Source organism: Pseudorasbora parva, chromosome 4 (genome assembly GCF_024679245.1).
Source record: "Pseudorasbora parva isolate DD20220531a chromosome 4, ASM2467924v1, whole genome shotgun sequence".
NCBI classification, from domain to species: Eukaryota; Metazoa; Chordata; class Actinopteri; order Cypriniformes; family Gobionidae; genus Pseudorasbora; species Pseudorasbora parva.
In genome coordinates this window covers 32,900,875-33,045,053 of record NC_090175.1, presented here as the reverse complement: position 1 = coordinate 33,045,053, position 144,179 = coordinate 32,900,875, and the positions used below count along the sequence as shown (strand labels likewise).

At 39.5% G+C, this 144,179-nt stretch overlaps 2 protein-coding genes and 1 pseudogene across 2 annotated transcripts; all 3 read right to left on the bottom strand.

The window, feature by feature from the left end:
- Nucleotides 1-23,756: 23,756 nt before the first annotated feature.
- ednrba (endothelin receptor Ba) lies at nt 23,757-28,365 on the bottom strand. Its single transcript, XM_067442727.1, is given in 8 exon segments — nt 23,757-23,807; nt 23,809-23,901; nt 24,586-24,694; nt 24,898-25,031; nt 25,256-25,405; nt 25,510-25,714; nt 25,804-25,916; nt 27,521-28,365. Coding segments are annotated over 8 exon segments (1,266 nt in total). The 5' UTR covers nt 27,932-28,365.
- Nucleotides 28,366-33,600: 5,235 nt separating this feature from the next.
- LOC137073267 (paraspeckle component 1) lies at nt 33,601-98,188 on the bottom strand. Its single transcript, XM_067441580.1, has 9 exons — nt 97,648-98,188; nt 77,525-77,826; nt 77,335-77,430; nt 77,021-77,217; nt 68,358-68,442; nt 53,464-53,569; nt 44,545-44,602; nt 39,719-39,858; nt 33,601-34,217 (listed from the first exon to the last, which is right to left on the bottom strand). Exons 1-9 carry the CDS (start codon nt 97,999-98,001, stop codon nt 33,993-33,995), a joined length of 1,563 nt encoding a protein of 520 aa, XP_067297681.1. The 5' UTR covers nt 98,002-98,188; the 3' UTR covers nt 33,601-33,992.
- Nucleotides 98,189-109,735: 11,547 nt separating this feature from the next.
- LOC137073792 (mucin-5AC-like) lies at nt 109,736-114,894 on the bottom strand (annotated as a pseudogene).
- Between the last annotated feature and the right edge of the window lie 29,285 nt (nt 114,895-144,179).

Below are 144,179 nucleotides of genomic sequence, written 5' to 3'. Positions count from 1 at the left end.
GATCGTTTGTAAACAAATCTCCAGTCAATGCTGGATTTGGATCTAACAGGAATGGTGCAACACACATGTGAGTAAAACGTGTTTTTCTATGTAATAGTACTGCATTGTTATAGATCGTTTTGCTTATGTGTATGTGTCTAACAGACATACCTTTAGCACGCTGGACTCACATATGGCCAGGGCTTGCAAAGCCTTACAGGCCGATGAATCTCATTATATTCCATTCTTGTTCTGCTATTCTCTCTCTCTCAAGTTGACATCTGAAGGGCTCGCGCCGAACATGTATGTGGGTGCGCGCGGTTTGTGCTTATATTGTCCAATCTTACGGGCTATATAAAAATTACAGTCCAATCAATCGTGGGTCGATGAGAAATAAAACATTGTATTTGTTTGATAAAGACATTTACGAGCCCTGTGATCGATTTTTCAACAAGAAGAATCTTGTTGGAAGTACAGTCAATGCTGTTCATATGAGCACACCTTTAGACATGTGCCGATTTTCGATAATGCGATATATCACGATAATAAATATGCACAATATTGTTATCGTGGCCACTACAAAATATCGTAAATAATAATTTATTAACAATTAATATTTTTTTTATAATGCACTCAAGAATACTTTGCCCAACAACCGTATAAATGCTCAACACTGCTGTATTCTGCAATAAAGAGACACACCTGCTCAGATGTAAATGAGAATCACATAATCTCAATGTTGTTCATCACACCACCAAATACTTAATACTTAAAGACTTAATAGGCTATTTATTTTCAAACTTAAACATTTTAATGTTTTAATCTGGACTACAACATCCCCTAATAATTAGAACTGTTCTGATTATTTGTTATTGTTCAGTAAAACTTTGAGACATATTTCATTAGTTAACATAATTCATTATTACCAAACTGACAATGAAAAATACTTATAAAGAATTAATTATTCCAAGTAATGTTAATTTCTTAGTTACTGTTTAATAACATTAAAATCAAAATAACTTTTTTAATGGACCTAAGAAAAAACTAATGATCAGTATTTATTAACTAACATTACCAAAAACATAATACTTTCTGTAAGAAATGTAGCTATATTGCTCAATCTTAGCGAATCCATTAAAGGTCCCGTTCTTCGCGATTCCATCTTTCAAACTTTAGTTAGTTTGTAATGTTGCTAGAGCATAAATAATACCAACCCATTCTCACTCCCAAGGCGTCAAAAACCGAAGCATGCTCAAGTGCCTTCTGCTTCACAATAAAGACGCTAAAGGTACCCCAAGGCGTCATGTTTCGATGCGCTGGGTGCTCCATTCATTTCAGTGAGAAACCTTTGGCGTCATACACAGACGCACTGGGTATTAGTAATGTTATCGTCATGGTGAAATTGTATTAGTTTATAAATTTGCCATTATGACATGTTGGAGTGTGTTTTTCAATTTAATCAGCAAGCATAATTTTATTTACATTTATTTACGCTATTTAGACATGCTTAACTTTTTCAATTTAATCAGCAAGCATAATTTTATTTACATTTATTTACACTATTTAGACATGCTTAACATGTAACCCAACCCCATCCCATCCCTAAACCTACCCATTTGTCTGAACATGATATAAAACACAGGATACTACTGCATCCACGAGTTATTCAAAAAAGTTAAATAATCCAAGTTTTCCGAGGCCAAACGATTGATTTGCATGAAGAAAATCCCCAAAAGCGATCAGCATCTCCATCCGCAGAAAATCATCAACAAACACAATCAAATTTCAAATATTGGCGCCCGTTACGTGAGATTTCATAGTGAAATTGCATTGGCTCTCGTATGTCTTGTGACCAATTGCGTCATTACGTCAGCATTGATTGTAAAATGTCATTGGCTCTCGTGTGTCTTGTGACCGATTGCGTCATGCTCAGGAGTCTTTTGAATTATTTGAATGAGAAATGAATGAGTTCGTTCACGGGGCAGCGGGATCATCATTTCAGTGATTCAAACATCAAGATCGACTCTGTTCTTCACATGAAGATATCGTATGACTTCAGAAGACTTGGAATGCAACATGAGTTAATACTTTTATACTGCTTTGGTCAGTTTTTGCAATAAATACTTGTGACTGTACATTTATTTGCCTGTTATGTGTTTTATATTGTTTAGATATGGGTAGGTTTAGGGTAGGAGTGGAGTTAGTTGCTCCAAAATATAAAAGTAGCCTTTAAATATTAATAAAATCATGTCTGCTTTTATAAATGCAAATAATTAAATGCGTCTGTTTATGACGCCAAAGGTTTCTCATTGAAATGAATGGAGCACCCAGCGCGTCGCAAAATGACGCCCAGGGGCACCTTTAGCGTCTTAATTGTGACGCGGAAGGCACTTGAGCATGCTTCGGATTTTGACGCCTTGGGGGTGAGAACGGGTTGATAATACCTGTAAAATTATAAAGCTCAAAGTTCAATGCCAAATGAGATATTTTATTTAACAGAAGTTCCCTTTAAGCCTACAGCGAATGGCCGGTTTGGACTACAGCAGGAAGTGCAGGGATATAATGACATCACTAGAGTCCCTTTCACACTGCGATTCCGGCAAATGCACGGATAATGCGACCCGGCATTTGTTCCCAGGCCGCTAGATTTGGTCCATTCACACTGCCAGCGAAATAACGTAATATGTGCGCTTTCACACACACACAACCCGTAACGGTCCCGGATCGAGTTGACACGTGACATCCGGATGTGACGTATAATGGCAAGCGATCTCAGCTTCAGCGCGGATAGTAAGGAGCTCCGTGGTCTCGACTTGTGTCCAGTTTGCGCACGTTTATGCTTGTTTAATTTTTGTTTCTTTTGTATACAAACACTCTCTGCGTTTAAAACACCGACTAGCTATTCTGGCACTGAAGGGTTGTATTATTGAACAAACAAGCTCTAGGAGTCGCATGATAACTACGTACATGTTGCAGCATTATTTTTGGCTTTTTTTCACACAGTGCACGTCCCGGATCGAACCCCGCAGCGTTACATCACCCTGACCCGGGTTCAATTAGGCAATCAATTCTGGGACGTGGTTGCTTTCACACAGAAGGCGACCCGGCAATGTTCCGGGAATATTGCAGGTCCGACGTGCAGTGTGAAAGGGGCTTAGAACAGTTTGTTGACTAACCCTCTGCCCAAAAGAACATGCAAAATAGGGGGCGTGGTTTTGTTGCTCTCCAATGTGGAGAAGAGCGCGCATTCAGCGCTTGCATCTCCCCGTTATGGTAAGAGCAAGCAGCAACCTCCCGCGATCTCTTGAAGCCAATACGGAAGTAATGTAAGCTGCAATTCCTTAACTGGCCACTAGAGGCAGGCTCCAGAAGGGAGCAGAATCTCATCGAGCCCCATGTTAAAATTCTCAACTTTACAGCAGGATAAAACATGTTTACAGCCTGGTACAAATTGTGGTTTTTGCCTATACGGCTAATTTTGATCTTCATGACAAGTCTGAGGGGGGTGAATTTTTTTTATAATTTATTCATTTACGTTATATAAAGCCTTAAAGTTCTGCATAATTAAGGGCGTGGTTACAAGTGGATAGCCATTTATCTGCCGTCTATAGTCATTGCGTCACCTCAGCTCCGCACACATCCCGCCTTTTTTCCCATTTTCTGTTATCCAGGAGTGACACACGATGACTCGCTCACAAGATGGCAACGCCCAGCTCAACCCTACTTTAAGCTTCAGAACGGCTTATCGGAATCCTATAGGTTACGTCACGGACACTACATCCATATTTTTTTACAGTCTATGGGTAAGAGGCGGGACCTTTCCAGGCAAAGTGCGCTAAGCTGCTGTCCAATCACAAAAACCACGGGAAGCGCTGGCCTAATCAGAACTTGTTACGTGTTTGTGAAGAAGGGACTTCATAGAACAAGGAAATCAACAGGCCGTTTTTAGGACAGAGAAAACAGCGGTGTACAGATAAGTAAATTGTGTGGAAAAATACTGTTTTTTTATAGGCGAAAAATAGTCAGGGGGCCAAAACTGATGTCGGACACTAAAACTTTGTCGGACACTTTTTGGTACAAGCATACAACCTATCCAGTATTAATATTTAACCTCCCAACATGTGTTTTAGCCAGGTTGTCAGCTTAGAAAATGTTTTTTTTTTTTTTTTTTTTTTTTTTTTCATTTTAACACTATAATCTTAAAAGTGGTAAAAGCGGATTCCCCCCCCCCCCCACCCCCCAACGTGCTTCCATTTGCTAAGTTACCTATTGTAACTTTGGGCAAATGTGCAATAAAATCCAATTTTATGTGCAAGCATGATAATTAAAAAATAGTACTCAATACCACAAGAGTAAAAATAAATACCACAAGAGTAACACACCACAAAGGGGACTGTGGTGTCAGTGCTGCTTCATTTGGCATGAGGAAGCAGATCCCTAATGGATCTGCTGGAAGGCTAATGAAAACAAACCAACATTTACCTTCTGGCGACAACATGTATCTTTTCTCTATTCTTTTGGCATTCACTCGGGCAGTGAGATGTGGTGACTGGAAGCTTTACATGTCAACCTTCAAGAGCATGATGCCCTGGTTTGCTGCATATAATCACACAAAATGGGGTGCTGTATTCATAGCAGACATGGTACATCTGGCACAGACGGCACCACAGGTCTACCAGGGATTCCTAGATGGTGATTTTGTAGCCAGAGAGGCCAAACACAGCTTCAAATAGGTGCCATTTGATCTTTGCCCTGAGCACATCAACAAAAGGTTGCTGGAGGATTGGTAGGCATCACTCAAAATGAGACAGCTAGAAACCCTTGGTCCATCACCTACAATGAACGTGCATCTTTATCACAGGACACTAGATCCCTGTTTGGACTGACACATGATGACACACATTTTAAGTTTCAGAAGAGATCTAAACAGTATCACACGCTGTGCTGAGACTTTTCCTTCTCAGCTAGATACTCTGGAACTCTCAATTTTGTCACCTCTAAAGTTTCATAAAAGATCTCAATAACATCACACATTGTGCTCAGAATATTGTCCTTAGTTAAAGACTCTGGCACTCTCACATTTGTCAAACAAATGATGCGCCCTATAAACTGTGCAGCTTACTTAATGTATCAACAATTAACCTTATTTACTGACGTCTCTTCTAAAACTTTAGAGTAGACAAATGTGAGAGCTTCAGAGTCTTACTCAGGAGAAAAACATCTGAGCACAGTATGTGATGTTGAGATCTCTAATGAATCTTCAGAGAAGACAGGTGTGAGATCTCCAGTGTTTCTCGCTAAGGAGAAAAGTCTGAGCACAGTGTGTGATGTTAAGATCTCTTCTAAATCTTTAAAGGAGTTTTTGTCTCAGGAGACAAGTGTGAGAAACAGGAGACTTAAGCAAAAGTCTCCATTTAATGTTAATGTATCCTCATTTATGTCTTGCAGAAACATTTGAATTGTTAAAGTCCCCCCCACCCCCACCCCCTGGGTAGCTGATATGTGATTCATCCATGCCATTTCAATCAAGTACAATACATGCAAAGAACAAAACAACCTATGTTTACATGCATGCAAAATGGGTTTTACAAGATAAACTTTCTAATGTTAAACGAAGAACAAAAAGGTTAAGCAGCAACCATGAAGCACTTGTACACTATAGAATTACATTTGTTATAAATAAATAATTTATCTAGACTAAACACCATCATTGTTTAGAATAAGCACTGCATATTAATTTCTGGGCACTGAAGATCAATTTTAATGAATAACACTTGATATTCTGAAACACATAATGCATTTTGAATGATAGTTTCAGTATTAACAATATTAGTACAAATTTAAAATGTAAGTTTATCCTAAAATAAAATTTAAGACATCTGGGGTTGGTTGAAAAACTTCTTAGACTAGTCTTAAAAGGTATTCAAGAATATTTTTCTCCCAAGCCTGGTAATAACATAAGTCAGTTACACAAAAAGGTAATTTAATTTTAATTGGAAAAGTAAGATTGATTTCCCTTTGGTTAACTACTACCTAGCATAATAGCATATTAACTTAGAAACTTCTTTGACAAAGTTTATACAGCTGTCACCAGAAGGCAACGCTGATACCTAAATGAGACTTATAAAAGATTCTCTTAGTATCCTGGGCTTATGGAAAGCATTGTCAGAGCCATAGCCTTGTGGACAGCACATCAACATTGAGGCAGAGCAGCACCTCAGACAGCACGAGTTCAAGTCCCAACTAAAGGTATACTTTCCTGCTCCTGTTCCCTTCTCGCCTCTCCCATTGTTTCCGGTCGCTTATCGTACGGTCCTGTCCATTAAAGTTGAAAAACCCCAATGTCATAAAAAAAGAAAGAAAAAAACCCCACAGCAAGACAATAAAGAGAACGCCCATGTTTCTTGTTTCTCATTCTGCACTCCTTTTTCTAAGATATTTCTCATGTGTCAGTTGTCTACACTTATTTCTCCTAATGGAGTTTAGGAGAAACATCTGAGACACTGCTGATACTACTACAAAAGCTAAATAAGAATCTCAATTCATTCTCAGCTATGTCTCATGTCTCAGTTGTGTCTATTCTTATTTCTTCTAATTGATTTCAGGAGAAACATGGGAAGACAAAGCTGACACCTCATTTAGACAATAAAGAGATTTTCCAAGCTTCTCTCACCACAATCTCAGTTTTGACTCTCTTAGACATCTCTCATTTGTGTCTATATTTGTTTCTCCCAAGGAATTTTAGGAGAAACATCTGATAAACAGCTGACACTTAATCAAGAAACATAGAAGAATCATCCTGAGCTTAGAAAAAGCAACCAATGAGCAAATCGTTTTTCCTCTGGGCATTTACTGCTATAAACTAATAACGGTCAGATAAGTATGATTTAACCCATGCCAATGCAGTTCCACTAATCTCTGTGATCTCTGTGAACCCATAAATCATGTGGATTCACTGAGATTGCCAACCATCAAAAACATTCTATGGTTTTTACCTGATCTCTGGTCAGTTTTATACATTTTATACAAGCCCTGAAAACTGATAAAATAAATTTTTTTATGGTATTAGGTTCCTAGTTAATTGCATTTGACAGACCTTTCAATAAGAAATAATATAATATACATATAGTTTTTGTTGCATTTACAGTTTTGGCCAGCAGGTGTCACCAGTGTGTGGTGTTTTAAACGCTTACCAATTTGTTTAGTTGGTTCAAACCTCTTAAAGGTTTGGTTTATGTAACGCCTTTCTGGGTACTCAAAGTGCTTTTGGAATCTCCTCAGGAAAACATTGGCCAAAGCATCACTGCCTCCTCCGGTTTGCCTTCTTGACTTAGTGCATCTTGGTGCCATGTGTTCCCCAGGTAAGCAACACTTATGCATCCGGCCATCCACGTGATGTAAAAGAGAACATGATTCATCAGGCCAGTGCACATTCTTCCATTGCTCGGTGGTCCAGTTCTGATACTCACGTGCCTACTGTTGACACTTTCAGTGGTGGACAGGGGTCATCAAGGGCACCCTGACTGGACTGCGGCTATGCAGCCTAATACACAACAAACACCTTTCTATTAGAAACAGTATTAACTTGAGCAATTTGAGCTACAGTAACTCGTCTGATCAGACCACACAGGCCAGCCTTTGCTCTCCATGTGCATCATTAAGCGTTGGCTGCCATGACCCTGTCGCCAGTTCACAACTGTTCCTTCCTTGGACAACTTTTAATAGATGCTGACTACTGCAGACCGGTAACACCCCATAAGAGATGTGACCCATTCAGTTTACGCCATATTGGGAGGCAGGGAATATGAAATTAATGACGCCAGCATGCGTTTCAATTCAACAGAGTTCAAAGACCTGCACATAGCAAAACTTAATAGATTAAACATAACAGATATAATGCCCCCGGGGTGCTTTTCACATGTATCGATAAAGGAACAGATAGCTTTCCTGACCTGCAGTATCCTGATATCTACAATTACCTCATCAACCTTCCTTCGTCCTACTCCAGAGACATTTTAAAAGCCTACAAAAGCCTGGAGGCGTGCAAATGGACACAATCTTATTTTGCAATGAATATTCAACTTTGGAGTCTGTTTGCTAAAACCTACTCTGTCGTCACTAGAAGGATAAGTTAACTGTGTTGTTAGCTAATGTAATCAATCCTAGCTGTCCTTGTTTGTATGTAGCCAGCATAGCTATATCAATGTGAGTATAATAGACCTCATAAATGTCATGAAACCTTAATCTTACAGGTTAAACATTCCCAAAAACTAAATGACCCTCCATTGAAGCCATATGGGTGGTGGTCATCCATGTTGTTGTGTTAGGAGCTCACTGAATTTAGCTGAATCCAGCACAATTGCACAGCTGGATAAGTCGAGTGCTGCTCTCATGTGTCATCGGTCTTCATCTGGATTTGGCAGCATTATGACATAGAGGAAGAGATAACAGTGACATCAACAAGTGCAAGTGGTCCACAGTCTCCACACCAAGTGAGGAATATTTGCAAATATTGAAATATCAGCAAGGCAAGGACATAACACACAATGAGACAAAAGAGCTCTTCCAAAGGCCACTCTGATATTCCACCACATTTTCCATCTCTGACCCATCTTGAGCAAGCCAACAGCAAACTTCTCTGTTGTCAGCAAATATGCAGCATCATATTGTTCCAAAGTTGCCTATCTGATAACATGGTGCGAGGTGAGTGTTTTGTCAAAAAATGCTTGTAAAATTAACTCATTTTTAGTAGGGATGGGTCATCAGCCGGTTATAATTAGGTGCCAACATGCTGAGATTAAAAATAGCTTCAAATATTTAAGATTATCCTAGATTGTAGACTTAGTTTTATTGAGCATACAGATTACTTCTATAAAAAGGCACTCCAAATATTTATTTTAAGGAAATTAAATGTGATCAAGAAAATCCTGGGGATGGCCTATACCAGTTTGCTGGAAAATATTATTTCACTTGCTGGTAGAGGAAATGGGGGGCTAGAAGTAAGCAAACTCGCTAAGATTATTAATACAGCCATCGATTATCTTGGATCCCCAGAGGCATCTGGAGGAACTGTATATAAATAAGACCAGGAGTAAAGCTTTACAAATAATACAGGACTCTACTCGGCCTCTCCAATGTGAATTTGATTTTGAGAAACTTCCTTCAGGCAGATCATATGGGTACCCACAGCAACAAAACATATTTTTAAGAAATCTTTTATACCATCTGCTATTAGTTTATTAAATAAATTATCTATGTACTAAGTCTATGTATTAAGTCCATGTACATTATGTAACTAAGGGTGTTTATTTCTTTAGTAATATTACTTAGTTATTTTATTTATGGTTTTAGTGTAATTAGTTTATACATTTATTTTATGTTGTGTTTGTAATGCATGGGGCAGGTAATTCATTCTTAGGCATGTTTGTGTGTTTACTGTATTGTAAAGCAGACAAACTGGCTAAACCAACCGTCTGCTAGCTGTCTCACGTCACCAAAGTCAGCTAAATCCCAGCACATAGAGACTCTTTCACCTAGATATTATCACATAGAGACTGTGTCTGTTCCCCGAATTAGTAAATACAAAAAACCATCAAAACCATTCAACAGTAAAAATTTAATTGATGTCCAACAAATAAACAACAGATATAATACGGATGAACAATTGATAAAGCTTGGGTTGCTGAATATTCGATCCCTTTCGCCAAAAACGCTTGTTGTCAATGATATGATTATAGATCATAACTTAGATGTGCTGTGTTTGACAGAAACCTGGCTAAAACCTGATGATTACATTACTTTAAATGAGTGCACCCCCCGAGATTATTGTTACAAACATGAGCCACGTCTGAAAGGTAAAGGGGGAGGTGTGGCTGTAATTTATAATAATATTTTCAGTATTACTCAGAAGTCTAGTTTCAAATATAATTCCTTTGAAGTTTTGGTGCTTTATGTAACACTGTGTAGTGTAAATGATAAATCCCTTCTGACATTTGTGTTGGCTACTGTATACAGGCCACCAGGGCACAATACAGACTTTATCAAAGAATTTGCTGGTTTTGTATCGGAGTTAGTATTAGCTGTAGATAAAGTACTAATTGTTGGGGATTTTAATATCCACGTAGACAATGAAAAAGACGCATTGGGATTGGCATTTAGAGACATTCTAAACTCTATTGGAGTTAGACAACACGTATCAGGACCCACTCATCGCCTTAATCATACTTTAGATCTAATAATGTCACATGGAATAAATGTTGATACTGTTAAAATTCTGCAGCAGAGCGATGACATCTCAGATCATTACCTAATATCATGTATACTTAATTTACCTAAGGCTGCAAAGCCATCCCCTCGCTTCAAATATGGCAGGACGATAACCGCTGCGACTAAAGATTGCTTTGTACGTAATCTTCCTCATCAGTTCCATCTCCTCAGCATTACAGATAGCCAAGATGAACTTGATGCTGCAACCGAAACTATGGACTCTATCCTTACTAGCACTTTAGACATAGTTGCTCCCCGGCGCTTAAAGAAGATTAAAGCAAATAATCCAACGCCGTGGTACAACGAGCACACTCGGGCCCTTAAAACAGCAGCCAGAAAAATGGAGCGCAGCTGGAAGAAAACAAAACTAGAGGTTTTTCGCAATTTGTGGAAAGAGAGCATGATTGCATACAGAAAGGCCATAAAAACTGCTAGATCTGCTTATTTCTCATCTCTTTTAGAAGAAAACAAACACAACCCTAAGTATTTATTCGATACAGTGGCTAAATTATCAAAAAATAAAGCTTCAGCTTCGGATGTTTGTAAACAACACAGCAGTAATGACTTTATGAACTTCTTTACTAGTAAGATTGATAATATTAGGAATAAAATTATAACCATGCAGCCGTCTATTACAGTATCACTTCAGACAGAGCATTGTAGGGTCACTGAGGAAAAATTACACTCATTCACTGCTATAGGAGGAGAAGAATTGGCTAAACTTGTAAAATCATCAAAATCAACAACATGTATGCTTGACCCTATACCGACTAGGCTATTAAAAGAGATACTTCCAGAGGTCATAGATCCTCTGCTTAATATCATTAATTCATCTTTGACATTAGGATATGTACCGAAAACTTTTAAGTTGGCTATAATTAAACCACTTATTAAAAAAACTCAACTTGATCCTAAAGAATTAGTCAATTACAGGCCAATCTCGAATCTACCGTTTCTATCAAAAATACTAGAAAAGGCCGTGTCTTCACAATTATGTTCTTTTTTAGAAAGAAATGGTATATGTGAGGATTTCCAGTCAGGATTTAGACCGTATCATAGCACTGAGACTGCTCTAATTAGAGTTACAAATGATTTACTCTTATCATCTGATCGTGGTTGTATCTCTCTATTAGTGTTACTCGATCTTAGCGCTGCATTTGATACTATCGATCACAATATTCTTCTGAATAGACTCGAAAATTATGTTGGCGTTAGTGGAACTGCTTTGGCATGGTTTAAATCGTACTTATCTGACCGTTATCAGTTTGTAGCAGTAAATGAAGAGATGTCACACCGATCACAAGTTCAGTATGGGGTACCGCAAGGCTCAGTGTTAGGACCGTTGCTTTTCACCCTGTATATGCTACCACTGGGAGATATCATTAGGAAACATGGCGTTAGTTTTCATCGTTATGCTGACGATACTCAGCTCTATATTTCCTCACGCCCGGATGAAACCTACCAATTCACAAGATTAACAGAATGCATAGCTGATATAAAAAATTGGATGAATAGTAATTTTCTGCAACTTAATTCAGATAAAACTGAATTTTTAATTATTGGACAGAAAAGCTCCACAAGTAGTAACCGAGAATACTGTCTAACACTTGATGAGTGCTCTGTCAAGCCCTCGTCGTCAGTGAGGAACCTGGGTGTGCTCTTTGATACCAATCTTTCATTTGAAAGCCACGTTTCTAGCATCTGTAAAACCGCATTCTATCATCTTAAAAATATATCTAAATTACGGCACATGCTTTCAATGCAAAATGCTGAACAGTTAGTACATGCGTTCATGAGCTCAAGGCTAGATTATTGTAATGCTCTACTGGGTGGTTGCCCTGCTCGCTTAATAAACAAACTCCAGCTAGTCCAAAATGCAGCAGCTAGAGTTCTTACTAGAACCAGGAAGTTTGATCATATTAGTCCAGTTCTGTCAACACTGCACTGGCTCCCTATTAAACATTGCATACATTTTAAAATCTTGCTTATTACTTACAAAGCACTAAATAGTTTAGCTCCCCGGTACTTAAGCGAGCTCTTAACGCATTATACCCCATCACGTCGATTGCGGTCTCAAAACTCTGGCCAGTTGATAATACCTAGAATATCTAAATCAACTGCAGGCGGTCGATCCTTTTCCTATTTAGCTCCTAAATTGTGGAATAGTCTTCCTAGCATTGTTCGGGAAGCAGACACACTCTGTCAGTTTAAATCTAGACTAAAAACACATCTCTTTACTATGGCATACACATAGAACATTTTTAACTTTCATTATTCAATTCAATTGACTGATTGTTAGGCTGCATTAACTAGGTCAGCCGGAACCGGGAACACTTCCCATAACACCTGATGTACTCGTTACATCATAAAAAGAGTGACATCTACGCTAATGTTAGTCTCTCTGTTTATCCCGAGGTTTATCCCGGATCTGGGCCCTGTCCGGATCGGATGGTGGACCTGCCTGGACATGACCAACGCATCCTGGAGTGTCTGCTGAGCCGTGTCAAATGGTGTCTCCTCCGAATTTGCCTCACTGGCACGACATGCTCAAAACCCGTCTTCGGCGCAATAATTCCGATCTTTCATGTATTCATACTCTTGTGTAATCGACGCCGCATCCTAAATAAATCTGTCTCTTCCGTGATACCCTGAAAATTTTGAATAATCCGATCTAATATGATTTCCGACCTGTAAGGTTGCCAGAATAATAATCTTACACGGTGTGTTAATAGGCCAGAGGAGAACTGGCACCCCGACTGAGTCTGGTTTCTCCCAAGGTTTATTTTTCTCCATCATGCCCCGATGGAGTTTTGGTTCCTTGACACTGTCGCCTTTGGCTTGGCTTGCTCAGTTGGGGACACTAAAAATATGATTAAAGTTATTCAACTTATTATACAAATAAAATATATGAATTAGGTCTTATTTAATTCTATAAACTATAATACTGATCTGCCAACATTGTCGCTATATGATAAATTAAAATAAGCTGATAACATCACTGTTTTCTCCAGTACGGCTGTACAGCCAAATCTAATTTTGTTGCAATATTACCCTGTTTGACACTGTGAAGCTGCTTTGACACAATCGTGATTGTAAAAGCGCTATATAAATAAAGTTGATTGATTGATATTGTGAAGTAAAATGTATATATTTTTGTGAGGCTGAAGATGAATTTCCACATGTGTGGACAATAACGATTTATAATATAAAGACTGTTATGCTAGGTTTACCTGAACCCCTCACAACTCTTTATGACAAGCAGGCAATAGATGTTAGCCTAAAAGAGTTACAAGACAGGGCAGAAGCACTATTATTTGAAGATATAAGGGTGACCACAGACCAGGTAAATCATTATTAAAGTGATGTTCCTAAAAATGTAATTATCTAACAGTTTCAATCATCATATTTTCAGAGAGATATTGTAAAGCAGGAGACTCATGACTCACAGTCTAAGTCTAGGATCTGGTTTGATCAAAGGAGTGGTAGGAAAAAAAGATGTCAGAAAGCCCTAAGTGTCCCTGATAAGATAAATATGCTACCCAAAGTCTCATAGCTTCATCACAGAGGCTACCAGGTATTATCCAGGTGTACAAAATAAGTTAAGATATGGCAACAAGTTAGTCTAGCAGTTGAGGAACGTGCATAGAAGGCATTTTAGCAGTTGGGCTTGTATGATAATCTCAAATTCAAACAGTGATTTCTACTTTTGTATAACAAACAATAATCTCACAAGCCACAGGCTTTTGTGGTTAAACATTATGCTAATATATTGCTTTTAGAGATTAATACTATCTAAAAGTTATTTAGTTAGAGGACATGTTGGTCTGTGCATTAGGTCTTAGTTAAAAAGTTTCACAAAACTTCACATTAAAAGATTTCCTAAATGGTGGGTATGTCCCAGCTGGCGAAAAAATATCAATTCACAAAAAAGAAGTGACAAATTAGTGGTGAGAGGATTTGAAAAGGAGTAAATGGCAGCTGTTTTGTATCCCTCTATATTCTTTCCTTTCCTGAGGTAATGGGTTGTCTCTCTAGTCAGCAGCATATAAAACATCAGTATCTCTTCATATAAATAAAACACCAATAAATAAATACAACCCCAAAAAACATCAGTATCTCTTCAAAATGTCTGTCTGCCAAACCTCTGTCTGGGTTTAAAAAGTACTTTGCTCTGTGATGAACTTGTGATCACTTGTGTGAACTCCCAATCCATTGGAAATGGAGCCTTGTGGACAAATGGCAATTAAATATTTCATTTCACCATATTTCATATGGTGTGACTTGTATGCTGAATAACTGGCAAATAAGTTTCTAGGTTTTTCTATAAATATTTCAAAACAATCAATAATGTATACTGTCTTTTCAAAAGCACTGTTCCTACATGCATATGGAAGAGATTTCCTTAACAATTCACTGTCAGGCCATACAACTAAACTATACTACTATATAATACAATACAACGTTTGAAAATCCTTGAAACAGTGGTCGGATCAACACCAACGTAATAAAAACTCAAAAGAGAAATTCATTTTAAGCTTCATTAAAGTTAAAGCACTACTGAAATAGGCTTAGGCTTGAGATAGGGTTCTACAACATAAAACAATGTCATCAATAAAGAATATGTTTATAAATGTGAGGATATTGACCTTTTTATCATTGTTCTGTAAGGTTCTCTCATTCAGTGCAGTTCAATTTGTTGTCTCTTTTAGCAACATATATTCAGTCCTCAGAGCTTCACATTCCAATTCCAGAGATTGAGTAGCCTGACATCATCATACTCAATTCTAGTCAGAATATGAGTCTGATACTGCTCCATTGGGCTGTAATTATGAGGCATGTTTCAACCAAACCAGGAAAGACCTCAATTGGATAGACCTACAGCCAATCAGAGCAACGGAGCGACACTGTAGTTGTCAAATGTCAACAGAACTTAACTGCACTCTTTTGCCAAGTCTGCAGGTTTCCCAAGGGTTGTTTTCCATGTATGTGGGTTGAAGCGACTTCAATTATGTGATATATAGACCCAGGAATAATAATTTTAGCAGGCAACCTTGTCAAAATAACACATTTTACTCCCCCAAACGCCTTTTTTTTCCTCTGGACAACCCAACCCAACCCCACCCCCCACCCCCCACTCCCCACCTCACACAACCCTGTCTGCACACATGCTGGGATAAACCATCTTTGCCGGTTTTGTAAAAAAAATATATATATATTTTAAGGATACACTAGAGTACTTACCAACATGAATGCAGGTGAATGCATATATGAGCATGTTCTCCATTTAGGATTAGAACAAATTCAAGCCAAGCGCCTTTGATGACGTGGATAATTACATTACTGTTTATTATCTGTCCATTGACAATTTGATTGGTCTGAACAGTTTCTGTTCGGGCATAATTACTCTTCTATGGTTGTTGTGAGCGGGGCTGAGTTCGGCTGGCATCCAGGCTATAGATTGAGTGTATTCAAGTTTTAGGGTGTCATAATTTTTACAATTTCACAGTTACATATAATTTATGGAGAGAGGAGAGTAAATTTAAATGTGTATTTGGCGTGCTGTCCGGGGGGAGGGCTTCATGCTCGGAATTAGGTCTGAACCCAGACTACCCCCGTGTATGTAAGTGCAAGGGATAGAACTAAAAGTGTGGAGAAGGGGTGGTGGAGGGATTCTGATAAACTATTAATAAACTATCAATAAAGTAGTAAATATACATTAATGAGCACATATATTTTTGAAAGAACTAAGTGTTTTTAGCTAAGAATAAACTAAAAGTTACACAGTGTAGCTTTAAAGGAAGTGTATGTAAGATTGTGGCCAAAACTTGTACTGCAATCACCATCCCCACTTCCCCTCCCCACTGACTCAAGGTTGCCAGACAGGCTGCATGATCCAGCAGGAACGTCTGTAGCTGCAGCTGTGGTAACTAGAGCAGAGCTGGCAACCCGGATGCCGAACACTACTACTATTGTGATTGGTAGATAGGTGGAGGGCGGAGCTTCAGGCCAAAACATAACATGTCATCAGTTGAGGGCTGCAACAACAACTTTTAAATGACAATATCCTGGCCGGACTACTGTTGTCAGTGATAGAAGTATTTGAAATGAACCAGATTTCTTAATGTCTAGTGACATATCAGGGCTATTTTATGATTAATTGAAATACATTTCTTACATACAGTTCCTTTATTTATACGACATCCTGTCAACTGTCAATTCACAGTTGGACAAACATCAGTTTGCTTATAATGCCAGGCGAGGGACGTAGGATGCTGTCATATGTCTCCTTCATTTCCTCCTTCAACATCTGGAAGTATCTGGTAACTTTGCTGTTGTTCTTTTTGTAGACCTTAGCTCAGCTTTTAATACAATCCAATGTCATCAGATGATTAAAAAACACCAACTCAATGTTTCACCTCAATACATCCATCTGATTCACAGTTTCTTGTGCAACAGACCACAGGCTGTGAGATAGGGTCTGTCACATCGGACACCATAAAAACTGTGGACACTGGAGCTCCTCAAGGTTGTGTTCTCTCTCCCTTTCTCTATACACTCTACACTAATGACTGTATTAGTCCTTCACCCAGTAAAACATACTATAAATATTCTGATGACACTGCAATTTTTTCTATCCTCCACGATCACACTACCCTTGCTGCTTATCATGACACAATATCACATTTCACACAATGGTGCACAGTTTTCCACCCTAATGTTGAGAAAACAAAAGAACTGGTCTTTAATGCACTCAGTCAAATCACCATTCATGGTAACATGACAAAACAGGTTGAGAAATTCAAATATCTGGGACTTACCTTTGACAACAAGCTCACTTTTGACCCTCAGATAACAGATATCCATAAACGCTCACAACAACGTCTGCATGTTCTACCAAAACTTAGTTCTCTATACATTGCCCCTCAACTTTTGTTTATACTGTACTCAAGCATTATCCAGCCCATTTTGTTATATTGCTCCACTAGCTTTTACACCATGCTGTCAGTCACAAACAAACATAAACTGAATAAAATAACACACACAGTTTAAAAAATAATACATTCCCCTACACCCAACATCTCAGAACTCAATGATAGAGCCTTGCCCAAAGCATAATAACAGACCCAGAGCACCCCATTGACTCTCACTTCACCCTCCTTCCTTCCTTCCGGCCACAGGTACAGGACCCTGACATAGAGAAGAGCTTGCTTCAAAAAGAGCTTTGTACCATCAGCCATTTCAAATCTTAACAGGCAACAAAGCTGAACTTTCACCTTTTTTTGTTTTTTTGTCTGTACATATGTTTTTGCCAGTCGTGTGTACTGAATGACAGTCTGTGAAAACAAATTTCCAGTTAAGAGACAATAAATGTATATCAATCTATCTATAGTGCTTTTACAATGATGATTGTTTCAAAGCAGCTTCAGTGTTAAACAGGACAATATTGCAACAAAATTTGATTTGGCTGTACAGTCGTTCTGGAGAAAACGGTGATGTTATCAGCTTATTTTAATTTATCATAGAGCGACAATGTTGGCAGATCAGTATTATAGTTTATAGAATTAAATAAGACCTAATTAATTAATTGTATTTGTATATTTAGTTGAATCAATTTGGATCATAATTTTAGTGTCCTCAACTGAGCAAGCCAAGCCAAAGGCTGTCAAAAAGCCAAAGTGGCAAGTATCAGGCCATGATGGAGAAAAATAAACCTTGGGAGAAACCAGGTTTAGTCAGGGTGCCTGTTCTCCTCTGGCCTATTGACAAACAGTGTATGATTATTATTCTGGCAACCTTACAGGTCAGAAATCCTGTTAGATTGGAATATTCGAAAGTTTGGGGTATCACACAAGAGACAGGTTTATTGAGGAATCAATAAACAGCTTTGTAATGTTAGCAAGGTAGGCATATGTTAATTAGACCATTAGCATAGGTTGAACTGAAAGAAACAATGGAATTGGAATAATTAAAAAAATATTGACAATAAAATATAAATTGTAATATCACACAATATTTTCCAAAAGACAGTTTAATCTGTCATTCTATCTCTTCCATCAGTAATTTTCTTTCAATTACCCACACTAAAAACAAAAAACATACCAGCAACTGTGATGTAATCGCTGGGATCATTAATATGTACGCCCCCAACATTTGCATATGCTAGCTCATGTTCAATGTCATGCAGAACTGCAGCCGAATCATAGGGAGTTCTGCAGGTAAACAAGTGTCACGGCTTGGCAGACCATGGACCTAAATGTCATGTTCCAGGCTGTGCAGGGGACGCAAGGACTTTTAATAATCTTCCCACAGATAAAAAATGTCAACAGTCATGGTTGATGTTTATTATAATAGGATAGCGCAACAATTTAATTCAAAATCATTCGTTTGCTTGGCCCATTTCACCGCGGACAGTTTTTCTAACCTGGGACAATATCAAGCAAGCTTCGATCAGCGTCTAAAACTGAAGAAAGGGGCAATTCCAACTATATTCCTGCAAGCAGTAAGTAGTGATTTATCCACTTATTTTTTTTATTACTGTTTAAACAATTTCTGATTAAATTGAAAGTTTCTTAGAGAGTTAGCGAGTTGCACTTGCGTGTTACTACTAACGCAGAAGCTGGGGAACGGCATTGACCGCGACTCTGGAAGACTTGGAGTTAAGCTTTACTCTGAGAAAAGAACAAAGAATGGCAATGAAGTCATTCCTTAAAAAGGGAAGATGTGTTCTGAGTTTTGCCGACCGGATACAGCGAATGTTTAATCTATCAACGAGCTCCGCTTCACGTTGCTCTGGTTGGTTGTAGCGCTATCCAATTGTGTGCAGAAGGAGTTTAAAAAGACAACCGTTTATGCCGCCCCTCGGATTGATCCCTGTCAATGGTAAGTTTCCAGACCTTGATGTGGGTCTGGCTTGTTAGGCTACATGTCTCTATTTTAACATGGAATACTGTTTTAAAAAAAAATCAATAGGGAAAAATAGATAATAGAACTTGTATAAATATCGCATATTATCACAAAATACCCCTTAAAATTCTAAATAATAATCAAAAAATATTATTGAACTAAAATACATTTAATTGGTTTTCCTGGGAGGGAAAAAAGTTACATTTTAAGGCTTCGGTCACTTTTGACCGGGAGGAGGACAAGTGTGACTCTAAAATGTGGTGTATGTTCTGTCAGGACTCAGGAGCCACTTTGCTGAACAAATTAATTTGTGTGAGCTGCTGAAATAAACCAATCAGAGCAGAGCTCAACATTAATATTCACGACTTATTTAAGGCAAAAACAGAGCATTACATCAATTTCTAGGGTTGTAAATGGACCTGTAACCTGAACTTTTTTTTTTACTTAAATAAGCCACATACACGCTATGTAGATATCAGAGAACAATTTAACATATTGTTTCAACTCATTCTAGGGCACATTAAATGGCATTTCGATAAGGGTGCTATACGATCTTCAGAACAGCAATAGGCGCTGTTTCAAAAAAAAAAAAAAAACAACGGGTCAAGAATGCAGGACTCTGTGTGCGGGACTGAGGCTGCAGGCTCCGAATCTGCAGCTTCATAAGGTTGCCTCCAGCCGCCAAGACGATCACTCTACCTCGGCTTGTCGACCTACTGGCTTCATCTTGGCTCCTCTTTCCATTAGCTCTACCTTGGTCTCAACATTGTGCTCTTTCCATTGGTTTCATATTTTGTATAGTCAGTCATATTTCTTTTCATTGCTCTGAATAAACAACTGAATACAGTCCATTAATATTTAGCTTATTGTGCCCTCTTGTGGCCTCCGAAAAAAAGTCAAAAGCTTTTTCCTAATAAAACTAGTATTGCTAGTTTTCAAATTATATTTGAATTTTAAAACAGTTTTATTTAGGAGGAAAAAGCTTCTCATTTTTCTCAATTTTCAATTTTTTTTCTCATCTTTATTGTAGCTCTGTGTGACAGTTTGTTTAGAAAATACAAATAAAACAGTATTGTTTTAATGTTACTAAATGCATTTTTTTGGGAGGGGGGGGGGGATTATAGAATGAAATATGCATTGCCAAAACTAATGGATACTCAATGATATAGTGCAACTTAATTACCATCATCACTGTTGTTCATGTACAAGTTTGCCAGTATAATTTTTTAAATAGTCATTATGCATTATTACTGATAAGACACGCGTTGGTTTGGTGGGGTCCAAGACGAAAAGGCAGAAAAATACAATAAAATAAAATGCCCCTGAACAAACCATCCTGGTTTTGCTGCAACATGAATGTCATCCAAAGATGGAACCCTTCATAAAGTGACCATGTTGACCATTTTCTGGGGCCAGGGGGCATCCTTATACAATAAGGACAACTTATATGGAAATAGATTTATTGTGAAGACAAGATGGGAAGCCCCTTATGTGATGATTCTTAGAGGTGCTGTTGTTGTAGATTTCACAGTGACTGAAGGAGGAGGGATCCTGTTGGAAATGAAACAAAGTGACTCTTTCATGCCATAATTTGCCACGCATTATGATCATTTAAAGAAGGGGGAGCTGGTCATGAGAGATCCCTCAAAACATCTCACATGATGTCCTTTAGTCATGCTCTTATGGACCATGTGATCTGGTTTTAGAGGAGGTTATACACAAAGCTACTATTGTTATTTAGGTTTATTCCAACATTTTAGATATTTTCATGTTTGGTTTTAAATTGATAAAGGGTATAGCCGTACAGAAGAAAAAGTTTTGCAAATTACTCACCAAGAAATCTTTAGGTTTAATTGTATCTGAAACATGAAATACTATTTACTTAAATACCACACATGACCAGAATGCAGCTAGTAAATATAATACAGGCAACTAAAAATGGACAAGACAAATATGCTTTATCTACAATATTTTACTCAATATAAAAGCTAATAATACCCACAAACCCCCCACCAACAATAATTGTAATGGGTAATTGACACACAATGTGTACAAATAGTGTCCTTTTATCAGTTTGTTCAGATTTATACAAATGCACATTTCTATGTTATATGTAGAATGAGTTTTTTTCCCCTTACATATTTATTTTCCCCTCACAATTAATTTCAATTTAAAAATATATATATATTTTAAAGTAGTCTCTCTATGTGTTATAATAAAAAATAAATGTTAAATGCAAATATATATATATATAAAAATCATTTTAGATTAAATTTAGCATTTCGAAATTATATTGCGTCACAATTCAAGTTTTGCTCTTTTAAAAAAGATTCACAGCTGATTCCCGTCTAGGAATTGTTCAGGTGTTGATTTTCTTTCATTCACATGAAAGATTCTAGAGCAGAATCACACTATATTTCATTATAATAATCAGTGACCCTTGCCTTCTCACCTTTAGTGTACACAGAAAAAAGTGCAATAGTCTGAATAGTGGTTCAACCGTAATGTTATGAAGTGACAAGAATACTTTTGTGCGTAAAAACAAACAAAAACAACAACTTTATTCAACAATTTCTTCTCTTCCATGCCAGTCTCCTATGTGATTCATATAAACAACACAATGCATTCATGTGATCATGCTCAACCAATAGTGAGCCGTCATTCTGTCTATAGTTTTTGATTAGCCCAACAAAGTTAAGAATGTAAGAGAGTGACAGGGAAGAGAATACATTGTTGAATAAAGATATTTTTGTTTGTTTCTGTGCACAAAAAAAGTATTTTCGTTGCTTCATAACTAAGGTTCAACCACTGTTTTAATTATGTCTTTACTACCTTTCTGAGCCTTGAAATTTGCAATTGCAATTCCGTTACTGTTTATGGAGGGACCAGTGAGCTCTCAAAATTTGTTTTCAGAAGACGAACGAAGGTCTTACGGGTTTGGAATGACATGAGGGTAAATTAATGACATAATTAAAATTATTGGGGTGAATTAGAGTAAGATACTTACAGAAGAACGCCCTGGCTCTGCACCCCATACCTAAACTCATTACTTCAGATTTGTGCCAAGTGAAAAAGAGGCAAAGAGGCACAAAATCACTTTCATGGACCTTTACCTGGACAGTTCCCTGCTGGTGCAGACCTGCGTAACTCAAACCAAGCTGCTGAGTCTTTAGCCATTTTCAAGAAACAGCTGAAGTTGATCTTTTTCAGCACTTTACCCATTAATTACTATTCTATCAATTTAAAACAAACAAACATACGAACTGGGACTAGTCACAGCACTTGCATATTTTTGCCCTTGTTGGTTTGATTAATTCTATTACTCTGCACATTTGTAAGTCGCTTTGGATAAAAGCGTCTGCTAAATGATTAAATGTAAATGTAGAAATCTAGAAAGTACCCCTATATTTTCCTATAGGAAAATATACATGGCAGATAAGGACATGTCCAAATGCATAGGATTTTGATCATTTTGACTGTAAGTCTTATGTCATCTCTCTATGTTGTTAATAATTTCAATGTTCTAATAGTGCAAGCTATCACTAAAAAGTGATCCGCGTGTTACTTTCCAAACTACAAATACCTTCAGGAGCAAGATTGTGCTCCAATAACATGATGAGCTTTTAAAGCCCTGAGTTTATCTGCCCAAGCAAAATAATTAAGGTAACACTTTCATTGGTAAAAATGAGTAAACTACTGTAGCTAATTTTAACAACTCAGACTGTATTGCTTATTTGATACCACAATCAACTGCAAATTGTGAAAACATATAGTTTTCTGTCTTTATTGTCTTAAGCTTTGCATTGCAACACATTTGAGAAAAAATAAAGTCTTGCATAAAAGATGGAAAATAAAACGAGATACATAAACATTAGAAAGAAAAAAGTATGAAAACAGGAAGTGAACAGAGACAGCAGGAATTATAATATGATTAAGTGATTAGTAAAATGTTTGAGGCCTTGGGTCATGTTGAAGATTAATCATATAACCTGCACAAATCTTGCATTTCCATGTCTAGGCAAAAGATAAATCACAGTCTAAATTTGCAAGCATGTACAACATTGAAAAACACTGACAAATACACTATATTTAATGATACATAATGAATTGTGAAACCACTTAATATGGATGAATCACCGTAGCCACCAAAAAAAAATAATAATCTAAAAACAGGCAATCAAAATTTCAAAAATGTCCAAATTTCAGAGCTAATAATAATAGTAATAATAATAATAGCATAAATAATAATCTTCTGCATCAGGGTTAATGGATATTCTGGCATAAAATAAGAATGCAGGGTAATTCCATATATTATGTACCAAAAACAAACCAACCATTGCTCTTACAATCAATTAATTTATGGCATTTGGAAAATATTTAAATGTACAGGAAACTACAGAGAACATGTAAAGCATGAATATATGAAGGTTAGTCAAAAAAAGCAGTATTGTTCAGATAGTGTGACAGACTGTGACAATGCAGAGTTTTTTGAATCAGTGTTAAATCCATCAGTTGAATTTGACTGGTATCCCTCTAGCTGACTTAGAGTTAGGTTTCATAGCTGAATGCTAAATACAATTGGTAGACCACCAATACCTGTATGCAGATCAGTGCCTAAGTAGAAGTGTATTTGTTGGAAGCACGGCTGTTGCTTTGTTCAGATCCTCGCTCTGTCACCTTCAGCTTCATGCAGGACTGCTTGTCATCCATAGCTAACATTTCAGGAGGCAGGCACCAGCAACACAGACATGACTGAAAGGGAACAGAGGAAGAAAATTATTATTTAACATATATGCTACTACAGGATGCCTGTAGCTCAAACTTGCAAGAAAATAACTGAATAATACCTTAAAATATACAGGTCAACAAACAAAATATTGATATATTTGAAAACCAAAAACCACTTTGTTTACACAGAACAAACACATCTTTGCATTTAAAAATAGAATATAATGAATCCACAATCTCAATTTTTTTTTTTTTTTACATGTTATGGCATTTTAAAAATGACATGGCATCATAAAAACCATGTTGAAAAGTAGCAAGACACCCGTCATTAGACATATTATACAATATATAATATGTCTTATATATAATATGCCTATAATATATTTCTTACATACAGCTCCTTTAAGGTTGAACCACTTTGGACTATCACATGGACTATTTTAATTATGTCTTTACTACCTTTCTGAGCCTTGTTTGATGTTGATCTCTGATCCCTCTATATCCCTATCTTTAATTTGTGTTCTGAAGATGAACGAAGGTCTTACAGGTTTGACATTAGACTACACCCTTATCATTATCTTACAGGATTGCACAAATCGTGCAGTGTTTTCCGGGCTTTAATTTGCCAATATCTTTACTATATTTATTTTTTTAAATATTTTTACATTATAGCAGAAAGTACATCATTATCTGTCAGTCAGTTCTTACTCTGAAGCAGCTCTTGAAGCGTTTGCTAACCATGTACAAAGCGATTGGGTTTATGCATGAGTTCACTGATGCCATGTTAATCCCGATATAATCAAGAACCAGGAAGAAACTACAGGTAAACAAACAAACAAACAAAAAGTTTCATTATTATTCAGACTGATTCATCACATATTTAATGTATATTTAATAATCACATTTAATTTTTAGATTACATGGCAGAACTGTTGCCCTCCAAAAGCCAAATTGAACTGTTTAGAAAAACATTGCTGTGTTTTAACAAGAGAAGCCTTTGGTGAGTTAATGTGATCTTACCTCAAAAGCTCACAGCGGTTAGGGTCTCTTTCATCATAAATGGTAAGCTTAAGAATACGGCTGAGGTGCAGTGGAAGCCAGCACAGTGCAAAGACTAGCACCAGACAGAACACGGTTTTAGCCACCTCACGCCTCTGTAGGGCACAATCATGTCTTTTGCCTATTTATTTTGATTTAGTGACAATCACAGACATAATGACAAGTAAACTATCCCCAGAATATCAAACTTTGGGACAATTTATTAAAAGAATAAGCTTTTTACATCATATAGCCAGTCTTTATATAGGGAGTCTATGGTCTCTCTCAAAAGAATATACAGTGCATTTTCAACAGTCAATAAAGGACAGAGTGCTCTGACCTGTTTTAGGTGATCATTAAGTGCAATTTGGACTCCATTCTTCTTCCGAAGCATTTCACAGGTCATAAGAGTGTAGAAGATGGCAGTACATGTCAGCGGCATGCAGAAGTAGAAACTAAAAAGCCACCAATCTTTGGCTGACTTATAAAACTGGAATTTAACACATATATACCAAATTACCACTGACAAGTAATTGTTATCAGTATTCAGGTATGTCCAAAATGTACAACTTTACAGCACATATGCAAACTGACCTGCATGAACTTGTTTTTCTGCATAGGGTGGAGCAAACAAATCCTAAGCAGCTCTCCTTTGTAGTCCATTGTGATCATATCAAAGGCGATGGCCTCTGGCACTGCAAGTACAATGGACAGCATCCATATCAGAATTATTTCAATAGCTGTCCATTTGGGGACGCCAATGCCTTTGATGCGGTTCCACGATGCCACTGCTCGAAACCTTAAGATAATAGTCAGTGGCAGATGCAAGATTAATTGGTGTTACAAGATATTATATAAAAGCAAACAAATACAACAAAATACAGATACCTGTCTATGCTCAGTGCACACAAACTCAGCACCGTGATGCCAACTGATGCCTTTTGTATAAAAGGAACCAGTTTGCAAAGTCCAACGCCAAATGGCCAATCTTCCGCCAGAAGCTGAAAGACAGTTACTTTTTTGTTAATGAGTGGCAACAGAAAATTACACAGTGGAGACAAAAAATCTTGAAAAAATAAATTCTGAAGAGTTACCACTACACAATTTTACCTAGTTTTTAGTGAGCCAATTATAAAAGGCCAGAAAGAGGACGTGAGACTTCATAGCTTGTCAAAAAATAGGTCTGCAGTTTCATGGAATTAGATCATGGACGTTTTGATGAGTTGGACCTGACCCATGTTCTCAGACTGCTTTACACACTTTTTGAAGGGCTTAAAAGCCAGGCTACAATCCATGAAATAAAATATTGTGAACTTATTTTTGGTAACACTATACTTAAAGCCTTTATAACATAATAACTTAAACTTAAAGCCTTTATATACAATAAAAGTGTAGTGAAAGAAATCTAGTAAGAGCTGTGCATGTAAATGGCCTCAAGTGGCACACTATCAACCAACGCAAGAGACTGCGTTCTTAGGGTGCACAACTTCTATGCTATTGAGTAGGACCGGTTAAAAAATAATTTTGATGCATTAATTATTCATTGTAATGATATATTTTATGGTCTAAAATAATTGTAACCACAGTTATAATACAATATAATACTTATCTATTCATTAAACACACTTTTAGAAAGTATAATGCATTAAAACACATGGCAGACAAACAATTTCAGATCTAACAAAGAATGTGCAAATATAATGCATTTTAATTTTGGTTACAATTATTTCTGAAAATATATAATGCATTATAAAATACATAATGGATACCTTTATAATGCATCATGCATAAAGGCTTAGTAAAATGTTAGTTTCTTTTAAATTGTTCAATATAAAAATTTTAAAGAAAGGGGGAACAGTGCATATAAATGAACATTAAAACAAATGCTAATATGCCAGTTTATAGCCTTAGGCTAATTACCATCTGCAGACCCCCTGGCAGGTAGATGTTATACATAAAAAATAAAAAATAAATAAAAAAGGAAAAACTATATATAACACAATAAGATAAAGACAGACACAATAATACAACAATCAGTATCAGAATACACAACAAAACAGCGACATGTTAATTAGAAAAAAAGAAAGAAAATAATTTACAATTCATCTGTATTGCACCAAGTATAGGAAATAAGTTATGAATGAATTATGGATATTGTTGCATCACATTTGTTCATCAACAGTATGTTAGATGTTTGTTTTGAGATGTATGGATCTCATTTCAACTCTCAGATTGTCCTTCTTTAAAAGGCGAATATTGCAAAGCTCATTTCATGTGGGCTAGGCTTTGAACACCTACATAAAGATGGGCAGTTCATTGCTAAATGTAAAACAACATTTAGTTGCAGTGACAATTATTTTTTTAAATGATATAGTCTGTTGTTAGAAACAGCAATTTGAATGGGACAATTAATTCGATCAACTATTAAATTAATTATTTTTAAGTTACGTCAACTTTCTGACGTACATGCTCACATACCTTCTTACCTTGCAACATACCATGCAACAGATCGTTTATTTTTTAAGGTCATAAAAAGGAAAAAAGGTATTATAAGAGAACACGAATGGTATTTTAAATGAAATACTAAATAAATGAAAGTGCTTACCTTATACACGTTGATGGGTATGTCTATCGCGATATGCAACAGATCCCCGAGCGCAAGACTTGCAATGAGGATATTAGGACCGTTACGCATGCATTTATTTTTATAAATGATTCTGAGCAGCGTAGAGTTTCCGATTATCCCAACTACAAACACAAGGCATGAAACCACTGTGTTAATATACTTGAAAGTATCCCTGATTTCCGTGGTACCTGTGCACATAGGCGGTAAGACTTTTGGTCGTCGAGGCATGGACTCATTTACTACATTGTCTTTTCCAAGTTCAGATTTGAGAGTTGGAGACACGGGTCCCGTGTAAAATTGCCTCTGATTAAAACCCTGCCCTTGAGCACTTATCAAGACTAAGTGTCCAGACAAGAGAATGAGCAAACAAACAACGCATCTCGTGTGCATAGTAACCACTATGGTAAAACAGTTTATCAATTTACATTGACAGGCAGTCAAAGGTCTGGTGCTACAATTACTAAGGCTTTAAAAACCTAGCAATTGTCTCTTCACGATAATATTGGTTTCAGATTAAAACGACTGCAAAAACGCGTAGCCTTCGCTAGCTGTTCACAGAAAATCGAGAGAAAGTCCTTGACGTCTAGCCAAAGTTAATCCATTAAAATTCCAGATGCCTTAATTTAGCGCACACTTCCTTCAAAGCGCAACTCTCTTTCACATGACCACAACGTTACTTTTAAGTGTTTTATCCGTGTTGTATCTGTGCAGCCAGCGTTCCTCGGGAGATGACTACTCTCCCCACTGGCCCTCCCAGTATCTTGACAATCAGAAAGGACCACGGAGAGTATAACGAGAGTGATGGCTATCGCGTGCATGCGATTACCCAGAAAACATTGTAGCCTACGTTCTGACTACGTCGCTAGTTATTCGTCCTTTGACATTATAGGCTCGACTGAGATGCGCCTTGCCTAAAATCTAGACTAGAAAATGCGGCTGGAGTAAGGGAGGGGTGAAATAAGTGCAGTCAAGACGGACAGTTTTCTCTTAGTAGCCAGTGAAAATCATATCTCTGTATTTTTGGACTAAATGGCCATGCACGGTATAATCTCAGTAGGCCTATTCAGCCTATTACACACACACACACACACACACACACACACACACACACACACACACACACACACACACACACACACACACACACACACACACACACACACACACACACACTTTAATTTCTTTATTTGAACCCACAAATCAAATTTCTTACAGATAGGATTAAAATATTCTCAGAGGTAGCACAGCTTTGACATTAATGGTAACTTAACATAAAACTTTGTTTACGCCACACAGCAAGGCTACCTATCACAGCTGATATAGAGCAGAATTTGGTCAGCTGTTTAGACTGTCCTTTTGATAGCCCTGCCAGCCTTAGTCCACTAACAGTCAGTTTATGCACATGTCCCAGGCTGCCAGATATCAATACCACAAACTTTCATGCATAGCCTAGGTCACTGATCTTATCAAGGAGGGGTTGGTATTTAGTCATTTTTTCCAAAAAGGCTATGTCCATATACAAATCATAAACACAACCTACTTCAAGGACTAGCACCTCCTTTCTATCTATATCCACCAACACAACATCAGGGCTGTTAGGGATGTTACAGAACACATCATCAGAGCTGTTGAACCAGTCCGGTATTACTCGTGAATGCTTATACATAGGCATATACATGCCTGAACCCCTGAACTCAAAGCCTGAGTTGACAGAGAAAGCTGATAATCAGCATCACAGTATCAACAATGTCTGAATATATTGGTTTGGATTTGTCAACACAAACTAATCCTGTAACCCTGAGTTTGTTAAACTACCATCATGGTACAGGACCCTTCTTAAAAAATGAATGGGCTACAGGTAGCCGCATTCCCCAGGTCAAGCCACTTTTGGGCTACAGAGAAGCAGCACTGGACTGTTGCTCAGTGGTCCAAAGTACTTTTTTCGAATGAAAGCAAATTTTGCATGTCATTCGGAAATCAAGGTGGCAGAGTCTGGAGGAAGACTTGGGAAAAGGAAATGCCAAAATGCCTGAAGTCCAGTGTCAAGTACCCACAGTCAGAGATGGTTTGGGGTGCCATGACAGCTGCTGGTGTTGGTCCACTGTGTTTTATCAAGGGCAGGGTCAATGCAGCTAGCTATCAGGATTTTGGAGCACTTCATGCTTCCATCTGCTGAAAAGCTTTATGGAGATGAAGATTTTGTGTTTCAGCACAACCTGGCACCTGCTAACAGTGCCGAAACCATAATGTATATGGTTTACTGACCATGGTATTACTGTGCTCAATTGACCTGCCAACTCTCCTGACCTGAACCCCATAGAGAATCTGTGGGATATTGTGAAGAGAAAGTTGAGAGATGCAAGACCCAACACTCTGGATGAGCTTAAGGCCGCTATCGAAGCATCCTGGGCCTCCATAACACCTCAGCAGTGCCATAGGCTGATTGCCTCCATGCCAAGCCGCATTGAAGCAGTCATTTCTGCAAAAGGATTCCTGACCAAGTATTGAGTGCATAACTGAAATTTTTTGAAGGTTGACTTTTTTTGTATTAAAAAACACTTTCCTTTTATTAGTCGGATGAAATATGCCATTTTTTTGAGATAGGAATTTTGGGATTTCATGAGCTGTATGCCAAAATCATCAGTATTAAAACAATAAAAGACCTGAGATATTTCAGTTGGTGTGCAATGAATCTAAAATATATGAAAGTTTAATTTTTATCATTACATTATGGAAAATTAACTTTATCACAATATGTTAATTTGTATAGGTTTTAATAGGGAGCCAATGCATTGTTGACAGAACCTAGTCATACTTCCTGGTTCTAGTAAGAACTCAAGCTGCTGCATTTTGGACCAGATGCAGTTTATTAATTAAGCAAGCAGGGGAACCACCCAGTAGAGCATTAATAATAGAGCACAAATAATCTAGCCTTGAGGTCATGAATGCATGTACTAACTGAAGAATGCAGTTTTACAGATGTTAGAAATGTTGCTTTCAAATTAAAGACTGGTATCAAAGAGGACTCCCAGATTTCTAACTGACGACAAGGACTTGACAGAGCAGTCATTAAGTGTTAAATCAAGTGTTATCCAGCGATTTTTGTCCAATAATATATATATTTTTTCCAGAATTAAGTTCTAGGAAATTACTAGTTATCCAATTTTAGTAGACAGAGTTATTGCAGCGGAGACGGGATTATTGAGGATGACGTGCCGGTGAGGCAAATTCAAAAGGAGACACCAATTGACATGGCTCAGCAGACAATCCAGGATGTGTTGGTCATGTCCAGACGCAGGTCCACCATCCGATCCGGACACAGCCCGGATCCGGCCGACTGCAGTAAACCTCGGGATAAACAGAGAGACTAACATTAGTGTGGATGCCACTCTTTTTATGATGTAACGAGTACATCAGGTGTTTTTGGAAGTGTTCCTGGTTCCAGCTGACCTAGTTAATGCAGCCTAACAATCAGTAAATTGATTTGAATAATGAAAGTTAAAAATGTTCTATGTGTATGCCATAGTAAAGAGATGCAATTTTAGTCTAGATTTAAACTGACAGAGTGTGTCTGCTTCCCGAACAATGCTAGGAAGACTGTTCCAGAGTTTAGGTGCTAAATAGTACAAGGATCGACCGCCTGCATTTAGATATTCTAGGTATTATCAACTGGCCAGAGTTTTGAGACCGCAATAGACGTGATGGAGTATAATGTGTTAAGAGCTCGCTTAAGTACTGGGGAGCTAAACCATTTAGTGCTTTGTAAGTAAAAAGCAAGATTTTAAAATGTATGTGATGTTTAATATAGGGAGCCAATATTAGCCAATATAGCCAGTATTCTAGGTTACTACTTGTAGAGCTTTTCTGTCCAATCATTAAAAATTCAGATTATCTTAATTAAGTTGCAGGAAATTTCTATTCATCCAATTTTTTTATATCAGCTATGCATTCTGTTAATCTTGTGAATTGGTAAATTTCGTCAGGGCATGAAAAAATAAATAGAGCTGAGTATCGCCAGCATAACAATGAAAACTAACGCCATGCTTCCTAATGAATTAACACCATGCTTATCTATCCAATAATATCCTTTACCATAGCATAAAAAGTAGTACTTACTCATGTCTGAGTTTGCAGATACTTTTGCTTCAGCACCACCATCCTCCCCACCACCACCAGATGGCCCACTTCCTTACTTCACGGGGGTGGGCTGCGCCCCTGCCTTCGTCTTCAGGCAGGATATGCAGATTCCGTACCCTCGGAATACGGATTACAAATGGGGCCTACGCCAAATAACTTGATTGCTTGCTGAGCTCCTAAATAAATGTTTATTGCTACAGCATTAATTCTCCCGAGTCTTTCTGGTAGAACTAAAGTCCTCGTCTGTACTCCTAACACTTTTGGACATTAAGACCCATTTTAAGGGTTAAGATGCTTTCTGAATTACTTTTTTCTTTACTAGGAATAGTTCTTTAAATTTAAGAGGAAACGACCCCTTTCTAAGAATTTTGTCACTAGGAGCTAATCTTTGTATTAAGATTTTTTTTATGAATATGGGCCCAGATTTAAACCTGACTGAAAATCTTTGATTGGATTTAAGCAGTTGCAGCATAGAAGCCATCTAACATCACTGAGCTAGAGGCTTTGCATGTGAAGAATGGGCAAAGATTCCAATCGAGAGATGTACGAATCTTGTCAGCACTTACCAAAAACACTTGTTAGAAGTTATAAAAACTGAAGGATGATACACAAAGCATCCAGTACTGAAGCTGGGGGTTGAAAAACACTGCACAGGTGTTAAAATAATAACATTTTTCATTTGAACATCTGTTGTCAACATAACTCAAATGTATCAATAAATATATATATATATATTTTTCCTTTATTGTCATTATCGTTCATCGACAACACTATAATGTGTTTTGAGGTGAGGGGGTTGAATATTTCTGATTGCAACTTTAGGAATACATGAATTCACAGGTGAAAGTTCAACATTTCAGAATGTTTGGACTAGTGTTCAGCACAATGAACACTAACTTAATTTAGAAGTTGACTGGAAAGTGAATAATGTATTGATAAAATCATAAAGACACTAAAAAAGCTTAGAATTTTTAGACTCAGACTGCATGAACCATACTGATCCCAATAGCCAATCAAATCATTGAAATTGGAAGGTGCCAATTTGCAAATACCTCCTGCTTAAAAAAAGCAAAAATGATAAAAAGGTTCTCTCTAGAAATCAAGAAGTTCAGAACTCTCTGAAAAAACGGTGGCTCAGAAAATTCACATTCTCTTGTGACAGAGTGTTCCAGACAAGGACCTTCTCGTTGCTCCCAAAGTTCAGCATAATTAAACTCTTCCTGTTCAAGGGGAAACATTTCTTCTAGTGCAACGTGGCTCAGAACAACCAGTGGAAGCTGTCAGCCACCATTGGAATCCCCACTTAACCAATTAAACATCCAATTACCAAACCGCATTCCAGAGTCTTTGGCATTAGTGCGTGATGTCATTATAAGATTTTGCATTAGATGTCATTTAAACAATCACTCAATTGGTGGAACTCAGAATAAAGTGATTGCCCTTATTCATTTCAGAGGAACAATAGTTTCTTTGCATGAGATAACTCTGCCATAGTAACATCTTAATCACCTGCATTCATCAGTCTTATGGACTTCACTTCCTTATCTATTCATGGGACTCATTTAGTAGTTGTTATTTTTGTACATAAAAGTCCTGAAAATTCAATTACCCATAACTGTTATTTTACTGTTAAGGTGAAATTCCTTAGAGGTAAAGATGGTCATCTGACATGTTCAGACTTTAGAACAACAACAACTTGGGGTTAAACAGTGTGAATAGCCATAAACTGTAAAATAATCATCAGATGACATTAAAATATTTAGAAGAAAAAAAAAACGACACAAACACATGTATGTGCCATTTACTCAGAATCTGCAACTTGAATGATGCTACTCAATAGTAACAATAAGGACATGGCTCCAGTGATTTAACCACTAATAATACACAATGCATAGTTCTTTTAAAACATTTATTCAAAGCACTGACATTCTAAACCAGAAAGCAGAAGAATTCTGAATATTCTAAAAAACAACAACAACAAAAAACATTCACAGACACAACAAATGAAAACAAATGCAAGTTCCACATAAACACTTATTGACAATTTTGGATAAAAAGAAAAGAAAAAAGAAATACTTAACTACATTAATAGTAAGCAACCTATTATTGGTTTAGGATGTTTTGACATGTACAAGTTCAATGGTATTTAATAATTCATAACAGTGTTTCACATTAACACAGGGCCTGGCTCATGCTATTTCTGTCCATTTTAGACATAAATAGTCATTTGGTCATATGGTTATTTATCAGAAATCATGAGACAAGGTGCTCCAGTCTGTACATGTGTAAGCATAATTTCAAGAGAAAATAAATATTAGTATCTATGCCGTTTGTTGTTCGGCCCATCAAAGTTGCCCCCAACTGGACTTCCTCTCCCAAAGCCACTTTGGCCAACCACACCAGGAATAGGACCTGCCCCAACCACCATGGGCGAGTGCTGCTGCTGCTGTTGCTGTTGCTGAGGGGAGTCAACACCAGTCCGCCCACCCACGGGAGAACCCATTGGAAGACCTCCTCCTTCAGAAAACCGCTCATTATGCTATATAATTCCAAAAATGAGCAAAAATTTAATTCCCCCCCAGAAAATTCAATGGATGAATAGGATAAGCCGTGGAGCCCAGGAATACCCAAAAAAGAAGAAGAAGAAAAAATAATTAAACAAATAAATAATTCAATTAGCACATTAGCAAAAGTAATGCCTGCAGAATTTCTACAAGAACAAGAATAATATCAAAATAAGCACAGCGAGAGATATATTAATTCTAAGAAAAATAGCTGCATGTTAAAGTGTAGATCAAAAGACATGTTTTATAAATTCATGTTCATAAATTATATCTTGGGAACATCCTATACTGAGAGATTTTTAGTAACACTGCAATTTTCAAGAACAATAGTGTTTATTATTTTAATCAACGGTTCACAGCATTTACAACTAACAAAAACGTTCTTCTTAAAATCTTAAGTTTAACATTATATTGGTTTAAAGGTGCAGCAAGTAATTTCTGAAAATTGGCATTGAAATTTGAAACCAGCACCCAAACAAATAATTTTGTAAATATTTGCTAGATGTCTGTTCTGTGTGTTGAAAACTAAATTCCTGGCTGTGTAAATAGGAGAAAAACTAAGTGGATCAGACCAATCACCATAACACTCTTGTAGCTAATCAGCAATAGGGGGCATATACATTTATATCAACAATGTTGATATCGACAATGTTTATATCAACAATGTTTCTCAGAAATCGCTTACTGCTCTCTAACGTAACCTTATATCTGAAAAGAATATAATGTACACTAGAATGCAGCTTCTGTGCAACCCTTGTGCAGATGGCCTAAGTTTTGTTGCAATATTTTCCTGTAAAACACTGTGTAGCTGCTTTGAAACAATCATCATTGAAAAACGCTATAAATAAAGTTGACTTGACTAAGTGACTTTGCTAAATTTTAATTTGGCGTTACATATCTCACATGGTGTTGAACTTTAGTACTGGACAGTTTTACTAAAACGAATACCAATACACAAGCACAGTAAATAAATGAACCACTATTTATTTAATGTTATTTTTTCTAAATGTTGGCTTAGCACTGATACTAACGTCGGGGGTGTAACAGTACACATACGTACTGAATTTTTTTTTGTTCTTTGGGTTCTGTACACATGTACTGAAAAGAGATGCGCGGATCAGTTCAAACATCTCCTGAATCCACTTTTAAAAATAAATCATCCACCTGCCACCCACCAGAGCCTATGATTTTCTCTGATTTAGATATTGGCCGAGACCATTATCGTCACATTACAATTATTCTAATTCTTAGTGTCAAGTGTAATAACATATTACAATAAAATAGGATGCTTTTAAAATGTATTTAAATTGTTCTTTGGAAAAATACATTTCCATAAACTAAACACAGCATCTTCCTCCGTTGCTGCTTAATATCTTTCCTTTTGTGTTTTATATAAATGTCCACTAGTAGGTGCACGTGTTTTCATTGATTAGTTTTCCCTGGAGAGAGATATGTGGTTGTGGTTGAAAGCAACAGTAGAGTGACACATTTGTTGCATTTTACCATGAAATAAGTGTTCCATGTCTTTATTAAAATCAACATGTTAACCCCTTACCCCAAACCCTCCATTTTTGGCAAGTAGGGCATAAATTACATACCCAAAATAAAAAGGTTGCTGCTCATAAGTCATTCTAAATAGACACATAGTCAAGTCAAGTCAACTTTATTTATATAGCGCTTTTACAATGACAGTTGTTTCAAAGCAGCTTCAGTGTTAAACAGGACAATATTGCAACAAAATTTGATTCGGCTGTACAGTCTTTCTGGTGAAAACAGTGATGTTATCAGCTTATTTTAATGAATCATATAGCAACAATGTAGACAGATCAGTACTATCGTTAATTTAGTAATTCATTTTATTTAGATGTTTAGTTGAAAACGTAGATCTTTGAAATTTTAGTGTCCCCAACAGAGCAAGCTAAGATAAAGGTGACAGTGGCAAGGAACCAAAACTCCATCAGGGCATGATGGAGAAAAAAAAACCTTGGGATAAACCAGACTCAGTCGGGGTGCCAGTTCTCCTCTGGCCTACTTACTAACAGTGTATGATTATTATTCTGGCAACCCTTCAGGTCAGAAATCATATTAGATTGGAATATTTGAAAATTGGAGGTTTCACACAACCACATATATAATAAATATATGACAATATATAATAAAAAAGGCAACACTTGATAGTTTACAGTTCAAGACTCAGAATTACTCAAACTATTATTAATATATAAGCTCTAGAATAAAATAAATAAATAAGAACATATATTTTTAAAATGTATACAAATATGATGTGGCTTCAGCTTCATTTTGTTCAAGTTTTATGGTTAATTTCAAATCTGAGGATGTTATTTAAAACTATGAATTTTATTACATCTTTTATAAGTTCATGTCATGTGACATTTTAGAGTTTTATAGGCTGATGAGATGCTATTAATTTTTTTTTTTTTTTTTTTTTTTTGCCCTGTAAACACCTATTTGCAGTCTATTGTCTGGTGAGGAGAACTGTCCCATTCATGTTTCTATTCTCATTCGATGAACCTTTCACACCTCTCCCATGAATGTCACCTAATCTTAACTATTCTTTTATCTCTATTTGGTTGTTCAAGCGAATTTGGGGATTTGATTTAAATATCTGGATTAGGTTGTCTGAGATTACTGTGTGTTCTTGTGTTCCCTGAAAAGGGCAGATGTATCAGTACTCTAAACCACAATCAGCAATGCAGCCATTGGCTGGTGACAAGACATCAATGTATTTTCATCATATAATAAAAAAAATAAAAAAATAAAAAAATAAAATAAAAATAAAAATTATTATTGACCTGGGTGACGTAAGGAACAGGTCAATAGAACAGGTCTTTTGTAACAATTTTAGGCCAAATTTTAAGTATCAATGATGCTTAAAAAGATTTACTCGCGAGCAGGTTTAAGTTTAGGGACCTGTTGCTATGACAGCAAGTCCAGGATGAGGAGCGAAGAACCAAACAATCCGAGATCATGTCAGATCGTCAACAATAAAATCCAGCTACCAGATTTAGCGGTGTACAAAGAATGGACACCAGATTAGCATTTATAATGTAAACATCCATTATTGATATGAAAGTACACCAAAGTGCATGAAAATCACACACAAACTATACACCATCGTAACTGTGTGCTTATTAGCTTCTAGTTTCATATGTAGAAATGTTTCTTTGGGTTTGTTTGCCATGGAGCTCAGAATGAAAAAGTTTGCAGGACAGTGTCATCAGTGTCATTTGAGGCAGGAATTATGGCAAAAAATGATTGACAGCTCCAGATTAAATGAGTGCTCGAGGAGTTTACACAATGACTCACACAAAACCCAGAACAGGAAAGACAGAGCACACACTGAAAGCTCTTTCAGTTTTTCCGCACATTCTGAATGCTTTCAGCTCTTCAAGTTGCATAATTCCGTGTGAAATGAATAGAAATTGTATTTTGTATGACAAAATATTTTGCAATTGCGAAAGTAAATAAATATTTCTCCAAATATGGACTAAGAGCCCATCTAGTGCATTATGTGAACACAAACAAATGAGCAGATTTTAGCAAATATGAATTAACTGATTTATTCTATTCACAATATTGAAAATTACAGAGCAATTATTTTGCACTCTAAATGAATGTTACTGCAACCTAGTTTTATTAAATATCAAATATTAAGTGGTCTTAAATATTTCAAATGATACTCAGTTTGTCTAAAACAAGTAAGAATGTAATGTTTTAACATGCAGTGAATTGGAATGTCATTTTTTATTACTTAGTCTGCCCAACCTGTGGATTATCTGCAGTGTCCACTGATATAACCATGATCCACAAATCACTAGAACCAAACAAATATAGTTTTGCTTTACTATACTACAAGTGCAAAACTATTCTTTGTGGAATGTCATTTCAAACTCCCAAGTTTCCCTCCTAGGATGAGACAATATTGTTTATATTGATATGGTGGTGATGAATTTGGTCTCCCTCGGTTGAAGGCCCTCTTCAACCACTGTGATGCGCACTCATTTAAAGCACTAGGTAGGGAGCACATTATTCTAACCTTATTCTAAAATAAATGACGAACATCTAAAAATCTGACTATGCTTGTGGAAATTTGGCTGATCCTTGACGTTATCGTGGACAGCAATGCAAAGTATTTTTTTTGCTAATTTGATTCGGTTTTTTTTTTTTTTTTTTTTTTTTTTTAAGATTTATGTAGCAAATAAGAAGAGATAAAATTATTGACTATTTTGAGAATGGTCTTTTGTTCAAGGTAAATTTGAAATCTGAACCCTGGCTAAATGATTCCACCCATGCCATGGGTCGATTATGCAGACAGGTGGAGACCTAAATGGAAGAGAGATTATCTTCAAGTGTCATTTGAGATTTTTAAGAGACTGTTAGGAGATTACTAGAAATTAGTTAAAACTGTGAGTGGTAAATTTTTTCTGATCTTATCGAAAAGAACAGCGGAAACCTGAGGGTTTAATTTAATACACTGAACGCAGTGGCCCTTAAATAGTTTAAGATAAAAGCTTTGCTAAGCTTTAAATTGGGTAAATGTATGTCAATGCCCAATGTTCCACTAAAGTGGAGTCCCTCAAGGGTCTATTCTCACTTCCCTTTTGTTTTCATTGTATATGCTCTCTCTGGGAAATAAATTTAGGTAACATGGTGACCCATTCCATTGCTCTGCAAATAATACAAAGATTATTCTGCCATTCCAAAAGGACAATGGATCTGTCATGAGCCTGCTTTGAACTGCCTTACTGACATTAAGGGCTGGATGGCATTATATAAAAAAAGTAAATTAAAAAACGTATTTTTTCTTCTTCTTTCAATTGGAAATTATACCACTATAAATTCTATTCTTGCCTAAATTCTATCTCGTTTGCCTTAATGCATTAGATCCTGTGGTGTAAAAATGTAATCAAAGAAGAAAATGATTATCCATGAGAATTTATTGTACACATTTATCCACATATCAAAGAATATTGTGCATGTGTTTTTAAGTTCATATACATAAGAGTATTGGCCATGCATAGAGCGAGTTAAAATCAGTAATTGATAAAGTAATCGTATCATTACTAATGTGCCTTTTGCCCTACATTGGTGAACCTTTTACCCTACTGAGGTGCATAAACTGAACCATCATTTTACATCCCCAGTAATAACATTGCTAACAATACACACCTACCAAATAAAGTGTGAAATGGTAGTGATATACTAATAAATGCCTACATTCACTCATATAATTTTGTAATCCTGCACAAATGATGCAAAACTACTAAAATAACAATAATAAAATTTGTACAATTATTTTCTTCAAATATACCATTAGTTTTCTTCAAACCATAAAAATTGCCCTACATATTTTATATAGGTCACAAACTGTGACATCAATAATCACAAACAAAACCAAAAGATACTCAAGTAGCTCAAACTGTAGAGTTATGAATACCAAACAACAATACATTACCATCACTCCATTATCTGGAATCAGGTGTGTCCCCATATTTGATGATCCCTCAGTTCCCATGGATCCAACTCGGCCTACTATGCCCATCATTTGTGAGGGGCCTTGGTTACCGCTAACCACAGCAACAGGGTTAAATGAATCTACGTAAGACAATGTACAGTTGACATTAACAATGTACAGTTGACATTATGAGAGGGATGAAAGTTTTAATGAAATCTACAGTAAATTACAATATGACATTGTATGAATCTGTGACACCTTACACAGGGTTCCCACTCTTTCCTGAACACCAGATTCAAGGACTTTCAAGTACTTTTCAAGTACAATTTATTTTATATCAAGCACCTATCAGATTAATAACCCAGCATATGTAGCATCACAAAATACCTCTTAAAGTAGGCTACTTAAAGGAAGACGGCGACTTTTTGGGACTTTAGATTATTCACATATTCCCCAGAGTTAGATAAGTCCATACATACCATTCTCAACTCTGTGCGTTCCATAACTTTGTCTGACACACCCAGCGCTAGCCTAGTTTACCACAAAGACTGGAGTTAAACGGCTCCAGCTAGCCTACAGCTCAATAAGTGACAAAATAACACCAACATTTTACTATTTACATGTTATGATGTGTATAGTTACATCGAGTACTAAGACTGACGGAAAATGAAAAGTTGCGATTTTCTAGACTATACTCTCATTCGTGCGTAATAATCCAGGAACTTTACTGCCATATATTGGGTTCAGTGGCGTAATAATATTATGCAGCACCTGAAAATAGGCTAACTGAGGGTGAGGAATGAGAGTATAGTTCCTAGCCAGTGTTGGGCAAGTTACTGAAAATTTGAAATTAGTTACAGTTACTAGTTACTTCTTTTAAAAGTAATTGGAATTACTTTACCAATTACTGTATATCAAAAGTAATTAGTTACTAGGGAAATTAACTTTTATATCTGCCTTTTAAATGTAAATATGAACAGAACTGAACAGTCAAACATAATAAACATAATTTTTAGACATACTTATTTTAATCTCCAGGGCATTTCGCAACAGGCCTTCAAATCCAGCAGTAGTACGGTGTTTAGTGTCCACCAGCAGTAGTGAGCATTCCTTCAGCACAGCTGGAAGAGTTATGGATCTTACACCTGGTCATTCATTCATTTTCTTTGACCAGATATCGATCCAATTGTGAAAATAACAGGAGTAAATGCCTTCTGAAAATCTTACGAGAAGGATTTAAATCTGATCACTCAAACAAATCAATTCAGAAGGTGATCAAAAACACAATCATCTTCATTAAAACTCAAATGAGACTATTTTAATGAGATTAAAGGAACACACCACTTTTTTTGAAAATAGGCTAATTTTCCATGTCCCGTAAAGTTAAACAGTTGTATTTTACAGTTTTTCAATCCATTCAGCCGATCTCTGTATCTGGCGGTAGCACTTTTAGCATACATCATTAAATCAAATTAGACCATAAGCATTGCGCTCAAAAAAATTACCAAAGACTTTCAGTACTTTTCCTATTTAAAACTTGACACTTTTTTATTTACATCGTGTACTAAGACCAACAAAAAATGAAAAGTTGTGATTTTTTAGACTGATATACCTAGGAACTATTTTCTCATTTATGCGTAAGAATCACATGACTTTGAGGCCATCATGGGTACAGCGGCACAATGATATTACACAGCGTCTGAAATTAAGCAAACTTTCGTCAACATAACTAACGTGACAGTCTGCTTGCACAGAGCAGAGCTGCCTTGCAACCATGGAGACGGTTGTGAGAGACGATTCAGAAGATATTCACTTTATATATATCAGGTGGCCTTAAATACTATGTACTGACATCAAAAAATAAGTACAATGTACTTACTGTGTTCAAATTGTATTGCAAAACACCTTTACTGATATTGAGGTGGGATAAGGGTAAAGTTAGGGATAGGTGTGGTGGTGTGGGTAAGTTTAAGGGTAGGGTTAAGTGTAAGGGAAGTGCCAACTGTGTAATTACAAATGTAACTACAGAAATTAATTACAGACGTAATTACATGCAGGTATTTTTAAAATGTAAATACAATGTAAAAACATGTATGTACACAAAAAGTGCATTGTATTAATTAAAATGTTAGTAGCTAGCAGTTAAGGCCACCTAATATAAAGTGGGTCCATATTTACTTTGGTGCAGATCCTGAACCTTATCTATTTGAACCGGAATACACTGAAGATGAGCTTTTGAAATGTAAAAGAGAAAGTGTGGCTGAACAGACTGGGGCAGAAGGGACGAGGAGAGGAGAGCAGATTCAAACTGGTGAGTCTTCCAACTTTTTGACTAACGTAATATGTGAATGAAATATGCTAAGACATTAATGCTTATTATGAAGACAGAGAGAGTGAGCGAGCTCCGCTCTTTCTCTATGTCACTCAGTTAACATGTTACATCACTCATAAATCACAATAACTGATCAAATAAGGCTTTGACGGGACAACTTTTTTTTTGGCGGCCGCCAAATAATTTTCAATTCGGGAGACACACTCCGAAGCCTCGACACAGAACGTAACATCACTAACGCAGTATTTTATTAACGTAGTATCCTACAGTAAAACCACTACATAATTTGACGGCTGCAACTCTACAACTACACAAACTGCAACTACACAAACTTAGTGTCGGTCGCATTGGAAGTTACCCATCTGAGGACTACTATCAGGCGCTGCGTAGTATCATCGCTCCACTGAACCCATGGTACGTCCACAAAGTTCCATGATTACTATGCAGGAATTGCTATACAAATCTTTTAATTTTCTGTTGGTCTTACTACACAATGTAACTACAGAATAGTCAAGTTTTTAATAGGAGAAATATCTGAATGGATTCAAAAATATTAAAACTCAACTGTTTAACTCTGAGGGACTTAGAAAAAAAATAATAAGTGGAGTGTTCCTTTAAAGGGCCTAGATTTAAGCTTCTTGTCTCATTCACTTAACATTCATTTTTCACAGAAGAGAGTAACATGAGCAACAAACTCATTTAAATTTCAGTAATTGTAATTGCTTTGCTTTACTTGATCAAAAAAAAAAAAAAAAAAAAAAAAAAGTTACATGCACATTACTGCTAAAAGTAGTGGAATTACAGTAACGTGTTAAAGTTTGTAGAGTGTTACTCCCAACACTGTAAATCACAACTTTTCAGGAAGCATTGGTACCTCTGTACATCAGTTCAATTTTTTTTTTTCACCACCCCTTCACCCCCTGAACATAAGCAATGTTTCGTTCTGTCTTTGATAGTGTATATATCCCTACTGTAGGACAATATTTGGAATAACACCATTCTAAACTAAATTTATTTCAAATTTAATTCAAGCACATAATACCTATTTGTTTTCAAGTACTTTCCAGGCTTTGAATCCATGTGTCTGAAACTCAAGTACTTTCAAGAAGAGTGGGAACCCTGCTTACATTTAAATAAAAAAAGGAATATTTGGGACTGTATATTACTTTGCTGCAATTCGCAAACAAACAAAAAAGATGATGAATACATTTTTAAACGCAAAATATAACAAAAGCTGGTGTGGCAAATGTGGACATCATTCAGGAAGTGTTGATGTTCTTTGTAACCGATCATCAAAAAGTATTACACAATACTTAAAATAAAATAAAATAATAACATAAAACAATAACATCCTGAAGGCCTTTTCACACCAAACATAATGCAAAAAAGTGAAGACTATGAGCAGCAGGCTGTAGGAAACACTAATTTGTTCAATTTTTTGTACAAAGCATGCACAACCTATTTGAAGCTAATATGTGAGAATTTCTCTAAAGTGAGAATTTGCATGCATAAAATAAGATTAAACGCATAAAGTGCATCTGTATTATTTAACATAATTATTACAGGTTGGCAAAAAAAAAAAAACAAACAAAAAAAAAATTCTGCATGTGTCTTAAACTCTGTGGACCCTGACATTGTCATACTTTCAATTTTAAATGTCTGTGGAGGAGCTATGATGTCATGTGGTACCATTTAAAAGCTTAAATTCTCTACTTTATGGAGATATGCATCACTTTGGCATTTGTTTTAGACTAAGTAATGTATTTACACTAAATTACTCTGGTGCCATTTCCGTCTGGATTTGGCCTACCCAAATTGAAAAGCCCTATATACACACACACATACATCGATCACGCATAAAAATCAATCCCCACCCTTTATTTGTTCTGGTCCTAGAAACTTTTTCACTCTGATATATGTCTCAATAGGAAAGAATAGACTTGCCTTTTATGCCGACGTTTACTAAAATAGAATTAGATGTTAATATAAAACATTGAAAAAATTGTTGGCGCAAACTGAGTCATGTAAAGTGCAAATATGCACAGAATAAGGTAAAAAGAATATTGAAGGGGATACATTTTATAGGAATCACATTTTTTTCCATTCTAACTTCTTTGAGTTAAATATTATTGTTTGGTGTGAAAAAGCATTGAGGAAAAACTGAGATTAGAGAATGTAGAGTAAAAAAAAAAAAAATCCTGTTAAAACAGAATAAGATTTTTCCAGGTGAAGAAAGCAGACAAGACACTTATCTTGAAAAGAGGCAAAACAACCCTCCAACATTTAAATATAATATAATATAATATAATATAATATAATATAATATAATATAATATAATATAATATAATATAATATATAATATAATATAATTAATATAATATAATATAATATAATATAATATAATATAATATAATATAATATAATATAATATAATATAATATACACCTCACACAGCAGTTTCCAATTGCATTTCAAGTCTCATTATGATCATACCTCCCATACTAATGGCTCCACGGGTACCCATTTCATTCATTCTCATATCCTGTTCTCTCTGAAAGTGAAGGAGACATTTTTAAATTACAAGCCTCTAGTCCACACATAACTAAGATCATAAATAATGTAGCCAGTTATAGGTAATCTTTCATTTTGATTATACATTTTTTTGGTTTATGTCTTCATGAAGCATGTATCACTGATAGAGATGACAAATACTCAATATGCTTAGCTCTAGCTTGTTACTGAATCAAGCAAAAATATATTTTAAACTTTACCAGTATCGGTAAGAGCCCAGAAGGAAGAAGGTGGAGTGAATGGAAATAATGAACTGTCTTTAAAACAGTCACGAGAGGTCTACAGACACTAACATTTTACTTAAAAAGCAATTCGTGAAAAAAAAATAAAAATATATATTATTATTATTTTTTTTAATTCAAAGTTTGCACCCCTGTAATTCATTTTGAAGATACCTTAATATCCTTTCAGATTTTAATTCTTAAAACACTTTTGACTTTTGGTTTCTTAATTTTAAGGCCCATTAATTTCCAGAGATATAGGGAGATGTAGGGATATCAGTAGGGATGTTGCTCCATGAATTAATAGGTAACCATTTTCAAAAGGCTTATATTTTCTAAACAACAAATAAACTAGAAATGTATCTATTTTTTTAAGATGCTTTTCTTTTAGATACACAATTGAACATTGCTGTCTGAGTGCCATCAATACTATTTTTTCGCACACGGTGCCTGTAACTCTAAAAGTATTAAATATATCTCAATATACTTCTATATTCTCATTCTTAATAACATTTTATTTTATAACCTTAATTTTAAAGCCCCACTTGGCTACTTTTGCTCTCGGGGTCCCCCTACAGTTTGGAAAAAATAATGTCCTCAAATACTGTCGTAAGAGCTGTCCTCCTACAACAGGGGATGCCATCGCGCATGCATTTGTTGACATGACAGCCCTGATAGCCCTGAACTAGTGATGCGCGGTTCTTCTCATAACCCGCGGACCCCGTATGTCTATTTAATGGTCGCGGGTGCGCGGCGGGTTGTAAAAATATATACAGTGGTGCGGTGCGGCCAAATAACTTCATAAAAGCGTCCCGCGGGTCGGTGCAGCAGTTCCCCTGAACACTGCAGAAGGAGTTCGAGTTCTTCTGGCGTCGCGTGTGAAATGTCTTCATCCCAGGTAACGTTACAGTCAGTGGCATATGCTCCAGCATGTCATATGAATATAATTTCATGGGTTTTTTTTTTTTCAAACGCCAAATAATCACGATGCTCACGTTTACAAGCCAGCGTCATTATAGTAGTCTATTGGTTACCGTTTTACAGAATCTATATGATACTTCAGTTCAATGTTTGAGTGGTAGCTCACCGTAACAAGCATGACAGCATCGGTCGGGCACGCCTCCTTCAGCTCACGCCGACGAGCAAACCCTGGTCACATTTTGATCCTCGTCCTGCCTTTAATCCCATCATTTTTTCATTTCCTCTTATTGCTTTCCTCCAACAAAACCTTTTCTTTCTTATTTGTCTCTGCTGCTTGAGACATGACTATATTATCCGACGAACAAAGTTGGGCTCGCACGTCCGAATGTAAGGAAGTGTGTGTGTTGGTGGAAGTGACGTATATGCCGTAAAGCAGTCGAGTTTTGTAGTTCTTTTCTTTTTCTCGGGTTACTACCCGAAACCCGAAGTTTAAAAGTACGATTAAAAACGATACAGACCCCATCAGGCTATGGCAGACGTGTCATTCAACCTATTGTAAGTCGATTTATCATCACAAGAGTCTTAAAAAATATATTATGAAGGTTGAAAAGTTACCTAGTGCTGCTTTAAAGGCCCTATATGGTTCAGTCCCATAGGCATATTGGCCCTCATTTATCAATCTTGCGTAGAAACGGGCGTATAATGTTAGCGTAAGATTATGCTCACACTCCTCTCACCGCCCGATTTATGAAGCTGTGCGCACCTCTACAACCCAGGTGTACGCAATACCCGCCCTTGATAAATGACGCGGCTGAAAACGATGGTCATTAGAATAACACGGCACTATATATTCAAGTCTCTGCCTCCCCCACGCCCTCATTTTACGCCATGGACACACGGAAGACGGCAAAGAAGCTAAAGTTCTCCGACGTGGAGATCGAGACCATCATCAGGTGGAAAAAACGAAATGGCTTTATTTGGAAGTTTAAAGAGCGGGATTACAGGTGCCCACAAAAACAAAATATGGACCCAAATTACGTGTACTGTTAATAGTGTGAGGGTTGAGAAGCGCACTCCAGCAGTTTAAATAGCTGTTTGGATGATAAATTACCTATCAAAATGCATTATTTTACAGCACGTTTTGAAACAATTAGCATTTAATTTCGTATCACGGCACATGTATTGGGGTGTACAATAGTGATGATGATGTGATGTGGAGTACCATTCATTCACATTAATAACTGCAAGACAATTTGTAAGATGATTCTTCTTATTATTATGATTATTATTAATGACGCTTATTGTTATTTAGAAGAAGAATGTTGTTGTTATTATTATTATTATTATTATTATTAATTATTATTAAGAAGAAGAATGTGATTTTTATTATTTTGTCAGTCTGAATTATTTTCAGTCCCAGTCCGTGCGGAGCTGCCAGGCCTAACCATGAACCGTCAGGTAAAGCGCACAGGCTCGCAACTGGAGGAATACAAATCAAATGCCTTGGTAAAGTCACACAAATTAAACATTGAAGTCCATGTTGCACAAAAATAAACACTGAAGTTTATAATCGTTGTTTTTTTTTTACAGTGGGTCATAATATAGCATATCTTTGTCCGTGCGTTTTGTGGTGTTAGGAATTGTTTTTCTGCGCATTTTTGCACTAACTCAAAATGTACATGCACCACCTCCTGAGCTGGCGTGGGATTTGAGCGTGCCGTACTCCAACGTCCATATTGATAAATCTCAAAGTCACCATGGGTTTGGGCGTATGCCAGACATACGCTGAAAATTTGGTGTACGCACCTTTGATGAATGAGGGCCAATGTGCCCCCATGCCTCAAATTATTGAATATTTATTTTCTACACCAAGGGATATTAAATATCATCAACCTCTATTCAAAATTATAAAATGTAGAAGTTTTCCCCCGCTAAGGAAGATTCATAGATGGCATACAATTTGAATGTATAATTACTGGACTTTGAAATTTCAGCCAATAAAACATTTTATAAAACAGTGGCACTTAAAATGTTGAACTAAATGTTGTTGCAACCATGTATGAATAAATGAAAATGCATATTTTTCAATGAAAGAAAACTTAGGATTGCTTTTGGTGCTTGAGACTTAACTGGTTATTTTGTGTTTGAATAGCCTAATGAGTTTATGAATACAACAAGTTATGTTATACATGACAAGTTAATATATATATATATATATATATATATATATATATATATATATATATATATATATATATATATATATATATATACAGTCTTGTTCAAAATAATAGCAGTACAATGTGACTAACCAGAATAATCAAGGTTTTTAGTATATTTTTTATTGCTACGTGGCAAACAAGTTACCAGTAGGTTCAGTAGATTGTCAGAAAACAAACAAGACCCAGCATTCATGATATGCACGCTCTTAAGGCTGTGCAATTGGGCAATTAGTTGAAAGGGGTGTGTTCAAAAAAATAGCAGTGTCTACCTTTGACTGTACAAACTCAAAACTATTTTGTACAAACATTTTTAGCAATTCTGTTAATCACTGAACTAATATTTAGTTGTATGACCACAGTTTTTTAAAACTGCTTGACATCTGTGTGGCATGGAGTCAACCAACTTGTGGCACCTCTCAGCTGTTATTCCACTCCATGATTCTTTAACAACATTCCACAATTCATTCACATTTCTTGGTTTTGCTTCAGAAACAGCATTTTTGATATCACCCCACAAGTTCTCAATTGGATTAAGGTCTGGAGATTGGGCTGGCCACTCCATAACATTAATTTTGTTGGTTTGGAACCAAGACTTTGCCCGTTTACTAGTGTGTTTTGGGTCATTGTCTTGTTGAAACAACCGTTTCAAGGGCATGTCCTCTTCAGCATAGGGCAACATGACCTCTTCAAGTATTTTAACATATGCAAACTGATCCATGATCCCTGGTATGCGATAAATAGGCCCAACACCATAGTAGGAGAAACATGCCCATATCATGATGCTTGCACCTCCATGCTTCACTGTGTACTGTGGCTTGAATTCAGAGTTTGGGGGTCGTCTCACAAACTGCCTGTGGCCCTTGGACCCAAAAAGAACAATTTTACTCTCATCAGTCCACAAAATGTTCCTCCATTTCTCTTTAGGCCAGTTGATGTGTTCTTTGGCAAATTGTAACCTCTTCTGCACATGCCTTTTTTTTAACAGAGGGACTTTGCGGGGGATTCTTGAAAATAGATTAGCTTCACACGTCTTCTAACTGTCACAGTACTTACAGGTAACTCCAGACTGTCTTTGATCATCCTGGAGGTGATCATTGGCTGAGCCTTTGCCATTCTGGTTATTCTTCTATCCATTTTGATGGTTGTCTTCCGTTTTCTTCCACGTCTCTCTGGTTTTGCTCTCCATTTTAAGGCATTGGAGATCATTTTAGCTGAACAGCCTATCATTTTTTGCACCTCTTTATAGGTTTTCCCCTCTCTAATCAACTTTTTAATCAAAGTACGCTGTTCTTCTGAACAATGTCTTGAACGACCCATTTTCCTCAGCTTTCAAATGCATGTTCAACAAGTGTTGGCTTCATCCTTAAATAGGGGCCACCTGATTCACACCTGTTTCTTCACAAAATTGATGACCTCAGTGATTGAATGCCACACTGCTATTTTTTTTAACACACCCCTTTCAACTAATTCAACTAATTGCCCAATTGCACAGCCTTAAGAGCGTGCATATCATGAATGCTGGGTCTCATTTGTTTTCTGACAATCTACTGAACCTACTGGTAACTTGTTTGCCACGTAGCAATAAAAAATATACTAAAAACCTTGATTATTCTGGTTAGTCACATTGTACTGCTATTATTTTGAACAAGACTGTATAATATGGGATATAGACACTGAAAATGTACTGTATGTAGTCAGGTTAACATCAAACTACTTTATTGGCATACATGTTTTACATGTCGTATTGTCAATGCAACAGAAACTGTCCAAAAAAATATAATACACAAAAATAAAGAAGAACAATGTAGGCTACAACATAATGTGAAAATAACACATTTATACCATCTGCCATTATTTTATACAATTAACGATCTATGTACATTATGTTACTAAGGGTGGTTATTTATTTATTTAGTGATATTACTTATTTATGGTCTTAGCGTAATTAGTTTATACGTTTGTAATGCATGGGGCATGTAATTCTTTCAAGTTTCTTAGTGTGTTTGCTGTATTGAATTGGGAATTCAAATTAATAATTTTTGTGAGGGTGAAGATGAATTTCCACCTGCGTGGACAATAAAGAGTTGTAATCTAAACTACACTTAGTTTAAATAAAATACACAGCCATTACAAAGTATACTCTGTAATTCCTTATTATATTGTTTTACCTCAGGTGGCATGGTCAAAACCAAGGATATGTGTACTCCGTTTTGCTGTTTTTTTTTATTACTTTAGCGTTTTTAACATTTTATCAACCTATTATGTCAAGTTTTCTCATGCATTTTAAAGACGTGGGACGTCAAACAAGACATCAAAACACGTGACATCACCGCATAACGCAAATAGTACACGCATGCGCAGTCACCACGTTATGGCGCATGCGTTTTAAAGATATGCGATACGTAATATACGTGACGTATATTCGTGACGTCAGCGCGCTACAGTCTGCAGCGAGGGGTATCTCTTTTTGGGACAGAGGGGAACACCAATCGCATTTCATTTGCTTCCCATAATAAATCAAAGCACGAGAATGACAAATGTAGGAAGAGAACACCGGAAAAGTTGACAGAATGGACAATATTCGTCCTACACTTGTGAACACGTCATACTTCTGACAGCCAAAACGTACATTTGAGAGGGTTGAATCTAAGGCTGACTTTTCATGCATGATCCAGCACTTTTTTAAGGTTCTCGTCATGTTCTTTCATGTCCTGTTCTCCCACTAGGATGTCGTCCAATAATATAATAGCTCGGATATTAGCAATGGATAGCATGTGAATATTTGTTTCATAGCTCTTTGGAACACCTCACTCGCTGTGCTGATTTTAGCGGTGCTGGGGGGAAATGACATGCGTAGAAATCGTTTTCAACATTGATGATTTTTCACCAAGAGCAATTTGCCAGAATACATTTTTCCCAAACAGAAAAGGCAGAAGAATTCGGCAATTGAGATGCGACAAATTCTACAGTAAGCATTGGGTGGTGCGGACGTAGGAGAGCTTTATTAAGGTCTCTTGGGTCGATACGTATTATTATCTCTTGTAGGTTGCCACCATTGATGATGTCCATTCAGTGGATTTCAAGATGATCTTAAAAAGGACTGAACATTCAAGAATGAATTTGACTTGTAAAGCTTAAAACGTCATCTGCTGTCACATGGTAAACTTATCAATGGTTGTACATTTTCTTTTTACCATGTAGAATGAGATGTTGTATGCCCCTTTCTGATGAGCGGCAGGTGAAAGTAGAAAAGCCTGCTGTGGGTATCTCCTCACCTGCATAGGCTGAGTTTGGTGTTCTTCGATGTTCCTATCCATTTTTTATTTTCGTCAACAGAGCTTCAGAAATTACATTACATTTAGCCCCTGTGTGTACTTTAAGATCAACTGAATATCCATTGATGTTCACAGTGCAAATTAGCTCAGTTTTTTGTAGAGTTTTCCTTTTTTCACTGTTTGTACAGCAGCCTTTTTAATTGAAAATCCATCCACATAGTAGGATTCAATCGATCTATCTGTGGAAGTTTCTTTTGGTTTGAGCTGGTCAATTGCTTTTCTCTGTCTATTTGACATGTGCTTTGGTGTAGTTTTGCAGCACATTTTGAAATTATTCCATTTTTTTAATTTTTGGCACTGCTGACCATAAGTTAAGCATTTTCCTTTTTTGCTTCATGCTTGCCTCTAAAACATCATTAAACATCAAATCATTAAAACATGATAAAACATCAACCACTCATTTTAGTCTTTGTCCTGTGGTACACACTGTCCACGTTAGTGTTGCTTTTAGGTGCTGCAAGAGTCTGGATTTGACACAATTCTATTGCTTTGGCTAGTGTTAATTCACTGTCTCTCAGTAGAATTTCTCTCATGTCATCAATGGTCATGCTGCACACAAGTCTGTCTCTTATGAGTTAGTCTGTTAGATCACCAAATCTGCACGTCTTTGCTTTGTTCTTTAAATCACTCGCATATGCTTCAATGGTTTCACCAGGTTTTTGGTTTCTCATATTAAACATTCCATAGTTCCATATGTTTGTGGGTTGTATTACTCCCAGAATTTTCATCTTAAACATTCTGTGTTTTCTCTGGATTAAGCCTCCGCAATCATTATCTTTGCTCTCCTTTTTCCGTTTATTTTAATTCAGTTGTGCGTACACAAACCAATGTTCCCCCTAAGCTGTGTGTCTGTGGCTGCTAGGGCTGTGCAATATATCGAAATTATCTAAATAATTCAAATGTACATAATCGTAGTATGCATATCGTAACAGCATGCAATATCTGAATGATTTAAATAGGCTACATCAACATGTGAAAAGTGTACTTTTAGGTCAACGCATATAGCAGAGAATAGACTGGGCACACTGTTACTGATGTGACTTGCTTGATGTTAAAAAGAGTTAATAAGCACAATAACTTGCAAAAACACGACCGCTCTGAAAGCATGTGATCCCTTCAGTTCTGTTTCGTGTCAGATACACATGACTGTCTTGATGAGAATTCATGTAAACCCAGTCAGTTATGCTTTAAGTGAACGATATCAGTTGGGGACAGAAACCGAATTCGTGTCAATAGGATCCTTGCATTAGGTCTTAAAGTGACAGCCTGCTAATACAGTAAACTTGCTAATACAGTAAACCGGCCGCTGTCAAAAAACAAAAGAAAAAGAGAAAATCACTGTGCTCTTGGCTGACTAACTTTTGTAGCTTTATTATGTATTCATATATATTTAATTAATGTGAAGAATACTGTTTTTAGTTCTTATTTTTAATAACAGAGTCTTTGTTGACCTGGATGTTCTTGATGTTAAGTTTTAGGTTGATATAACTATATATTACCAAGTCAAGCAAAGAGTTTTTGGTATTTAAATATTTGCATTACATTTTTTGTTTGTTTACAATGATGTTGAAATCATATTGTAGCGGCAGTGGCTCAGTGGTTCATGTTGGTTGTCTACAAACCAGAAGGTTGGTGGTTCAATCCCCGGTTCCACCTGACCAAGTGTCGAAGTGTCCATGAGCAAGACACCTAACCCCAGCTGCTCTCGACGAGCTGGATGGCGCCTTACATGGCTGACATCGCCGTCGGTGTGTGAATGGGTGAATGTGAGGCAAAAATGTAAAGCGCTTTGGATAAAAGTGCTATATAAATGCAGTCCATATTGTAAGATGTGACAAATTTTTGCTAAAACACTGCTGGTCACTTTCAGATTTTGTAGCGATGCTTTCTTTTCCCAGAAATAATGTGAAACACATAAATTGTATTATTCTCAGTTTTTAAATATTTTTTTTAAAAATATCCTTTAAATAGATTTTAAGTACTAATAGCAATATCATATAGCATATCGCATTATTTAATGTAAATGTGAGAAAAGTAAGAAAAAAAGAGGGAACACTGTTTGTGACCATTTTAGTCACATTCTGGACCCTACTATAAGAAATTTAACAACAGAATGAAAGTGAAGCATTTGCCTGTACTCACACTCTCCATGAAACTGGGCTTGAATCCATCTGGTTGGCGTCTCATGTCAAGGTGCTCTCTATGACGCATCATATCTTCCTCACGTCTGCGTCTCTCTTCCTCATGCCTAAGCACATATGACTCAAATTCAGTTAAACTTCACATTCAGATCGACCAACTAATATTGCCAAAACATAAATATTTCAACACGAGTGAAGAACAAAGCTTTGCTTAAAAAAATAAATAGGTTAGCAATTAAATGTTACATCGGAACCATAGAAACATTTGGATTCGTGCCAAATGAGAAAAGATTACCAGCTCATATATTCAAGCCATGTCGGCTTTGTATTGTTTTGCAATCTCACTTGATTTTCCAAGAATTTAACAATATATTACATGAGTTATTATATTATATTGATATAACACTGGACATGGAATCTTGTTTCCTTCTTCTTTGCTCACGTCACACCTATTTTCACAGGGGAGTTTAAACATTTCCTTTAGTTTAATTTTAATTACTATATTTGCATCCTTTACTGTAAAGAAAAAAAACATTGTAGGACATATACCTTTTTAACATATTTTGGACCTAATTCATGAATCTTCATAAATACAGGCCCTGGTCATATAATTATAATATATTCATAATTATATATGTCAATTGATTTTACTGATTCAACTCAAAAAGCAAAACTTTTAATTATATTCATTCATTACACAAAGACTGATATTATTTATTTTAATTTTGATGATTATAACTGACAAATAAGGGAAATCTCAAATTCAGTATCTCAGAAAATTTGAATATTGTGAAAAGGTTCAATATTGAAGACAGCTGGTGCCACACTCTAAACAGCAAAATAACTCAAAACACCTGCAAAGGCATTTAAACGGTCTCTCAGTCTAGTTCTTTAGGCTACACAATCATAGAGAAGACTGCTGACTTGACAGTTCTCCAAAAGACGACAATTGACACCTTGCACAAGGAGGGCAAGACACAAAAGGTTATTGCAAAGGAGACTGGCTGTTCACAGAGCTTTGTGTCCAAGAACATTAATAGAGGCGAAGGGAAGGAAAAGATGTGGTAGAAAAAAAGTTTTCAAACAATAAGGATAACCGCACCCTGGAGAGGACTGTGAAACAATACCCATTCAAATATGCAGGAGAGATTCACAAAGAGTGAACTGCAGCTGGAGTCAGTGCTTCTTAAGAACCACTACGCACAGACGTATGCAAGACATGGGTTTCAGCTGTCGCATTCCTTGTGTCAAGCCACTCTTAAAGATATTGTCTGTGCTAAAGACAAAAAGAACTGCTGAGTGATCCAAAGTTATGTTCTGTGAAGAAAGTTAATTTTGATTTCCTTTGGAAATCAGGGTCCCAGAGTCTGGAGGAAGAGAAGAGAGGCAACCCACATTGCTTGAGGTCCAATGTGAAGTTTCCAGTCAGTGATGGTTTGGAGTGCCATGTCACCTGCTGGTGGTTGTCCACTGTGTTTTCTGAGGTCCAAGGTTAACGCAGCTATGTACATGAAGTTTTAGAGCACTTCATGCTTCCTGCAGCTGACTAACTTTATGGAGATGCAGATTTCATTTTCCAACAGGACTTGGCACCTGCACATAGTGCCAAAGCAACCATTACCTGGTTTAAGGACCATGCTATCCCTGTTCTTAAAGGAGGGGTGAAACACTCAGTTTCAGTCAATCTCATGTTAATCTTGAGTACCTATAGAGTAGTATTGCATCCATCATATCTCTAAAAATCTTTAGTTTTATTATATTTATAAAAGAAAGATATGCTGTACAGAGTCTTTCCGAATAATAGAGAGTGGCTGGAGGCGTATCGTGTGGGTGGAGCTAAAGAATCACAAGTGCTCACAACTATTGAGTTACGAGCGTCTGAAAGCTGTGACATCCTCAAACCCGGAAAAGAAACCGTTAGCCTAAATAAACCATGGCTATCAATCAGATTCAACTATACATATATGATGCAGAATCTGATTCGGAGGCTGAAATTGAACAGGAGCAGCAGCAACAGCAGGACGTCTCTATGTGGAATTGTAACTGTATTTGCTTAGTGTCTTGTCAAATTTTGTGTGTTTACTCATGGTTTATATATGATATGATATTCTATTGTATGCAACTAAACGTTAGCAGTACGGTTAGTAAGCGGAATGGTTTTGCAATGGAATAGTAGTGCATTTGAATGAAGAAGTGTGCTTTGTGTGAACAAGGTTTAATATGTCTGGGGTGGTTGTACAATAAACAAACAGACACATATAGTGCTCTCTCACTCTGGTCACGCGTACAGGAATTCCACCCCATTGGACTTCACACAGACCGATATTTAAAAAAAAAAAAATCCCGAAACTTGAGAAACCAGAAGGAGTATTTTTGACATAGAAATACTCCACACATCCAACTTATTTTTTAAACTGTCCCCCCATACTTTTAAGTTGGCCAAGACTCCTAAAAGTCCTTTCTTTGTATTGGACTTAAAGGGTTACTTCAGCGATTAGCATATGGCTTTGTATCAGTAGAAACCCTGGAGAATATTCAAATTATTGTGCTTTCCCCCCTCATATCTCCCTGAGACGAGAGATTTATGCATTTTATTTCTGGAAAAATTCCTCCTATGATGCAAAATGACGATTTTTGCATCATAGGAGGAATGTTTGCCCAGAGGCTAAAGACTACAGCCAGCAGAGGGAGCCATTTCCGCATGTTTTGAACCTGCGCATGGGGGATGGGAGATTACACTCAGCTCGCAGGGAGAGCTCAGCTGGCAGACAGGATCATTTAAATGGAGCTATGGTGAGCAATGTAAGTCTTTTAACTTCTCAAATTCATTTCTATGAAAGTTAAGCTTGCAAAGGCATGAACTGAAACGCGCCAGACTGAACTCGCGTTGTGAATGTATGCCGCGAATGTAGTCGCGATTACCTCAGCTCTCATCACTCCTGCAGTTAGTGCTCAGTGCTGTGATACTCGCGCGGTGACTCACTCATTATATTGAACAGACACGTTCAGTTTTTAATTGTAGTGTCTTCTCTAACTCAGTCACAGTAATGAAGTTGGCGGTGTTGGGAATGGCCTCACAGGGCAGGGAAGCATTCTGGGAATTGTAGTCTTTCATCCCCATGGGACAAAAATTCATTTTCTGTCTTTTCTCAGTCTAAAAGGCACCAAATTCAAAAATAATTTCACATTTCTACTGCATTGATGACCCAGTTTAAATACAGATTCATCTTCCCAGCGCTGAAGTACCCCTTTAAAGGGGGGGTGAAACTCTCAGTTTCAGTCAATCTCATGTCAATCTGCTCGCTTAATAAACAAACTCCAGTTAGTCCAAAATGCAGCAGCTCGAGTTACTTACTAGAACCAGGAAGTATGATCATATTAGTCCAGTTCTGTCAACACTGCACTGGCTCCGTATTAAACATCACATACATTTTAAAATCTTGCTTATTACTTACAAAGCACTAAATGGTTTAGCTCCCCAGTACTTAAGCGAGCTCTTAACACATTATACTGCAACACATCTATAGCAGTTTCAAAACTCTGGCCAGTTGATAATACCTAGAATATCTAAATCAACCGCAGGTGGTCAATCATTTTCCTATTTAGCACCTAAACTCTGGAACAGTCTTCCTAGCATTGTTCGGGAAGCAGACACACTCTGTCAGTTTAAATCTAGACTAAAAACACATCTCTTTACTATGGCATACACATAGAACATTTTTAACTTTCATTATTCAAATCAATTGACTGATTGTTAGGCTGCATTAACTAGGTCAGCCGGAACCGGGAACACTTCCCATAACACCTGATGTACTCGTTACATCATAAAAAGAGCAGCATCTACGCTAATGTTAGTCTCTCTGTTTATCCTGAGGTTTATCCCGGATCCGGGCCGTGTCCAGATCGGATGGTGGACCTGCGCCTGGACATGACCAAAGCATCCTGGAGTATGGGAGGCCGTTTCAGCATAAAAACGTTCCAGCCTTACTCGTCGTAATTATATTTTTACTAGTAACAATTCAATTAAAGAGCTCTATAATTCAATTTTTACTAGTAACAATTACAATTATAGAGCTCTATAATTGTATTATTACTAGTAACAATTATGATTATAGAGCTCTCTAATTCAATTGTTACTAGTAACAATTATGATTATAGAGCTCTCTAATTGAATTGTTACTAGTAACAATTCCAATTAGAGAGCTCTACAATTCATTTATTACTAGTCATATGTCTCCATTGACTTCCATTCATTTTTAATTATAGAGCTCTGTAATTCAATTGTTACTAGTAACAATTGGGATTATAGAGCTCTCTAATTGAATTGTTACTAGTAACAATTACAACTGTAGAGCTCTCTAATTGAATTCTTACTAGTAACAATTGGGATTATAGAGCTCTGTAATTCAATTGTTACTAGTAACAATTACGATTGTAGAGCTCTCTAATTGTATTATTACTAGTAACAATTCAATTAGAGAGCTCTGTAATTCAAGTATAGAGCTCTGCAATTACACATATCCTTAATGTGTATTTTTACTAGTAATAAATCATTTGAAGAGCTCTGTAATTCAATTGTTACTAGTAACAATTCAATTAGAGAGCTCTACAATCGTAATTGTTACTAGTAACAATTGAATTACAGAGCTCTATAATCCCAATTGTTACTAGTAACAATTCAATTAGAGAGCTCTATAATCCCAATTGTTACTAGTAACAATTCAATTAGAGAGCTCTACAATTGTAATTGTTACTAGTAAAAATTTTATTACAGAGCTCTATAAATAAAAATGAATGGAAGTCAATGGAGACATATGACTAGTAATAAATGAATTGTAGAGCTCTCTAATTGGAATTGTTACTAGTAACAATTCAATTAGAGAGCTCTATAATCATAATTGTTACTAGTAACAATTGAATTAGAGAGCTCTATAATCATAATTGTTACTAGTAATAATACAATTATAGAGCTCTATAATTGTAATTGTTACTAGTAAAAATTGAATTATAGAGCTCTTTAATTGAATTGTTACTAGTAAAAATATAATTACGACGAGTAAGGCTGGAACGTTTTTATGCTGAAACGGCCTCCCATACTGGAGTGTCTACTGAGACCGTGTCAATTGGTGTCTCCTCTGAATTTGCCTCACTGGCATGTCATGCTCAAAAAACCTGTCTCCGGCGCAATAATTCCGATCTTTCATGTATTCATACTCTTGTGTAATCGACGCACCATCCTAAATAAACCCGTCTCTTCCGTGATAGTCTGAAATTTTGAATAATCTGATCTAATATGATTTCTGACCTGTAAGGTTGCCAGAATAATAATCATACAAGGTGTGTTAATAGGCCAGAGGAGAACTGGCACCCTGACTGAGTCTGGTTTCTCCCAAGGTTTATTTTTCTCCATCATGCCCTGATGGAGTTTTGGTTCCTTGCCACTGTCGCCTTTGGCTTGGCTTGCTCAGTTGGGGACACTAAAATTATGATCAAAGTTATTGAAATAGTTATACAGATAAAATTTATGAATTAGGTTTTAAGGAATTCTATAAACTATAATACTGGTCTGCCAACATTGTCGCTATATAAAAAATTAAAATAAGCTGATAACATCACTGTTTCTGTTTTCTCCAGGACTGTACAGCTAAATCAAATTTTTTTTGCAATATTATCCTGTTTGACACTGTGAAGCTGCTTTGACACAATCGTGATTGTAAAAGCGCTATATAAATAAAGTTGATTGACTGATTGATTGAATCTTGAGTACCTATAGAGTAGTATCGCATCCTTTATATCCCCGAAAAGTCTTTAGTTGTATTAAATTTATAAAAGAAATATAGGCTGTACCGAGTCTTTCCGGAAAAAAACGAGCACCTGGAGGCGTATCACGTGGACGGAGCTAAAGAATGACGAGCGTGCACAAAGCGGTGACGTCCTCAAGCGGAGAAGAAAAAGCTACCGTAAATAAACCATGGCTATCAATCAGATTCAACTATTACATATATTATCCAGAATCAGATCCGGAGGCTAAAATAAATTGAACAGGAGAAGCAACAACATCAGGATGTCCGTCTCTGTGGTATAAAGTAAACACACACAAATGTTGACAGGTCACTAAATACAGTATGTATTTAGTGACCTGTCAACATTTGTGTGTGTTTACTCGCAGTTTATGAGGACATGATTCGGTTTATGGACTATTGTATGCGACTAAACTTTAGCAGTAGCAAGCAAAACGGTTTTGCACGTCAGACTAGTGTAACATTATACATAGAACAACAATGGAGTAACCGTTAGCGCATTTGAATGAAGAAGCACGCTTTGTGAGAACACTAGGTTTATGTTTGGGTGGTTTTACAATAAGCAAACAGACACCTATATTGGTCAGCTAAACAAATGTATTTAAACACACATCAGAGATTGCATGCTCCATTGATAAATTAACTAACGTTATACACGATCGTGTTGTTTACTGATGTTTACTTACATGATAGCCAACAACATAGATATTTGAAGCAGTTTTTCTCACCGCCTGTTTCAAAAGCACGACCGTGAACCTTTATCACTGGGACCGCCCCGACAAAAACACACTTCTTTGGTAACTGTTGATTTCGTTAAGTCCTGTGACAGCAGTGACCGTGGTGATCCACTTTTGTGTCATTTCTGCTTTCAAATCGGGTTCAAATGCAGCACTGCCTTCCCGGAATGCTGTGCTGAAGCGCTGAAGTCGCTTGATGTCACCCATAGGAATAAAGTGGAGCGCGGTGCGTCCGACATGTTGCACGGAGGAGTGGATCTGCACCTTGAGAGCAGTGTTTATGGGTGTGCATTTGCTCTCTCGCTCTAGTCATGCACGCGCACCCTTCCGGGAGAAGAGCCCGTACGGCCCATACAAGGACATTTCCGCTCTGTCGACATCAAGCGGACCCATACTCGAAAAAAACTCTCCGAAACTTGTGAGAAACCGGAAGGAGTATTTTTGACACAGAAATAGTTTTTGAAATAGTTTAACTTAGTTTTTGAAACTTTGTCTACGTTTAGGATAGGAATCCCAGTCTTTAACAGTGTAAAAAGCTCAGTATGCATGAAACAGCATTTCAAATTTTCTGTGATACTGAACTTGGGATTTTCCTTAGTTGTCAGTTATAATCATCAAAATTAAAAGAAATAAACATTTAAAATATATCAGTCTGTGTGTAATGAAAGAAAATAATATACAAGTTTCACTTTTTGAACGGAATTATTGAAATAAATCAACTTTCTGATCATACTCTAATTATTTGACCAGCACCTGTATATGAGCAAATTCAGAGAAATTTGCATGTAAAATGGACCTTTACGAAGGTAGATCCACCTCTCCTCCAGATTCACAAATGCTTTGTATATCACAAATTCTGTAGTTAAGTGTGTATATTAATGAATTCCAAACATGCGTAAATTGGACGTCCGTGCACAGTCATTCATAATTAGCATATTCTCTGCCCATGAGTTACAACTGCAAATGACCAGGAATGTTGGAGACTCTTCTGGACTTCTTTCTCAGGTTTGGCTTCAGTATTTTGCATATGGCCAATCATATGGCCAATTAAAGAGACTAATTGGCCATATGACTAGCAATAAATATTCAGTTATCATGTGTTCACCAAAGCATATACCACACTCAAAGAGTGGTGTATTATGTATTATATATATATATATATATATATATATATATATATATATATATATATATATATATATATATATATATATATATATATATATATATATATACACATACAGTCTTGTTCAAAATAATAGCAGTACAATGTGACTAACCAGAATAATCAAGGTTTTTAGTATATTTTTTATTGCTACGTGGCAAACAAGTTACCAGTAGGTTCAGTAGATTGTCAGAAAACAAACAAGAACCAGCATTCATGATATGCACGCTCTTAAGGCTGTGCAATTGGGCAATTAGTTGAAAGGGGTGTGTTAAAAAAAATAGCAGTGTCTACCTTTGACTGTACAAACTCAAAACTATTTTGTACAAACATTTTTTTTTCTGGGATTTAGCAATCCTGTGAATCACTAAACTAATATTTAGTTGTATGACCACAGTTTTTTAAAACTGCTTTACATCTGTGTGGCATGGAGTCAACCAACTTGTGGCACCTCTCAGCTGTTATTCCACTCCATGATTCTTTAACAACATTCCACAATTCATTCACATTTCTTGGTTGTGCTTCAGAAACAGCATTTTTGATATCACCCCACAAGTTCTCAATTGGATTAAGGTCTGGAGATTGGGCTGGCCACTCCATAACATTAATTTTGTTGGTTTGGAACCAAGACTTTGCCCGTTTACTAGTGTGTTTTGGGTCATTGTCTTGTTGAAACAACCGTTTCAAGGGCATGTCCTCTTCAGCATAGGGCAACATGACCTCTTCAAGTATTTTAACATATGCAAACTGATCCATGATCCCTGGTATGCGATAAATAGGCCCAACACCATAGTAGGAGAAACATGCCCATATCATGATGCTTGCACCTCCATGCTTCACTGTCTTCACTGTGTACTGTGGCTTGAATTCAGAGTTTGGGGGTCGTCTCACAAACTGCCTGTGGCCCTTGGACCCAAAAAGAACAATTTTACTCTCATCAGTCCTCAAAATGTTCCTCCATTTCTCTTTAGGCCAGTTGATGTGTTCTTTGGCAAATTGTAACCTCTTCTGCACATGCCTTTTTTTAACAGAGGGACTTTGCGGGGGATTCTTGAAAATAGATTAGCTTCACACAGATGTCTTCTAACTGTCACAGTACTTACAGGTAACTCCAGACTGTCTTTGATCATCCTGGAGGTGATCATTGGCTGAGCCTTTGCCATTCTGGTTATTCTTCTATCCATTTTGATGGTTGTCTTCCTTTTTCTTCCACGTCTCTCTGGTTTTGCTCTCCATTTTAAGGCATTGGGGATCATTTTAGCTGAACAGCCTATCATTTTTTGCACCTCTTTATAGGTTTTCCCCTCTCTAATCAACTTTTTAATCAAAGTACGCTGTTCTTCTGAACAATGTCTTGAACGACCCATTTTCCTCAGCTTTCAAATGCATGTTCAACAAGTGTTGGCTTCATCCTTAAATAGGGGCCACCTGATTCACACCTGTTTCTTCACAAAATTGATGACCTTAGTGATTGAATGCCACACTGCTATTTTTTTGAACACACCCCTTTCAACTAATTCAACTAATTGCCCAATTGCACAGCCTTAAGAGCGTGCATATCATGAATGCTGGGTCTCATTTGTTTTCTGAGAATCTACTGAACCTACTGGTAACTTGTTTGCCACGTAGCAATAAAAAAATATACGAAAAACCTTGATTATTCTGGTTAGTCACATTGTACTGCTATTATTTTGAACAAGACTGTATATATATATATATATATATATATATATATATATATATATATATATATATATATATATATATAGTGCTGTGTTTTATATATATGTATATATATATATATATATAAATACATACATTATGTATATGTATGTATGTATATATATGTATGTATATATATATATATATATATATATATATATACACACACACACACACACACACACACACACACACACACAATGTATGTATTTACATATATAAAACAGCACTTTATCTTTGTGTTGACATCAAAACTTAATGTTTTTTATTTATATTTTATTTATATTCTTTATATGTCAATACATAATTAAAATGTAAGTACTCTGAAAAAGAGAGTATAAAAATCGAGTGACTCGAGACGAAACAAGTGATTGGCTTGGGCGACTGTCACTCTCTCGCAGTACAAGAAAAGGCAATGCATAAAAAGTCTTTGGATAAACAAAGAAATCAAACGCGAGTAAATATCGCTTACTTTAAATATCGTGGCTTAAATATCGTGGCTTTCCAACAATAACGAGAACTGAGGGACCTCAAGGGGCTAAAAAGTGACTCCTTGACGGCTGTATTTCTTCTGGACAAGATGTTGATCTGGTTAAATCTCTAGGAGGATTTTGTTAAAGTATGATGTCTGGAAATGGCAAAAACTGCAAATAATTTGCAGAGAAAATTCAAAATATCACACTTCCTGTTGGGTTTTTAGATTTTGCTTTTTTGTAGGTATTGGGCTGTACCAAATTTCATACTCATACATAAAATGTAGCTCGTACGGCGCTTAATTGAAATTTTGTAGTTGGCTTCATTGAGCCTTTTTTCCACGCCTAATTCTGAAACTCACATCAGATGTATATTTTCACCACTTCTGAAACAAGTTTTGAGCATATTTAGGCCTTCAAAAAAGTGATTCATTTGGGAGAAGAAGAATAATAGGCTGAACAATTACAATAGGGTCATCACATCAGGGCTCTGGCGATGATAATAATAATAATATATTACATTTATATAGCACTATTCTCTGCACTCAAATCACTTTACATGAAGGGAGGAATCCCCTCAACCACCACCAGTGTGCATGGCCTATTGTGCCAGAAAGCCCACCACACACCAGCTAATTAGTGGAGAGGAGTTATAAATCCAATCATTATATAAATATATGGGGATGATTAGGACAGTGTTTCCCAACCTTTTTTCAATTAAAGCATCCTTTGAAAATTTTCAAAATTTTGTGGCACCCCCTCGCATACGTTACACTAGGGGTGTAATGGTACAGATTGCTCATAGGTCGGTTTGTATCACGGTTTTAGGTTGACGGTTTCAGTACGATTCGGTATTTGCTATGTTCAGGGAATAAAAGACTTATAAAAATAAAGAAAATAAGAACAAATAACTTAAATACAAGCAGCAGCACAAATAAATACTATTGAGCAAAGATACTGATAAAATGAACAATGCTTTTCAGGTTTTTCAGGTAGGTCTAACAGTAATTTAATTTAGGCAGAGAAATTAAATAAATATTCAAATGTAAAATAACAGCATATTTAACTGTTTAAATTAAAGATTAATCCTTATTAAACTTGCAAAATCTAATGAGCAGTGAGTTATGTCTTTATCATTTGTTTGACATTAAAGGACAACATTTTTAAGTTTATCTTGATCGTTGCATCTTTGTGAGTACAGCCTATAGAAAAAAAAAAGATTTTGGTGCTAGTACCATTTGAAGATTGGTGCTTGCAACACAGAGTTATTACAGTTAATGCCCAGAGCTCCCACTCAGCTAAAACGGCAGCTTTGGGAGCATAAACGTAAAGGGTGTCTTTGTGCCTTTTAATAGACACAAAATGCAATTAAAATGTCTGTCCAACACGAACAGGTCCCTTACATGACAACGAGATGCGTTTAGTCACTTAGCCATTGTTTAAATTAATCTAAACAGTGTGTTAGACGGCTAGCTGTTTATCGCGCTGAAGTCCCGTGGGAACTCCAGTTGGGAAGAGCGTTGTGTGTGTAAAGCAGGATTATTTTATCACTGCACATCTTTCCTCAAGCCGTGTTTGCCCAAATGGAAGGATAAATAAAGTTTACATTACCTCCACAGTGGTTGCACCCATCTTCAACCATGGAATGGCATTTTTCTTCAACCGGCCCCACTGTGTTGTGTCTGTTTAAGTCAGTCAAGGGTTCGCTGCAAATTTTCACATTCTGTTGCCACAATTCGGAAAGGCAGAAACGCGAACCATTTCTTTTTCACTTGTGAGCCTGATCGGATCATCACTCTAGTGATGCCCAGTTCATGAACAAATTGTTCTTTTTAACCGGTTCTTTTTGGTGAACCGGGCGAACCAGTTCACCAAATCGGACTGAATCGTTCTAAACGGTTCGCGTCTCAAATCAGCAGTGATCCCATAAGTTACTTTAGTTCCTCGCTTTCTGACATGAGTGACAGTCTCTCCAAATAGAAATAAACTAATGTCTTGAATTATGTTGTAACTCCGTTCACTGAACCGTTCACTGAACTGAGACATGTTTTGCTGAGAGAACCGATGAACTCACGAGCCGCTGATACTGAGCTTGCGCGAGTAACTGAACGAGCAGCGGCCCTCAGATCAGCCGCTCAGAATCGAAAACCGTTTCTCTTGGACACATTCAATACTGAGAACCGATGAGCAGAGCTTCTTCATACAAACGATGCTCTTCCCAACTGGACTATTTTTCCAGGCTACAACGGAGTTCCCACGGGATTTCAGAGCGAGACAGCTAGCCGCCTAAAACAGGTGAATTTGAACAATGGTTAAGTGGCTAAACGCATCACGTTGTCATGTAAGGGACCTGTTCATGTTAAACAAACATTTTAATTGCATTTTCTGTTTGTTAAGAGGCACAAAGACACCCTTTACGTTTATGCTCCCAAAGCTGCCGTTTTAGCTGAGTGGGGGCTCTGGGCATTAACTGTAATAACTCTGTGTTGCAAGCACCAATCCGGTTCGTTTTTTTTCTTCTATAGACTGTACTCACACAGATTGATATATATCAAGATAAACTTAAAAATTTGCCGGAGTTGTCCTTTAAACAGACAGCAGTAAAGGCTACTGTCCCTTTAAGACCTAATGCAGGGATATGTGTCATCTTTCTCGACTGTATAAAGTTCACTTAAGGCATATACAGACTATGTCTGCTTGGCTACTCATCAAGATGGACATGTTGACATACTTTTTGTGTAAGTTTGTCCGTTCAAGCACAAGACTTGAAAGATAACTCAATATTTGCACTGAGACGTATCTTCTCACAGCGCGTCCTCATTCGCGTATTCTGGCGAATATACCTGGGTGATGACGGCGAAAATGACTGGTCATACGGCAGTACTCGCATGAACACAGTTTACAAAGAGAGAACGTTTTGCCCGCTTTTCTTTTATTATCGCTGTTGTAATGTATCACTGAGGAGCCAGCACATGTATCTATCGACAGAAACATACATAAGAATTATTTTCAAGTTACAACCCATATTAAAGATGCATCATCGGATGCGAGATGAACCGCGGTGCAAATGCGTACCGGAACCTTTTACACGGCACCCCCGCTCACGTCAGACGGCACCTCGTTTGGGAAACGCTGGATTAGGATGCCATGATGATGACAGAGGACAAAGGGCAAATTTGGCCAGGATGCTAGGGTTGCTCCCTTACTCTTTTTTATGTAGGACATCCTGTGATTTTTAATTACTACATTGAGTCAGGACCTCAGATTAACGTCTTACCCGAAGGATGGGTTAAAATGTTTAAAGACTTTTTAAATCAAAACACAGATCTATTTTGAAATGTGATGCTTTTTATCCAGTGCTGTTATGGCTCTCTTAAATTTTGTGAGTGACTTCTAGCACGATAATTTAGCAGTTGATTTTTCAGGCCATTGTCATGGTTGTCATCTGCTTACATAGGCTTTTGATTACTAAATTTGGTTATGTGAATATGATTTTAAAAAATCGTATTAATAGTATTTTTCTTGTAATCTCCACTGGCTGTTTAACTGCTACTCGGGAAAATTAGCTGTGATAAATACACTCCATAACTTTAATCTATTTAATTCATTAATTTATGGTTATAGCAGCACCAAAATGCATTCTGGTTCAGTGCCATCTGTATATGAATTTACAGATAAAATGTAGGAGTTTTTGGAGGGCTTTTATTTTGTACAGAAAGTCATGTCAGAGGCAGATTCAGTTCTGTCAGTTCTTTTTAATATCACACCCTGCTCTTTCCTTTCTCATTCATCCATATTTATTTATTCATAATTTCAAACAGTCCACCAACTGAAAGCTGCGTGGATTATCATTTGGACATAAATATGACATTTATAGTACGCAAAAAGCAAAAGTACCTAGTGAAATAATTCAAAACATAGGAGAGCACCAGTTTCAATAAAAGGATGTTTTCCAGTCCCTTTTTTCAATCTTTCTTTAAACTATTACCCCAAACAAGCTACAGAGCTCCCTGAATCTGAGTTTAGGAGCTCTATCGCTATCATGACATTTGCAAACAGCTCTAAACACGCACTTCAACTTAGCCGAAGTTGGAAAAAACATACATTGCAATATTTTGTTTTTCTGGCCTCTGTTCATCATGGTCGCTTAATCACCCACATATACTGATTGTATATGACTTCACCAATAAGCTGTTGTGTGGTAGGCGTTCTGGCACGCTATGGTTGCCGTCGCATCATCCAGGTGGATGCTGCACATTGGTGGTGGTTGATGGATGAGGTGGTAGTTGATGGAGGACTTTTTTTTTTTTTAAAGAGTTTTTTATTTTATTTTTCTGCATGGTAAAAAAAAAAGAAAAAAAAAAAAAAAGAAGTAAAAATGCAGTATTTGTTAACTCACGGGGCGATTTGACACATGCAACCACACGTGTCTACACAAACATATTTGGCACAATGAAACAATGGAAAAGAAGTAGGCCTACATACATGTGGGACCATTACAACAGAAAGGGCGATGAAGTTACTTGCAATTATGCTACGCGGTAATAAAACACAACAGTAGTACAAGCTCCTGACTGGTGGTAAGAAAATAAAAGGCACTTCCCAAGGCTGGCCACTCTAGCGAGGCGTTGGTAAGGACCCTATTGGAATTGCTCAGTCTATTATTATTATTCTCCCAAATTAATTGCATTTTGAGGGCATAAACATGATCAAATTATATTCATATATTTAAAATAATTTTAAAGTTATCTCGCGACCACCGTGGAGGATCAACGAGGCCCCCTGATTGAGAACCACTGATTTAAATGACAATCGATTATTTGAAAGTGAAAATTGACACCCCTAATTTAAAAAAAAAACACTGCTGATAGGGATTTTGTGTGAAAAAAAAAATCATCTTTTTAAATATAATGCCTATTTTGAATATTCACTGATAGTTGCTCTAATGTTATTGGTAGAGCAATTGGCACTGAGCCTCCTCTCAGATAAAAGCATACCTCATCTCAACCTGCTTGCGTTTCTGCAGCTCCTGATTCCTGAGCTCCTCTAAGCGTCGCAGTTCCTCCTGACGTCTCATGAGATCTGTTAGTATAAGACCACAGACATTTACAATGATAAAGTTAAAGTCCTCATGAAATCAAAATGGACACTATTTACTTTGTTAGCACATATTAAAAGTCTTAGGGTGAACAATAAATCTGTGAAAGTTAATGGGATATACTCCACCGCTTTTTAATATTAAACTGTTCACTCGACGCTGATGGCGCAGCGCCGTCCCTCTAGCTCATCGCCTTTGAGCTATACTGGCGCGCGCCCCATCTTCTCCCCAGATTTCTCTGCCTTCACGAAGCGGTAGCATTGCTCCCTTCGTGCGATTTATCTGACCCTGAAACTGGATTTAAAGGCCAACTGAAGTGCTATGAAACGCCCCGCGTTATTCAATGTGTTAACGTAATTTCCGCTGAAACGGCTCCAGCTGTTAGCAGCTCCTCCCCTTTTTTGAAACAGCCAATAGAAGTTTCGTTAATATACAGTTTGACTAGAGCGCAAGAGCGGACCTTTCTGTTTGGTAAACCTGTTTGGTAAAGATGTCATCATAATTTCCTCCATATCACTTTGAAATGCAGAATTCAAATGGGTCGATATGTTTGTTGTCGGTGCCGACTCGCGCATATGATCCGCGCTGTGCTCTCTGTAGAAGATTTGACAAGAAAGTGAAGTCTGTGATGATGTCACCAAAATCTGAGATTCGTTTTAACGGAAGGGGGAGACTGTACATTTTGAATGCTTATACCGTATTTGTCATAGTTTTGGAACATACCAGCTTATTCATAACTTTAAGGCTAACACAGTCATACTAAAAGCTAAAAAACTTAAAATTGGATTTCAGTGGACCTTTAAGCATCATACTCCTTCACTACTTCAGCCACCACGGATAGCAGAACTTTGTTCTCCTAACTGGTGAAGTATAATGGAGTTTCGTCGCTGCCCCCCACCATACACTCGCTCTACAGGTCCTACTCAAAAAAATTGCATATTGATATTGATAAAGTTCATCATTTTCCATAATGTAATGATAAAAATTAAACTTTCATATATTTTAGATTCATTGCACACCAACTGAAATATTTCAGGTCTTTTTTAGTTTTAATACTGATGATTTTGGCATACAGCTCATGAAAACCCAAAATTCCTATCTCAAAAAAATTAGCATATCATGAAAAGGTTCTCTAAACGAGCTATTAACCTAATCATCTGAATCAACTAATTAACTCTAAACACCTGCAAAAGATTCCTGAGGCTTTTAAAAACTCCCAGCCTGGTTCATTACTCAAAACCGCAATCATGGGTAAGACTGCCGAACTGACTGCTGTCCAGAAGGCCATCATAGAAACCCTCAAGTGAGAGGGTAAGACACAGAAAGAAATTTCTGAACATATAGGCTGTTCCCAGAGTGCTGTATCAAGGCACCTCAGTCGGAAGTCTGTGGGAAGGAAAAAGTGTGGCAAAAAACGCTGCACAACGAGAAGAGGTGACCGGACCCTGAGGAAGATTGTGGAGAAGGACCGATTCCAGACCTTGGGGGACCTGCGGAAGCAGTGGACTGAGTCTGGAGTAGAAACATCGAGAGCCACCGTGCACAGGCGTGTGCAGGAAATGGGCTACAGGTGCCGCTTTCCCCAGGTCAAGCCACTTTTGAACCAGAAACAGCGGCAGAAGCGCCTGACCTGGGCTACAGAGAAGCAGCACTGGACTGTTGCTCAAATTTTGCATGTCATTCGGAAATCAAGGTGCCAGAGTCTGGAGGAAGACTGGGGGGGAAGGAAATGCCAAAATGCCTGAAGTCCAGTGTCAAGTACCCACAGTCAGTTATGGTCTGGGGTGCCATGTCAGCTGCTGGTGTTGGTCCACTGTGTTTTATCAAGGGCAGGGTCAATGCAGCTAGCTATCAGGAGATTTTGGAGCACTTCATGCTTCCATCTGCTGAAAAGCATTATGGAGATAAAGATTTCGTTTTTCAGCACGACCTGGCACCTGCTCACTGTGCCAAAACCACTGGTAAATGGTTTACTGACGATGGTATTACTGTGCTCAATTGGACTGCCAACTCTCCTGACCTGAACCCCATAAAGAATCTGTGGGATATTGTGAAGAGAAAGTTGAGAGACGCAAGACCCAACACTCTGGATGAGCTTAAGGCCGCTATTGAAGCATCCTGGGCCTCCATAACACCTCAGCAGTGCCACAGGCTGATTGCCTCCATGCCATGCTGCATTGAAGCAGTCATTTCTGCAAAAGGTTTTCCCGACCAAATATTGAGTGCATAACTGAACATAATTATTTAAAGGTTGACTTTTTTTGTATTAAAAACACTTTTCTTTTATTGGTTGGATGAAATATGCAAATTTTTTGAGATAGGAATTTTGGGTTTTCATGAGCTGTATGCCAATTATGGAAAATAATGAACTTTTATCACAATATGCACATTTTTTGAGAAGGACCTGTATATTGAGCGATGACCCCCATGCACACGAGGTGGTTCAGGGAACTTGAAATGAAAATATTGCGATAATCTCCTTCTTAAAACCCTCCGTTCGAGGCTCTCTCTTTTTGAGAATGAATCTTCCGTTTTTCCCCGCCCGCCCAAGGCGGATCAGGCCTTCCTCGGATCCGCGACCTGGGGTTCGGATGTTGAGTTCGAGGACATCGAGTGCGAGCGGACTTATTTTCCTTCTCTCACTCCCTCTCCCGAGCGTGTGTGCGTGCAGTGAAGCTTTGCCGCATGTATACGCGCACGATTATTTGTCGCCCAGCCCGGAAGCATGCAAGACCGTTTCTTTCGGCCTGGATGACATTTTGCTTACGACAGCGTCCAACTCTGAGGATTTCGGGCCTGTTCTGTTTGACGACTCTCTCCCGCCTAGCGGCCAGGATGTGTGGCCTTCTGTGGCCTACTCCGAGCTCATCGATGTGCTTTCACGCGCGAATGAGAAGCTTGCAATCGATTGGCCTGATGAGCCCCACGAATCGCAATCTTCTAAGCTCGATGAGAGATTTCTAAGTGGTGCTGGTGCAATTCATACGGTGAGAAGGAAACTGCCGTTTTTCAGCGATCTGCACAACGAGGTCTCCAGATCCTGGAAACAACCTTTTTTCCGCCCGCCTTACTAATGCGGCAGTGTGGTTATTCCGCTATTCCGGCAGTTGAAGACACACTGGCCTCTCATTTTTCACCTTATTCTGCCTACACTTGGAAATCTCGCCCTCTTCTCCCTTCTAAGCCGTGTAGGACCTCTTCCGCTCTAATCGACAAGTCCTAGGTCGCGGCTGGTCAGGCTGGCTTGGCCTCTCCAGTCAGGAGAAAGAGAGTCGTGCCGTGCAAGCGTTTCTGACTGCCCCATGGCCGCTCTCCAATTCCAACCCTTTCACACTCGCCGCCCAGTGCGTTTTGAGAGGCGGGTCGGCTCAACCTTTTGCCACCCCCCCGCCAGGGAATGGAGACGCTTCAGAGTCCTGAGTCCCTGAGTCCGTCGGATCACATTTCCACTACCCATATTCTAGTAGACATGGCCCGTTCTCTCCAATGTTCAGCGGACCTTATGTTTCTCACTCAGGTCATCGCACCCTCCTCGCCGCATTTGGATGCAGTCGGCTTTCCGTTGCGGCCGGGCGATCCTTCCGCGGAGTCCCAGATCGGCACCCTAAATCAGGTATGCCCACTGCACTTCCCTACTCCTCTTCCTCTCTCATTTCATCCAAGAGTGGAAACGTCTTCCAGGAGTTTCACCCTGGGTGCTACGCACGATTCAGCTGGGCTACACACTTCAGTTTTGCCGCAACCCCCCTGCTTCAGTGGGGTCCTCCATACTGTAGTAAACAGCACCTCAGAGGCTTCTGTTCTACAGGAGGAGCTGTCATCCCTCCTTCTCAAAGGAGCGATAGTCCCGCCTATGGACGTCTTCTTTTGCAGCATCTTCTTGGTTCCGAAGAAGGATGGCGGTCTGCGGCCCATATTGAGGGAGGTTCAAGATGTTGACGCTGAAGTCTATCATTGCCCAGGTTCGTGCAGGGGATTGGTTTGTGTTGATAGACCTGAAAGATGGATAATTCCATATTCAGGTCATTCAGCGACATAGGAAGCTCCTCAGGTATGCCTGCGGAGGGAAGGTTTTCCAGTACAGGGTGCTCCCCTACTGCCTTGCTCCGGCGCCCAGTACGTTCACGAAGTGTGTGGATGCTGCACTGGCCCCGCTGAGGCTTCAGGGCATCCACATACTCAACTACCTGGACGACTGGCTCTTACTGGCCAGGTCCAGAGAGATGGCGAATGCTCACAGAGACTCTGTGCTTCGTCACGTCCGTTCCCTTGGCCTAAGAGTGAACACCAAGAGTGTGTTCTTACCATCCCAACAGACCACCTTCTTAGGGTGTATTCTGTGTCAATGCAGGCCCATCTGGCTCCTGCCCAGATTTCCAGTATCAGGACATGTCTGGCCCACTTCAAGCTCTACCATCATGTTTCTGTAGGGAAATAACGCAGGCTTTTAGGCCTCATGGCTGCAGCCTCCCAGATCCTTCCTCTGAGGCTGCTTCACGAGACCCTTGCATTGGTGGATGAAACGTGTAGGGATCTGGTCTACAGGATCTCCCTACAGCCTACTGAGGGCATCACAAGGTTGCTTTCAAGCCCTATCAGTGTGGCAAGACCCACATTTTCTCCAGGTGTCGTCATGTTTTTTTTTCCCGTTGCCAGATGGTTACCACGGACGCCTCTCTCACCGGTTGGGGTGCGATGTTTGAAGGCCGTCCAGCATGCGGCATCTGGACGGGGGAGACTCGGGCCTGGCACATGAACTGCCTAGAGCTGAGAGAGGTCTTCCTGAGCCTTCGGTATTTCCTCCCTTTCCTAACAGGGAACCATGTCAATGTCAGGACAGAACCCATGGCGTTGGTATCTCATGTGAATCGCCAAGGGGGCTCACGGTCGCACACCCCGGGCAGGCATGCGCGCCGTTTCCTTCTGTGGGCTCAGGGAGTCCATGTCCCCGGAGTTCTGAACCTCACGGCAGACTTCCTTTTGAGGCAGAAACTCAGGTCAGGGGAATGGATGCTGAATCCTCTCATTGTAGCCCTAAATGTGGGAGTGGTTCGGCAGAGCGGAGGTGGACCTCTTCGCTACGAAGGAGTTGTCCCAATGCCCACTTTCGTTCTCTCTAAGCCCTCCTGCGCCGCTGGGAGTGGATGCGTTCGCTCACCCCTGGCAGAGGCTGAGGCTCTATGCGTTCCCGCCCATCAAGCTGATTCCGGCAGTTCTGCACAGAGTGAGAGAGAGTGGGGCCTGTCATCTGCTGGTGGCAGTCTTCTGGACTCCCCTCCTTGGAAGATTCCAGTCAGAGAGGATCTGCTTTCACAGCTCCAGGGCAGGATCTAGCATCCCCTTCCCGAGATCTGGAAGCTGTGGGTGTGGCCTTTAAGAGGCCGTCAGTCTTAAAGCTACACTGTGTAACTTTTTTAGTTAATTCTTAGCTAAAATCACTTAGTTCTTTTAAAAATATATGTGCTCATTAATGTATATTTACTTCTTTCAAGTAATAAAGTATTCTCGTAAGTTTATAATATACCATTGAAAATACATACAGGTGAGGGTTCGGATGGCGGTCGCCATGTTGCCCCTCCATCTTGAAAGTACATTTGCCAAAGAGGGACATACCCGTAAATTCAAGCTTCGCCTTTCGCGTTTTAACACTCGATGATGGCACTGTGTCGAATGTGAAGAGGGGGATTGCTTGAGCTCTGCTATATGATGATGGAGGATCACTCTTATTCTCGAGGATATTTGCCAGAGTCGCCAAGGAAGCGGAAAAGAGAATTAAGATGGCAACGCAACGGGCAAATCAACAAGACAAAAGTAAATATTGGAGTGGCATTTCCAAGATTGAAAGAACTCATGAGGAGCAACGATTTTAAAAAGGACGCCGACGTTGCCTGCTTTCTTCTCGATAGGTAATATTAATTCAGCCTATGTGTATATTGGAAGTTTTATTGTTGCTTGGCTAATTATATGATGGTGTGCTGTGCATAACACTAGATTAGAACGACATCTAGGCAAGTTTTCCTCGCGTCAATGATGAAAAAGTATTGTTTACCTTAACATAAATCCGTGTTCTATGACGGATAACATGAGATTAATATTAAATATAAAATTAAATTTGTAGGCTATATATGTAGGCACTTTAAATTATAGTTATTTTTCATTTATTTTACTGTACACAATGTAGTCTAATCTGATAATGCTAGTGTAAATTAGCTGTTTCTAAGCGAGACTTTCACATCTGTCCTGTAATCTGATATAGCCTACAATGTAAACTTTGCCTTACGCTAGTGATGTAGTACAATATACAGAATAACGATAGCACTGATAAAAGTTACTTTACTAAGAATAGCTTGCATTCGTCTGGGAACCTGATAGCTGATGATAGCAATGAAATGGTAAAAAAAATAACGAAAACGTAAAACTATTATTCATTTCACATAGATTAATTTGATCATAGATCATTTGGCAAATTAAATAACTGCAAATTATAATAGTTTTCAAAAGTAACCTCATCACTTGAAGCAACACTCACCGAAGACGTCGAACTGGAAGCCACGACTAAATCGGCCACCGTAGGAGTTGAAACGAAATCGAAATTGAGAGGAACAGAAACTATTATTCACTGGATGGTCATATACCTTTTCACCACTAGATGGGGGAAAATATCACACAGTGTAGCTTTAAGGGAGACGTGCAGGAGACCATCGCTAATGCCAGAGCCCCCTCTACGAGGAAGCTTTACTGGCAAGTGGAAGGTCTTTCAGGCATGGCGCTCAGCCCAAAATAGAAGTCCAGTCGACTGCCCTATTAGTTCAGTTCTGGAATTTCTACAGGAGAAGTTTGCAGCTGGGGTGGCAGCTACTATGCTCAGAGTGAATGTAGCGGCTATCGCCGCTCACAGGGTGTTGGATGAAGCCCTTTTGGGGAAATACTCATTAGTCTCATCTTTTATGAGAGGGGTCAGGCGCCTGAGGCCAGTTCACTCCCCTGGTGTACCCTCTTGGGACTTGTCCATCGACCTGGAGGGATTGACGGGTGCTCCTTTTGAACCATTAGTAAGCCCCGGAGCAGGTTCTGTCTCTTAAGGTTGCTCTTTTATTGGCTCGAGTGAGAGACTTACAAGACCCTCTCTGTAAGCGAAGCTTGCTTGAACTTTGCTCCCGGCCTGGTTAAGGTTTCGCTGAAACCCAGACCTGGTTATGTCCCCAAGGTTTTGTCCACATCTTTCCGCTCGCAGGTCACCATCCTCCATTCTTTCCACCGGTATGTTGACCGGTCAGGTGGCTGGAGGAAGTCTAACCAATTGCTGGTGTGTTTCAGAGCCGGCCGCCGTGGGCTTGCCACGTCGAAACAGAGAATTTCACACTGGGTGACAGAGGCTATCTCTTTAACTTACAAGGTGCGGAGTTCCTTCACCTCTGGGCATTAGAGCACACTCTACTAGAGGTTTGGCCTCTTCTTAGGCGCTCTCCAAGGGGGCTCTCTTGGAGGACACTTTTGTCGCGGCAGGTTGGTCCTCACCGCACACCTTTGTAAAATTTTATAGTCTAGATCTTGACATTGCTCTGGGTTTGCATGTTCTGTTAGCTTAATCCAGCTGTTCAGGTCTATTTACCATTTACTATGCAGCGTCGACTGAACCTATGAAAGAGAACGTCTCGGGTTACTTACGTAACCTATGTTCTCTGAATAGAGTTTAGTTATTTCCTTAACTAAAATGAGTTGATACATACCTCTCTCGCCTCTCTATTTCCATCAATAGGATTTTGCAGACGTGACTGTTTACTGCGCCGAGTCGAAGTACTCTCAAAAGTGCTATTCCACCATACATTATAGTTTTCCTTTTTAACCCGCTTAGAAAAGTGCCATGTTTTATTTTATGTCACCATACTTTGTTGTTCAACTATTTGTGTAACTATTTAAATAGGGAAACTGTGGAGGTGTTTGGATGCTTCTAACTTGATCTGTTTGGTACCATAGTGAATGAACTGGGCTTAGTGGGCTAAGCTAAATGCTATCAAAATGTCACTGCGCATCAGAGCGATTAAGTTCATGCAGTGAGGCGAGAGAGGTATGTACCTTTAATACACAGAAAAAAATAGTTTGTCACGGTAATCTTTAACCAAAACTTGAGAAGTTACTTTCGGTCTGGAAACGGCGTTCCTTCTCAGATGATGTCAGTTTGAAAATGCTTAACCACTCCCCTCCAACCGCAAGTCTGCTATGAGCAATCGATGGAGTGGAGACGCACTGAAGTCAAACCCTGCCCTCTATTTAATATTCCGTTTTGCTTGGTAATACGTCACAGCACTGAAGAAAACTCAGTTGCTACTTCCGGTTCAATGGGACTTTAAGAACATAAGTACTGTTCTCTGAAGGACAGAAATGAAACGACACACTGGCTGTGGGAGATCATGTCTGCTGTCTTCATTACAGTAACAAAAGTGCCTTTTCAAGCACAAAATGTTATTATATCCAAATATTTAAGCATTTCCCTCACAGCATTGTGGTGGGCAAAATAATTGGCTCTTTCAAAAACTAGTGTGTTGTAGAACAGCATACTACCTTGTCTCATCATCATGAGTTGATGCTCATGCTTGGCAGCTTCCATTTCAGCCTCCAATTTCTCTTTTGCCTCTTGTATGTTCCGTTCCACTTGTTCCCTCTGCTGTTTTTCCATCTCATCCAGAGCCTTCCAGCGAGATGAGTACTCAAACTCAAAGGTGCCTGGCTGTGCAAAGCGTGGCTGATGCTCCCGTTCCCTGTATTGAAGATTCTTGTAGTTAATTTAAAACTACAATGAGGCAAATTATTATTTTTTCTTTAGATATACTTACATGCAAATGGAATACAATTAATCTCAATTTATGAGGACATACTTGTGATATTGTGCTGATTTTTGCAACAGTTTTTCTGGTAGACCATCTTCATCATCAAACTGTTCTGTTGGCTCAAGAATGACTGGACGAGGGGACCTAAAAGAAAAAAAAGAAAAGATCCATGTCAAAACTCTTTTATCTCTTATCACTGATAAATACGGATCATACTGTGAAAATAAAAATGTATTACATTGTAAGCAAAAGGGCTCCATCTGCACAGCGGTCCAAGGCTTTTCGGGCAGCAGGTTTATTGGCAAACTCCACAATCCCTTTGCCTGTGGGTCGGCCTCGGTCATCAACCACCACTACTGCCCGCTCAACTGGGCCGAACTGTGAGAAAGCCTGTTCCAGAAGCTCATTGGACACCACTGGTGAGAGGTTTCGTACTGTGAGTGCAGCCCCATGTGTGGCAAAACGAATCCGGATGGGCCTGTTTCCCAGCACAGTGCCGTCCAGCTCAGCCTTAGCAATCTCTGCAAGTGTTCTTGTCTCCTGAATAATCAAAAAAGTGACAATTGAAAATATGGTCAACGAATGTTACAAGAAAACTGTTTACATACACTGTGAGCAAACACAAACATAAATCTCTCTTTGCTTACTTTTTATTTAGATATTTATAAATAGCAACCCCATTTATAGTGCTTTGGTTGGGAGATAGTATTCTCAAAACAATATAAATTTTTTAGATATTATAAATGTATTGATAAAAAACAAAAACATAAAAAAACAAGTTTAATTATACCTATGGGTTGTATTTAATACTGATATATCCATTCTACATTATCAAATAATTATGGGGGTTCAGGATTCCTTATGAGGGGGGCTGCAAAAACAGCCAGTTATGAAACTTAGGCCGTGTGTCCACTAAAGTGTTTTTTATTCTTTCACACGGCTGGCTGGCGTATCCAATTGTTTTCAATGGAAGCGCCATGTTTTTTTTAACAACATGAGCATAACGAGGTGCTGAGCATCTATTTCATGCTCAAGTGCTAAGAGTTTTTGGTCACCAGTCACTAAGAGTTGAAGAATGTTCAACTTTGAGTAAAACGCAGCACTCATCACGGTCACTTTTTACCCAGCCATCCAATCACAGTTGAGGAGGGGTGGGACAAATACAACACTGACCAGTCGCCCCATTCTACTTGTACAAAGTCAACAGATGAAAACAAGCCCAATGGCAGGATTTTTTTAAATTTAAAACAAGAGCCAGAGCGAAATCTTTACACTGTATCAACCCTTTTATAAAGAATCAATATAAAGAAACAAACTATCTGTGAAATGAGACACTGGTAAACACTATTGCAGATATTCCGCATCATAGCAAGCAATGAATGCCAACCGGAAGAAAAAAAAAAACATGCTGCCAAAACACTCCCAATCACTCGCAGCCAATAGTTTTCAGCAAAGCTCCTAGTGTTTTCAGGGGGATAAAAGTGATTTGGTGGGCACGCGGTCTTACGCCCGTTTCACACATACTCCGTCTGCAGTGCGTGTGCGGTGCGTGTTACGTTGCGTGTGCATTGCAGGAGCCCCACACCCTGTAGTCCTTTCACATATGCTGCGTTTGCAGTCCGCAACTGATCCGCTGTTGCACACCACAAACACAGCATTGATTCATAATTTTTTATTTAAAATCCAAAAGCTTTTACTGAACATGCCTCGTCAGAATTCCAATTCTCTTTGTTTACTCTTAAATAGAAGTCAGGTTACGTAGCCTACTACATTTAAACAACATTTTATTAAATTAATTTATTCATATTTATATAGTTTAGATTTAGCTCACACAAGTGGCAAAACATTTAAACACAGGTTATAGCCTAAATCACAAACATTTTAAATTGGAAACTTACAATAGCCTATTCAAAAACAGCCGACTCTCGTCTTTTCTTTCGTTTTTACACCCTTTGAAAAGAAATCCTGCAGGTCAAAAAGAACTTTGCTTTTCAACTCCAAGAAAGTATGAGTGCTATCCGTTATGGCACATTATTTTTTACCTAAATGCCAGGTAAGGTGTCGTTTTGTTGCTTTACTTGAGAAAAAAAGCCATGTGTTGACTTTGAAACAAGAGTATATTTTAAATGATTTGCACCTGTGGTGAAATTACTAGATTTTCGCGTCAGTGCATGCTTATTTTAATGCGAACAATGTTCTGTCACTTTAATGCAGCAACGCAGCGCAGCAAAAAATAGACTCGGTACGAAAACGATCCGTGCACTGCTGCAGACGCAACGCTCCTGGAACGGACTGACGGACAGCATCCGCGTGCAGTGTGAAAGCTGTCATCCGTTAACATGGGTACTGAAAAAAATACGCACCGCACACGCACTGCAGACGGAGTATGTGTGAAACGGGCGTTAGGGCCATATTTACTAAAAGATGACGCCAGCCCAAACACTCCTTTTGCATTCAAAATCAACAGTCAGGATTTATTAAAGACACACAGTGAAAATAGGAGAAAACATAATTCTGCACAAACACAAACATAGAAAGCTACTCATGAAGTGCTGAAAAGGCGTGGGCTATTTGTGCAACTGACCTTATTGCATATGCATTTGTAGGAGTTTCTCGGTCAGATGCAAAATTTATGGTAGGAGAGTATTTTTTAAAAATCATGCAATGTGATTTACCAAGGTTTGTACTTGTCAATTTACTGATATTTGCGGCATTATTTACCACCCAAAAAAAGGAATAGCCATTTCTTAAAAGGGTGGTTCCGTGGTGTTTTTTTAGGCTTGGTTGTGTTTATGGGACGCAGTATAACATGTCTTAATACTTCTTTTTTTCTTTCTTTTTACGGTGTATTTTTCTCAGATTTTATTCCAAAATAATTTTACCGCTGTCTCCACTGTCCTTTGAAAGGCTTGTTTGCTTCCTGCTTCTATGAAGCCAATCCCTCTGAAAACCACATTGGTCTTAGATTGATTAAATGGCCAAATGTAGTTTCATGTATTTTTATTGGCTGAAGTGCCAAGCACAGGTTGTCTGAAAATGCCATCAGTACTGCCCAAAAAACACCACGGATGTCACATCTGCAGTGTAAATAATGGCATCAATATTGCCATACCAATTTTTGTTATTGTAGAATGAATATAACCAAATATGTTTAGCAGAAAATAAAAAATTATGAGCCGGTAACAAAACCTAACTATGCCTCCACTAGTTTACTGCACTGGCTAAATGAAACACAAACTTGTTTTGCATGACTGCAGCTAAACTAGCATGTGGTCAAACACAACAAACTTTGTACACTAAAACAGAAAAGTCAAAAATAAATAAATAAATAAACAATGTTCGCGGTTGTGATTACATATAAGTTCGTTGGTGCTTGTAGCCGTTTGTTGGAGAAATATGAAACAATTTAGTTAACTGCCTAGCGTAGCCAAACCGTGTGGTCTTGATGCAACCAAAACACACACAGAAACTAATGTTACACATTTAAAATACGTACAGGTTTAGGCCCATAAACAACAGCTTTTGCCTTTAAAGTGGGAACTGCTTCATCTTTTAGTATGAGCTTTTGAGCAAATCCAATATTGAACTCGTGAAGATTATTGAAGCTATCTTCCATGAAATGTACACAGCTGGCTAAATTTACATTGTAATCAGCAGGAACTGAATTAAACACAAATTTTAACCATTGTTCCTGAAGTCCAGCGTCCCGAGGAAGGCCGAACAAGTCCGAGTCGTGGACTTGGGATGAAAATAACTGTTTCCATGGTATGTCTGCAACACTCTAGCCTACTGCAACAGCTCTCTCTCTTCCGTAATGACTGCAACATGGCCTCACCCACTTTGTTGCGTGTTCACGTGGCAGTGTTGTTTATGCTCAAGCAGCAACATTACACACTAACTAAAGTTAAAAAAGTGAAATCGCATGCAACCACCCCGTTAATACACATTCTTGTCTGTACTTGTGTTCGCATGGACTTGTGAATCGCCATCAGTACTGCCCAAGTACTGTTCCAATTCAAAGTTCACAAAGTTCACAAAGACCTACTGGAGCCAGAATGGATCCGAGATTCACCCAGAAAACAGTGAAGTTTGGTGGCGGAAAAATCATGGTCTGGGGTTACATCCAGTATGGGGGTGTGCGAGAGATCTGCAGGGTGGAAGGCAACATCAATAGTCTAAAATACCAAGAAATCTTAGCTACCTCTTATATTCCCAACCATAAAAGAGGCCAAATTCTGCAGCAGGGCGGTGCTCCATCGCATACTTCCATCTCCACATCAAAGTTCCTCAAGGCGAAGAAGATCAAGATGCTCCAGAATTGGCCAGCCCAGTCACCAGACATGAACATCATTGAGCATATGTGGGGTAGGATGAAAGAGGACGCATGGAAGACGAAACCAAAGAATATTGATGAACTCTGGGAGGCATGCAAGACTGCTTTCTTAGCTATTCCTGATCACTTCATCAATAAATTGTATGAATCCTTGCCAAACCGCATGGATGCAGTCCTTCAAGCTCATGGAAGTCATACAAGATATTACATTTGGATCTCACAGCACCACAACTTAATTTGCTGACATATTTTTGTATTTGCTCTAAATTTGTTCAATTTCTGTATAGGCGACAAAACTTTTGTCTTGCCAAAATTTGACCTTTCCGTCTTGATTAAATGATAAATATTTTTTCTGTGAACATTATTTATTTCAGTGCATTAAACATCATTTGGGAGGGTTTTAGCTTTTCATATGAGCTATTTCTAACACCAATTAATTAATTAAAAGTCCGGTTAATATCAGGTATTTCTAGAAAATAGATAAGCGACAAGACTTTTGTCAGGGACTGTACACATAAGCAAAATGATCTATAACAATGCAATACTATTACATATAAAAACACATTTTACTTCCATAAGTGTGATCCAAATCCAGCAGCGACCGGAGATGTGTTTACAAATGATTCCACAGTGAAATGAAGTGAATACTACGGTCTTCCCCACGCAAGCATAATAAATTCCTAATATTATGATCCGAAGGAAGCTTATGCAGCGTCTGTGTTCTTCCACAATGTCTTGCTTGCTATCTTCTTTCACATGTTTATTGCTGCTGGCTTGTGATTGACTGAACAGCTCAATAAGTCGGTGGGCGGGGCTACTGGATTAGACATTCTGTAGAGGTGTGTTTCGTCACGCAGTGACGTAAGTATGAAGCACAGGACAGTCTGCTGAGCCTGATGCCTATAAAAGCTTTTCTTTGATTAACCAGGAAGTTTTTAGCTCTGAAACTTAGAGGATATTCTTATATTACCATCAGGGCTGTCATTTTTCTAAAAAATTCGAACGGATATCAAATATCAAGCAATATATTCGAATATCTATGAAAAAAAAAAAACAACAACACCGCCGTAACGGAGATTAAATCACAAATGCATTAACAGTCTGACAGTCATAAACAGAACTCAGGCCACAGCCTGTATGGGAAAAAAAATTGTTAACTTAATGTTTGAAACAGCAGGTTATCAACTTAATCGATATGAAGTGGCACTATGCAATCGTCACAGCTTTCAGTTTGTCTAACGTTACCGCATCAGATGTCGACGACGTCCTCTCCAGCAGCTGGTATGTGTTTACGGATGCCATAGCAACTCTCAACGGCCAACAGGACTTATACGGTTTTATAAAGCTATTTATTTGTTGTAAAGTGTAATAATCATCTCAGAAAAAAATTTATTCTAATGTCAGGCGCAGTTGAAGTAGTTGAATGTGTGCTTATATGCGTAGGTTTAGGGACAGTGTCATTATGCCAACATTATCTTCATAACTTCTTACAAAAGAAAAAGTTTATCCCTCAGAAAAATGTACTTTCCTCTCTTGTCAACTTGCTTGGTGCATGTGAGCACGGAAGAGTGCGCGCTGTGTACGTCATATAATGACGCACACTCAAAAGTAATTCAGTCAGGTCGTTTACATGGTAAAATGTTTCATTTGATCGATTCATGAAAAGGTTTATCCCATCCCATCCATCTCAAAACGATTACAATTTCATTTAGTTTGGGCATTTTTATATATACATCATATTTTTATTTCTCCTTAGGCTTAGACCTTTCTAATGTATTTTAGTCATAGGCTGTCTGCATATTAGGTAACCCAGCAGTTTTTTTTTTTTTTAAATAAGTTTTCTGTAAAATATTACACAAATAATACTAATAATTAGTATTATTATTATATTGTTATATTTATTCGGACATACTATTTTTTATTTGTAATTATGAAAATGTTATTGTAATGGTAATATTTCTTTTTTTTTTTTAAATATTTTTAGCAGTAGTAATAATCATAATTATTATTAGTCACATTAATATAAAAACACAAAATGTTATATACACACACTTTTCATTTGTAAAAAATATTAATAACAATAATCGCATTTTAAATCGCAATCGCAATTTTACCCAGAATAATCGCAATTATATATTTTCCCCAAATCGTGCAGCCCTAGTCTTGAAGTATGTTATAACTCCAACCGTTCACTGAACTGAGTCATGTTTTGCTGAGAAATCTGAGGAACTCACGAGCAGCTGATACAAAGCATGCGCGAGTAACTGAACGAGCAGCAGTCCTTGGATCAGCAGTACAGAATCGAAAACCGTTTCTCTCGGACACGTTCAATACTGAGAACCGACAAGTCGATGAGCAGAGCCTCTTCATACACACAACGCTTTTCCCAACTGGACTATTTTACTGGCTACAACGGAGTTCCCACGGGACTTCAGCACGAGACACAGCTAGCCGCCTAAAACAGGTGAATTTAAACAATGCCTAAGTGGCTAAACGCATCTCGTTGTCATGTAAGGGACCTGTTCATGTTGAACTGACATTTTAAATGCATTTTGTGTCTGTTAAGAGGCACAAAGACACCCTTAAAGTTTATGCCCCCAAAGCTGCCGTTTTAGCTGAGTGGGGGCTCTGGGCATTAACTGTAATAAATCCGTGTTGCAAGCACCAATCCGATTCGTTTTTTTTCTTCTATAGACTGTACTTACAAAGATATAACGATCAAGATAAACTTAAAAATTTGCCGGAGTTGTCCTTTAAAATAAAACAGACGTTAATTTGCGCTGCTCCTGGTAGATTGCGTTGGTCATTATGGAAATTATACAGCTGCATCTGTTCTTTAATTTGCGCATCGTCAGTTCATCATGCGGTGAACATTCCACTTTCATCTGCACTTTTTTGGAATTGTTTTCTAACGCTATTTTGCCCTGTTTGGTAAATCTGGCCCCAAAATTTTAATTACCAGTGAAAATTCCCATTTCAAATCCACAGCTAAAACTACAAGCCTAACTATCTAAATTTAAAACAATTAAAAGTTTTCAGGTAGAGACATTGGATAAGTAGTCAATGTAAAACAACACTGGATAATCTTCACTGCATAAATTAAACAGCCTTATTAAAGTTTCAAAAGTTATTTATTTAGTCAAGAGTAGTTTTTTTTCCTTTTCTTCATTTGAATGACATTAAAGGGTTAGTTCACCCAAAAATGAAAATTATGTCAATAATGACTCACTCTAATAACGTTTCACAGCCCTAAGACCTCCGTTCATCTTCGGAACATTTAGTCCGAGAGCTTTTCTGTTCCTTTATGAAAGTGAATGCACACTATACTGTCCATGTCCAGAAAGGTAATAAAAACATCAAAGTAGTCCATATGTGACATCGGTTAGTTAATTAGAATCTCTTGAAGCATTGAAAATAAATTTTGGTCCAAAAATCACAAAAAGTTTATTTAGCATTGTCTTCTCTTCCTGATCCTGATTCGGATTGTGTGTCAAACTGCTGAAATTACATCACATTGGTGATCCGAATCATGAATCAATTTGCTGCTTCATAACCGTTTACAATCTTTATTTGAGGATTGAAAACAAACAAGGAAGAGCAGATAATGCTGAATACAGTCGTAGTTTTTGTTATTTTTGGACCAAAATGTGATGCTTCAAGAAATTCTAATTAACCAACTGATGTCAAATAGAGGAAATGCACGCCCATACACTCCCGCCGCGCTCCACTTTATTCCTATCTGTGACATCAAGCGACTTCAACGTTTCAGCACAGCAAGTCACTGCTGTCATGACTTCACTAAATCATACCAAAGAAGTGTGTTTTTGACGGAGCAGTCCCAGCGATAAAGGTTTGGTCCTGCTTTGGAAGCAGCCGGTGAGTAAAACTGCTTCAAATGTCTATGCTGTTGTCGCGTGAGTAAACATCAGTAAACGACACGATCGCGTGCTTCGTCATTCAAATGCGCTAACGGACTCCATTGTTTGTATAACGTTACACTAGTCTGACGTGAAAAACCGTTTTGCTTGCTACTGCTAAGGTTTAGTCACATACAATAGTCCATAAACCGAATCATGTCATCATAAACTGCGAGTAAACACACACAAATGTTGACAGGCCACTAAATACAGTACATACCACAGAGACGGACGTCCTGCTGCTGCTGTTTCTCCTGTTCAATTTATTTCAGCCTTCGAATGATTATGGATCATATATCTATTAGCTGAGCTCGATAGCGATGGGCTTCTCCTTTCATTGCTTTGCGCGCTCGTCATTCTTTAGCTCCGCCCACACAATACGCCTCCAGGTGCTCGTTTTTTTCCGGAAAGACTCGGTACAGCCCGTATTTCTTTTATAAATATAATAAAACTAAAGACTTTTCGGAGATATGAAGGATGCAATCCTACTCTATAGGTACTCAAGATTGACATGAGATTGACTGAAACTGAGCCTTTCACCCCCCCTTTAATGACCTTTCTTGACATGGACAGCATAGTGTACATACAAGGGCTGGGATAAACGATTATTTTTTAAACGATTAATCTAGCGATTATTTTTTCGATGCATCGATTAATCGAACTATTATTTTTTCCTGTCCGATTCGATTATCGATTCTCTCCCCAATAATTGCCTAATAGCAATTTATGCATGTTGATTTAATTTTCTGAATCAATCAATCAATCAACTTTATTTATATAGCGCTTTTACAATCACGATTGTGTCAAAGCAGCTTCACAGTGTCAAACAGGATAATATTGCGACAAAATTAGATTTGGCTGTACAGTCGTACTGGAGAAAACAGTGATGTTATCAGCTTATTTTAATTTATCATATAGCGACAATGTTGGCAGATCAGTATTATAGTTTATAGAATTAAATAAGACCTAATTCATATATTTTATTTGTATAATAAGTTGAATAACTTTAATCATATTTTTAGTGTCCCCAACTGAGCAAGCCAAGCCAAAGGCGACAGTGGCAAGGAACCAAAACTCCATCAGGGCGTGATGGAGAAAAATAAACCTTGGGAGAAACCAGACTCAGTCGGGGTGCCAGTTCTCCTCTGGCCTATTAACACACCGTGTAAGATTATTATTCTGGCAACCTTACAGGTCAGAAATCATATTAGATCGGATTATTCAAAATTTTCAGGGTATCACGGAAGAGACAGATTTATTTAGGATGGGGCGTCAATTACACAAGAGTATGAATACATAAAAGATCGGAATTATTGCGCCGAAGACGGGTTTTGAGCATGTCGTGCCAGTGAGGCAAATTCAGAGGAGACACCATTTGACACGGCTCAGCAGACACTCCAGGATGCGTTGGTCATGTCCAGGTAGGTCCACCATCCGATCCGGACAGGGCCCAGATCCGGGATAAACCTCGGGATAAACAGAGAGACTAACATTAGCGTAGATGTCACTCTTTTTATGATGTAACGAGTACATCAGGTGTTATGGGAAGTGTTCCCGGTTCCGGCTGACCTAGTTAATGCAGCCTAACAATCAGTCAATTGAATTGAATAATGAAAGTTAAAAATGTTCTATGTGTATGCCATAGTAAAGAGATGTGTTTTTAGTCTAGATTTAAACTGACAGAGTGTGTCTGCTTCCCAAACAATGCTAGGAAGACTATTCCACAATTTAGGAGCTAAATAGGAAAATGATCGACCGCCTGCAGTTGATTTAGATATTCTAGGTATTATCAACTGGCCAGAGTTTAGAGACCGCAATCGACGTGATGGGGTATAATGCGTTAAGAGCTCGATTAAGTACCGGGGAGCTAAACTATTTAGTGCTTTGTAAGTAATAAGCAAGATTTTAAAATGTATGCGATGTTTAATAGGGAGCCAGTGCAGTGTTGACAGAACTGGACTAATATGATCATACTTCCTGGTTCTAGTAAGAACTCTAGCTGCTGCATTTTGGACTAGCTGGAGTTTGTTTATTAAGCGAGCAGGGCAACCACCCAGTAGAGCATTACAATAATCTAGCCTTGAGCTCATGAACGCATGTACTAACTGTTCAGCATTTTGCATTGAAAGCATGTGCAGTAATTTAGATATATTTTTAAGATGATAGAATGCGGTTTTACAGATGCTAGAAACGTGGCTTTCAAATGAAAGATTGGTATCAAAGAGCACACCCAGGTTCCTCACTGACGACGAGGGCTTGACAGAGCAGTCATCAAGTGTTAGACAGTATTCTCGGTTACTACTTGTGGAGCTTTTCTGTCCAATAATTAAAAATTCAGTTTTATCTGAATTAAGTTGCAGAAAATTACTATTCATCCAATTTTTTATATCAGCTATGCATTCTGTTAATCTTGTGAATTGGTAGGTTTCGTCAGGGCGTGAGGAAATATAGAGCTGAGTATCGTCAGCATAACAATGAAAACTAACGCCATGCTTCTTAATGATATCTCCCAGTGGTAGCATATACAGGGTGAAAAGCAACGGTCCTAACACTGAGCCTTGCGGTACCCCATACTGAACTTGTGATCGGTGTGACATCTCTTCATTTACTGCTACAAACTGATAACGGTCAGATAAGTACGATTTAAACCATGCCAAAGCAGTTCCACTAACGCCAACATAATTTTCGATTCTATTCAGAAGAATATTGTGATCGATAGTATCAAATGCAGCGCTAAGATCGAGTAACACTAATAGAGAGATACAACCACGATCAGATGATAAGAGTAAATCATTTGTAACTCTAATTAGAGCAGTCTCAGTGCTATGATACGGTCTAAATCCTGACTGGAAATCCTCACATATACCATTTCTTTCTAAAAAAGAACATAATTGTGAAGACACGGCCTTTTCTAGTATTTTTGATAGAAACGGTAGATTCGAGATTGGCCTGTAATTGACTAATTCATTAGGATCAAGTTGTGTTTTTTTAATAAGTGGTTTAATTATAGCCAACTTAAAAGTTTTCGGTACATATCCTAATGTCAAAGATGAATTAATGATATTAAGCAGAGGATCTATGACCTCTGGAAGTATCTCTTTTAATAGCCTAGTCGGTATAGGGTCAAGCATACATGTTGTTGATTTTGATGATTTTACAAGTTTAGCCAGTTCTTCTCCTCCTATAGCAGTGAATGAGTGTAATTTTTCCTCAGTGACACTACAGCGCTCTGTCTGAAGTGATACTGTAATAGACGGCTGCATGGTTATAATTTTATTCCTAATATTATCAATCTTACTAGTAAAGAAGTTCATAAAGTCATCACTGCTGTGTTGTTTACAAACATCAGAAGCTGAAGCTTTATTTTTTGATAATTTAGCCACTGTATCGAATAAAAACTTAGGGTTGTGTTTGTTTTCTTCTAAAAGAGTTGAGAAATTGAAGGAAATACTAATTCCTTAACATTGCAATATGTTTATTGCTCTAACAAAATTTCAAAGTAAAAGAATATACAGGAGCAATGCATTCAATAAAACCTTGAAAACAAAGTACACGCACGCACGCACGCACACATACACATACACATGGCTGACATACATCACGAAGGAGAAACACTATCGTGATGCCAAGCCCCGCCCCGCTGCGAGTCTTGCGAGAGTATGTGAGTGGATTGGAACGGCGACAATTTCCCCTTCATGTTCTATAAATTTTATCTACGGATCAATACAGATGTCTGCTCATTCAAAATCATATAATAAAATAACTATATTGTAACTACAGTAATGATAACTGTAAGCAAACACTACAAGATGTTTTTGAATGCATTAGAGAGAACGATTACGTGTGTGAATAAGTGCTACCTGTTTCAAATGCGCTTTCAGGCGATCATATTCAGTATTTAGAAGGTTAAAAAAAATCCCTTAAACTTTAACATCCCGCTCATGCCCATCGCGTGATCATCTGTATCATTACAAAGCCTTTGCTTGTTGTTTACCGTGTGAGTTCTGAACACTGCACCATGCTTATTTAAATCTTTTCGTTTCTACACATATTAGGCTACATATTTCTCATGTCTGTGGACAAGCCTGCTGAGTTTCAGTTTATTTGAGACACGCTTCAATTCATGATGAAAGCGATCGCTTCCGCGACCGTCTACTTATTTGCTTTTTATTAATTAAATACATGCAATTGGCCAAAGAAACCTTTATTAAAATTAAGAGAAAATTTGTACAAAACGAAAGAAAGGCTTTTTACAAAACAAAACTTAATATTAAAATAAATACAGGGAGTGCAGAATTATTAGGCAAGTTGTATTTTTGAGGATTAATTTTATTATTGAACAACAACCATGTTCTCAATGAACACAAAAAACTCATTAATATCAAAGCTGAATATTTTTGGAAGTTTTAGTTTTAGCTATTTTAGGGGGCTAGCTGTGTGTGCAGGTGACTATTACTGTGCATAATTATTAGGCAACTTAACAAAAAACAAATTTATACCCATTTCAATTATTTATTTTTACTAGTGAAACCAATATAACATCTCAACATTCACAAATATACATTTCTGACATTCAAAAAACAAACAAAACAAATCAGTGACCAATATAGCCACCTTTCTTTGCAAGGTCACTCAAAAGCCTGCCATCCATGGATTCTGTCAGTGTTTTGATCTGTTCACCACCAACATTGCGTGCAGCAGCAACCACAGCCTCCCAGACACTGTTCAGAGAGGTGTACTGTTTTCCCTCCTTGTAAATCGCACATTTGATGATGGACCACAGGTTCTCAATGGGGTTCAGATCAGGTGAATAAGGAGGCCATATCATTAGATTTTCTTCTTTTATACCCTTTCTTGCCAGCCACGCTGTGGAGTACTTGGACGCGTGTGATGGAGCATTGTCCTGCATGAAAATCATGTTTTTCTTAAAGGATGCAGACTTCTTCCTGTACCACTGCTTGAAGAAGGTGTCTTCCAGAAACTTGCATTAGGACTGTGAGTTGAGCTTGACTCCATCTTCAACCCGAAAAGGCCCCACAAGCTCATCTTTGATAATACCAGCCCAAACCAGTACTCCACCTCAACCTTGCTGGCGTCTGAGTCGGACTGGCGCTCTCTGCCCTACCAATCCAGCCATGGGCCCATCCATCTGGCCCATCAAGACTCACTCTCATTTCATCAGTCCATAAAACCTTAGAAAAATCAGTCTTGAGATATTTCTTGGCCCAGTCTTGACGTTTCAGCTTGTGTGTCTTGTTCAGTGGTGGTCGACTTTCTGCCTTTCTTACCTTGGCCATGTCTCTGAGTGTTGCACACATTGTGCTTTTGGGCACTCCAGTGATGTTGCAGCTTTGAAATATGGCCAAACTGGTGGCAAGTGGCATCTTGGCAGCTGCAGGCTTGACTTTTCTCAGTTCACTGGCAATTATTTTGCGCCTTGGTTTTTCCACAACGCTTCTTGCGACCCTGTTGACTATTTTGAATGAAACGCTTGATTGTTCCATGATCACGCTTCAGAAGCTTGGCTATTTTAAGACTGCTGCATCCCTCTGCAATATATCTCACTATTTTTGACTTTTCTGAGCCTGTCAAGTCCTTCTTTTGACCCATTTTGCCAAAGGAAAGGAAGTTGCCTAATAATTATGCACACCTGATATAGGGTGTTGATGTCATTAGCAGGGAACTACACTAACCTTTTCCACTGGTGGCACTTGCGCTACTAACTTTTTCAGTTACTGGCACAAAACATGATTTGGTCGCACAAATTATTTATAGTAAGCCACTCTGGATAATAACAATAATGAAACTGTATTGCATACCGATGTGCTTTTTTTTTTTACTTGCCATCTTTTAAACCACATGCCTTCTTGTTTTCTTTAACAATAGTTGGGATAGATTTATTGCAATAAAAAATACAGTACACAATAAAGTGCAAAATGAATTTCTTTTGCATTTCAACATGCTGTGGTGGGCACAGATGGGCAGACTCCTGAACTCTTAAGGAAAAATAAAATAAATATAATCCATAAAATAATAAGAAAAATACTATCATTGTGAAGCTTCAGTGCGTTTACATGGAGCACTATAATCGGTTTAAAAGTCCAATCCAAATGAAAATGCTCCATATACACACCTCAATCTGAATAAAAATGCCCAAACCGAATGAAATTGTAATCAGTTTGAGAGGGGTGGGATAAACCTTTTCATGAAAAATGTAACCATGTTAAATGACCTGACCGGATTACTTTTCAGTGTTTGCCTCCTTATATGACGTGATACACAGCGCGCGCCTTCACTACTGACTGCGCGCCGCGCTCAAACGCAGGCTATAATGTTGAGAGGAAAGTTTATTTTTCTGAGGGGTAAACTTTTTATTTCTTAAGAACGTATGAAGATAATGTTGGCATAATGACAGACATAGCCTGGCTACATCCTCTCATCTTGACAGCGTTTGTCCCAGGCACTTTTTACTTTAACTGCGCCTGACAGAAGAATTTATTTTTTCTGAGATGATTATTACACTTTACAACAAATAAATAGCTTTTATAAAACCGTGTAAGTCCTGGTGGCTGTTGAGAGTTGCTATGGCATCCGTGAACACATTCAGCTGCTGGAGAGAAGCGTCGACATTTCTGAAGCGGCAGACAAACTGCTCTGTGATGATTGCGATTGAAAGTCAGCTCGGTTTAGATAACGTCTCATGTAAACAGTCCACTGAATCTTTCAATCATAATTATTTTAATTGGAATGACAAAAAAGTGTGCATGTAAACGTAGCGGCTAACGTTAATGATTCGTGTTTGAATTGTTTTGACGCAGTTACAAATTTCGACAGTCCTGCAAGCAATTGATGGCCCACAGAATTTACAGTACATACAGTGCATTGCTCCGTCTTGGTACCTTAACCACTGGTAACTTATTCTTCGAGCCACTGGTGTCGAAATTCATATGTCCGTTTCGTTTTTCCCGCGTGTGCTTTCCCTGACGAATCCCCTCAGCCACATCATTCCCACTCACAGGCTCCGTTTGACATGTCGCATCGACATCAAGTGATGGTTCTGTTCATAGACCGTAAAAATGTTACACTTGAACTTCCCTTCTTACAATATGAGTCAATTGTCCGCTTAATTTCAACACGTACAGACTGTAACTTAGGCTATGTTGAGATATATATGCGATTGCTGTGTGTGTCTTAACGAGAGGTATATTATTTTTAATCAACGTACGCCTCGCCTACATTTTGGGAGGGGGCGGGGGTCGCGGGGTTGAAGCCAACTTGATGTGTTGAATGCTCAGAGCACGTTATAAAATGTTTTCTTAAAATACACATTTCTGTATTAATAAATGCTCATAGTAAATCATAGTATATTGCCTAAAACATAAGGTAGGTACAAAAATAATCAGTGATACATTTGCGACCCCATAGAAATTCGGGTCGCAATGGCATTTCAAAAGGTCGCATATGCGACCATTTTGGTCGCAGTGTAGTTCCCTGCATTAGACCACACCCCTTCTCATTACAGAGATGCACATCACCTAATATGCTTAATTGGTAGTAGGCTTTCCAGCCTATACAGCTTGGAGTAAGACAACATGCATAACGAGGATGATGTGGTCAAAATACTCATTTGCCTAATAATTCTGCACTCCCTGTATAACCACCAAAATCATTTCTGACCCACTCGCATCTTTGCACTTATATCAAAATCAGATGAAATTCAAAAAATAATATTATAATATTTAAACATAAATATGAAAGAAAAAAAAACATTGTATAATGGCTACAACAAGTATAGTAAGCTACAGATTTATGTCATGTCTGAGCTGGATTTAAACAAACAATTTTACCGGCGGGTTCATGAGCGCGTAGTCGCGTACCTGCAGATTACTGAGCTGATCACACCGGCGCTCCGCTCATTAGTCATTACAGGCTCGTTCACAGTTAATGTGCCGGGCAGGGCCGGTCTCTCGGGGTCTGCAGGGTCGGGCTTGATTTTTTTGAGTCGATCTAAGCTCTAGTTCTGGCTAAAAATGTAGTTATTAGGCCCTATGTGCCGGCCTGAATTGTATTCGTGATGGAGCAGTAGTGGAGCGCTCTCAGAGCGAGTAAAAACCACAACGCTCCGACTTTTAAAAAATAAGATCCTCACTCCATTCAAAATTTTGCCGCTCCGCTTCCACTCCACTCCGCTCACATAGCTACTCCACACCACCTGGCAGTGTGAATGGACCAAATCTAGCGACCCGGGAACAAATGCCGGGTCGCATTATCCGTGTATTTGCCGGAATCACAGTGTGAAAGGGGCTCGAGTGAGGCACACGATGCGTTATTTTATAGTACTCTATACAGTGATGAAGTCTATATCAATCAGCAAAAATTATATTTTTACAATATTTTATAATAAATATTTTTAGCAGTAATAATAATCATAATAATTATTATTAGTCACATTAATATATAAACACAAAATGTTATATACACACACTTTTTATTTGTAAAAAAAAAATAACAACAATAATCGCATTTTAAATCGCAATCGCAATTTTACCCAGAATAATCGCAATTATATATTTTCACCAAATCGTGCAGCCCTAATTCCAGTACAAAAAAAGTAACATTTAATTTTTTTATTTTAGTGGTATAAATTTGATTCAATATAAAAATTAATTCAAAATAGAAAAAAAGGCCAATGAGCCAATAAGTGTTCCTCTTCCGCCATCTACTGGCATAGTGTTTTATTTTTATTTTCAATGTTGTCGTCCTAATGTTATTTTGATACTCGAAGCATAAACAACAGGTGAATATAAAGGAATGATGCTAGAATATATATAATTTACCCAAGAAAGGAGTTTTAAATGGTGGTTAAAAAAAACGACAACCAATTTATTCAACTCTTTACATTCAGGCGCTAGACACGTTATTCCTTAAATAAACGCATTTGACAGAAAGATCTAAGAGAATCTAAAAACTGTTAAAATGACAGATAGCATTTGGATATAATAGTTTTATTATAGTGCTCATGTCATCTAACTGCAGTTAGAGTCTGGCGATCTATTATATAACAATATATACATCAACTCTAATGTGCTTCATAAAATACATTTTCTGTCAATATTTCTGAGAGGCCAATAATGCCATAAAATCTCAAAATATGCATTAATTTAATCAATTTTCGAGTGAGTGCACTTGAGAAAGCCTACACTGAAATGAATGGTGTTTAATGCTGGAATTATTGGTCGCTCCGTGACACATGCTTTGCATTCCTCGGTTCCTATGGAAGTGTATGAAGTGTCCTAACCACTGATCTATATAGTTATATAGATTTATATTCTTAGATTTCATGTGACGTCACACAGTGGCGCGGCCGCCATTTGTAGGACTGAATTGCAACATGCGTCTATCTGCTGTGCTGTGGGCTGTGACAACAGCAAATAAAATAAAACATGGATTAACGTTTTACAATAACCAAAATAAACCTGAGCGTTGTCAGAAATACTTTGCTCTTTTTCTGCTAACTTTTAACAATCATTTATAATAATAAAGTACTAAAATGAGACCACAAAGACATCATCGGCAATATTCACGGCAAAGAATATTTCGTTATGTAGGCTACTGACAGGTGCAATATTTAAAAACCGACAACTATGTTTTATGTACATTGCAATTAGTAATAATTTGCATTAATGTTAACCTAGAGATTTTCAAAAATCAAAATGTAATTTATTTTAACATACAATAGACATGCCACAGCTTACATTCGGTAGTCGTTATACGACTGTGTTTACTATTATATTTTTGGCATACCTTTATGATTATTTTACTCATTCAAGTGCAAGCCAGGTTTCCTGTGTTTCCGCTATTGATGAAGCGCCATATGCCGCGCAGTAAACAGTAAATCTAATCACCATAGGCAAAATGTTTTTTCTTCAAGAATGAAAGAAGTGGCATCGATGTGTTGCTGTAAATCTGCAACAACAAAAAAGCAAAAACTAGGCTACTAAACCTTCCATAAACACAGACTTTACTCCAACCTACGGTGAAGTCATTAACAACGTTTTAACACAAATTTTGTTGATTAATCATGTTTGTTAATGTTATTCTCTAAGGCTAATATTCAAAGGTTATAGTAGGCTGCATGAAAAATGTGCCGTGCGACCGCACGTCAATAGGCCTACATGCTGCTTTCAATAGGATGTGAGTGAAATGGAAATAGCGATCTAAATTTTGGGGTGGCACCCAGGGCTCCACCACTGGGTGTCAGCAGTTCGTTTGGCAGTAAATAAGGATCTAATCCTAAAGACAAGTATCTATTTTCTTTAAGTATCTAAATACCGTTGCTATTGACGTTTCGTCAGTGGTGAGATGTGCTATTTTGGAAATTGTCCATGGGGCAGACAAATTTATTTTGAAATCTTTCCGATCATAGATATAGCCTACATAATAATGTAATAATGTAATTATTAAGTACATCTCAATCAGATGGGTCTGTCTGCGGTCTGCGAGACAGGGGCGTAACCGGCTACGCTACCCAAAGGTCCTAAAGATGGCGGCCGCAGCAAAAAAGTCACGTGACTGAACCCCATAAATAGATACATAGATTTATATAGATCAGTGGTCGTAACTGTTTTTCAGTGGCACAGGCCAAAACGTGATTGGTTTGAGTGAGAACGTGCTACGATTGGTCAGCACGATATGGCAGTTATCTAATTGTCTTAAGTAGACGGTTAAGGTTGATTAACCTTAATGCTCTTGACTGGCTAACTTTTGCAACTTTGTAAGGACTAACTTTTTTGTTGTTGTAATGACTAGCTTTTGCAACTTTTGTAAGGATTACTCTAATTTATTCAGGGAAGACCAATAGCCTATTAATTTACATTTCATTTGATTCTTTATTTAATGTATTAAAGTATATACATTTATATAACAATCACCTATAAGGGAGAATTTTCCCCATTTTCAGAAATAATCAATTCCCTGAATGAATGTCTGTAAAATTTCCTATAAATAATTCTATATGATAAAAAGAAGGATTAAAATAGATTGTATCGGTGATCGGATCTGCAGATATGCTTCCTGTGATCGGCTCCAAAAATCCTGATCGGAGCACCCTTAATTGAATTACTACATTAGTTACATTATATTAAATTTGTATCTCTAGAAATGACATTAGAATTGGAAAATATTGGTTAAAAAAAAAACATACATTTAACACAAACTGACCAGCAAATGCAACTTTTGGACACCATCTTATTTTCCCAGTTCAATTGTCACTGAATGGAAAGCACAGGATTGTGACCTTAAAGGCAGCGAAGGATACATGTATGCTGCTTTCAAAAATGAATCAGATGAAGGTATCTCAGGAGACAGGAAGTGGTGCAAACATTAGAGGGTTTAATGCCTCAAATGTGTCCAAAGTCAGCATTTTCCAGGTTTCGGATGCACCCTAAGTGTCAGTCTTAGAGATGTGCCACAAACAGAATTTTGGATGATGGCGTGGACCAATCACTGAACAGATTTCCTGATTTAAGAACATTCTTAGATAAGATTCACACTGAATTGTAAAATTCCTAAGAGGAGTTTACATTCAACACACATTTGACAAACACATTGTAAATAGATAAAAACGTTTTCCACCATGTCTTAATTACAACATGTGTGCTGTTAACTGACCTGCCAAGATTTTATGATATAATCAGCCACCATGGATTCTAAAAGAAAACCGAACTGGCTTGAAGAAGAAGCGCTGACAAAGACGATGCCTGATCTGTCCAAACGATAAACGTTTGATAACTGCTCGTCGACAAACATTTTAAAAACATTTTCCCTCTTCTGAAAGATTTTCGCGCACGCCTGTCCCTTCAGTGCCATCACAAGCCCCTGCTGACAACTCCTCCTAACCACTTGAGAAACCCATTGGGCTGTCTAAATAACTGGGTAAGTAAAAGAGATTATTAGATTTAAGACATTTTATAATTTGCTTTTATTCTCCAGTTTAAAAGTAGGAGTATGTCATGAATTATCAGCTTGGCACTTTGGGAAGCTTGATAAATACGGGCCCAGAAAAAAAGCTTTTTCACCCATAACGTTATGATTTGTAGAGCAGAGTCTCACCAGTCGTATGAAGCCGAATCCTCGATCTCTGTTAATGAAAACCTCATTTGCCTCGCCATATTTGGAGAAAAGCTTCTTGAAATCGTCCTCCGTCATATCTGATGGGAGATTACCAACAAAGAGTCTGCACCGCTGAGTAAATGTTTTCTCCCCAGGTCTCCTGAAGTTCTTGAGGTCTAGAGCCATCTCCTGGGGCGCAGTGTTTGCAGGACTAGAGTCCCGCGGTGATGGAGCAGCTGCCTCCATCTTTTCGCTGGGATCTGGTGGAGATTCCGCGCTGCGCTTCACATTCTGCGGGTGCGGGGATGTAGCATTGTTTTGAATATTCACCTGTTTTAGGTTACGGTTTGCCATTGCGCTGCAGCCTTAACTATGACTAATACAACACTGACTCGCTTTTTAGTTTCTTTCTTTATATTCGAAATATACACTTTGGATTACGGTCTATTTATTACTATTAGGATAACATCCACTCAACTGAACTTAAAAGAACACGATTCCAACGCCGCATCTTCTTCTTTTGATTTTATTGGCGGTTGACAAACAACGAAACGGTGTAGTATCGCCCCCGACTGGCATGGAGTGTGGATCGAAATGACTTTCCTCCTTTTTTCATATAACCTCCCACAAAGTAGTTGCTTTAAGATACTGAAAAAATAAAAGTATAACATTCATTTCCAAAAAAATTTTTTTTATATCTCCTAGTATAAACTGCATTTTTAATTTAGCTATAGTTTGTATTAGAAATTGTCACGGATTTCAAACACATCAGCTGTGTCCCAAATGATGCACTGATGAACTATTTAGTCTACTCAACCGTGTAGTGTATGAACTTTACTCTTTTTTTAAATTAGTCCAAGAGCTTTCTGTCTCTCTATTGAAAATGTCACATATCATATGGACTACTTTGATAATGTTTTTATTACCTTTCTGATCTTTCTGGACATGGGACAATATACAGTATATTTTCAATGGAGAGACAGAAAGCTCTTGGACTAAATATAAAACATCTTGAATTGTTTTCCACACTTTGTTTTTTTTCTGTTCATTTAGTGCCTCATCCTGGTATTTAAAGTGCACTTGTGCTTTTTTTGTTGTTGTTGTTGTTGGAATTTTCAGTGTGAACACTGAACATAGACATAACATAGAGTAGTGCATAAGTATGTGAATGGACCTCCATGATAGGGACGCACCATAGACAGTGGGGGTGCTTCTCAATATCCCTCCTCGTTTCCTTGCTCCTCCGTCCCCCATCCTATGACCGGAAACCGATGGAGCTCAGCAATATTGTATGACATCTCTATTCTCTAATTTCACCACGAGGAGGCGAGGATCAAAGGAGGCTTCCTAAGAAGTCATGAGCGAGGATACACAGGTGTATACTTTGCAGAAGTGTTTTATATACTAAACGTGACACAAGCATTCATTATCCTCCCCCTTCACATCGTGCAACAGTTTATTTGTTATTATTGTTATTATTATGTTTACTTCTCCTAGAAATGTCACCTTATCGTGGTGGAGGGTTTGAGTAACTGAATGATCCTAGGAGCTATGTTGTCCAGGGCTATATGCCCCTGGTAGGCCTGGTTGCCAGCTGAACTTAGCCCCGCCCACAAAATGTTTAGGTCGGGCAGTTCGGTCTGGCCTTGATCCATAGAGGAGTAATTATCTCCGAACAGGAACTGTTCGGACCATTGAAATCACCAGGACGGGCTTTAGACGATGATGGACAGATGATAAACAGTAACGTAATCATGCACGTCATCAAAGGGGCTTGGATTATATTTGTTTGAATCCTAAACGGAGAGCTTGTTTGTATATGCATTCATCTTCACAATTTCTCTCAAAAATGATGATCATGTTGGGTAAGTACTCTGTGTATTATTATATTATTTTTTTTTTTTACAACACCAGCAAAGATTGTGTATTCCAGCGCACGTGCAGACAGGGTTGCCAAGTTTTTACAACAAAACCTGCCAACTACTAGCACTAAACAATAGCTTCCCGGGGGGTTCTCCGGGGAAAAAAGGGTGTTTGGGGGGTAAAATGTGTGTTATTTTGGCAAGGTTGCCTGCTAAAATTCGCACTCATGGGTCTATATGAAACGTCGTACCGAAACGTCACACGGCATGGCACAGCCGGTGCGCCACCCTGGAGTCAGGCCCGGGGTTGGGGCTTGTATGCGAGTGCCTGGTGGTCGGGCCTTTCCCCGTGGGTCGGGCTCAGCCCGAATGAGCACGTGGGGCCGCCCTCCCGTGGGCTCACCACCTGCAGGAGGGATCATAAGGGACCGGTGCATAGTGGATCGGGCGACAGTCGAAGGCGAGGCCTCCGACGACCCAATCTCTGGACATGGAAACTGGCTTCAAGTATCAAGTATCTTGGGGTCTTGTTCACGAGTGAGGGAAGGATGGAACAGGAGATTGACAGATGGATCAGTGCATTTACTGTTAAATCTATGTTCCTACTCTCAACTATGGTCATGAGCTGTGGGTCATGACCCGAAAGGACAAGGTCTCGGATATGGCTGGGCACTCCCTTAGAGATAGGGTAAGAAGCTCGGTCAATTGGGAGGGACTCAAAGTACAGGGGCTCAACATCAAGAGGAGCCATCTAAAGTGTCTCGGGCATCTATTTCGGATGCCTCCTGGACGCCTTCCCAGGGAGGTGTTCTGGGAACGTCCCTCCGGGAGGAGGCCCCGGGGAGGGATTGTGTCTCCCGGCTGGCCTGGGAATGCCTCGGGGTTCCCCTGGAGGAAGTGGCTAGGGAGAGGGAAGTCTGGGCATCTCTGCTTAGACTGTTGCCCCTGCGGCCCGGATAAGCGGAAGAAGATGGATGGATGGATGGATTATTATGTTTACATGTAAAAGACACAAATTGTTGTCAAAATAACAACACCTAACAGTTTCAGAATTATATCAAAGCACAAGAAAATGAAAGGAACAAATAGAGAAACAAATAGAAACTAATACTATACAACAAATAAAAAGCAGTTAATACCTTGAATTCAGTGTTAATAATAACGGGTAATATTAATTAAAATATGGACAAATGTGGTAATTTGTGGAGGCTGAGGCTTACAATATAAATCTCTAATGTTCAAGAATCCAGACTAAATCCAGCAGTGCAGAATCATCATTAATTGACGCCACTTTGATGTGACGTTTAAGGGAGTGAGGATATATAATTTCACTTGATTCAATTCCTCCGTCCTCGTGTCTTTTCCTCGAGTTCTTCGCTCGCATCCTGAAGGGGTGGAGCTAGGCGCAAGGAAAGGAAGTGGAAATGAGGATGCACAAATAAGAATTTATTTGCACTGTGCTTCTCAATGCACTGTGCTTCTCAATATCCCTCCTCGTTTCCTCCGACCTCCATCCTATGACCCAGAAACCGATGGAGCTCAGCCATCTTGTAGGACCGCTCAATTCTCTAATTGCACTGCGAGGAGGCTCGAGGAGTGAGGAGGCTTCCTGAGTTGTAAGTGAGGATACACTTAGTGCTTCCCAATTCTTATTTGTGCATCCTCGTTTCCTTTCCTAGCTTCCTTTCCTCACACTTTAGCCCCACCCCTTCAGGATGCGAGGGAAGGACGTGAGGAAAAGATGTGAGGACGGAGGAATTGAATCAAGTGAAATGATATATCCTCGCTCCCTTTAACGTCACTTCAAAGCGTCGTCAATTAATGCACCGCTGGATTTAGTCAGGATTCTTGAACATCAGAGATAACTATTTATATTGTAAGCTTCAACCTCCACAAAATACCACATTTGTCCATATTTTAATGAATATTACCAGTTATTATTAACAATGAATTCCAGTTATTAACTGCTTTTTATCCGTTGTATAGTATTAGTTTCTATTAGTTTTTTTCATTTTCTTGTGCTTTGATATAATTCTGCAACTGTCAGTTGTTGTTATTTGACAAACATTTGTGTCTTGTACATGTAATAATAATAATGAATAAACTGTGGCACGATGTGAAGGGGAAGGAGAATGAATGCTTGTTGATGTGCCCTTTGTGGGTCTTTAATGCAGAGACTCTCCTGGTGTTTGCAGTTTAAATATAATGATGCATTTAAAAGTTAATGGCCAAACGTGTCATTACAAAAGTTCATAATGCTGCTGCAGGTGAAATATAATGTGAACAACACTGAATAAATATATTTTTGTCAGGTTGAATACTGATAGTTGATCACTCAAACCCCTTTATCTAAACCTCTCTGCTTAACCGTCGGACTTGCACATCCATCATGTTTGTAGTTTTTGAACGCTTTTTATCCACATTTGTAGTTCTAGTCGAATCCTCGTCCAACTCGCAATGGCTTGTGGCTAACATCAGCCGTTAGAGTGTGCATCGATCCGCACTTCGAATTCTGACCAGAAATAGTAAACCATCCGGGTATTTTTGGAATACTTTTTTCAACAAACTACGATTTGAGACATGCTAATTCTATTTTCGAGTACTATTTAGTATGAATAGTATGCAAATTGGGCCAGTGTGTATCCTTTGCGGAAGTGTTTTATTGAGTAAACGTCATGCACGCATTAATTCTTCTCCCCCTTCACATCGTGCCACAGTTTATTCATTAGGCTTGTTTTAGGTGAGCAAAATCTGCACAGAACCGATAACCGCGATCACTGCAAGATGCATGCTGGTTAGAAATGTGTCCAAGTATGGTTGATTTGCTCTGATGTCATGCTGACGTGTGTCAAAAATCTTTCACGATGGCAAGGTGAATTTACGGAGGATAATGCAGCAGTTGCTCTCTAACGACTGTGCTGACCAAAAGCACGATAGGAAACGACTTACTGACAACACAGCTTATACTTATTGATTTTAACAACCTTGATGTATGGTTCTTTTTTTACATGTTTGATTTTAAAACTCTGTGACTGAATTGGGCTTTAAAAGGTTGGATTCGGGCGCCAGGGGTAAAAACCACCACAATTATTCATTAACTACATCATTAGAAACACCAAATATAACCTTATGAATTATACTATACGAATCAAATAAAACCAGAAACCTCAAGAAAGTGGATTCAAAAAAGTTTTCTATTCAAATTTCAATTTCAGTCATATTTTCAGTACATCATATTCAACTCAAAAGAAAGAAAAAAAATTATAAATAAACTATTCAAACCCAAGAACATTTACCTTTTAGTTACCTAACAATAAATGAGTAACAGATAAATCAAATAAATCAGATAATTACATGCAATACAATAAATTGTATGCAGTAACAAAGAAATTAATCAAAATACAGTCACATAAGAAGAAAATGGGCATGAAAAAAAATCAGAAATCATCTGGATCCAAAGTTCAAAAAAAAAAAAAAAAAAAAAAAAATCATTTTTATCATGTGACTCATTGCTACTGGGCCTGAAACCATTATATAACACAATATTTACAAAATAAATTTGGGAACTCGAGCACCAAAATAAACACCAAATGAAAACCCCCCACCCTAGCTAAAAAAACATACTAAAGTTACATATAATACCCTGAATTAGCATCTATACAACCGGATTAGAAAAAGCTCTCTCTCTCTCAACGCTCCATTTACACTCAAAACACTCTCCAAACAGACTCGCCAACGCTTTACGAAATTCATTGAGGGAAACGTACAATTGCTCAAAATATGAATTGTAAGCATTAGAACAGGAAAACAACTGCAGCACTATATGTAACATCAACACTTCAATGCAACGCGGCCTACAACAACAATACTCACAACAATATAATATATCCCGCATCTGACAACAACGGCTAGAGAGCGCGAGAGAGAGACAGCGAGAGACGCATCACACTTCCTTAAATAACTTCCTACCTGGTTTCCGGTATATATGCTAAACAGCACCACCCACAGCACAAAATAGGAAAATACCAATCATTGACGACTGTCACACACATCCCCCGTGGAGAAAGATCCCCTAATATACTGCAACATTATGAATATATGCTCATCAACAGGGAAATATCAATCCATGACACCCTGCAGCAACAACAGCATCAAACACTAGTTCCTACATTCAACATTTAGATTTCAGTAATTTATAAATCATTTAGCCTTACAATACGGAGTACTAATCAATCCAGGACATCATTTCATTAATATTAAAACCCTAGAAAATCCTCATCATCTGACTCCTCAGTAAAAAAAATTGAAACTTTCTCCCGTTCCTTACGATCAAACTGCAGCAGCGGGAAAGGCAAATTTCAAATTGCATACATGAACTGTTCGCAAGTCCTCTCCATTATCCTCACCCACAACCCGATAATTTACTGGACTTAATTTTTCTACAATTCGATAAGGCCCAATACATTTTGCTGCAAATTTGGCAGTAAATTGTTGAGAGGCCTTGGAAAGGGGATGTGCTTTCATCCAAACCCTATCCTTCCTGGAGTAAGTCACATTCCTACGACCGGCATCATATAAACATTTCTGTTTCTCCTTAGCTCGAGACAAGTTGCTTTTTTACCATCTCCTGCTAATCTTTAAGAACCCTGAGACTGGTCTGGTGTGGTTCTAAAACACGTTCAAAAGGTCCTTTCAACCTTATTTGCAAGACTAATTCTGCTGGGGAGTATCCAGTACTCTCCTGAACAGCAGAATTAATACTGCATACCTCAACTCAAATAATGATCCCAATGATTATGTTCACCAAACATGTAAGATGCTATCATCCCCTTAACGGTCAGATTTACCCGTTCTGTGAAGTTGGTTTGGGGATGGTATGCTGTTGTCAATTTTTGCACCACTCCCCTAGCCTAGAAATCTAGACGCACCCTAGCGGCAGCAAATTTAATCTGCCCGCAAGTGTCATCTAGGAACTCTCAATACCCTTCTGAGCTGTATTCCTCACAATCTGGACGGGCCAATCACGTCGTGTATAGAGTCGGTGGGCGGGGCCATAATGACGACGGCCGAGTTGCGTTTGCGTGCTTCTAGTGAACACAGAAACTGGCGAATGGCGGCGGTCTTTCGAATCAGCTTTGACCGCGACTCTGGAAGACTTGGAAGCTTTTCTCTGAGAAAAGAACAAAGAACGGCACTGAAGTCATTCTTAAAAAGGGAAGATTTGTTCGGAGTTTAGCTGACCGGATACGGTGAATGTTTAATCTATCAACAAGCTCTGTTTCACCTTCATTGCTCTGCTTGGTGTAGCGCTATCCTATCGCGTCCAGAGGGAGTTTGAAAGACAACCGTTTATCCCGCCCCTCGGATTGAGCCCTGTCTATGGTGAGTTTCCAGACCAAACATCTTGATGTGGGTCTGGCTTGTCAGGCTACCACTCCCCACCTGCTACACAGCTCCTGCTAAATTTCAGAAGTAAATTGAGGACCTCTGTCCGACAACAAAAAATTTGGAACACCTCACTGCGTCAATATTTCCTTCCACAGCATCTGTGCAATTGTCACAGCAGTAGCTTTTCAAAGCGGAAACAACTGCACCCAATGGCGATAATAATCTACTACCACCATTAACTGGGTGTTACCTTGTGTACTACGAGGCAATGACCCATAAGATCCATGCCGAGCAATTCCCATGGTTCATGTGCTTCAGTCTGCTGTAACAGGCTGCTGGTTTACGACACTCAGGCTTATACTGTTGACAACTGACACAATTTTTAACAAACTCTGAAACATCTTTCCACATATTTGGCCAAAAGGCAACATGCATTAACCTTTTTTGTGTCTTATAACGGCCAAAATGCTCACTTAATGGGTTGGAATGATATGCTTCCAGCATAGTCTGGCGAAGGATCTGTGGGACATTTGGAAATAGGTTGCCTTGGAAGGATGAATCACCTTCCAGTAAACCTTGTCCTCTAGAATAACAAATCCAGAACCAGAATCATCAGGACTCTGCATGTTATCAATTACACTCTGATATACTCTTCGGACCTCTACATCTTGCTGCTGTGCTGTCCAGATATCCTCATCAGAGAGAGGAGACTGCAGGACCAGACTATCTGGGGTTTGCTTGGTATAAGCCGCGATTATTGGGGTAGAGTCAGGGCTACTAGTACGGGACAAACCATCAGGAGAACTGTTAAGCTTTCCTTTGTGGTATTAAAGAGTAAATTTAAACTCTTGTCATTTCAAAGCCCAACGAATCAGACTAGAGTTTGCCTTGGTAGTATTAAACACCCAAAGGAAAGATGCATGATCAGTCACAACGCAACTCTCTCTCTGTGGTAGAATAATTCCTTCCTGCACTAGTAAGTGTACGGCTTGCATTTGCTAGTACTTCTTCAGTCGTACCAAACGTAGACGGTCATTGACCAAGAATGGCACCCAAACCTGTTGAACTAGTATCTGTATAAACTATAGATGTGCAAGCATGGTTAAGGTGTCCCAGTGTTGGTGAAGAAGAAAGGTGTATTTTCAAATTCTCAAAAGCAGCCTGACCATCAGTTTACCACTGGAAACAGACTCCTTTTTGTTTCAAGGCATTTAAGGGTTCGGCAATAGCTGAAAAATTAGCAACATATGATCCACTTATACTCAAGAACCGCTGAAGTTCTTTTAGATTTCTTGATACAGGGACGTTCTGGATTGCCTCTGTTTCAGCAGGATCTGCTTTAACCCTTTCGGTGGTCACCAAGTGGCTTAATAGAAATTACATTTCAGAGTTAATCGTGCCTTTTGCAAACACCTCAAACCTTTTGGAGATCTTGTATATGCTGACTGAAATTTGATGAATAAATGACTATGTCATCTAGATAAACCAAACAACACTGTCCTAAACATTCAGCCAACACCCTATTCATGAGCTTTTGAAATGTGGCTGGGGCATTCTTTAAACCAAAAGGTAAAACCTTGAATTCATAGCCATACTGTCTGGGTCCATTGCCACTTGCCAGTTCCCACTGTTAAGATCAAGAGTACTAAACACACTGGCTCCAGCAAGTGACTCCAAGATTTCACCCACAGTAGGGAGAGGGAATGCATCACTTTCACTCACAGCATTTAATCGTCGATAATCGACACAAAATCGCTGACCTCCATCTTTTTTAGGCATCAGCACAATAAGAGCTGCTCAAGGAGAATGAGAAGGCTGAATAATGTCTTGTGAAAGCATATTGTCAGTTTGATCCTTAAGCTACACTGTGTAACTTTTTTAGTTGATGATATGATGATGGATGATCACTCTTATTCTCGAGGATATTTGCCAGAGTCACCAAGGAAGCGGAAAAGAGAATTAAGACGGCAACGCAACAGGCAAATCAACAAGACAAAAATAAATATTGGAGTGGCCTTTCCAAGATGGAAAGAGCTCATGAGGAGCAATGATTTTAAAAAGGATGCCGACGTTGCCTGCTTTCTTCTCGACAGGTAATATTACTCCAGCCTATTTGTGTATATTGGAAGTTTTATTGTTGCTTGGCTAATTATATCATGGTGTGCTGTGCATAACACTAGAACAACGTCTAGGATAGTTTTCCTCGCGTCAATGATGAAAAAGTATTGTTTACCTTGTAACATAAATCCGTGTTCTATGACGGATAACATGAGATTAATATTTTAATTGCATTATAATTTGTAGGCTATATCAATCAATCAATCAATCAACTTTATTTATATAGCACTTTTCAAATGACGATTGTTTCAAAGAAGCTTCACAGTGTTAAACAGGACAACATTGCAACAAAATTTGATTTGGCTAGTTTAATTTGAATAGTTTATAGAATTAAATATGACCAAATTAATAAATTTTATTTGTATATTTAGTTGAATAACTTGGATCATAATTTTAGTGTCCCCAACTGAGCAAGCCAAGCCAAAGGCGACAGTGGCAAGGAACCAAAACTCCATCAGGGCATAATGGAGAAAAATAAACCTTGGGAGAAACCAGACTCAGTCAGGGTGCCAGTTCTCCTCTGGCCTATTCACGAGTTCACACTTACATCAATTAAATAGAGTAAAGATTATGCGTATTTGGCGTGCTGTCCGGGGAGGGCTCCGGGCTCGGAGAATTTGCCCGAACCCAGAGTATCCCCCCCCCCCCCCCCCCCCCCCCCCGACATGGATAGTTTAGAACTAGATTCCAATTGTGATTTATTTGATATTTATAGCAGTTGATTTAAGTAAGTGCGGAGAAGGGGTGGTGGTGGGATGCTGAGAAACTGTCAATGACAGGAAGGTAAATCGGCTGTCTATATACACCTCCTATCATTGATTAACTGATTAGTTTAATGTGCTCCTCTTGTGTTCCAATTGGGTTAATTATCTGAGCCTGCTCCACCTGTGTTTAATTAGATTTAATTGTTTGCGCGTGCTTCTCCCGAAATTAGTTTGTGAAACTTCAATTCACGAGTTCACACTTACATCAATTAAATAGAGTAAAGATTATGCGTATTTGGCGTGCTGTCCGGGGAGGGCTCCGGGCTCGGAGAATTTGCCCGAACCCAGAGTATCCCCCCAAAAGCAAAGAGACAAGGACAGCCACCGAGACCCCCCAAATACGCATAGAAATGGTGGGCTGTCTGATTACCTAGCTAGGAGGGCCCGTGTTGCTTTGATGGGAGCCGCTCATGGCATCGGTGGACCAGCCTACTGGCTGAAAATTTGGAAGCATTCTTAGTTTAGAACACCTGGCCGGGAGGGCTCTTTCAACATCCGATGGGAGGCCAATGCTCACTGTATCCGATGGAAAAACTCTACCGGCCAGTAACTGGGAAGATAGATGGTTTTGAACGCCTGGCTGGGAAGGCTCTTTCAACATCCGATGGGAGGCCAATGCTCACTGTATCAGATGGAAAAACCCTACCAGCCGATCGCTGAGAAGCAGGATGGTTTTTAAACGCCTGGCCGGGAGGGCTCTTTCAACATCCGATGGGAGGCCAATGCTCACTGTATCAGATGGAAAAACCCTACCAGCCAGTAACTGGGAAGCAAGATGATTTGTACGCCGGGCCGGAAGGGCTCTTTCAACATCCAATGGGAGGCCAATGCTCACTGTATCGGATGGAACAACCCAACCAGCCAATGACCGAGAAGCGGGGGTGATTTGGAATTAGCTGGCCGGGAGGACCCGTGTTGCCTCTGGCGGACGTTCACAGCGCCTGGCGGGACGGGCCCTACTGGCTGGTAAATGGAGCGGTCAGAATTTAGGGTGACCGACTGATAAGGCTTTTTTTTTTTTTTTCAACATCAGATGGGAGGCCAATACTCACTGTATCAGATGGAAAAAAAACCCTACCGGTCGGAAAGGGGAGCACATGATTTAGTCCGTCCAGCTCAGCCGGGAGCGTCCCGGCTGGTGGACAGGGGGCGCGCTGTTTGGGACGGCCGATCGGGAAGGCTCAGCCCTCATCTGAGAGGAGATCAATACTCGTGATGTCAGGTGGGTGAGTCCTACCGACCGAAAGACGGGACGACGCAATTAAAAGAAACGACTGACCGAGGGGGCCCACCCAGCCTCTGCCAGGAAGAAAGGAGTGGGTGAGTGGGTCCTATCGGCCAACGGTACGGTGGAACACCCGGCCAGGAAGCTCTTGCCGAACATCTGATGGGAGGTCAATACTCGCTTTATCTGATGGGTAAGCTTCGCTGGCAGCAGGGTGGAAGGTAAAGCTTAAATGATCGTCCAGGAGAGGTTTTGCAAGCATCCGAAAGGAGATCAATACTCACGGTATCGGGTAAGCATCGCTGGACGATGAAAAGAAAAGGGATAGGTATAGGTCTGGAGAGCTCTGTGGTGTCCAAAGGGAGATCAAGACTCACTGTATCGGACGAGCGAGCCTCACTGGATGGAAAATGAAAAAAGGATTGACAGCAACCTCGAGGGCCCTCGCGGCATCCAATGGGAGAACAATTCTCAAGGCATCGGAAAGGGAATCCTTTACCGGTCAGAAAAAGAGAGGGAAGAGTGCTGGCCTAGAGGGTTTCACAGCATCCGACGGGAGAGCAAGCTTAGGGCGCCGGATGAGTGAGCCTCGCCAGACGAAGGAGGAGGGGAAAAAAATATGGTCCCGGAGAGCTCTTGCAAATTCGACAGGAGATTGAACTCGCTGTATTGGATGGGTGAGCTTCGCTGGATGGAAAAAGAGAATATAAAGGTTTTTTTTTTATTTTATTTTATTTTTTTTCTCTCTCTTGCAATGAGGGTTGTTAATTTATGAGGGTTTGGTGAGCTCTCTTGATGTGATACCGGTCGGTCCTGATGTAGCTTTGGAAAGCTTGAGAAGACCATCTGCCGAGAGCTTGGATCTGCTGCTGGGAGAGGCCTTTTTGCGCTGCTGTTGTTGCTGCCCCTATGCGGAAGGAGTGGCTTGAGAAGTTTTGCGCTGAAGTGCCTGATAGCTGGAGAACAGATTTGAGTTGTTTTTGGAACCAGAAGCGTGTAATGGGTTTGTTAGAGGAATCTATGAAAAGAGGTTCAGAAAGAGATTTGGCCTGAAACTTCCTCATTTGGAGGTATGCGAGGACAGTTTGGAATGGTTGAATTGGGGAGGAGATGTTGAAAATGTAGATTAGATGGCCTTTTTTAGCTTGGTCTGTCTTGCTTTGTTTGATTCTGTATGAAATGGTTTCACCATCGAGAACTGAAAGGTCTGAGATGGTGGGGTGGGCTTTAGGGTCGAATTTGGAGGTAATCGTGATTTCTGAGCATCTAAGGAAGCCGAAGAAAGCTAAGATGAACATAGTATCGAGTGTGCGGGCTATATTAGGGGGCTGGTAGTTTGTACGAAGGGTGTGAATGCATTTTGTGAGTATATCTAGTGTTATGGGTTGTCTACTGTCAGGGCGAGTGGGCTGGGATCGCTGAATACCTTTGATCAATAGGGAGGTTTGGGAGTTATTTATCTCTGGAGATGGAGTGCCATAAATTAATTTGTGGAAGAATTGAATACCGCTCAGGTAGCCTTTGATGGATCCCACTTGTAAGGTCTTAATATTATTGAGATAGGAGACAAAAGAGGTGATTGAGAGGAGAGAAAAATCGGGGAACTGTAAGCTATATGAGGAGTGGAACGACTTGAAACATCTCCAAGCTGTCACATAGGATTGGATTGTTCTGGGGGAAACTGCTTGAAGGATACTGTTGAGTGATGCATCGAGAAGGGGTTTTAATGGGTGGTTTATGGAAATATCAGTTCTGAATAATGAGGAACTGGAGTTGGGAAAAGATCCGCTTCTGGAGCCAATGTCCTGAATTTCTGAAACAAAAAACGAGACAGAGAGTCAGCAATCAAGTTTTCAGTCCCTGGGACATGTTTTGCAGTAATGATAAATTGATCGCAAGCTGAGATCCAGGTGAGACGTCTTAGAAAAGGTATAAGAGCAGGTGAATGAGAGCGGCCTTTATTAAAGGGGTACTTCAGCGCTGGGAAGATGAATCTGTATTTAAACTGGGTCATCAATGCAGTAGAAATGTGAAATTATTTTTGAATTTGGTGCCTTCTAGACTGAGAAAAGACAGAAAATGTATTTTTGTCCCATGGGGATGAAAGACTACAATTCCCAGAATGCTTCGCTGCCCTGTGAGGCCATTCCCAACACCACCAACTTCATTACTGTGACTGAGTTAGAGAAGACACTATAATTAAAAACTGAACGTGTCTGTTCAATATAATGAGTGAGTCACCGCGCGAGTATCACAGCACTGAGCACTAACTGCACGAGTGATGAGAGCTGAGGTAATCGCGACTACATTCGCGGCATACATTCACAACGCCAGTTCAGTCTGGCACGCGTTTCAGTTCATGCCTTTGCAAGCTTAACTTTCATAGAAATGAATTTGAGAAGTTAAAAGACTTACATTGCTCACCATAGCTCCGTTTAAATGATCCTGTCTGCAAGCTGAGCTCTCCCTGCCAGCTGAGTGTAATCTCCCATCCCCCATGCGCAGATTCAAAACATGCGGAAATAGCTCCCTCTGCTGGCTGTAGTCTTTAGCCTTTGGGCAAGCATTACTCCTATGATGCAAAAATCGTCATTTTGCATCATAGGAGGAATTTTTCCAGAAATAAAATGCATAAATCTCTCGTCTCAGGGAGATATGAGGGGGGAAAGCACAATAATTTGAATATTCTCCAGGGTTTCTACTGATACAAAGCCATATGCTAATCGCTGAAGTAACCCTTTAATGCACTGGACTGTTGCTTCGTTGTCACAATGCACTAATATGCTACGAGCCGTCCATTCTTTCCCCCACAGGAAAGCTGCGACTACGAGAGGGTAGAGCTCGTACAGTGCTGAGGACTGCAGCATATCCTGCAGCTGCGGTGACCATGGAGATGCAAACCAGCGTCCTTGATGAAATCCCCCAAAGCCGATTGAAGGGGCTGCATCTGTGAAAAGTTGGATGTCAACAGGGGAAGAAACGAGATTGTTATAGAAAAAAGACAGGCTGTTCCATTGGTTTAGGAATGTTATCCATAGCATAAGTTCGTTGCGACAAGCCGTGTTTATTTGAATTTGGTCCTCCAGCGCGTGAACCGAAGATGCAAGTGAGAGGAGATGCGAGATGAAAGGGCGGCCTTGCGGAATGATGCGCATTGCGAAGTTTAGATGACCTAGCAGTGATAGGAATTCACGTTTGGAACTGTGGGAGTTTTCTAAAAAACTTGACGAGACGAGAATTATCCTATCGATTTTTTCTTTTGGTAGTGAAGCTTGGAAATTTACGGAATCTAAATTAATGCCAAGAAACTCGATGCAAGTGGCAGGACCCATGGTTTTTTCCTGCGCGATGGGGATTCCGAGTTCGGAAAAAACTTTTTGAACGGTGAGAATGTGAGCGTCTGGGATTGCGTCGGGTGGTGAGATAATGAGAAAATCATCTAGCAGGTGGATGAGGTGAGGGATGCCATAATTGTTCGACAGGATCCAACAGATGGCTTCTGATAGCATGTCAAAAATCTTGGGGCTGCTTTTGCATCCAAATGTTAGCCGTACCGCGAAATACAATTTTTTATGCCAACGAACCCCAAATAGATGCCAGAAGTCTGGATGAATGGGCATCACTTTGAAAGCAGAAGTGATGTCGATTTTTGCGAGCCAAGCACCTCGTCCTGCGGTTTTAATTGATTCGATCGCGTGCTCTATGTCGTGGTATTTGAGAGAAAATTCGTCAAGAGAGATCAAGCTGTTTATGCTAGGAAACTGAGAATTATGCGGAGCTGAGAGATCGATAATGAGGCGTTTTTTACCCGAAAATTTTCTCGTGGCCACTCCAATGGGGCTAATACGAAAAATTTCGAAAGGAGGGACATCGAAAGGACCAATCATGAATCCTGAGTCGACTTCTTTTTTAATCAAGTCATCTACGACTTCGGTTTCGGCGAGAGCAGATTGTAGATTTTTACAAATCAAGTTCTGGGAAAGCGGGCTTTCGGTGCCGGGTATGAAGCCATGTTCAAGCCCGGTCAGTAAATCATTTCTGAAATTGGCGTCCGGGTGGTGCTCTAATTTAACGGCGAGGCGAGAAATTTTCACAGGAGTCGATAAGTACTGTTTTGATTTTTTATTGATGGATTTGTACACTGGGCATACATGTCGAGCATGTGCTCCACCACAGAAATTGCAGATGTGCAGGTATCTGCAATGGTGTCTGAGGCATTTCCCTATGTTAAAATAGTTGCATTTTTGATTATCTGCGAAACGAGGTGGATTTCTTTTGGAATCTTGATTCGCTGAGGTGGTTGCAGGTCGTGGCACATAACTGGTTGATTTCGTTTGTGTTGTATCTGGGCGGGGGGGGGGGGGGGGGGGTTAATCTGGGGGCATGACGTTGTGGAATGTGCCACTGACCTGCAAACTGCGCACGAGATATTCCTGCAGCCTAGGAACACCCTGCTATGGAGATCCGTGTCAAGAGCGCCCCAGTAGGTGCACTGAATTCACTGTGCTAGCCGGACGGCACACTTCACTGAAAAAAGTTTGTGATAGGTATAAAAATGACTTCCCCCGAAGGACAGCGCGAGCTCCGCTATTATTGCAAGATAATCATTCAGCTCGCGGCGCCTGTGGGGGAAAACTGAGCAAATAATGTCTGTGAAACGGGAAAAAGCAATTGAAAATTCAGGGAAAGAAAGTAAGCGGGAAGAGTGTGGGTTGGGGTTTTTTAGAGTGACTGAAAAATCCCCGCAATCCAATTGACGGCTGGTGTTTGACACAGGAAACATGGAGAGAAGGGAAGATAAGTCAACGTCCGCACCTGCCAGAATCTGTGCCCGGATGTTTTGAGCTACTGGAGGCGGCTCCGAGGCAACAGCGTTTGCTGGGACAGGCATCTGAGTTGCTGTGAGGAGAGAGAATGAGGATTTAGTCTGCAGAAGGGGGTTACAAGACTGAAGAGCCTGGACTGTTTCTGGAGCTTGGAGAGAAAAGTTATTGAGAGCATGAGGAAGAGAAGAATGCATTTGGGGATTATATGCTTGCGCTGTCGGTAGGGGCGGTATTGTGTTTGCTGGTGCTGTAGGCCACTGGAAGGAAGAAGAAGAGTTAGCGAAAGGTTGTTTGGACTGATGGTAACCTTGCGCTTGGGCTGCTAGCGAGCTCGTGCTAGCTTCTGCATAGGGAGCTGGAGGCCACTGCAAGAAAGGGTTAGTAGCTGTAGGAGGAACAAAATGAGAGGCTGGAGGTGGGCCGGTGGACCCAGCAACCAGTGCCGCTGCAGCGGGAGAAGCCACGGTGTGAGGTAGGCCCTCGTTTGGAAGGGGGTGGGGCCTTGCTGCCGTGAAGTCTGGGGCACGTCCTAGGCTTGCTGATGGCCTGTTGTTGCGGCTCGTCGTTTGAATCAAGTTGGATCTTGTGCGGCGAGGAGAAGGTGTCGAGGGAGGCGATTCCGGAGCCCTGCGTGCTCGGTTATGCCTGGTGGCTGTTTTGGGAGCGGGAGTTGATTTTTTGGAGCGGCTGACTGGCTGCAAGCTGACATAGAGGTTGTACAGTTCAGCTTTCGTTAGCTTCCGCGAAAACTGCACTTCGGAGCTTGCCAGCGCTTGCCTTAGGCCTGCCACCGTCCACTTCCCGATGGCTGGGATTGTCGGAACAGCCGAGCTGTAAGAAGACGCCGGGGAGGAAGTTGGCCTTCTCGCTGGTGGAGGCGAGGGCTGGCCTCGACGTCTTGGTGAGCGTGGGGTTAGTCGAGTAGGCCGGCGACCACGCTGGGAAGCCTGGGATTCAGGTGCAATGTCCGGCGGCGGAGGAGTGGGCCTGGGCCTGGCAGATTGCAGCGGAGAGTCCCAGGGAGAGCTGGTATCACTGATAGGAGAATCTTGGAGTTCAGACATCATAGCAGACGGTCAAAACCACAATGCTGAGAAACTGTCAATGACAGGAAGGTAAATCGGCTGTCTATATACACCTCCTATTATTGATTAACTGATTAGTTTAATGTGCTCCTCTTGTGTTCCAATTGGGTTAATTATCTGAGCCTGCTCCACATGTGTTTAATTAGATTTAATTGTTTGCGCGTGCTTCTCCCGAAATTAGTTTTTGAAACTTCAATTATTAAACAGTGTATAATTATTACTCTGGCAACCTTGCAGGTCATAAATCATATTAGATTCAATTTTGGGTATCACGCAAGAGACAGGTTCATTTAGGATGGTGCGGCGATTACACAAGAATATTAATACTTGAAAGATCGGAGTTATTGTGCCGGAGACGGGTTAATTGAGGATGATGTGCCGCTGAGGCAAATTCAGAGGAGGCATCAATTGACACATCAGGGATCAGGAAGTGGAGGACCCAGATGCAGAGTGAACAACAAGGGCAGTTTATTAATAAGACAGATCAACAAGACACAAGAGGGTAGTGGATGAGTGACAGTCCAAACACCAGGGCAGTGGACAGACACCACGACGACAGGCAGGGGAGGATGACCACTGAGACCAGTCCAGGCAGCCAATGAACTAGACGACAGCTTGTGAGGCAACACCAGGCAGGGCGAAGGTGGACCAATCCAGGCAGGAACCAGAGGCTTGATGGTCTCACAGAATCAGCTCCCTTCTTGGCTGACAGGCAGTGGAGACAGCGGCCAGGGAAAAACTTAAGACAGAAAACAACACAGGGCAAACACACGATAAGACAACAAGAAACAACAGACAAACTAAGAACTAAGACTAAATGAAACAAACTTAATTACTGGAGCTAGAAAACGAGGAAAAATAAAACAAAACCAATCTCTATAAAAAGACTGAACTGTAAATAAAAGTGGAAAACAGGAAAAATAAAATAAAAAGGTAAGATATCAAAAACAAGAAAACTAAACAATAAGGCTAGAGAAAAATACCAACATAAAACCTGGAGAAAACGAGCAAAATAAAGACAGAAACTTCACTAGACTAAAAAAACAAAGAAAAACAAAGAAGGAACAAAGAAAAAACTGAAAATAAATTCAAAGCTAGAAAAACAGGAGACACTAAAAACTAGAATAGGCTAGACAAGGAGCTAGAGACATGTACGCACAAGCAAACGCTCACAAACATACACAACGAACCAGCAAAGACATGAGGGAAGGTAGCACAATATAAAGGGACCAGAGCACATGAGGAACAGGTGAGCACAATTAGAGAAACAAGGACTGGACCAGACTAAACAAGGGGGTGTGGTAACAGCAAACAAGGAGGCAGGACAAGAGGAACACATGACAGACACAAAGTGAGACAGATCCATGTACTAAGACACAACACAAACATAGAAACATTAAACAAAGACAAAACAGACAGAGCTGCCAGGGCAGAACCCTGACAATGAATTGGGCACTGGTAGGTCATTAGACCTAAGAATAGAGTAAGGGTAGACCAGCACATTGAGAATAATCATAAGAAATTATCAGTTATAATAATAAAATAGAGACAGAACTGTTTTCATTGAATTATAGGTAAATTATATACTGCTTAGGAGATGAAGGAAGAAATGTACCAAAAATACATATGTTCTTCATTTTCATAAAAAGGAATTCAGTTTATTGTTTGTGGTTTTGTCTGCCATTCTAAAATGTACTGCTCTTGTTTGTCCAGCTATGAGAGAGAACTGAGAGCAGTCACATAAACTCCAATGAAGGGAAAACCCTCTCAAGTACTAACTGCTCCAGTATCCAGCATTTCTAGTGGGACAGACAGGTAACTAACTGTATGAAAAATATGCTATTGTGTATTCTATGTGATATTATTGTTTGATAAGTTAAAATGTGTGTGTGTGTGTGTGTGTGTGTGTGTGTGTGTGTGTGTGTGTATATATATATATATATATATATATATATATATATATATATATATATATATATATATATATAAATAATTTTATAAAATGGTGTTTATGCTTTTATCTAAAAATGTCTATTGTGTTGTGGAACACTCTGGTTATTCATTTCAGGGATGAGTATCTTTGTACAATTGCAGAAGCCCCTGAAATAGCAAGCCTTCAACATAGGTAACTCATCAATGCTCATGTCTATAACTTAACCTTACACGTGTCTATTGTATGTTTTTATGATATAAATATTAATATAATTTTAAACACAGTCTACATGATATGAGCATTGGTGACCAGGATGTGGACGAAAAAGAGTTCAATGACCCAATGAACAGTGTGTAAGTATTATAACCCTATAGACATCTTAGTATTTTGTATTGTGTGGAAGTTATTGTTTACTCAATATTTTATTTCTTACAGAATTGACTGGATAGATGAAAGATTGGCATTACATCAAAGAGATGATGACAAGAGGAATGGCAGCTCGGATGAAGAGTATCTTCCACCAATATCTATACGGTGTGTATCTGTTGTTACTTTGATGTATTTTTTGTTGTGTTTTTGAATACATTTTTATATTGCGGCTGTGTGTTCTGTCTCCACAGAATGGGTGGATCATTAAAGACAGCGCAGTCTATTGACTATCTTCCTGTCATTGGGCTTGATGAAACTGTGCATAACCTTTCTGCCCATGAAGACCCTACTGACGAGCCCTTGCCTAATCTTGAGTTGCCCAATTCCCCAGACCCTTTGAGGGTCCAATGTGTAAATGACATCATCAGTGTCCGAGCAGCAGTGTTGTATGAGACCTGCTTGAGGCAGCTTCTCTCAATAATGAAGCTGCCAGAGGTCTTTTAAGTAACAACATAATACCAATGCAAATTTCTTGTTACAACCAGTGTTGCATATTTCAAATCCATTTATCAATCTTCTCTAATTTTAGATTTGTTCAAACGGACATAGCCTGTGGAAATGGAATTCCCAGCCTGTAATGAAGTTTGGGATGCAAGCTGGGGATTTCCTTCTTTCAACCAACATTTTGTTGTCTGGAAATAACTATGGGAAGGTTTCACTCTTTTTTAAATTCATGAACATGGGCATGGTGAACCAAAACACATTTTTCACAATCCAGAACACGTACTGTGTTGACGCAGTAAAGGGATACTGGGAAGAAAGGAATTCCGAGTCCATCTGTCGCCTTCAAGGGAAAGACATCGTGGTGCTAGGTTTTTATTGTAAAATTGTACATGGCACATGTACAAATTATTTGCAGCAATTACACATTTTATTATAATAACTTATTAAAAAATATGCATGTGTTTTACAGGGGATGGCAGAAATGATTCACCAGGGCATTGTGCCCAGTTCCGCAGCTACACCACGATGGAGCTGGACACTAAGGAGATAATTCATGTAGCTACAATAGATAAGTGGCAGACATCGTGGAACTCCAACATCATGGAGAAGGAGGCATTTATCCAGACTGTGGACAAGCTTTCCAGAAAGCTAAAGCTGGTGGAGATCTGCACAGATGCTCATATACAGATTGGAGCCCTTATGATTAAGTTCTACTCTGATAAAATGTATGAATACAAATAGTGCAAAAAGAGATGTTTGGAAATGTAATGATTTCCAACTCCACAGACCCAGACAAAGGCCGATACAAGGACCTTGGGATTCATCACAGTCTGGACATGTGGCATGGTGCCAAGAAGCTGGCTAAAAAAAATGCTGCTGTAAGTTTAAGAGGTTAATTTTTGCTTTGGGAATGAACACATGGGAATGAAGTTGCCAACACGGCGATCTGGGTGAAGGGCTTGGGAAGCAGTGGATACAGAGAGGTTTCAAGTCACACAAAGCGTTAGTGGACATCGTTTTCAACAAGCGTTGGCAGAATGATGTCCACAAATACCTGCGTTTTAGGTAAGACACACACGCATATAGACAAATATATATACATATTGGAACTGCAGGCGAAAATTCTAAACCAGAGACTCACCAGTGGAGATAGGATGCCTCGAAGGAGGAGCCTTCGGCCCAATGACCCAAGAACATGTGGTGTCGTTCCCCCTGTACCTCCACCACCCATATCAGAGCTGATGCAGACACAAGTCAGCGGAGGTCTTGGTATGTGATGCACATGTGCATGCCATAAATTTGAACCTTATTATCTTTGTCTGTAATTCAGTGGAGGTGGATTAACAATGTGTTTTGATTATTACAATAGTGTGCATTTCAAATGACATTTCTTCCATAGGATCAGCTTTCCAGGAGGCTGCAAATTTTGAATGATCCCTATTGCTGCATATTTTGTTACTTCAAAATCAGCATGAAAAAAGTATGGTTTGTGTGTAAATAGCATTAATGATAAGTACTGTAAATAATAAAGATATTTCAAATAACATTATTGACCATGGCACTCTCAATTTTTTTTCATAATGGAAAAATTGCTACAGCACAATTTTTTTTCATAAGTTTATGAATTTATGTAATGTATAAGAAAGACAGCATAAACAATGTCTTATCAATTATAAATAAATGTTTATTTTTTTATCAGGTTACAATATGAAAGGTGGAAAAATAAATTTAATTTAAACAATTCAATACAAGAACACCAATAAATAACTATTTACAATAACAAATTTTAGGTAAATGATTTAAATTCCAGGGTTGAAACCGGTGTACTGTCCCTAAGGGTCAGGGAACTTATCCCTTATCTTACACACACAGCAACTAGGGATCACTCTTATATTACCCTGCCCTAGAGATCCATGCTGCCAGAAGATGAAATGCCTGTAAGCAGCATATCTGAATTCCCGGTTGTCATCACCTGGCTGTCTTACATGGCCTAATGCTGTGATGTCCTCCCTGTACTGCCTATGAATCCGGAGAACACCTTCATCAAGGCAGTACTGATTGAATTGTATTAGTAGGCTCACACAGTTGGCTGGGTTTTGTCCACAGCATTTTTTTCACGAAAGAAAGAAAGAAAGAAAGAAAGAAAGAAAGAAAGAAAGAAAGAAAGAAAGAAAGAAAAAGAAAGAAAGAGAAGTTACTTGGAAGAGAAGCATGGATAGTTAAAGGAGCAGTCCGACACTTTCGGACATTTCCTTGTTTGTATATTACCACCCATATTAGCACTGACCTCTTACCAAAAGCCCAGGAAAATTGCAGTGCAGTACTTTTGCTAGTGTTGGTCAGTGATCGTGTTCTAGGCCGAGGAAAGAGCCCTGCCGGAGAAGAGCCGAGTGCTGGTGTTGGACAGCCCTTCAACACATGTCCATTACTGGGGGACTGTTCTACCTTCCTTATTGTCTGGTGGTGGCGCTGTGGCTGTGGAAGTAAGAGCTGGCTTTGATTACTGTGCTTGGTGTCAAGAAAGGTAGTGTTTGTATTTACCTACTGCCGCTGGGGAATTCTCTGGTTACCCTCATGTATAACCATTCTATTGTTGAGTGTTTCCAGATGCCCATTCATGCTCTGACACCCCGCTCAGCTGTTTGAGGAGATGGAGATTGGATGTACTTGCCTCCCTCCACCAGTAAGCAGAAAGTTAAAAGCCACCATCTTGGCCTGCATATCTCCGTGTCTCCTCTTGCTGTTACCAGCTCCTGGTCTGTATGTTTGCTTGTAAGCTGAAGAGCCACAGCCCGGTGTTCTTACCTGCCCCCTTGCCGTATGTAAATAGTTAAAGTGCTGAATCTCCCATTGTATGTCCACCGTGAAAAGCTAAGAGCCTTGTCTCCTTGCCCGTACGTCTTCTCCAGCCACCTGAACACAAAAGAGCTAAAAGCCCTGTGGACTCATCCACACGTCTACCTGTAAGTCGAGCCCTGTGTACTTCCCTGTACGCCATATTCAATATACAATATTGCAACAAAATTTGATTTGGCTGTAGTCGTTCTGGAGAAAAGTGCTATCAGCTTACTTTAATTTATCATAGATCGACAATGTTGGCAGATCAGTAATATAGTTTATAGAATTAAATAAGACCTAATTAATTCATTTTATTTGTATATTTAGTTGAATAACCTGGATCATAATTGTACTGTCCCCAACTGAGCAAGTCAAGCCAAATGTGACAGTGGCAAGGAACCAAAACTCCATCAGGGCATGATGGAGAAAAATAAACCTTGGGAGAAACCAGGCTCAGTTGGGGTGCCAGTTCTCCTCTGGCCTATTAACTAACAGTGTATGATTATTATTCTGGCGACCTTACAGGTCAGAAATCATATTAGATCGGAATATTTAAAATTTCATGGTGTCGCTCTAGAGACAGGTTTATTTAGGATGATGCGTCGATTTCACAAGATTATGAATACTTGAAAGATCGGAATTATTGCTCCGGAGACGGGTTATTAAGGATGACATGCCGGTGAGGCAAATTCAGAGGAGACACCAATGACACGGTCTCAGCAGACACTCCAGGATACGCTGGTTATGTCCAGATGCAGGTCCACCATCTGATCCGGACACGGCCTGGATCCGGCAAGCTGCAGTAAACCTCAGGATAAACCTCGGTTACCACTTAACATTAGTGTGGATGCCACTCTTTTTATGATGTATCGAGTACATCACGTGTTATGGGAAGTGTTCCCGGTTCTGGCTGACCTAGTTAATGCAGCCTAACAATCAGTCAATTGATTTGAATAATGAAAGTTAAAAAAGTTCTACATGTATGCCATGGTAAAGAGATGTGTTTTTAGTCTAGATTTAAACTGACAGAGTGTGTCTGCTTCCCAAACAATGCTAGGAAGACAATTTCAGAGTTTAGGTGCTAAATAGGAAAAGGATCGACCGCCTGCAGTTGATTTAGATATTCTAGGTATTATCAACTGGCCAGAGTTTTGAAACTGCAATAGACGTGATGGAGTATAATGTGTTAAGAGCTCGCTTAAGTACTGGGGAGCTAAACCATTTAGTGCTTTGTAAGTAATAAGCAAGATTTTAAAATGTATGCAACGTTTAATAGGGAGCCAGTGCAGTGTTGACAGAACTGGGCTAATATGATCACACTTTCTGGTTCTAAGAACTCGAGCTGCTGCGTTTTGGACTATTTGGCGTTTGTTTATTAAGCGAGCAGGACAACCACCCAGTAGAGCATTACAATAATCTAGCCTTGAGCTCATGAACGCATGTACTAACTGTTCACCATTTTGCATCGAAAGCATGCGCTGTAGTTTAGATATATATTTTAAGATGGTAAATGCAGTTTTACAGATGCTAGAAATGTGGTTTTTAAATTAAAGATTGGTATCAAAGAGTACACCCAGGTTCCTCACTGATGACGTGGGCTCGACAGATGATGAGGGCTTGACATGACGAGACATGTATGTAATTAAAGTAAAACATTATTTATTAACACGTCTTTCGAATGGAAATAACAAAAAACTTTGGGTGTCTTGTTCATAATATTTATTTTCATATAAAAGCAACATAAATTACATCCGGCAGCAACACAGTGCACAAGTGTGAATCCCGTGATATCTGCAACTGATCTTGCCGGTGTGTGATACACTGTGAGAGAGAACTGTCTGTCTTGCCTGCACTTTTTTCACTCCTCCCTTCACTGCAGCCGCCTAGTCTCGCCTTCATTTCAGGCGAGGCACATCTCAAACAAGCCTATTATATTATTATTATTGTTTACATGTACAAGACACAAATGCATGTCAAATAACAACAACTGACAGTTGCAGAATTATATTAAAGTACAAGAAAATGAAAGAAACAAATAAACTAATACTTTACAACAAATAAACAGCAGTTCATAATTGGGAATAATTGATTGTTAATAATAAAATGTAATATTAAACAAAATATGGACAAACATGGTATTTTGTGGAGGTTGAAGCTTACAATATAAATAGTTATCTCTAATGTTCAAGAATCCCGACTAAATCCAGCGGTGCAGAGTCATCATTCATTAATTGATGATGCTTTGAAGTGACATTAAAGGGAACGAGGATATATCAGTTGTGACTCATTTATTTTAATTTCGAAGGCTGCGTCCTGGGAGGACACATCCCGTAAAGGATGCAGTATACAGAGTGTCCTCAATCAGAATTTAACTAGAAGTCCTTTGTAGGACACACAGGCAGGAAGTATCACATCACTATGCCAACATGTTCTGTAGTGATATAGTTAAAGGTCCCATGGCATGAATTTTTAATTTGATGAGTTTTTCAACATTAATATGAGTTCCCCTAGCCTGAATATTGTCCCCAAGTGGCTAGAAATTTTGATCAGTATAAAGTCTAGTCTAGTCTTTCTCTGCTTTTGAGAAAATGAGAGCCCAGACCAGCCGATCTTGAATTCTCATGTTATGACGTCATACCAGAAAAGGTTTCTGCCCCTACCTCTGCTTTGATCGCCCAGAGAATTAGTAGAAAATGGATTCAGTTCATCAGTTGTGATGTCAGCATCACCGGCTTTACCAAATGGATTCGACAGTACCGCCACAAATAGTGAGTAACAGTGTTCATTAATGCCTGATCTGTGATCAGTGATTTCTGATGTGTAGCTAATCATTCAAGTTCACAGACTTTCTTTCTAAATCGTTTAATACTGTCAGTCCCGCTGCTGGCCGTCTTGATGCATCATTGAATCAAGCCAGTGACTAAAACAATCAACTTTGTTTGTAGCTTGAAACAGATCTTTTATTTAAATTATTAAACAACATAGAGCGATCAAAGAAAACTCGTTATAATGTTCAGATTTGTCAAGCACACATATCTGCAGTGCACATTTGTCCAAACTGACGTTAAGCTGCACAACAGAAGCTCTTACTGTATTCATGACGATGTTGTGTTTGTTGTTAGTTGTGGTGGTGAAAGCATTTTGTGAGAGAAATAACGTTGCAAAGTTCACTCTTGTTTATTCAGAGCTCTCAGATTCAAACTAAATAAATTCACGCATGCACAGCACTCTCAACAACTCAGTACAATAACACTTTCTCTGCAATATTTCCACAGCGCCGTCTCTCTCTATCTGGACTCACTGGCAGTGCTGCATTTCAAATGCAAAGATTTCAGCCAATCACAACAGTGGGTGTTTTCACTGAAGTTCACACCAGAAACATCCCTTGAAACAGAGCATTGAAGACATAGGGCTAATAACAGTATTGAAAAAATGCCTCTTATTTCTAAATGATGACATTTTTTTTATTTAAAAACAATACTAACAATATAAGTACACATCAGGAAACATTAATATAATAATTTTAAAAAAATCCAGCCATGGGACCTTAAAATACCGCCCCCTGGTGGGGAGCTGGGGGGATAAAAAGTGTTTGTTGACGTCTGTCTGAGCTGTCTTGCTTCAGCATAAAAATATAGATATGAACCATCTTAACGCAACATGGTGTCAGAAGTGTGCACGAGCAGGGTGTAGGAGGGGAGAGACAGTCCTTTTGCCCAGAGTGATGAAAATAATTCAAGCTATTTGATGTGAATAATCACAGAAAAGAGATTGCGTGACATGTGCAGGAGAGAGAGCTGTGTGAGCGAAAATGGATCGGTTTCCGGTACTGCCACCGCAAAAGTTTGACTTCTCAAGACAATAAGAATGGCCAAAGTGGAGTAAAAGATTTGAAAGATTTAGATTTGCATCTGGACTTGAGTTACAGCCAGAAGAGAACCAAGTAAATGCACTTGTGTATACAATGAAGAGGAAATCCTCACATCATTGCGTCTCATTCCAGACCAGCTCAGTGAGTACCACATTGTTGTGGAGCACCTGAATGAATATTTGAACATCCAAAGTTTAATGAGACAGCAAGAAACCAGAGAGTCTGCCGATAATTTTATCACATCACTGCATTGCCTAGCTGAGCATTGTGGCTATGGAGATTTATACAGTGGAATGATTCGCAACAGATTAGTGGTTGGACTGAGATATGAAAGGTTGTCAGAGCCAGGGCTGGACTGGGGCTAAGATTTGGCCCTGGCAAACCCAGCGCAACCAGCCCATAAGTTTTGAGGGTTAGGGTCTTAAATTCAACCAAATAAATAAAACTAGTACAAGGAGAAATAATAATGAATAATATCAAATTTACTGCAAATGCAGAAAAAAAACTTAATATTGCACTTTTGTCACACAAAAAAGCACTTGACAGTAAAGCACTGATTTTCAGCTAGGATGCAGTTAAGTAAATTTAAAAGTAATTTTAAAAGCAGTTAAGTAATTTTTCAAAACCTGTATGTCTTTCTCTATTCCCTGAAACACAAAATATATTTTGAAGAATTTTGGCAACCAAGCCATTTTAGTTAGGCTAACATTGAATATTGTATGGACAAAAAACAGACTTAAATCTTTTATTTTTATTTTTTATGTTACACAGAAATAAATTCATTTAGGTTTGAAATGACATTAGGGTGAGGAAATGGTCACATTTATGGGTTGAACTACCCCTTTAAAAACAATCATATTGTGGCAAGGGGGGCGTGGTTCAGCGAGGTCTGCAGCGGGAGAGAGGGCCGCGGGACGAGCGGTAAGTGAGTGGGTTGGACGCAGATTAATAACACCTGTCTCTTGTTCTAGTAATGAGCGCGGAGACGGGATAAAACACCAGCGGAACCGGAGACCAGGGAGAGAGAGAGTCGGACTGTTGATGCGAGACCCTGAGTTATCCGGAACCCGGAAGTGCGTGACCCGGAAGTGAAACTGAGACTGAGCATATGAGAAAACAGACACACACTGAAGTGTGCACGTTGAGATTGAGTTTGAAAATAAAAAGCATCAACAGTCCTACCGACCCCCGTGTCCTCTTCCTTCCTTACTCTATCGAACTTGTTACACTGGTGCCGAAGCCCGGGAAGGAAGCAGGACAGCGCCACCGCCATGACAACGCCCTCCGCCTCGCCATTTGCGGATATCATCAACTCCCTCGCGGTCCTCCACCAGGAACACCATCAGGCATTGCTGGACCTTCGGACTGAACAGGAGCGCCGCTTCGAGGCGATCGTCCAAGGCCAGCAAGAGGACCGCGAGCGGTTCCGGAGCTGGATGGACCGGGAGGTTCGCGCCGAGGCCGCTGGGCGGGCCAGCGCACCGGTGCACGTGCCCCTGCAGAAAATGGGGCCGGAAGACGACCCGGAGGCCTTCGTCGATTTGTTCCAGAAGGCCGCGGAGGCCTGCGGGTGGCCCCGGGCACAGTGGCCGGTGCGCCTCATCCCCCTTCTATCCGGCGAAGCACAGGCGGCCGCACAACAGCTACCGGTCGCGAACCTCCTGGACTACGACGATCTGAAGAGGGCCATACTTCAGCGGGTCGGCCGGACCCCAGAGCAACACCGCCAGCGTTTCTGTTCCCTGGAGTGGGGTGAGTCCGGTCGACCCTTCGCCTTGGCCCAACAGCTCCGGGACGAGTGCCGCAGATGGCTTCTGGCCGGCGGCAGCGACGTGGACCATGTTGTCGATCTGGTGGTGCTGGAGCAGTTTATCACTCGGCTCCCCAGGAAGACCGCCGAGTGGGTCCAGTGCCACCGGCCCACGTCGCTGGAGACGGCCATCAACTTGGCGGAGGACCACCTGGTGGCGTGCCCGGGGGTCGGCGAACCCCCACTAACTTCTCCCTCTCTCTCTCCCCCTTCTCTCTCTCTCTCTCGACCTGTCCCTCTCCCCAGGTCCCGCCCTCCAGGCCCTCCTCGCGTCCCCCCCAGAGGGCGGGGTGGGATGGGCCTTGGACCGTCTGGGAGTTCGCGGGTCCCGCCCAGGGGGGCGGGGCCGCTGGGGATGGGTAGTGACAATGGATCCGGTTCCGCCCCCTTTCCGCGCTCAGCCTCCAACCCACTCCCCGCCGCCGGGGCGGCGGGTAGGCCTGGGCTGGCCTGCTGGCGGTGCGGCGATCCGGATCATTTTGTGGACCGGTGTCCGATGATGGACATCGGAACAATGATCCGGATCCCGGACGTCCAGCGGACCACCCCCGATCAAGCAGGAGAGTACCAAATTCCTGTAAGTATCAAGGGGGGTACATATCAGGCCTTGGTGGATTCAGGATGTAACCAAACCTCGATCCATCAAAGCCTGATGCAGCCTGGGGCATTGGATACAAGCCGCATGGTTAAGGTGCGGTGTGTGCACGGGGATGTGGTGGAATATCCGGTTGTCCCAGTCACGATACAGTTTAGGGGGAAAAAGCATAGTGTTGAGGTGGCGGTTAGTCCCCACCTCCGGCATCCGCTAATTCTGGGGACGAATTGGCCCGCCTTTTCGGCGTTATTGGGGTCGTTATGTGCGGATGCCGCTTGGGGAAACAAGTCTAGGAACGGGGCGGTGCGAGTGCAGGTTGGCGAGACTGATACGGGACCCTTGGGAACTGCTTCAGAGGAACCGAGCGGGGTCGAGAGACTGATTCTCTCGGACCGCGATGACTTCCCTCTGGAGCAGTCTCAAGATGAGACTCTAAAACATGCTTTTCAACAGGTCCGCACTATCGACGGTCAGTCCCTCCAACCCGCATTGCCTGTCACGTATCCTTATTTTGCCATAATTAAGGATAGGTTGTATCGAGTGACCCAAGACGCTCAGACAAAAATGGATACAACCCAGTTGTTAGTACCAAAGAGCCGCCGGGAAATGCTTTTCCAGGCGGCTCACTCTAACCCGATGGCGGGCCACCTGGGACAGGCGGCCACGCTGAATCGTTTAATGACCCAAATTTTTTGGCCAGGCATTCATGACAATGTGCGCAGGTGGTGCGCGTCTTGTCCTGAATGTCAGTTGGTGAACCCACTGGCCGCCCCAAAAGCGCCATTGCGCCCCCTACCATTAATGCAGGTCCCCTTCGAGAGAATTGCGATGGACCTCATCGGGCCATTAGAGCGATCCGCACGCGGACATCGTTTTGCGCTAGTTATCGTGGACTACGCAACACGATATCCGGAAGCAGTGGCTCTCCGCAACATCTCGGCGAAGAGTGTTGCGGACGCACTGTTTCGTTTAATCTCCCGGGTGGGGATTCCAAAAGAAATCCTCACTGATCAAGGCACGGCGTTTATGTCACGCACGTTAAGCGAATTGTACGGATTATTGGGCATTAAATCCATTCGAACCAGCGTCTATCACCCACAAACAGACGGCTTGGTCGAACGATTTAATCGCACTCTTAAATCCATGATCCGTAAATTCGTACAGGAAGACGCCAAAAATTGGGATCGGTGGTTAGAACCCCTCTTATTTGCTGTGCGCGCGCAAGCCTCCACGGGGTTTTCCCCCTTCGAGCTTCTCTACGGGCGACAGCCACGGGGGGTGCTGGACGTCCTGCGAGAAGCTTGGGAGGAGGGGCCTTCGTTGGCCAAAAACGAAATTCAGTACGTCATGGACTTGCGAACAAAACTCCACACATTGGGGCGGCTATCTAGGGAGAATTTGTTGCAAGCCCAGGACCGCCAGAGCCGGTCATATAACAGGGGTACTAAACTACGCAAATTCACACCGGGAGAGAAAGTGCTCGTTCTACTCCCAACGTCGAGCTCAAAATTAATGTCAAAGTGGCAGGGGCCGTTTGAGGTCGCACGGCAGATAGGAGAGCTCGATTATGAAGTGATACGATCCGATAGGAACGGGGCACGTCAAATATACCACCTCAATCTGCTTAAAAAATGGAATGAGGTGGAATCGGTGTTGTTGGCAACGGTGATCGGGGGAGAGGATGATCTCGGGCCAGAGGCGAGCATTAAAGCGCAATCAGTCGCGTTGGCCCCGGGGGGAGATCACCTCTCACCGTTACAACTCGCTGATTTATCGAAATTGCAGGCGGAGTTCGCTGACGTGTTCTCGCCCCTACCGGGACGTACCGACTTGATTCAGCACCATATCGAGACCGAGCCGGGCGTGGTAGTTCGCAGCCGGCCGTATCGCTTGCCTGAACACAAGAAAAAAGTAGTTCAGGACGAATTAGGCGCAATGCTCGACATGGGAGTAATCGAGGAGTCCAACAGTGACTGGGCGAGCCCGATAGTTTTGGTCCCCAAAACAGACGGCTCGGTCAGGTTCTGTGTGGACTACCGCAAGGTGAACGCTGTGTCGAAGTTCTGTGTCGAATGCCACGGGTTGACGAGTTGCTTGATCGGTTAGGCACGGCTCGATTTTATTCGACACTGGACTTAACAAAGGGCTATTGGCAGATCCCCTTGTCTCCATTGTCCAAAGAAAAAACAGCTTTCACCACGCCGTTTGGATTACACCAATTTGTCACGCTTCCTTTCGGCTTGTTCAGGGCGCCCGCAACCTTCCAGCGGCTCATGGATAGGATTTTGCGTCCCCATGCTGCATATGCTGCTGCGTACCTAGATGACATAGTGATTTATAGTCACGATTGGCAGCGGCATATGCAGCATGTGAGGGCGGTCCTGAGGTCGCTGAGGAGAGCGGGGCTCACGGCCAATCCGAAGAAGTGTGCGATTGGGCGGGTGGAAGTAAGGTATCTGGGCTTCCACTTGGGTCATGGACAGGTGCGTCCCCAAATTGATAAGACTGCCGCAATTGCAACCTGTCCGAGGCCCAAGACCAAAAAGGAGGTAAGACAGTTCTTGGGGCTGGGGGGATATTATAGACGGTTTATACCAAATTATTCGGACCTCACCAGCCCTTTGACTGATCTTACTAGAAAGGGGCTACCAGATACGGTCCAGTGGACGGAGCCGTGTCAACAGGCTTTTACCCAAGTAAAGGCTGCTCTATGTGGCGGGCCGCTGTTACACTCCCCTGACTTTTCTCTCCCTTTCTTGTTGCAGACTGACGCGTCGGACAGGGGGCTGGGCGCAGTCCTGGCCCAGGAGGTGGAGGGGGGAGAGCGGCCGGTGCTGTACATTAGCCGTAAGCTCTCCAAGAGGGAAGCTAAGTACAGCACCATAGAAAAGGAGTGTTTGGCCATCAGATGGGCCGTTCTCACTCTCCGCTATTACCTCCTGGGGCGGGAGTTCACTCTCTGTTCGGACCATGCTCCTCTCCAATGGCTCCACCGCATGAAGGATACCAACGCGCGGATCACCCGTTGGTATCTGGCTCTTCAGCCGTTTAAGTTCAAGGTGGTCCACAGGCCGGGTGCTCAGATGGCTGCAGGCCGGACGGCTCCCCGGCCTGAGTCGGGCGGTGGGGGTATGTGGCAAGGGGGGCGTGGTTCAGCGAGGTCTGCAGCGGGAGAGAGGGCCGCGGGACGAGCGGTAAGTGAGTGGGTTGGACGCAGATTAATAACACCTGTCTCTTGTTCTAGTAATGAGCGCGGAGACGGGATAAAACACCAGCGGAACCGGAGACCAGGGAGAGAGAGAGTCGGACTGTTGATGCGAGACCCTGAGTTATCCGGAACCCGGAAGTGCGTGACCCGGAAGTGAAACTGAGACTGAGCATATGAGAAAACAGACACACACTGAAGTGTGCACGTTGAGATTGAGTTTGAAAATAAAAAGCATCAACAGTCCTACCGACCCCCGTGTCCTCTTCCTTCCTTACTCTATCGAACTTGTTACACATATTTTTCAAGAGTAAATACCTAATTTATGTAAGACAATGATATGTATCTTTCATGAGGTTCTCATTAAAATAACATTTAGTTAAATGTCATTAGATCTATTAAAAAGTTCATACAACATTTAAAGAGAAAAAAATCTTTGTCTTTTTAATTTGTGGGATCCATGCTTTAAAGCTGTTGTATTGAAATATAATGACATTTTAACTGAAGGCCAGTTTCATTTAACTGTAAGAGCATGGTCACAGGTAAAACCATGCTCCTCATTACCATGGGTATATGGGTTTTAAAGGTCCCGTTCTTCACGTGTTTTCGAAGCTTTGATTATGTTTATAGTGTGCAATATAACATGAGTTCATGTTTTGCGTGTAAAAAAACAGTATTTTTCACACAATTTACTTATCTGTACACCGCTGTTTCCTCCGTCCTAAAACGGCCTGATGATTTCCTTGTTCTTTAAAGTCCCTCCTTCAGAAATACGTAAGGAGTTCTGATTAGGCCAGTGCTTCCCGTGTTGTGATTGAATAGCAGCTTAGCGCACTTTGCCCGGAAAGGTCCTGCCTCTTATCATAACGGGGAGATGCAAGCGCTGTCCCATGCGCTCTTCTCCACGTGGGAGAGGAACAAAACCACGCCCCCTATTTTGCCTGTTCTTGTGGGCAGAGGGTTAGTCAACAAACTGTTCTAGTGACGTCATTACATCCCTGTTAAATTTGACAGGTATTATTTATGCTCTAACAGCAACATTACACACTAACTAAAGTTTGAAAGATGGAATCGCGAAGAACAGGACCTTTAAAATATATGAATTTGTCGGCTAATAAAAATATTGTAAATACATGTAGAAAATACGAAAACAGCCTCTAGCTATAAAAGTGATTTATATTCTGCAATATTAATGTAAATAATAATTACAAAATTTTTAATAAATAAGTTTCTTCCAAAACACCTTATTTCTTCACTGTTAGTCGCTGCAAGTTAATTGTGGTTGTGCTAAAGTGTTATGTTTGTAGTTGTGTGTATTGCTGTTTTCCACTTTACCTCGTCATGTTTTTAAATTCTCACGGTTATTTTCAGCTATATTCACTGCAGAACCTGTAATGTTCCCATTTCACACGATTGTATAAAACAAAATTTGGAGTCAAAGTGCCGTTCATCACTTTATAGAGCAGCAGAAATGCAGCATACATTTGTCAGCAGCTACACTGTGCAGATATTCGCCTTTTGCAGTTCCATGCGTCATGCGCTCAAATAATTTTTTTTATTTTTTACAAATGATTTTACTGCATATATAATGCACAGCATTGGCTGGAATATGCAAATGTTGGGGTACATATTAATGATCCCAGCGATTGCATCACAGTTGGTGTTTTGTTGAGAATCGCAATCGCCGGTTTTTCCATGGTGCTTTTCACAAACAAGATTTACATATGAAGGAAGAAACAATGGTATTTGAGACTCACTGTATGTGATGTCCATGTACTGAACTCTTGTTATTCAACTATGCAATGGTTAATTCAGTTTTTCATTCTAGGGAAGTCTCCGCGTCTCACACGTCTGGGGACAGACAAGACGAGAGAATACGGAGAAAGTGACAGGAAAAAAGAGTGGAGAGAGGAAATTTTTAAAAAAAAGGATTTACTTTAAACAGCACCTCAAAATCATTCACTTTTAGTTTTATCAGCCAGGGGGCATCATTCTGCTCTGTACTGATAGTACATAAGAATGCTATATCACTCCCTTGTTCATGCATGTCATGTTTACTCCACTTACTCCTCTGGATCTGCAAACTTTTGCATAATGACCCTTTTTCTTATAAAGGTCGCAGTATGCTTGTCTTGCTGGGCACTGAATTTTCGGTGAGATTGAATTTAACCACACCTTTTGCATGGAATGTACTTTTCTGAGATTGTTAGCCTGTATTGTAAGTTTTTTTCTGTGAATGAACATTGTCTACATTTGTTGAAAAGTCACATTTGAAATGAGATTTCAGCTCTTGCTGCTTTTTTACCAGCTCACTTTGGCGTACATATGTAACAGCCTGCTCTGTGAGTTCCGGATCCATCCCAAGTTGCTCCGACCAGGGCAGTGGTTGAATAAGTGCAGGACATGGTTATGTACTGATATAAATATAGATGATTATTGCTATAAACAGAATATACAGGTTAATATGTTCTATATAAATATAATATAAAGATAACTATTACTATAAACAGATTATACAGGTGAATATGTACTATGAATGTGATCATAGAATCAATGTGTACAATAAGTTAGATTAAGATGAGCAGTGTAGCCATGTATGATTAAGTGCAAATGAGCATATTCAAGTTAAGGTGGAGTAGTGCAAGATGCTTAAGTAAACAGATGTTGCTGTATTAAACAGTCTGTAGTGCAAATGAGCAGTCCAGTAGTGCAAACGAAGTAAAGGCAGATGTGAGGGGGGAGAGGAGAGTTAGCCATATATGAGGGGATTTGGGTCAATGAGGGTTAGAGTTCAGCAAAGAGACAGCTTTTGGAAAAAAAACTGTTCTTTAGTCTGCTGGTCCTGGTCCGGAGGGACCTGATAATATGCTATAATATGATTGTTCAATGTATTGCTGCACCGCTATATTAGTTACCATATTTCTTTCTTTATGTTTTTCTTTATATGGCTGCATGTCAACTATTGGCATAGGAAAACACCAAGGAGGAATTGCTGAAGTTGCCACAGAAGGAGCAATATTGATGTCACTAATTCCCATATTCTGTGCTTCCTCATTTGCAGTTGTGGGATTACAAATTTATAAATTGTTATATCAAGGTTCCAATGTAATAGTATACTAACAGTTTGTTATGTACATAATGCTTTACAGTTTGGAGGTTTCAGGTTGACTACATTCTAAGGAGATCAAGCTAATCAGTCTTTTGTCTTTATGCACTTCCTGATCTATAAGCAACATTGTCAGAGTGATCACATTTGCATCTATTCGTCTGATTGGTACTGTTATGCTGATAGGATTTGGATTGGTGGTTTGATTGGCACTGTTATGCTGATAGGATTAGGACTGGTGACCTGGAAATGTATGGGGTGTGTCCCTTTTACCTAAACAACATGTGCATTCCTTTGTTTAGATTGTCTCCTCCTCTACTGTGTAAATCCCTCCCCCTGAAATGTGGATAAATTACAATGTATACTGTTTAGAATTAGACTTGGACGACTGCAGACACAGACGGCACGTGTGTTTCTCAATAAAGAGGAACGCCTGCCCGAAAGATATACCCAAGCTCTCCTGGTCTTCACTTCTGAGTTTCCAACACAGTCCATCCAAAGCTTGCTAGCTTTTTATACTCATATTCCCAGCATTCCTTCAAAACTTTCTTAACTGGATGACTATCTAAGTGTCCCTTTATATTAATCCAATATCTCATCATTAATTTGAGCCATCTGATTTCCTGAGGCATTTCTCCCATCTCTACTTGTACTGCTGTTATCGGAGATGATCTTATTGCTCCACAACATATTCGCATAGCTTGTGATTGAATTGCCAATCTTTACCAGTTGTGTTTTAGGTGCAGAACTATACACCATACTGCCATAATCTACAACTGCTATTATCAGTGGAGAAAACCCACTGTTCTTTGCGTTGTCGTTAACAACCGTCATATTTTTTTATATTATATGAAAAAATGGCACCACCACCATACATGCAAGCGTAGGTGTGGTGTTTAAATTAAGTAGTTCAAGCTTTTTTTTTTTTTTTTAAGCTCTATTTCCTCAAACAGATCGTTTTGGTAAACAGGATTAAAACTGTTTAGTGCATTTTAAACATTTAGAACAGTACATTGCGGTCATTTTCAAGTTATAAATAATTTACTTTCATATAACTGCCGTGAGAGTGCAACGAGGCTGAACGTGTTGGCATAGCAACTTCCTGCCTGTGTGTCCTACGAAGGACGTCTCGTTTAATTCTGATTGAGGACACTCCGTATACTGCACCCTACACAGGACGTGTCCTCCGGAGGACTCTGTCGTGTTGGGTTCTTGATAAAAGCAATAAAGACGCAGCAGCTCGTGTTTACATGGCTTAACACTCTTTTATTCACTCCCCAACTCCCCCGCTATCTTGATAGGAAGCCTCTCTCTCGCCCCCTAGCGCCCAGGCATGTAACATTATTATAGATCACACCACATCTCCCTTTCTGAAAAGCAATAAACTGTGACCTACATCTTTTATCACTATTACATCAAACTCTTAATCTTACATTTACTACACTGTGAAATATCAGGGATACTATAACCCATTTCTTTACAAAATCTATTTAGCTCTTTCCTTTCCCCCCTAATTTACCTAGGTACAAGATTACACTCAAGCTTATGAACTCTTTTAGGTTTCTTTTAGGCTAAAAATGAACACACCGTAGCCTCCATAACATTTAACACTCAACAGGATTAAACTTCCCTTAAGACCACTTAAACAAACCACTTTGCATTGCCCCACCAATACATTTCACTGTTTCTTTTCCTTTTTTTTTTTTTTTTTTTTTACATTTCACTTTTTTTTTTCTCCACATTTCTCACAGGTCCAGTCTATCTGGTTTTTTGATAGTTCTGCCAGATCTGGTTCTCACAGCTTGAGGAGAGCACGGATGCTCCTCTGGAGAATCCTGACCAGTGTCTGTCAGAGAGTCCTTCAGATTAACCCTTGCAGCATGTTCATGTGATTCACCGGTGTTATCTGCCGACATGGGCACAAGGTGGCGGCGATTTCGCCTTACGGTACCCTGTGGTCCACTGACCAGGTAAGATCTTGGTGTTTCATGTGCAGATGTCACAGTACCTGTAGATCTTGTATCTGTAATCCACACTTGATCTCCTGGTGACAGATCAGAGAGGTTTCTCACTCTGTGTTTGCGGTCATAATTGCTTGAGTCCATCCACCTCTTCTCTCTTTCCTTACGCTGCAGCGACTGAAGGTCTGGGATAGCTGGATCCAACACCGCCGGAAGAACTGGCACTGTTGTGCGCAGGCGGCGCCCCATGAGCAGCTGGGCCGGACTAAAGCCATTGCTCAAAGGAGTGTTCCTGTAAGCCAACAGCGCACGGTAGGGGTCAGTTGCTTTCTTAAGCAAGATTTTGATGGTTTGGACGGCACGCTCGGCCTCCCCATTGCTTTGAGGGTATCTTGGGCTGCTTGTTACATGCTCAAACTCATACTCGGTGGCGAAAGCTGTCATGTGAGCCCCTGCAAACTGAGGCCCGTTGTCCGTGACTAGAATCTCTGGTATGCCGTGTCTGGAGAAAATTGACTTGAGGTGTTTTACCACATCCACACTTCTTGTCGGGCTCAGCTGGGCCACCTCCACATACCTGGAAAAATAGTCCACAACAAGCAAGTAGTCTTTGTTTTTCAGTGTAAACAAATCAGCCCCAAGCTTCTGCCATGGCCTATCAGGTAGCTTGGAAGGCATAAGAGGCTCAGTCCCATTGGCACGTTCTTTAATGCACACAGTGCACTTCAACACCAGCTCGCTTATCTGGCTACTTAGCCCCGGCCACCACACGGATTGTTTGGCTCGTTCGCGGCATTTAACTATTCCCTGGTGCCCTTCATGAATTTTCTCTAGCACTCCATTTCTCATTACCGATGGGATAACTAGCCTAGTACCCCGCAATAATAGGCCATTGTGAGTGCTGAGCACAGCCCTTTCGGTCCAGTAAGGTTTTACCATCGTGTTAAGTCTACTGCGATCAGGCCAGCCTTCGATGCAGTATTTCATCACTTCGGCACACACGCTGTCCGCACTTAGGTGTTTCCGCAGTTCGGATAAGTAGGTCTCACTTGCTGGTAAGTTTGCAAATACAGAGTCCACATAAATGTTGGTTTCCTCCAACAAGCCATCTCCGTCGGTCTCACCACTCTTCAGCGGTGCCCGCGACAGTGTGTCTGCTGTTGTGAGGCTTTTCCCTGGGACATGTGTGATTGTGTACCTATACCTCATGAGTCTCATCCTGAATCTTTGTATTCTAGGTGGGAGGGAATCCAGCGCTTGTCCACCCAGCAAGCTCACGAGGGGTTTGTGGTCTGTCTCAAGCTCAAAATGGAGACCAGTGATGAAGTCGCTGAAACGTTCACATGCCCAGGTCAGGGCCAGTGCTTCTTTCTCCACTTGAGCATAGCGCTGCTCTGTGCTTGTGAGCGCCCTGGACGCATATGCCACCGGCGCCCAGGTTTCCTGGCATTTCTGCAGGAGTACACTGCCTAGCCCATATGCCGAAGCATCAGCTGATATTTTCAGTTCTTTGTTTGGGTCATACAACTGCAGGACCGGCGTGGACACTAACTCTTGTTTAAGGCTGGTGAACGCTCTCTGCTGCTCAGGCCCCCAATACCACAGGTTTTTCTTTGAAAGCAGGTCTCTGAGAGCTTTATCTTTTTCCGCTAAATTGGGCACGAACTTGGCAAGTTGATTTACCATGCCCAGAAAGCTCCTGAGCTCACTGATGTTGTGTGGAGGATCCATCTCGCGTACAGCACGGGTCTTCTCTGGATCTGGGCTTATCCCATCTGCTGAGATGATGTATCCGAGAAATTTCACCTTGGTTTTGCTGAACTCACACTTAGCTGTATTCAGTGTGATGCCAGCCGCCTGTGCCCTCTGCAGAACCACATGCACTCGTGTGTCGTGCTCTGCCTGTGTGGAACCCCATATAAGGACGTCATCCATGTGGCAGACGACTCCTTCTAAGCCTTCTGTCACCTCTGTCACCATCCGGTTCTGGAAATGTTCTGGAGCTGAAGCTATGCCGAATGGTAGGCGGTTGAAGAAGTAGCGCCCGAATGGGGTGATAAAAGTGGTGTAATGGGCACAGTCTCTTGATAATGGGATTTGCCAAAACCCCATATTAGCATCCAGCTTGGTGAATAATTTTGCGCCAGACAGCATACCTAGAGTCTGGTCCACAGACGGGAGGATACATTTTTCCCTGCACACCGCTTCGTTGAGGGGAGAGAGATCTACACAGATCCGGATTTCATCCTTGGATTTCTTTGGTGCCACCACCATGCCAGAGCACCACTCTGTCGGCTGTTCGATCCGGCTAATGACTCCTAGCTGCTCCATGCGCTGGAGTTCCTGTTTTACTTTTCCCATTAAGGGCAGTGGAACACGGCGAGGCACTTTTAAGGACACGGGCTTGGCATCTGGTCTGAGCTTGATTGTGTACTGATGCTGTACTAAACCTAACCCGCCGCACAGCTTTGGATATTGCAGTTTTACAGACTCTAAGTCAATGCTCTCTACTCTGGCTACAAGTCTGAGGCTAACTGAGGCAGGTCTACTCAGCAGAGCTGTGTTCAGGTGCTTCACAACATAGATGTCCTCTGTGGTGCATTTATCCCCACATTTCAGTACTTCTCTGGCTACACCCACTACAGCGAGAGGTACACGGCCTGGCCCAAACAGTGCTTTGTTGCTTTGAGTTAGCTTGTATGAAGTGCCACTGCATACCTGTCTATACACTTGCTCTGGTATGACAGAAACGTCCGCTCCGGTATCAATCTTAAATCTCACATTAGAACGCCTCACTTGTACGTCTACAGTCCATGCCTGATCTCCAGCATCAACAGTTCCCAGGAATATATCGTTGTCTTCTGTGACAGCACTCACACTTTTAGTAGATTTGCACACTTTGCCATAATGTCCTCGTTTACCACAATTGTGGCAGTCTGCATTCTTTGCTGGGCACTGGAATTTAGCATGTGACTTACCACATTTAGGGCATGACCAATGCTCTGCTCCTAATTGTGTTTCGTGTTTATCTTTGTGCTGTTTCACTGGCTGTCTATTATTTTTCCAGGCTAGCTGTTTTGCTTTCTTAGTGTGTACTGCATCCACTGTAGTTTTATTGGCATGTGCAGCATCTCCTCTCAGATCCGTTTGTTGCCGTTTAATGTCCTCCGCTTGTCTTACCATGTTAATGGCCTTTGCCAGATCCAGCCTGCTCTCCATCTGCATTTTCTGTGAAAGCACAGTGTCTCTAATGCCCACTACGATCCTGTCTCTCAACAGCTCCTCGCGCAGTGCCCCATATTCACAATCTTCCGCCAGTGCGTATAAAGCAGTTATGAACGAGTCTGCTGATTCGGACGGCCCCTGAACTCGCTGGTTAAATTTGGCTCTCTGGTATATCACGTTTTTCTTCGGCACGAAAAAGTTTGTGAAACCGTCTCTGACGGAGCTGTATATCAGTTTCTGTTCCGCGGTTAATGTTAGCCCTTTTAACACATCATCCGCCTCGTCCCCCATGCAATAAATTAGCGTGTTCACCTGATTAGCGTCTGATGACTTATCCAGATCGCTAGCCACTCTGAAGCGCTCAAACCGTCTTATCCACTTTTCCCAGTCTTGTGGCTTAGCAAAGTCGAATGATTCTGGCGGATTTATTGAGAACATTGCCGATGCTTTCGCAGGAAGCTGTGGAGGGTCGTTCTGTTCAGCTTGCTGTCCCCGTTGTGCTTGCGACATGCTTGCTTTTTTCCCTTCTTTTCACGCTCCCCCTCTTCTCATATAATATCCGCTATCCATTCATCTGTTTTGCACCACTTCTGACACCATGTCGTGTTGGGTTCTTGATAAAAGCAATAAAGACGCAGCAGCTCGTGTTTACATGGCTTAACACTCTTTTATTCACTCCCCAACTCCCCCGCTATCTTGATAGGAAGCCTCTCTCTCGCCCCCTAGCGCCCAGGCATGTAACATTATTATAGATCACACCACAGACTCAGCCTTCGAAATTTCACGAAATGAGACACAGTTTCAAACCAAGGGGGTAATCTAGCACTCAGAAAGCGTTCCACCCATAGGGGCGGCCATTGCTAACCAAGCCATCACCTGCTGTTGCATCCCATTGACTCCCATTCATTTTTGAGTCACTTTGACAGTGAATAACTTTACATCTGAGGTATTTAAAGACTCCATTTGTCCATTGTTTATTTATAAAGGAATACGACAATGCATAAAAGGCTCCATTACCTTGTATCTTACACTATCGCCCCGTAGAAGCTGTTTTTGTAAAAATAGGCTAACGATTGCGTCATAACCAACGCGACTCTGTCGCACAGTTGAGAAATCACCGTATAGACAGGAAGCAATCTTTTACTGTCTATGAGACAGTCGGGGGGATGTGAAGACATAAAGTCCGATAAAGTCAAGGGAGAAGAATGGGGAGAAGCCCATAGTGAGCCAAAAGCAACAGGAGAAAATATTTAAACAACGTGATTCAGATTTCACTTTCCACAACTACTAGAAGACTTACAACTGTCAGACAGGTTGCTTTCGTCACATCTACGTCGTCAAGCTCAGTCTGAGCCTACGCAGTGCGCTCAGCCATCAGGAAGTGAGTGCCTGTAGTTGACCTCATTTTCTGCCGTTGACGTCTATGGGAACACTCTGTCCATTTCTTTTACTGTCTATGGTCTAGTCTATGGGGAAGCACCATAGGGAAGCACTCAGTAAAAGAAACGTGCGGAAACGCACATGCATCTTGTTCTTGTATCTTTTATTTGATTGTGGTTCACATACTATGTGCATACTGCCATCTGCTGGGATGTTCTGCAATCATTGCCATGGAGAAATCCATTTCAATTTAATAAATCTAAATACAAATGTTTACTGTCATAAGGAATGCAATCATAATATGTGTGGTGTATGTGTAGACTCATAATCAACACTTTACAAGTTCACACTTGCATACAATTATAGAGTAAAGGTTATGTATATCTGGCGTGCTGTCTGAAGGGAGGGTTTCAAGCTCGGAATTTGGCCCGAACCCAGAGTAGCCTACTCCCCCATACCAGGTTGGGATATAATGGTTAGAAGAGAGAAGATGGGGTGGTGGGATGCTGGAAAACTATAATGGAACAGAGGTAAGCCTGCTAAATATAGGCTATCTATAATAGCCTATAGGTTAACTGAATGTGCTCTTCCCATGTTAATTATCTGAACAAATTATCTGAATTTAAATGTAGATAAATCACATGTCATAATGTCACAAGAAAATTTCAAATGAATAGGCTAATATAACTTAAAATATATTTAATTTCAAATGAAAGCAATTTGCAACTCAGCTTTATTGAACCTATCTCAAGCATTTGTCTCAATGTCTTTTTCATTTTTATAATGTATTTCTAAGATGTGTAGCCTTCTAACTTTTTGCTTGCATTTCAACACTGTTTGATTTCTATGCACACTAATTATGCACAACTATACTGTCAGTATAAAGGAACTATAGATCCATGCATTTATTTTCATACAAACCTGCCTTATCCTGTGGCTCCCTCTAGGGGACATATTATAGCATTCCTCTTTAATTTAATATGGAGTTAAGAATGTGCTGTTAACCTCTGAGCATCAAATCCATAAAACTAAGCATGTTTTAGGCAAACATGACTTGTTCTCAATGTATAGGCTATACAAAGTTTTGAGAAGTTTGGACTTTGTGCACACAAGATATAGGCAAGTCAATGGTCCATACCAGAAAACAACAACAACAACAACAATTTTATCTGCTATTGGCTATTTGAGTATTTCACAAAGCATTGTAGCGCTAAAGTCAGCTCCTAAATTTGTGAAATGTCAGGAATAGTTTAAGATTGTGGCCAAAACTGGTACTGCAATCACTTTCAAATGACTGCAGAGCGGTGTACCCCCCTCCCCGGATGCCGAATCACTACTGACTTCGCAATAGGTGGACAGTGGAGCTTCAGGCCAAAACATCAACATCAGTTGAGGGCTGCAACAACAGCTTTTAAATGACAATATCCTGGCCAGACTACTGTTGCCAGTGATATAAGTATTTGAAAATAACATGAATTATTAATATCTAGTGACATATCAGGGCATTTTATGATTAATTGAAATACATTTCTTTTATACAGTTCCTTTAAGTCACTAAGAAAAAAATCAAAAACAATCCTAATTGATGTTTCCGCAATCCGCCTCAGCAATCCGCCCAAAGACACTGTACACAATTGAGGAGATAGGTAGCCTTGCGTGCTGAACCTTTTCTTCATGTTTGATTTATAGATTTTAATTAATGATAAAATGCCAAAAATTAATATTTAATAAATAAATAAAAAAATTACACAAATGTTCGAATAGAGTAAAATAATATAAATATATTTGCTGCACTGTCTGAAGGTGTCAGGGTTCTGTCACTTTGGTCTAGTTTTTTTTTGGGGTTATGTGACACAGCCCTGACAATCCAGTATTGTTTGTCTTGTGTGATCGCACAGCATTGTCCTTGTGAGTTTTCTGTGAATATAATGTGTGGGGCATGGTATACGGATCCCAGCACTTCGATCTAGTTGGGTTTCAGATTTGTGTTGGGATTCGGACATTCTTGCTCCTCGTGTTTTGTCTTCTGTTGTGAGGGCAACCTGCCCAGGTTAGCAGCTAACCAGCTAGCAGTTTTGGGCCCTATGAAAGAGCTTGGCCCCCATCGTACCCAAACATACAGGCCAACCTATAGCGATCCAAAATTGTTGTCAGCCATTTAATTATATATACACTACTCAAACAAAAGTTTGAGTACGGTATGATTTTTTAAACTGTTTTTAAAGAAGTCTCTTCTGCTCACCAATGCTGCATTTATGTTATTAAAATACAAAAAACAAAAACAAAAAAAAAGCTGTAATATTATGCAATATTATTCAAATGTAAAATAACTTCTCTATGTAAATATATAGTAAAGTCAAGTGTAATTTATTCCTGTGATCAAAGCTGAATTTATTATCCTTACTCCAGTCTTCAGTGTCACATGATCATTCACTAATCATTCTCATATGAGGATTCACTGCTCAAGAAGCATTAATGATTATTATTATTGTTTAAAGCAGTTGTGTAAAACATTTTTTTTAGGATTATTTGATGAATATAAACTTAACATAATATAAAAAAATAATACATAATTAATTCAGCATGGATGCATTAAATTGTTCAAGTGACAGAACTTTCTATTCATTAAATAATCAAAAATGTTTGTTGATCATCAAATCCTCATTTTAGAATGATTTCTGGAGAATTATGTGTCTCTTGAGACTGGAGTAATGAGGATAAATTCAGCTTTGATCAATGGAATAAAGTATATATTTTTAAATGTATTAAAAAAATTACATTGTAAAAATATTACTCAATAATACTGTTTTTGCTGTATTTTAGTTTAGCTAACTTACACATCTCATCTTGCACTTTGTGACTGTTACACTGTAAAAAAAAATTGTTGGTTTTTGTTGGTTTATCTTAAAAAAGTAAGGAACCTGGTTGCCTTAAAATTTTTAGTTTATTGAAATTCAAATTTTTAGTTGATACAATAAAGGTAATTTGTTTAATAAATAGAAACTCAAAATATTATTGTATCTGAACCACATTTTTAAATTTTTTAATAAATCATGAAAATAGCACTATTAAGCGCTTTGGGTGTCTAGAAAAGCGCTATATAAATGTAATGAATTATTATTAATTAATTATTTGTTATGTTGCACTGCGTCATCAGAAATAAAACACACACAATAACCTAATATGCTTACAAAATCTTTTAATAATATTTTAATAAAGGTTGTCAAATCTCACATTTTTTTCATTGTATTAACTCATTTTTTAATTTTTTATTTAATATAACGATTACATTTAACTTCATAAATGAGCTAATGAGCTCTTGTGATGAGAGCTGAGGAAATCGCGACCACATTCGCGGCATACATTCACAACGCGTGTTGTAATCATTTGATTATACTACAGGGTTTCTACTGATACAACGCCATATGCTAATTGATGAAGTAGCCCTTTAACTGTTTATAAAACATAATTTTCGCTTGGATCCTGCAATCTCTCGAGATGCATACATGTAAGAATGAGGATGCCACTTAGCTGAAAATATACTAGTTTAATTATTTAGACTTGGCCTAATATTTAAAAATTTAATATGACAACAGTCTAATTTCAAAATTTGATTTGAAAATGGTAACATGATACCTCGTTCTACAAAATTTCTATAAATAAATCAGTGGGTGCGTTTACATGCACGTTCTTAAGCTGATTATGCCCAATAAGCCGACAATGAACATGGTCATGTAAACGCGGTAACCCGTTTTCTTTTATCGGAGTAATGTCATAAACAGCGTAAGAATAAACCGGTCGGAACAGATAGGTTTTTGCCTCTTACCTCGATTTCGCACTGCATATAAACGCATTAACCTGCTTTCTGTCGGCTTATTGAAGTGCGCATGTGTGATAGGTAACAAAAACGCAAACTTACAGCAGATTTAAACACATCCAGACCGAGCGAGCTAGCATTTTGCATGAAATAAGGACATATATCACAAACGCAGACTCGTTTAAGACCCAGACAATTGTAAAGAGGTGTTATTTTTTCTCATGCAGCAGAAGTAGAAGAGGTTCAGTCAGAACGCTGCATAACTGCATAAGGGATAATATGAGCTGTAAATCTCCCGCTGACACGGTGCACGCTTTATTTAACATCACACTGACGTAACATTTGAAAAACTCATAGTCAGATATACGTACATTATTATTTTTGACAGCACTACAAGGAAATAACCCGGTTTATAAATAGTCATGTAAACGCGGTTTACTTGCGTTGTCCGTTTACTGGTTTGCATGTAAACGGGGAAAACTGGTTATTTCAATAAATTCAAATAAGCTGATTTAAAATAAAATAATGCAATAAAATTTGATTTGGCTTTACAGGAGAAAAGTTATCAGCTTATTTTAATTTATCATATAGCGACAATGTTGGCAGATCAGTATTATAGTGTATATAATTAAATAAGACCTAATTAATTA

What these genes read in the sequence shown, in the direction of transcription:
- LOC137073267 (XM_067441580.1), bottom strand. Translation starts at nt 98,001, where the DNA reads ATGGCAAACCGTAACCTAAAACAGGTGAATATTCAAAACAATGCTACA. An exon ending in CGCAAGCAGGTTGAGATGAG is followed by an intron (nt 53,570 to 68,357) that starts GTATGCTTTTAT and finishes ATATGTGCTTAG; the next exon opens with GCATGAGGAAGAGAGACGCA. An exon ending in AGCCCAGTTTCATGGAGAGT is followed by an intron (nt 44,603 to 53,463) that starts GTGAGTACAGGC and finishes CTTCACTTTCAG; the next exon opens with AGAGAACAGGATATGAGAAT.